The 141,576-nt window shown below is 51.4% G+C and overlaps 5 protein-coding genes across 9 annotated transcripts; 1 reads left to right on the top strand and 4 right to left on the bottom strand.

Annotated features, from left to right (window-relative positions):
- Positions 1-32,916: 32,916 nt before the first annotated feature.
- APLNR (apelin receptor) lies at positions 32,917-34,093 on the bottom strand (the record flags this gene model as incomplete). Its single annotated transcript, XM_080688215.1, has 1 exon — positions 32,917-34,093. The coding sequence occupies exon 1, from the start codon at positions 34,069-34,071 to the stop codon at positions 32,917-32,919; it is 1,155 nt and encodes a 384-aa protein (XP_080544341.1). The 5' UTR covers positions 34,072-34,093.
- A 35,617-nt stretch (positions 34,094-69,710) lies between these two features.
- Positions 69,711-92,977, bottom strand: TNKS1BP1 (tankyrase 1 binding protein 1; the record flags this gene model as incomplete). 5 transcript variants are annotated; one of them, XM_080688174.1, is made up of 12 exons in its annotated part: positions 69,711-70,159; positions 70,638-70,710; positions 70,953-71,110; positions 71,729-71,865; positions 71,959-72,121; positions 72,367-72,742; positions 78,590-80,742; positions 82,911-84,320; positions 86,692-86,761; positions 88,190-88,823; positions 89,850-89,958; positions 92,861-92,977. In XM_080688174.1, 10 exons carry the CDS (start codon positions 89,941-89,943, stop codon positions 70,650-70,652), a joined length of 5,256 nt encoding a protein of 1,751 aa, XP_080544300.1. In that variant the 3' UTR covers positions 69,711-70,159; positions 70,638-70,649. The 5 variants fall into 5 exon arrangements, with proteins under 5 accessions (XP_080544300.1, XP_080544302.1, XP_080544301.1 ...); XM_080688176.1 differs by having other exon boundaries at positions 71,968-72,121; XM_080688175.1 differs by having other exon boundaries at positions 71,959-72,118.
- A 969-nt stretch (positions 92,978-93,946) lies between these two features.
- Positions 93,947-103,535, bottom strand: SSRP1 (structure specific recognition protein 1). Its single transcript, XM_080688190.1, has 17 exons — positions 103,376-103,535; positions 102,740-102,878; positions 102,169-102,354; positions 101,443-101,548; positions 100,989-101,179; positions 100,656-100,886; positions 100,414-100,517; positions 100,192-100,320; positions 99,708-99,929; positions 98,928-99,000; positions 98,380-98,518; positions 98,210-98,255; positions 96,243-96,372; positions 95,661-95,831; positions 95,406-95,494; positions 94,703-94,889; positions 93,947-94,438 (listed from the first exon to the last, which is right to left on the bottom strand). Exons 2-17 carry the CDS (start codon positions 102,791-102,793, stop codon positions 94,367-94,369), a joined length of 2,130 nt encoding a protein of 709 aa, XP_080544316.1. The 5' UTR covers positions 102,794-102,878; positions 103,376-103,535; the 3' UTR covers positions 93,947-94,366.
- A 2,187-nt stretch (positions 103,536-105,722) lies between these two features.
- Positions 105,723-128,624, top strand: P2RX3 (purinergic receptor P2X 3; the record flags this gene model as incomplete). Its single annotated transcript, XM_080688219.1, has 12 exons — positions 105,723-105,841; positions 113,155-113,290; positions 113,594-113,665; positions 113,904-113,967; positions 114,501-114,594; positions 114,874-114,951; positions 115,394-115,535; positions 116,034-116,170; positions 127,223-127,316; positions 127,559-127,624; positions 127,997-128,074; positions 128,511-128,624. 12 exons carry the CDS (start codon positions 105,723-105,725, stop codon positions 128,622-128,624), a joined length of 1,194 nt encoding a protein of 397 aa, XP_080544345.1.
- A 6,366-nt stretch (positions 128,625-134,990) lies between these two features.
- LOC308258083 (proteoglycan 3-like) lies at positions 134,991-138,828 on the bottom strand. Its single transcript, XM_080688339.1, has 6 exons — positions 138,792-138,828; positions 138,333-138,466; positions 137,600-137,913; positions 136,779-136,910; positions 135,873-135,969; positions 134,991-135,177 (listed from the first exon to the last, which is right to left on the bottom strand). The coding sequence occupies exons 2-6, from the start codon at positions 138,391-138,393 to the stop codon at positions 135,119-135,121; spliced, it is 663 nt and encodes a 220-aa protein (XP_080544465.1). The 5' UTR covers positions 138,394-138,466; positions 138,792-138,828; the 3' UTR covers positions 134,991-135,118.
- Between the last annotated feature and the right edge of the window lie 2,748 nt (positions 138,829-141,576).

Here is a 141,576-nt window from a genome sequence, read left to right as displayed (position 1 = left end):
TGAGGCCATCACTGGAATAGTTTCAATCTCTGTTCTCATAGGCTGAAAAAGAAGGGAAGGGAATCTTAACCTCCTGAGTCTTGCAAGTGCAGCCTATATACCATTGGAACTGAGATGGTTGGGCAGTGTACCTCGGGAACAGAGACAGAAAAATGAGGAGCAAGTGTGCAGTGGCAGCCATTTTTTATTCCAGTACACTGAAGAGGAAGTGGCTCACCCTGGGTGGCTCAGTTGGTTGGAGCATCCTCACCTGCACCAAAAGGTGGCAGGTTTGATTCTGGTCAGGGTACATATCTATGTTGCGGGTTTGATGCCCAGCCAGAGCACCTATGGGACACAATCAATTGATGTTTCTCTCTCACATCAGTGTTTCTCTCTCTCTCTCTCTCTCTCTCTCTCTCTCTCTCTCTCTCTCTCGTCTCATCTCTCTCTCTCTCCCTTACTCTCTCCCTAAAATCAATGGAAAAATGTGTGCCCAAAGTTGAACAGCTAGTAAATCCAGATTAAACACTCAATAATACTACTGATTTCAGGGGCAAGAACAATATGATACAGTAAAGAAAACTCAGTCTCAATCAGAAGTAAACTTTAGCCACAGAAGTCCTCTTTGATTACTTGGTGAAAAAAAAAATGGAGGGTAATAGGTAAAACAAACACATATCCTGCATGTTTCATTGCGTAAAGCTTTGAATACTGCATTGGTCAAGGTGGGCTAATTGTGATAACAGGTGATTCCAAAAATCTCTACAGAATAAAGGTTTGTTTACTGTATTATTTAAAATAATAAAGGCTTATTTCCTGCTCATGTCACATTTTAATGCATGTCAAGGTTATCAATTCAAGCCAGAATTCAGTCCCATGGCTCCATTTAACTTTAAGGGAGTAGATTATATGTACCTAGAAGGCAAAGGAAACAGGGTTTGGTAAACCCCACTAGTCTCTAACATCATCTGCTGTACTAGTCACCAAATACCTTTTCAATCTTCCTTCCATACTTATCTTATACTGTAACCAAACACATTCAGTTGAAGCTCAAAATCACTGATGATTCTTCATCAGGTTTCCTCCTTGTGGTCCAGTGACCTATGAACTAAAAAGTAAAGTTACCACCCATCCACTTACATATATCCAGTATACAATGGTGACACAAGGACAGAGTAACAGCTAATTAAAACCCCTATTCAGAAAGGGGGAAACAAAAACACACAACAGTCATGGTCCATAGCAATTCTGAAATCATGGCGCGAGAACATTATAAAGGCCTCAGATCAACCTCCTTTATTAGACCCTGATTCTACTTTCTAGTAAGAACTCTTTTTTGGTCATTCTCTGTCACCTCTGACACTTCCCTCTTGAAGGAGATCCCTTTTCCATTATCCATCATGACCATATCTAAAGTGGGTTTTGGGGAGCATGCACTCTTTGAGGGTTGCCCATCTTCTTCAACCAGACTCCTGATGGTGCAAGTATGCTGGCCTGAAATTTGTTTTAGGTCTCAATGGTCAAAAGCTTTTTTAATCCAGATTCATGTTTTCGTAGCAATTCACCTCTCTTAAAAACTTGGTAGACTTTTATTCGATTTGCTTCAACTACTAGTAAGGTCCATGTTTCAGTGCACACACAAAGTTCTTTCTAAAAAGTGTTTTCAAGGCTAGCTTGATTCCTTGCTTTCTCTTCCTTAGTGCCTTCTCTCTTAATGGCAACCATGAAATTACCTTAAACAATAGATAAGAAGGCCACATTCTTATTCTTATTTGTTTCCACTTGGCTAAGTTACTTTAACTGAAAAATCTTAGTGGGTCTTGTTGCTCAAAGCCTTTTTTCAATTTTATCTCTAATCAGGTAGGTCTAGAAACAGTCAGCTTTTCCAATTTTATCTCTTATCCTTTAGGTCTAGAAATAGTCATCACTTGCAATTTTTTTACTGCTACAGAATTTTTACTTTCTCTCTCTTCCTTTTCATTTCTACTTTCAAACTGCTTTAAAACATTAGAAACCTGAGTTAGGTCAATTTGGGATGAGACCAAAATGTTTGAAGCACACGAACAATAATGCAACATGAACTTCATGAAGGGGCTGAACCTCCTCATTGGAAATGGTAAGGAAACTGAGGGGGGGAAATGCTAGCTATGGCATTCAGAATTCAGAATGTTTATCATAAATTCCTACTACCATTGGAGAAGTAAGAGGAATTAATGGGAAAGAGTTATTGCTCATACAAAGTGGTTAAGAGGCTACCTGAGGAGAAAATGTTGGCTATTTTATGTCACTGATCATTCCCCAACCCACTCACTGGAGGACAGAGATCATAAGGCCACTATGACAGAGCTATGAAAAACATAATATAATCAAGTGGGTTTCCCATCACCTCCAACTTCACACATAGCTCATGGAGTCATTCAGGAGCACACAGCATGAAGATCTAGAAAATGCATAATAATGTGGCTGATTTTTACATCTCTGAGGATTCTCCTCCTCAGCTGAGCCAGTATTCAAAAAAGATCTCTATGTATGCAACTTAAAAGGTGGGAAAGTCCCATAAGCTGGGACACCGTGGAGGCATCTCTGTATCGGTCCCATTGAAAGATGTTCTAAGCCTTAGAATCCATTGTTCACAGTGGAAAGGAAACAAACTGAGGATATATTTTAGAGGCAGAGCCAGTGAGACTTAGATATGGGGAGATAGAACAAAAAAGGACTCAAGGAAAATGCCTGATTTTTTTTTTAACTTTATCTATAGCTATGCTCAGCAAGACCCAAGCAGCAGAAAGGCTGTCTTAATGCCATGAAAAAAATACCATTAGACAGCCAACAATCAGTAAATCACAAAACCCTGATGAGTAAGTTGGAAGCATGAGGGAGGAAGCAGATAAACAAACTGATTCATAATGACAGGAAACAGCCCAAACCTAAGTGCCCAGAGACAAGGGTAGAAAAGTCTGAACAGACAGCGTTGGTTTACATTCTCTGTATCCTGTTGAAGTTCCCACTGGATCTTAAACCAAGCAATGAAGCTTCAGGAACGGGAGTTAAAGCCTAAAGAATCAGCAGCATTTTCAGAGCACAGATAGATTGGTCTCCACAGTGATGTATGTGCTAGACACAGAGCATCAACCTAAAGTGATTTCCTAGAAGGAAAGTGAAAGACTCCCTCAGCTGTAGACAAAAGTGAAAATCCAGGAAACCAATTATATTTGAGATGGGCCCAAATATGTTTGAAATGGGAATAGTACAGAGAATCATATTTTTCAAAATGGGAATGAACAGCTTGTACTCATCTTAGCCAAGGGATGGAAGACTGGTGACATTAGTAGCCTTTGTCAGCAAACCAAAAGATTTTTACAAGAACAACCATCTTATTGATGTTGTCCTGGGAGATGGCTAGGATTGAGAACTGCAAGCATAATGAAGAGTTGGGCTAGGGAGCATGGAACTTGTCTGGGTTCAAATTCCAGGACTGACACTTGCCAGCCATGTGACCATGGGCTGATGATGTCATCGCTTTGATTCTGAATTTCTCTGACTGTGAATTTGAAAGGACAATAGTAGCCACTGCATAGGGTCTCTGAACAAATTAAATGAGTTCACATATGTAAAGTGCTTAGGACGGTGCCTGGCACAGAATGATATTCAATTAGTGGTAGCAACTAGCTCCCCTCTCTAAAGGGAAAGAACTAGAAGCTGAGAGATGATTAAGGAACTTACCTAACATTACACAGCTGAAATGTGGCACAGCAGGGTTTTAATTCACAACTGTCCTCCAGACCCCGGGTGCTGAATCCCTATCATATACCAGTCCACTCCCACACTGAATCTAGACTGGCCCTGTGACTCAACCAACGGAAGGCAGCAGAAATGTGCCAGTTCCAGAACCAGGAGGGCCTGGCAGCCTCTGTGTTTGTGCTCTTGAGAGCCCTGAGCACCCATGAATTACGTCGGATCCGTGGAGACAAATGGAGAGTCCAGAAACCACGCAGAGAGAAAAGAGGCTCAGACGTTTGTGCCAGCTGAGCCCAGCTTTCCAGCCATGCCCTCCAGGCACCAGACACATTAGTGTATCTGTCTTGAACATTCCAGCCCAGCCACCCTCTGACCACAGCCCCATGGGAGATCCCAAGCAAGAGCAATAAAAGAACTGTCTAGCTTAGCTACAGTGCTGATGACTGTTAATTAATTAAACAAAGAGGCCGTTAGACTGAGGTGGCTTTGATGCCTTAGTAGCCCACGTCAGCAAACCAAAGCCTAAGCCTGTAGATGCCTCACAGTTAAGAAATCAAAACCTAAGGAAAACCAGCCACAAGTAGCCAACTAGTCTTTTCCAAATAAACCAACAGCTTAATCTACAGCCAATCAAATAATTTTCTTGTTTTGCTTCTGTGCCTTATCTCCAAACTCTTGCCCCTAGTTCCTGTCAGAAGAGGGCTCCTAATCACTTCTGGTTTCACACTGCCTGATGTGAATCAATGTTTGCTCATATAAACTCTTAAATTTGAATATGCCTCAATTTCTCATTTAACACAACTAATTTATTGTGTTAAACCTCTATGTTGGGCCTATTTGTTATGAAGTAATACACAACCAAAACACTAGTCTATGAGGAAAAGACTTTTAGGAGACAAATATGTGTCAGCAACATAAGGCTGGAGCCCAGAGTGACCATCCCATTCCAGATGCAAGCTGAATAGTGGGATTACACCACTCAAGTTCAAGTCCTGCTGTTGCTGCTTATTAACTAGATAAGTTATTCAGTATTTCCCTAATTTATTCCCTTCTCTGAATAATGGGGATATTACCTATCTCATAGTGTTTTACTAGTGATTTAATGATGTAATTCTTATAAACAAGCTTAGAATAGTGCCTGGCACATAGTAAGAAATCAACAAAAAATTAGGTAGTGCAATTTTTTTATTATCAAAAATAATTTTTCTAGAGTGATTAAATTGATCAACACAAGCAACAGGTGAAATCCCCAGTTTCACTTTCTTACCTATCCAAGAATAATGCCACAGGAACTTTATATCACTCTCCTTCATGTTAGGAAATGCCAATGCACAATATTGTCAAGATATAACTATTAAAAGAGTTTGACAAGGACAACAAAAATTAATAAGAGGAGAAGATTACAGCCCATCTCCTACTGGTCTTGAAGAGGATTGGCATCTCAAGCTACTGCTGCAAAATATCATTGTTACAGAGAAATGGATCATGGTGGTGTGGTTTTTCCCAAAGGAAAAGTCATTCACAACGCAGACGCAAAGTAGCAGTGACTGCTCCCATGCAAATCATTTAAAATCTCATCCCACTCCACGTTCATGGAAGGATATCGAGCTTCCAGAAATAATGCAGCAGCCAAAGGGAGCAAAGAGGCAGACATGGAGCCTGGGACTTCCAGGGAGGTGAGCGGCTGCCCAGTCACTATTCTGATGAATAGATAAGGAAGGACCAAATGCTTCCTTAGAAATAAAGGTGGCTTCTAAATATTACTTTCAGCAAATGTTAAGTCAATAATAAAGCCCCTATAAGGAGAACTAGACATTCCAATAGAGAACAGACCTCAGGGGACAAGAGCAAGATAGAACCTGCCGAAGACCTCCCAGCTGGACAGAACAGAATCATCTCAGCAGAGATGAGAAGTCTCAGTGGACCTTTGGGGAAGTGGATCCCTGATACATGAGCCTGTTACTCATCCTGTATTACCTCATCGAAGATGTTTCCATTGGGAATTGTGCTTGCCTTGTTTTGGTACAGACTTTCTCCTTGTGTCATTGGTGATACTGTATATGGATTTCTGGATGGCATGAACCTTTTCTCACTTATTAGTCTTGGGATTCTGCTGCCCAGAGTTGGGAAAACCAAGGATACAACCCACTCTCTGAATGCTCCTTAAAGAACTTATTTCTGTCTGAAAGTGCTATGAGTTACTCAAAGAGGCTGGTAATTGTGGAAGGCAGCCGTAGTGAAGTGGAAGAAACCTTGGGTTGGAATTCAAGAGACATATTCACTCAACAAACACTTGCCAAGGCTCTGGTGCAGGCAAGGAAATGTAGGCGCACGATAGAATTGCTAAGACCAAAGAGACCAGGATCCCCACTTCAAATTCTACCCACAGAGCCCAGCACAGGCCTGGGTGTGCAGCCACTTTTCAACAAATGTTTGTTAAACCAAGTCAATTCTACTAACTCACAAGTCAATTCCCTCTTCACCATTCAGATGCCACCTTAGTCAAACAAAAAACAGTGGGTTACAGCAGCAATTCTCAAACTTTAATGTGCATAATAGTTCCCTGGAGCTCTTGCCAAAGCACGGATGCTGTAAGCTTGGAAGGACCTAGCAGTTGCATTTCTAACAAGCCTCCAGCATCACTGGTGCTCGGGCCACACTTTGAGTAGCTAGGAGTCAGCTGATCTCTCTGGGAGAGATTCTGGATACAACCGAGAGGTCCTCCAACTCTACATTGTTTAAGTGTGGAAAACACTAAAGAGTCTAACTGTGGAAAAAGAGAAAGAGAAGTGAAGGTGCCTGGGGCGGATCCAAGAGATTAGCAGAGGTTTCTGGAGGCCAGCAGGAAAAGCCCACTCCTGTCACAACGCACAAACAAAGCTTTTGGTGACTGTAAAAGGAATCAGGGATAATTTTGCTGGCTCAGAAGGCTCTGTGTCTTAATGATTCTTCCTGTTTTTCTCAGCCTGACCCAAGAGAATGAGAAAACAGCCCTGGTGAAGGTCAGCCGAGGTCAGAGAGGTCCCTGGGGAGGACTGCTTTCAGCTGCACTTAGTGGGGAAAATGGGGGAGGCAGACAGAGCCCCCCACACACACACCAGGCCTACCTAGTTCTAGCCCTACTCCTTGACTCATCCAGCCCAATACCAGGGTATCAGGGTGACAAGGGTCCCAGTATGGGGAGCTCTGCACCAAGTCAACACATTCAATTCCACATTCATTACGACCACTGAGCGTGCCAATGTGCTCCACACCCACATGATGGCAGGACAAAACAGGGTCAGGGCCCAGCAGAAGCTCACAGTCTAATATGGGAGGAATGGTGCAGTCACAGGAAGACGGATTACAGTGCAGAATGCAATCAGAGCACACAAAGAGACCTTCAAGTAATACAGAAATGTACAGAAGCTAGAAATCAAATTCCCTTTAAGGCATCAAGCAATGTACCTGGAGAAGGGCACATCTGAAACTTGAAGATGCGTATGAGGCCCTCAAGTGAAGAAGGAGATGAGGTGTTCCAGGTAGGGGGAGGTAGGAGAGAAGGCACAGGGGAAGGGAGGTGTGTGTCCAGCGTGGAGTTTGGTGTGGCTAAAACAAGGACATATGTGGGAGAAGAGCTTATTGTGGAGGAGCTGGGACATTGAGGGAGCATCTTTAGGGCCTTAGGTCTCTTTCCCATCATAGGGTCTGACAGAAGCTCCACATACACACACACTTACCTGGCCCAGGTTTAAGACCACACCTGCACAAATGGTACCCAGATTAAGCAGTTCCTTTGCTCAACAGTTTTTATTGAACCTCTAATATGTGTGAAGCTCTGTTCGAGGCCTTGGAAATACAGTGGAGGCCAGACATGTTCCCAAGAGCCAGACAAACAATGAGTAACACAGGAACTGAAATCAGAGAAGTCTTGAGTGTGAATCCAAGCTGAGTGCTGTGAATGGAAGATTTTACATCTCTGCGCTCAGTCTCTGCCTCCCTGCTGGGCATAATTATACCCATTGCACAGGATGGTTGTAGAACTTAACCTCTAGGGGGAGACCTCAGACTGTGCCAGGCACACCTCAGGCACTCACTGCCCGTCCGTTCTGTATTCAGTCACAAAGAAAGGAGAGTGGAATAATCTTCAGGGTCCCTTTCAGTGTCCTAAGACTCTGTGGCACCTGTAACTGTGCCCACTGACTGGGGGGCTGGCACATCCCAGAAAGGGAGCCTCTAGCCCTTCTTGAGGGAGAAGCCAGGATGGCCAGAGAGAGGCCAGGGGATCAGGCAGCCATTCATCAGGCTGCCGCCCTCACTGGCCCTGGCGCCGGCAGGCCAGGCAAAGCTCTGGCTGCTTAGCTGGCCGGATCGATTGGCTTCCTCACCACTCCACAGACTCGTTGCCATGGCAGTGAACCTCAAGGGACCTCTAGGAAAGGCCAGCACTGAAGAGGAAGGCTCTGTTCTTCTGAACCCATCTGACTCAATCTTGGTTGATTTCAGAGTCCTGGAAGAAGACATAACAACAACTGCAATTTACTGAGGGCTTTTCGATGCCAGACAACATGTTAAGTGCTTTTCATCAGTTATCTCATTTCATATTCACAATGACACTGTGAAATAGGTGTCTTCGCCCCCACTTAGAAAAACAGGAAACTGAGGTTCAGAGAGGCAAGTACCAATATTACTGAAGTCAGGACATGTGCCCCACCCTCCCACCCCAAAAATTGTATGATTTTGAAGACTGTGCTTGTCCAGATGCCAGTTTTCCCAGCCACCTGAGCCCCCAGAGTGAACATTCCTGAGGGCTCAAGAAGACAGCTGTGGAGAATTGACACTCAGAGTCCCTCTGAGACTTTCAGGACAAAGCCAGGTCACTCTGACAATGAACTACTCAGCCAGCTGCCCCAAAAAATGTTCTGAAATTCCCTAATGCAATCCCAATCTCAAATATTCAGCCTGCTTTTCAAGAGAGAGAGAGAGAGAGAGAGAGAGAGAGAGAGAGAGAGAGAGAGAGAGAGAAGAAAGAAAGAAAGAAAGAAAGAAAGAAAGAAAGAAAGAAAGAAGAAAGAAAGAGAAAGAAAGAAAGAAAGAAAGAAAGAAAGAAAGAAAGAAAGAAAGAAAGAAAGAAAGAAAAATTTGGCATCCATGCTAACACATCTCCCAATCATCTCTTACACTGGGAAGCAGCAGGCTTTGACAACATCTGTCAGACCCTGGCACAACATTCAGTTCTAAAGAGCAAGGTCCCTGTATGTAGGCACAAGATGGTGGCTTTAGCTGCAAGGCTCTGCCCGACTGGAGGGGGCACATCCAGGGCACCCAAGGAAGTCAGCCCTCTCCCTAAACTCAGATGCTGGGAAATGCAGTGAAAGAACAGCTTGGCTTTCCTTCCCTGCCACCCACCCCCTACAGCATGACTGCTGAGCTGGGAACCCATGATGTGGGAAAATCCGGCTGGCTTCAGTGGCCCCAGACATCTGGATTCCCTAACACCAGGCAGCCAGCTGAGAGAGAGGCCAGAGGGCGCAAGGAGGCTTGGGAAAGCATTTGTAGGGACTTCTGCCAAGTTATGTCCCTCCTGAACAAACACACGTCCCACTATCTAAGGGTCACTCGAGCCATGTTTATGTATGCCTAGACCATCCAGCTGATTAATTAATTAACTCCCTGGGTGGCCTTTGGCCCCTAAAGCCTTCATCCCTTGGGGCCTCAGTTTCTATATCTATAAAATATTAGACTGATTGGTTTCTAAGGCTCCTTCCTGCTCTGACTCTTTCTGATGCTGGGATTCTATTGTAAAGAACAGGATAAGCACAGGGTTGGGATCCAGCACTCTGCCAGTGTGGCCACGTCCCTCTCCATCTCCGAACCTCGGTTTCCTTCTGTAGTCAGGTGAGGAGTGGACTAGATAACCTTGCAGTCCTCCACAGCTCTGTCATTTCCGAAACCAGAGGACGTCGTTGACAGACCCACTCCCAGCCACCTGCATGCATTCTATCACACTTCCAAAACTGACACCACCCAGCACCTTCACCATAGTTCAGGCAGCTGGTTCAGGCCAATCGATCTCCCACCTGGACCATTGCAGTAACCTCCTAACTGACCCAGCAATGCCCATTCATTCTCCTCAAGGCATCAGATCTGACATACTAGCCCCTGCTGATATGGATTCCCATTGCTTTTAGGATAAAGAACAAAAACCTTCTTGCAGCCTGCAGGACCCGGAGGGCTAAGTTGGCTAACCCTTCAGCATCATGTCGCATCACCTTCCCTTTCCCTCAGCACACCAGCCACCTGGCCTTCTCTTACCACCTTAATGGACCAGGGTTCCTACCCCAGGCTCTTTGCTCTTGCTATTCCTTTGCCTGGAAAGCTTACCTGTTCCTTCTCTATTCCACCCCATTCTTCAACTAGCAAATTTCTTCTCTTCCTTTAGATTCTCACCTCAAACATCCCTGTTCAGGTGTCCTTCCAAGAACTTGCCAGGCAGCTCAGATGCCCTGCTTAGACTTTCCCTGGGAGCGTACCCTTTCCTGCACAGGATTTTGCGTGTGTGTGTGTGTGTGTGTGTGTGTGTGTGTGTGTGTGTGTTTTCATTACTGTGTGGGCACATTGATGAGATTATCTGTTTTCTCTCTTCGTCTTGCCCCTAGTCTACACTCAATGCATGTTCCCAAGATGGGCAGATGGAGCAAGGGTGTTCAGCCCTTGAGGGATGGTTGGCAGCTCTTTCAGCAAACCCTGGCAGAGACCAAGGCTATGTCGGCTCTGACCTAAGACTTTGAGGCTCCTGAGGAGCCATCCTGCTGACTGCTGGGAAACTCTGCCCCAGGCAAGCTTGTGACTTAAAGTCAACTGTGGGCTGAGCTTCAAGTTCATTCCAGCAGAAGGTGCTCACAAGTCCACCCCGGAGACCTCTGGTGCTGGCTGCCTTCCCAGCCGGGCAGACAGAGGGACGGCTCCAAAGCATCAGTCAGGCTGAGGGGAACAAGGGGGTGGGGAGCCAGAGATTATGCTGCAAAAGCAAGATGTTGTTCTTTGGAAATGTCTAAAGTACCTCCCCCTCCCCCACACACTTCTTTCTACCAACTTACTTGCACTGATCATTCAAGTGTAAATGTAGCCTCCTCCTCCAGGGAGCCTTCCTGCACCTCCCCAGCTGGACAGAGGGCCCCATGCTGTGCCTCAACACCCCCAGGCATCCCTTTAGCCATGTACTCAGTACATTATACTGAAAGCATGTTTTCACATATGCCTCCCACCAGATTGAAGTCTGCCTGAGGGAAGTGGCCTAGCCTTTTTCATCTTTTATCTTCAGTACCCAGTGCCAAGAACACAGCTGTCACTAAGAAAAGTGTCCATTATTGCATAGATGAGAAAACTAAGTCCCTGAGAGGAAGAGTGTCACATCCCCATGGTTGCACGACATGTCACTCACTGTCAGAACCAAGCATATAACCCAGGTCTCCTAAGTTGAGTTGACATCCTTCCCCATTGTCATCCTGCCTTCATAGGGATGAGTCCTGTTCGTGATTCTAAGGACCAGGGCCTCCAAAGACTTGGGATAGTGAATCATCCCTCTATTAGGAGGGTCCTGAAAGCAGGATTGGTGGACTGTCCCATGGAGAGAGCAGCTGTGGCTGTGTGTCCTCATCTCCCCAGCTGGAGAGGCTGACCCCACTCAGGACTGAGAGTAATAGAGAACCCAACCTATTCCAGCAGGTGAGGAGCACATTTTGGCGATCCCTCCTTCTCTGCACACATGAAATCCATTTTCCAGGACACAGAGACTTATGGTCCTCCCTCCATGCCCTACCACCAATCAGATGCTTTCTGATAATCAGCCAGCATTCACCAAGCGTGCTGTCTCATCCAGTCATGCACCCCAGACCATAAGCTTCTTGAAGGCCAGGAGATTTATCTTAGGTTTGGATCATAGAATATAGTAACTGAAAGGGCCTTTTGGATTTACCTGGTCCCATCTTTGTTTTATATATCTGGGAAATAGGGTCCAAAGGGTAAAAGTTACTTTCCCAGGTCCCTCCATCTCACCCAATGGTAAAGACCCCAGGAACTGGGACAGTATCTATCCCCATCATTACTGCATCTTCACAGACAAGCTCTGTCCCCAGCACATGGAAAGGCTTCAACAAATATTGGTGTTTTGATTGGCAGGTTAAGAACCACTCCCCTTCTCTTGTCCTGCTCCTTGATTCAGTGGAACCACTGGAAGGGGAGGCTGAGTATGCACCTGAGCTCCAGCTGAGGCAGGGAGAGGGGGCACGGGAGCACCCCACAGGGAAAGCACTACCAATCTGCCCTACAGGAGTGTCCATCCAGGAGAGCTGGTATTCTGGTTTCATATCATTCCAGGATGCATTCAGAGGAGGAAGTCTTCATGTCCCTCTGATCGGGGCTGCTACTTCCTGAGCCTCCTGAGGGCTAAGGGACCAGAGGGTAGACAGGCGGGCAGTGAGGCTGCCACATGCTCCCACCCCAGCTCAGATCCTGTCTCTACCTCTTCTGGCAGGATGTTATTGCACAGTCCCGGCTGTTATTGTCAGGAGATGGGCTTTCCTGAACTCATTAAAAGGCCTCTGTCCTTTCTCCTGGACCAGCCCCCCTTTTCCTCTGTCTCCAATCAACACTGAGAGAAAGGAACCCTGGGGCAACTCCAGGTGGAGTGTGACAGCTTCCCCTCCCTCTCTCTGTTTCTCTACTTGGCTGGCCGATAACTGTGAGTGTAGATGGCAATGGCCCCACTGGGATGCCTTTGTGTGTCAGGCAGTGCTAGACATTCATGGCCATTGTCTAATTTAGCCAATCAATGGTCTAATGGCCATTGTCTAATTTAGTCTCACTTTTACAGTAGGACAATCTGAGGCTCAGAGAGGTTAAATGATGTGCCCAAGGTCACACAACAAGAAGGAAGTAAAACAGAGATTCAAACCCAGATCTGCTGACTCTAGCACCCACTCCCTTGCATGATCCCCTTGCTGCCTACCTAGCCCACGAGCTAGCTGTCATTCTGTGTAAATGGAGAACTCCAGTGAACGAAGGGGGAAAGGCCTTCCCAGGAGCCAGCATTTCCCCGAAGGGATCTAGAGGTCATGGGATCTCCCCTCCTCCCTGGGAAAGAACTGGAGTAAGATGGAATAATAAGATAGCTCCCGTCTTGTGTTTGCTCAGGCCTTTACCAAATGTAGGCACTTCCACTCCTGGAAGAGAGGGGCTCCTCATCATTCTTGGGCCAGACTGACAAGGATGAGGATGCCCCAAAACTGGAGGCAAAAACAAGCATAATTTCTCTTGAGTGATCTTATGTTGGGAAGAGCAGAAAAGCGGCAGCCAACACAGCATGGCTTCTTCTACATCTGACTCCTGCCAGCTGGGTAATCCTGGTACATCACACTTTCCAGGGGCCTTACTTTCCTGGTTTGGGAATTGGGATAACTACGCCACCACACAGGGTGTAGCATAAGTACCCAATGGTTCCATGGGCATCAACACACCTTACAGAGTGAAATACACAAAACTCTGATTTCATTATGTGGACATTTTGTTCTTTCTTTTTCTGTTAGGATAATAGCTTTGGGGCTGAACCTGGAGTCAAATCTCAGTTCTGTTCATTACTAGCTATGTAATGGCAGATGATTGTTTTAATGACTCTAAGCTTCTGTTACTTGATATGAAAAAAAAGAGAGAGGAGAAAAAAAGAGAGCGAGAGCAGCACAGGGGATTTTGGACAAGGAAGGAGGCAGCCTGGGCCCACCTGTCAACAATAGGGAGCTGTCCTGACTCCTCACACCCAGCAGCTAGAGCCGCACCTCCCTACCATAGAATAAAACAGACAGACAGACAGACAGACAGACAGGGAGACAGACAGACAGACAGGGAGACAGTGAGAGAAGCACAGAAGATTCTCTTGGAATAGAGATATGATGAAAAGCACAGACCTGCTTGGAGTGGCATTGTCCTTATCACCAGAGTGATGCCTGCAAAGTCCTTGCCCGACATCAGCTCATTTAACCACTACCACATCACAGAAAGGTAGGTACAGTGATGATTCCCAGTTTACAAAGAAGGAAACTGACTTGGAGAGATTGAGTGACTTGTCCATAGTCACACACTTAGTGGCATGATTGAAACCCCAGAAGGACTCCACAGCCTACTTTCTTTAACACTCAGACCAGATCTAAAGGCCAGTGTCACCATTCACTGGCTGAGTGACCTTGGGAAAGAACTCACCTTTCATGGATTTCCATTGTCCTTACCTGTGACATAGGTACAGATAAAGGCCATCATGGTGGCCTTGGGACCCTTTGGCCACAGCCCCAGCACAGTGCCTAACCTAAAAGGTACCTGGTGAGTGACATTCTTTCTGTCTCTAATGTACATCAATTTTTCCCAAAACTGCTTCACCCTAAGAATTACTTAACATGATTAACAAAAATACAGATTCCTGAGACCTGCCAACTCAGATTCCTGACAGAAGTTTCCTAAGAATTTGTTTGTTTGTTTGTTTGTTTGTTTGTTTGTTTGTTTGTTTAAAGCTCCCCATGATCCTTATAGCAAAGTAAGTTTCGGGCTCAGTGGGCCAGTGCTGACTGCACATTCAAATCACTTGGGGAACTTTTTAAAAATCCCAATGCTAGACCCCATCCTAGATCTACTGACTGAGAGTCTTGGAGGTGAGCCCCACCCAGCCTGGTATCAGGGCTTCTCATCAGCTCCCAGGTGATTCCAGCAGGCAGCCAGGGTGGAGAATCACTGCTTGGACCAGTGCTGTCTGAAAGGACATTTTGCAGTGATCACCATGTCCTCTACCTGCACTGCCCAACCTGACAGGTGCCAGTCATGTGGCTGTTAAGAACTTGAAATATGGCTAGCGGGACTAAAAAGCTGAAATATTGCTATGGTTTTATTTTAAATCATGGAAATTTGACCAGCGACATAGAGCTAGGGGCTACCATACTGCACCCTGCAGCCCCAGACCTGGGAGTGCACACTGCCCCTCTGGGTGACAGGCAGGGGCTGAGGAATGAAAAGAAGGTCCTCCCTCCTTCATAAAAGGGGTGAGGAGGGCTCTCTGAGACATTTCCTTGGAAATCAAAGCATTTTCATAAGATCCAAGACAATAATTGTTCTCGGTGGTCTGTTCCATTGGTAACTTTCCCACCGGGCCCCTGGCTTGGCTCAACTGGAGAAGGAAAACAGCCACCTCCAGGCTTCCAACGAGAGCCTTGAAGTTGCAGGAAAAGCCAGGGGGTGGGCCGAGGAGACGAGAGCTTCTATTTTAAAGACGTTTTCCTCTTTGGAATAAGCTCCATCCTCCAGTGGTGCCGACAGGGCAAAGGTTGTGACTGACATTGTGCTGCTGGACATTAAACAGCCTCCGAGGTCACCTGGCAGCTGGTGGGCACGTCCTGACAGACGGTCCTTAATCACTCGCCCTGCCCCTGGGAACCTTGAGGCCTGGCGGGAGGGGACCAGGGAGGCCAGCTGTTGGTGATCCCCCTCTATGCCACTGCCCTTCCACGTCACCCCACCCCATGGCCTGTGGTGATGGATGTTTGTAAGTTAAGTGGACATGCACAGGCAGGGGGTACAGGGACCAGACCACCAGGGCAACAGCACAGGAAGCTCTAAGGAGTGTCTCCTCCCTGGTGTGAGCTCACTCCTGGATGACAAGCTGTGATTTCCAGCCAAATGTTTTCTTACCATCACCACACCTATTGGTTCTCTCTCCCCTGGGAGCAATTAGCAGGTCTTTCAAGGGGTCATCTTACTCTAGTTCCATTAGGGCCTGGGACCTTAAGACCTCAGGCCAGGGTCAGGGAGGAAATATGGACCTTGGACTGGTGGAGGTGCTGACTTATCTGAGCAAGTCTCTTCACCATTAAAATGGGGACAGTAATATCTGCTTCACAAGGTGGCTGGGAAAACAAAGCCAGATGAGGATTTGTAAATAAAAATGGCTGGCAGGCAGTAGGTACCCAAGTATTTTTAAAATCTAAGTTTTCTTGACCTCCATTCCTTAGGATTTCTTAATCTTCACCTTGCTTTTCCCCTAAATTTCCTCTTAAGAACTTCAGTACCCTACGCTTTGACTTCTGACCCCTACAGATTTGTTACCCTAAGAATATCTCCCAAATACCCCAACAGCACTCAAGTCCCAGTGGGCCCCACACTATTCCCCACCTGGACTCAATGAGCATCCCAGCGCTATTTTCTCCACCAACCTTTAGCTTAACTGGACAAACATTTGCTGTGTGCTTCTCAGTAGGGCAGCTGAGCACTTATGCATGGAGTCGGGGTAGGACGCCAGCAAATCAGTAAGCTCCTGTGCTCAGAGAACTCCAACAGAGACAAGGACACACATCCTCAGGGCAGTTTCAAAGCACCATCCTGACAACAGCCCTTAGGATCTGCAAAACAGCCTTGTGGAAATTGTCACCATAATTCCTATCTATCAGATGAGGAAACTAAGGTTCGGAGAATTGGAATGTCTTGCTCAACTTCACAAGCATGCAGAGCCAAGCTCACACTCAGATGGATTTTTACTTCTAATGATATTCTGCATGCAAAGCACTCATGATAGGAACTGAATTGTTGATTTGTGTGATTGTGATCCAAATTCGATACTCTTTCCAACGGGAGAGAAAGAGCCTGTGTTTTAAAAACAAACAGGCTGTGATTAAAGCACAGACACAAGTGTTCAGAGAAACCAGATATTAATATGTACATGCAAGACACAGAGATAGAGGCATGTTTTGAAGACCCTGGTAAAGAATGTGAGCTGGGCAACTTCAAAGAGAAGCTGGGACTTGAGTTGAGTGTGGAAGAAGGAGTAGGCCTTAGTTCAGAGGGAGGGAGGAGGAAGATTTAGACCTTTATAGGCACGGGGCCAAGTACTAGAGATGCAGAAAGGAATGACAAGGCTGCTGCCCTGGAGGAACTTAAAGTAGCAAGGCCAGCCCTCCTTCTGTGGGACTACCCGGGGAGGAAATGAAGGAAAGTGGACAGCTCTAGTGTATGGTGGTCCAGGGAATTTAGGGTTTATATCAAAGGCAATGGGGTGGGGATAGGGTCTCCCTCCAGTCCCTTTGTCCCAGCCTTTGAATCACACTCAGATCCCAGGACATAGTTCTCAGTCCCTTTCAGCTTCCTCCTCCAAGCCATGAGGCTCCATTACCCTGCAATTAATTGGAAAGCCACAGACTAAGGACAATAAATCCTCCTTAGTGAAACCTCTGCTCCCCCTCCCTCACCTTTTGTCCCTCCCCTTGGGCTGAAGAGGAAGCCTCCCACCCCATGGAGAGGCCAGGCTCTCCTCCTCCCTCTCCCTTCCTTTCACCCCGCTTCAAATCAGCTTTATGGTTTCCATGGAAACCAGAGAGACCTGGCAGCCAGGGGTCTCACAAATACATTGTTTGTGACACCATTTGGGATGGGGAGACTGTGTGAAAGTGAGAAAGTAGCTTATAAATGCCTTCCCTGCCACGCAGCCATGAAATTGCTCTGGATTGGGAGAGCCTCAGCTTTCTGATTTCCACTTCAAAGGGGCTTTGCTGAATTAAGGCCCAACACAGCCATAAAGGAACACACACATACACATTCACACTCATATACACACTCACACATACATATATTCACACAGATGCGCACATATACACTCAAATACTCACACACACAAACACATTCATCACCTTTACCAGTACAGCTGGGCTCAGTCCACTGAGAAAACAAACCTCCCATAAGATGGCACCACTTCCAACCTCCCCATCCCACACCCCACTCACAGGCACTTAGAACCCTCTATTCTCAGCAGGTAGAAACCCTCGGAGACCTCCCAGAGCTGCCACACCTTCAGCAGCCCCCAGCCCCTAGCAGCTGGTCCCTCAAGCCCTCTGGTCTTAAGATTCACCAATTGGGAACTAGCTTCTCAGCCCCTTTAAAGCCTGTGACAGGAGAGTTACAGCTGCTGCGGACTGGAAGCCCTGCCCCTCTGGAGGCTTGCCCAGTGGACCCCGTAGAAGCCATCAATCCTGCTCAAAATGACAAAGGACCATGGGCATGTGATAAATGAGAACAGGAGACAAATACTTTATCTCCCACTTTGATGGGTCCCAGCTTGGAATCCAGATTGCTGAGAGTGCACTTAGCTTGGAGAGGGGTCCCTAGTACCAGCACTATTTCATTAAGCAGCCCAGGTGAGCCAGAGCATATAGCCTCTGTCTATGGAATGGATAACAATAGCCCAGATGATTCTCATCAGCCATCACGGGGCAGTCCAGAATTCTGGAGGGCAGTTCTGTTGTTTCAGCTTAATATTTTGGTCAATGAGGGAATCTAGGGATTAGTTCACATTCAGCAGTGTCTGCTTGGGAGTCCATTCATTTCTGAGCACAAAGAGATCATTGGAGGATTAACATGCGGGGCCATTGGCCCAAGCCCCTTGACTCTTGGCTTGTGAGTTTACTCTGTCCCTGTAGCTTGCATGTGAGTTTACTCCATCCCTGGAGCTTGCATTAGTTCTCCATTCTTCAAAAGAAAACAAATAAGAGAGCCCTCCTTTCCTCTGCCTAGGTCTTACCCCAGCATGTGGAGTGGAATGTCAACCTGGTCCTCCCTCCATTTAAATTATTTATCCCACACCTGGAGGGTATAGTGGACTTGGGGTTCCAACACTTTGAGGTCCCTAACCTGACTTCCATTTATAGTGTTGCCCTGAGAAAATTCGCTTAACTCTAAATTTGATCTGTAAAATGGGCATAATAACATAGCACCCTTCCCCAAGACAGTTGCAATGATTTTGGGATAAAATGCCTGGCACAAGTGTGTTCAACACATGTTACCTCTCTTCAGGGCACTGGATAGAAGTAAATGGGAAATAATATTAACTATGACCTCTCTTGCCATATTTTTCATCTCAAGGAGGCAATAGATCTTACATATGCACATTAATGCCTACTCTCTCTCAACCAGTCTCTCCTTAACCATGAAAATTAGTTTTTAACTCTTCAATTTTGAGTGTCTAAAGGACAATCTAGCACCAAGACCCAAGCATAAATGTAAATTGAAATAAAAATTACTGTGGCTTACATACAAATAATTAAGCAATACCAAGCCTTGTGTAAGACAGAGGATAAGTAAAACAGACATATCCTCTGCCCTGGGTCTCATCCACCCAGGTTTCAATCCCAACTCTCCCCTGCTGGCTACATTTCGTGTTTGGCCTTTTTTTTTTTTTTTAATCTTTCTGAGCCTCAGTTTTCTTATCTGGAAAATGGGGCTGATCACCTACCAGGACTGAATGAAGTAAAGCCCATGAAACACTCAAGCTCAGGAAATGTCTAGTATAGGAAGTGCTTGATTAACTTTAGCTGAGGCTGCTATGGCTGTTATTGTTATTTTTATCAATCCATCCCATTCTGAATTAATTCAGTCGCAAATATGACACAGTAGAGCTGTGAGGGGTAGTGCAAAGTGTCTGAGTGACCCTGGGAACTCACTTCCCCTCTCTGGGCCTTTGCTACATAAAGCAAAACAGAGAGATAAGACCCAGTGATCCTCTGTCACTCAATGGCACCCAGTGAACGTCTGTCACTCAATGGCTTCATGATATGCTCAAGATCCAAGAGCCACAAACAAAAAAAACAAAAACAAAAAAACAAACAACAAAAAAGCACCAAGGGGCTCCTTAAGGCTCACAGTTCAGCGGGTCCTCCTACTAACCTTGGTTCCAGGACAGCCAATATTTTTTTTCCAGAAAACTTTTTTTTTCCCATCTCTCCTCCCTGTGCCTTCCCCTCCTCCCTGCCACTTTCCTCCTGCCGGGGAAGCAGAAGTTCCTGAAGTCCAGAGAGAAGGTCAGAGGTCTCCCCCGGCCTGGCCAGGAGCCACCTGGACTGCTTCCTGCCAGGAGTCTTCAGTGAGCTGCTGCCCACCCCAGGGAAACCCAAATAAAGTTACCTCCCCACCCGAGAGCATTTTTCCCTTTAAGGAAAGGTTGTGTTTGGAGCCAAGAACGTATTTATGTCTTGAAGGAGATTTCATCCAACCTTTTACGGACACAGTCAGTATCAAAGGGGCCCACCCAAGCCCGTTGCTACTGCTCTCAGGGGCAGACCTGGCCTGGATCCGAATAAATTACAAAGTCACTGAACTTGGCTTGTGATAAACCCTTTCTTTGTTCTTTCTTCCCTTCTTCTACCTCCATGTCCCACCCAAGACTTTCTTGCTATGGCCAACCAGGCTTACAATCTAATCAAATTCTCTTTTCAAAGATGAGACTGAGGGCAATTATTCACAAGGACCATCTAATGTGGCTGAATATATTTCCACCCCCAGGAGTGTATGACTTAATCTATGCTACCAGGTTTGGGTCTGTCCATGATTGAGGTGTCAGGCAGGCCACCTTCACTCTAGGACACCTTCCAAAAAGGGAAATTCACCTGACTTCCCAGAGATTTGGGGAAGGTAGGAGATTTTTAGATACTGGGTAAATTTTTGCCATTCTGTGAGATAGTTAGGAAGATAGAGAAATGATAAATAGATGAGTAGAGATATAGATATAAAGAGCGGTAGAAAGGTGTGTAGAGGTATGTGCGGTAGATATGGAGTTTTCATGTCAGTTAGAAATAACCCAGTGGGACTCAGGAGCGTGGCCTGGTGACATCAACACTGATTTTACCAGGAGGCAATCCCGGCTTGGAATCCTGGCATGGCCATTTACTGACTACATGACCTTGAACAATTTGCCTCACACTTCCAAGCTTTACTTTTCCCTTCCGCAAAATAGAGATGATAGTATCTGCTTTTACAGAGCTACTAAAGAGATTTGGAATTTTTTTATGTAAAATATCTAACATTGCTTGAGAGTGATAGATATTTAACAAGTGGTATTATTATGCTTCTTATTTGAAATAGCAAGAAGACAGCAAAAAAGAACGTTTTAGTGTGATGAAAATGTTCTATATGTTGCTTATAGTGGGTGTTAAACAGGTGTACTAGTATACATTTGTTAAAAATGATTAAATTATATGCTTCAACTGGTACATTTTATTGTATATAAATTATACCTCAATAAAGCTAATTTTAAAATTTAAAAAGAAGAAGAAGCTCTCCAAGGCATCAACAATACATATCCCCAGGTTGAATAGGGCCAAAAAATAGTCCAGCCCTTTCATCTTTATCTCACCAAGCAGAGAGATGGAGAGCTCCAAATCCAGGGCATTCCTAAATAAAAGATATATTTTCACCAGCCAAAGAGCAGCTGCTCTGGCCTTTTGGGAACAGTCCTCTGCCTTAAATCCCTTTCTTGACCACCCATGCTTAGAGACCCCTGGCGTGACTCACAGAGCCCCTAAGTCCCATCTAGCATCGCTTCCAGTCAGTCCCCTTCCCACTCACACACCTCCAACCAGCTGTTCAGCCCACCAGCTCCCCAAACACAGCATCCATCGCTTTGATCCTGCTTTTCCACTGCCTGAAGAACCCTTTCATCACCAGGAACCCAGCCAGAACCCAGCCAGCAGAATCAACCACCATCTTCTCGGCAGTCCCATCACACTTTATATTGAAGGGAGGAAAGGACAGATGTGGGGGCCTCGGGGGAACTCAGCTTGCTGTGTCAGCCCCTGGCTGCTCTGTATGCTATATACTACTTACTCCTTCAAACAACCACATGAGCTAAGTCTTATTAGCCCCACTTTGCAGAAGGGAAATCTAGTTCACAAGGCCTCAGACATAATCCCAGGATTGAAAGACCCCCAAGAACATTTTCCTCTACTCCCCGTACCCCACTGACACCCAGTTAATCACAGATTGTCTGTCACCAACACTAAACTTACTCTTCTCAGAAACCTCTGGCCCACATGGCCCAGGCTCAGGCCCCTGTGCCTAACACCTAGTAAAGCTTCAATCAACACTTGTCATGAATCCTTCCCCACATGTCCCAGAGCTGCTGGGTCACCTTTCTGTTCTTTAGAGACTGAACAGAAGGGATTCTGATCACTGAGGAATAGCATTGCCAAGTAGAATATCTCAACATTCTCCATGGACACAGGTTTGCTGGCAGGAGGATTTGAGCTTGACCACCACCCATTTGCAGGGCCTTGGAGAAACCACTTCCTATTTCTCTTTTAACTACATTTATTTTAAAGGGAAGTCTAAATTATTAGCACAAAAAGTCTAGCTTCCTGCAGTCTCTGAGCTGGTGATCACACTGTGTGAAGATGGGCCATTGGACCTAAAAAGACAATGTATACCTAAGGGCATCTTTCCCAAATTCTAGGCATAAGGCCCAAAGAAGTCTACAGCTTAGGGGAAACCATTGCCATGTCTGTAGAATTCACCGGTTGTTTTTTGCATAGACTCCATATGTCTGGGGATCTTCCCACAATCTGAGCCCCGCCTCTGATGTTAGAAGCTAGAATCCACTTTCCCTGGTCTCCTTCACTGCTAGTACCAGCATATGGCCTGGGCTTCCCCAAGCATGCAAGTAGGAGAATCTACTTCGAAAGAGAACAAGCTGAGGACCCAGGAGCTGCGTGGAATCTGTTTTGTGGCTGACGTGGAGGAGAGGCAAAAATCACCAAGGTCAGCAGGGGTGGAAGAGCTGTGTCCAATCCCAGCAGAACTTCATGGTGCAAGCAATGTGGTCCCCACAAGAACTGGATAATTCAAGGATGGCTCCTTTCTGAACCATAATTCTCCAAAGGTGCTGTGAGCTACATAATATGCTTCACTAAATTTGTTTTCTGAATAAAAAGGTGGGGTAGGTTCTGTTGCTTGCATTTAAGATACCAGACACATGCAAACCTCATGCACACCAGCTTTGCAAAACAAAACCTATTCAAACATACCTCACAGCGACAGCTGACCCCCGAAGCTTGATGGGGATCTCATGGGCCTAGAACATGCTGAGTGCCAAGTGCCTATGTGTTCAAATAAGATGTAGAGAGGCCGCATTTCTAGGCTGCATCTCGGGCTCTCAGACCCAGGCTCTCCAGTGCGGTGGGCTGTCTTTGTGACTCAGAGCTGGCTCTGAAGATCATATCGCTAAAGGAGTTTCCAGAAATGGTTGGAACAATGGCAGCATCACTAGAAAGAAGTCTATCACCTCCCACAGAAGCAAATTTGAGGGAAAACATGTGGGTTTTTTTTTTTTTTTAATTTGCAATTCTGAAGCATTTGCTAAAACGTCATTTCCATGACGGGTTGTGGCAGAAAACACCAAGGGTCAGAACAGTCTTGTTTCAGTTCTGCTGCCGACCTCCTATGTGCTTATTTCCCTTCTCTGGGCCTCAGTTTCCCTGCCTGTAAAATCAGAGTGTTGATCTTTGCTCCCCGTGACCTCTTTCAGGATATTTCTCTTGCAAAAAGCTGACTTTTTTGATGCCTGTGCCATTCAACTGGGACTACCAGGTATGGCTCTACAGGTTGCCCAAATAGGGTGTGTCCTGGCCAAGAATGCCCACCTGAAGGGTGAATAAAATCCAGCCCACACTCCCCACCCTATGCCTCCCATTGGAGAAGAGCCATTTTTTCCTAATTTGCACAGAAGCATATGGGCTAACCATGGCCCTACTTATAGTTATTTCATACCCATGCCCTCCTCCTCATTGGGCTCCTTCTACTCTTCTCTTAGTCATTATTCCTCCTTTACTGCACACTTTAGCTCCTGGGTACAATCATATTTACTGCCTTCTTCCTACAATAATTCTCAGAACGTCAATATAGAGATAGAGAGAACTCATCCAACAGCTTGAACTCTCCATTTCTTGATGTCTTTGACCCCAACAATCTTGTTCTTCACTCCACTTCAGCTATCCACTCAACAGTTACACCATAGACCCTGTCATTACCAGAAATTTCTATTTTGAAATCTTATTCTTTGACCTCCACTTCCCACTCCTCCAGCTCACTTGCTGTAGTGGAGCCCCCATTCCCACATTTCTTGTCCCTTTTAATGACCACTAACCCATGTCCACCACATGTCCATATGTCTACCTCCTGTCTTTGCTTCCTTCCTTACAGAAATTAATTCCATTGCACTTCTTTATAACTACTCTCTTGCAGACAACCCCGACACCTCATGCCTCCCTCCTCTGTCACAATCACCTTGCAAACTTCAACACTTAATGAGCATCTTCTCTGTGCTTGTAGCCACAGCAGCTAAATGCTGCCAGAAAAAAAATCACACAACCTGACTAATTGATTCCCCTTTAAACTCATGGACACAAATCTCAAAGGAGAGAATCAGCACTATATACTTCCCTAGGAATTTTGCTTTTTCATTGCCCAAGATGATACTTTAAGTCTTCAAAACTTTATATACACCTTTTACTACCTCCTGCACACCTGATGAACTCCTCTTACAAGTCACTTGGAAATTAAACATCACAAAACCAGAATTCCCTCATTTTCCCACCACTAAAGTCTAGCAACTTACTTGCTAGTTAACTCCTCCATGTGAGGACATAGTGAGAAGACAGCTTCCAATGAGTAAGTGGGATCTCACCAGACACTGAACCTACCAGGGTCATGACTTTGAACCTCCCAGCCTCCAGCACTGTGAGAAGTATATGTTTGTTGTTTAGAAGCCATCAAGTTTATGATATTTAGTTCTATCAGCCCAAATGGACTGGAACATTATTGATTACTTCTTATGTGTCAGAAACTGTGCAAGATCCTTGCAAACATTACTCATGGAACCTTCAAACCAGTACTATGGGTAACGACTTTTATTATCTTATTTTATAGATGAGAAAGCAATCCATTGATGAATATTATGTCCCAGATCTTTGCTCCCCTGAGTGTATTCCTTGGACCAACAGCATCCACCATTGCCAGAAGTCTTTTAAAGAAACAACATCCTCTGGACACACCCCAGACCTACTGAATCAGAATCTGTATTTTAACAGCATCACCAATGATTCTTCTGCACACTAAAGTTTAAGAAATACTGGTCTTGATGACACAAACAAAGAAGAGTTGGGATTCAGACTAGACGTGTCTAATTGTGCTCTTAACAGAATGGACAGCAGAAACTAACATCATAGTTTTGAATAAAACAAGCTGAATCATCACTAACACAAGTTGGACATGTCAATACTACCTTTTATTTTCTGTCTACTCTAACAAGTATCCCTTCAAAAACCATCTATAGTATAGAAAAGACATAACTTGGTGACATGAAAAGCAAGCAGGCCTGGGAATTAAGAGAGCCCCACCAACCAACTTAGCTACTACCTATCAATGACATTTAAAAAGTCACTTACCCTCCCAAGGGTTTACTTCCTTCATTAGTGAAGTAGGAGGGTAAGAACATTCCTTGCCAACTCAATTATGCTGTGTTTTTCATACCAGCATGTTGGGCTGCTGAGATTTCCACAGTCAGAATGGAATCACTTCCTCCTCCAGCCTCAACATCTGTCTTTAGTCAACTCCTTTGGTAATTGCTGTTCTGCTTTTCCCAAACATAAAAATAGCTAATTATTAGCACAGCAAATAACGATCACCTTCCAGGGACCCTGATAGCCTGATAACAACCCCAATACAGAACTGGCAGCCAGCTGAATCCCAGGGATGCTCAATGGCTTCCGGGTCTCATCCCGGAAACCAACTAACCACTATATTGGTGCATCCTTTTTCCTAATGGTAAGGGTCACATCCATGCTCTTCAATCCTGGCACCTTGGGATGACAGTCCCCAAACTCTGGGTCACTATTATCCCTGTTGCCAAAATCTGTTCTCTGCCAAAGAGACCAAACCAGGCCCCCTAGAATGAAGCTTTGGGTCTCTCTCTTATTACCAGAGGCCACTTCATCCCCATCATACAGGAAAACCTCTTGAACTTATGGACATATTCCAGACCCAGAAGAAAGACTGCCAAATATTCTTGGATGCCCTTAAACCTGGACCAGATTTTCTTAAGGTCCGGAAGAGAAGTTTTCCCTGGGTATTTTTATAGAAGGGGGAAGTCTAAGATTTTATTTTTTACTCAATTGGTACATCCCACCATCATGAGAATCCTTCCTCCATGAACATAGTTTCCCAGAAACTGACTCAGTGCCAGCTCTAGTTGGCTCACCGATAACTTCCATAGGAAGCCAACCAGCCTCGCACACCACCATCCAGCCAGAGAGACCTGAAGACAGAGTGTTCAGCATAAACACTGAACTGATCATTGCAAAGCTATACTTTGAGAAATTCAACTTATGAGAATATCAGAAGTGCCCTACAGAACATGGTTTAACTAATTCCTGTGTTCTGGCTCTGTGGTTCCCAAGCAGCAGCTCGAAGAGGACAAGGCTATCGGATGCAGTTGACTCAGTGGTTAGTAATCTTAGTTTTCACCAACCCCAGTGCATCACCAATCTTTACTTTATCTTTCTGGACTCTTTTCAAAGCAATCAACTTGTTTACTTTAAGCAAAAAATCAGTGTTTCGCACCTTTCCTCCTGAACTTTCTTTATCCAGCTGTTCAATCATTTAAACAAACACCCTTTAAGCAACCTGCCCCATTCCAGGCACCAGGAGTACAAAGATGGGTAAACACAGCTCCTACACTAGAGGAGCTGCCCGTAGAGCAGAGGAGACAGACGAGCACACAGAACCATTACACTGCAGCCAAAAAATGGCTCTTCCAGAAATATGTTCCCACTGAAGTAGAAGACAAGAAGGGTGCTGACTGTGTAGGGTAGTTCAAGCATATTTGGGGAATCCACTTCCCATTATCCTCTGTCCATATAGGAGGCACCTTGAGTAGGCAAGAAATGTGTCACACGACTAAATAATGAAGTACAGAACAATATGGGGTAAGATGCCCACTGAATACAATATGCTTTTGTCTCATGTCCCCAGGTTTTTAATCATTCAGGCCAGAAATTAGCTCTAGGATGCTTTGGAGGTGGAAGAGAATGCCACATTTGAACCCAGGTGGAGCTGCAGATGACCTATGTTTTCAGCCAGTGCATTGACCCATCTGTGATCACTCATTGTTGCACAGCAGAAGACGGGTGGGTGCCTCCATGGCACGCTGTGCTTCCTGCAATGATGCTACTACACTTTACTACTCATTGTTAAACTGCCAGAGAGCAGGAATCACTTGTATTTTATTTATTGCTCTCTCCTTATCATTTAGCATGTGCCTGGTACGTGGAAATAAAAACATATTTGTTTTAAAAAGTACACAGAACAAAATACCGGACATGTACTTCTTGAAACTGTCAGGGCCAACAAAAACAAGGTCTGAGAAATGGTCCTAGTGTGGAGGAGCCTAAGGAGACATAATGACTAAATGCAATGAGGTCTCCTGGATAAGATCCTAAGACAGAAAAAGGACATAGGTAAAAAGTAAGGAAGGCTAAATAATGTATGGGCAGTTAGTAGTAATATAGGGTGTCCCAAAAAATTTATACACACTTGGAATAATTATTCATTCCAATGGGTTAAATCTGAAAAGAAAGAAATTTCCATTGAACTATCAGCTTTTAGTGGTGTATACATTTTGGGGGGACATCCTGTATATCAATATTGGTTCATTAATTGTGACAAGTATGTCCTATTAATGTTACATGTTAATAACAGAAACTGGATGTGGAATATATGGAACTCTCTGTACTCAATGCTTCTTAAAACTACAACTCTTCTAAAATAAAAGGTGTATTAACGAAACTATGGCTAACCATCTCTCAGCACCTTTGTGCCCTCCCACTCCCCAGTTAGTGATCCATCATTGCTTTGACCCTCTCCACTTGTTCTTCATAGCCTCGATAAAAGACCCTTTCTATTTTCTAAGCCTGGAAACATGGAACATGCTCTTGTCCAGCAGTGAGAAGCCTGAGTTCTAGTCCCATCTCTGCCATCTTTCCACTATAAAACCTTGTATAGATCGGTCCTCCTCTGTGGGCCTTAATTTATCCATCTATTCAATGGGAAGGTAAGACTAGAAGGTTCTTCAAGTTGCTCCATGAAGATAGAGATCATGTCTGGTCCACCTCTGTATCCTCAGCTTCTAACAGTCCCAGACGCATCGCAGGTCTGTTAAATGAATAAATCAATGAATATTGCTTGATGCGCTAACATTCAAACTACAAATTGAAACTTCTAGAATCAGCCCAACATTTCCAAATCTCCTTTCTTGTGCACTTAATTTTAAGTTCTGAATCATGTCTTTGTGACTCTAGCATCACTCATAGCAACTTTACAAGCATTTTGGGCAATGAGTGAAAAGAGCTGCACCCGATGAATCAGGCCTTGCTAGCTTCAAACACCCTGGAGTTCAGACAGAGTGGTACCGGCTGAGACGGCAGGATAATCATAGCAAGATCCTATTATGCTGGATGTCATTCTAGTTTCAGGGAGGTCTTCCCAAGGGACCCATCTACCCCTTCTTAGCATCTTTTTCCAACAGGCCCAGCATGAGAGGGCCTCTTTAGGATACCCTGACAGATATCTTAGAGGAAAAGAGCTCAAGCCCAGGGGGGACAGAAACTAGAAGCCACAAAAAAAATCTCTGGCTCCCCTACATTGTTTAGAGACCCAAATATTAGCCCCAGCCCCAATCTGCTTGTCATCCACACCCTGAGACCTGGGCATGCTTTTCCCCATGCCTCTGCCTGGCTCACCTCCCAGAGCTGAGGTGGGGTTGGGGTGAGAACTAGATGAGCTCTCTTTCCAGCTCTTCAGAGGGCTGCATGCTCTCTTATCTGTGGGTATTTCCTCTGCACAGAGCGGTTTCTCCATGTATCGCTCACCCTCACCCTGCAAGAGCAGCCTCCTGGCATCCATCGTGTATCTAAAGTCTCCCCTGACACCCACCCAGACTCATTCCATCGTTTAGATAAGGCCCTCCACACACTTCTACATTCCTTTCTTCAAGCCACACTCCAGTATAGTCACCCATTCAACTGTCTGTTTCCATCACCAGACTGGCAGCCACATGGTCCTGTTCATTGTTTGATCCGGTGCCCAGCATGTTCCTTAGCACCTAAGAAATAAGAACTTGTTGAAGAAACAGGTGAGTGAGTGAGTGAGTGAGTGAGTGAGTGAGTGAGTGAGTGAAGAAATGTGTGAACAAGTGAATTATTAAGTGCTCTATAATCTTACAATTTGGGGAGTAGGTTGCCTCAAATTTCCCTAGAGAGTTGGTGAGGCTTTTTCAGCATCTGTAACAAAATTGTGTGAATAGTTTGTTGTTACAGTTGTAAATTCCCACAGGGTTTTCCCTGGTGTGTTTCAGAAGACTGAAAACAAGCACTGATACCCTGTCTTCCAACTCCTCCCTGCCTCCCAATTTCTGCGTTCCACCTACCTCCCCATGCTCTGTCTCTATTTCTCTTTGTCTCTCCTTTCCGCTGTCTCTGTCTCAATCTGTTTCTTTTCCCTTCCCTTCCCCCTCCTCTCTCTTTCTCCCTCTCTTATGCATCATCCATCCTCCCTGTCCCATCTCCATCCTGCCCCACCCACCCATGCCTGGAGCACTCTCCACATACGGTCCACCTGTGGCAGGCACCTTCCAGATGACACCTCACTTTCCATCCTACCCACCTGGAACAGCCTCATTTGTACTTTGGGGGGAACAGTGCTCAAGAGCATGAGCTTTGGTGTTAGACTTAGCTGGTTCTAGGCCTGGCTTGCCCATGAACTGGCTGTGTAATCTTGGTCAAGGGACCTAACTAAGCTCTCTGATCCTCAGCATCCTTATCAACAAAATGAGGTTAAAATATCCCTAGCCGAGGATTGCAAGGATTAAGTGAGATAATGCTTGGAAAATGCTAGTGCTGTGGTAAATGCAGTAAATGTGACCTCTCATGTTCCTACCCATTCTACCACAGTGACTGCATCTGTGTTATCTACAAACGTTCTTAGTAGCAGAGGTCTTTGTGGAAGATGGTGATCACATCTTCATTCCAGCCCTGTCCTCTCCCAATTCTATAACTGTCCAGAGCCCGGTTGCCTCTGCCTCTGACGCTCTAGTCTTTTTGTGCCCATGTTAATTTGGACAGAATCTATGTAGATGGAAACATCTCCAAACATGGCCTTCCCCAAAATCATTTGAGGAGCTTTTAGTAATTATAAACACATGGGGTAAGTCCAAGAGATTTGGATTCATTGGTCTGGGTGACAAAAAGCATGATTATTTACAAAACCATTTAGAGTGACTCTGATTTGAGAACAAGCATTGGAACTTCTGGTCTAACTGAATGGATGCTCACGTGATAATGAATGAATGAGTCAAATAGGGGATGATAAATGAATAAAGAGATAAATTAATCCTATATAATAAAAGGCTAATATGCAAATTGCCCCTTCATGAGGAGTTCATCCGGAAGTTTGACCAGGGGGTGAGGTCAACCCACCAACTACCCATGGTCCTTCCCCACTGCCAGCCCCCCCTCTTGGCCCCCCTCACCTCAATCGGGGGTGGGGTTGGCTCACCAACTGCCCACAGCCCCTCCCCCACCTGGCCCTGATCGGGATGGGCTGGCTGGACCCCACCTGTGCACCATTTCATGCACCAGGCCTCTAGTGAATAAATAATAGGTCTACCTTCACAGGAAGAAATGTTAATATTTTCCCTCAGATCTGTGCTCCAGACTCCAAAATGTGTGCCCATTTGTTCTAGGCTTTTCCAAACACAAAAACTTAGCTGCTCCCCATCCCTTTATTTCCTTTGCCTTCCCCCTGATCTCATCCTGAAAGCTTTGCTTCCCTAGGGTCTATTTTCTCCATCTTCTTGCAGCTTCCCCATGTCCTTTCCAGTTTCCCACTTTAGTCCTTTCAGCTTCCACTTCCCTTCTTATTCTCTCTCAGCTGGGCTCATGCCACCTCCCACTGTAACATCTGTACTTTGGGGGTCTTTTCAGTATCCCAAGACACTTGTGTGAGAAGGGTCTTTGAACACAATAGTTACACAAAACAGATTTATTTGATGAACCGCAGTGACCAACAGGGTCAGAAAATAGCACAGACATTCCAAGAAGAGGCAGGTTGGGGATAGGGGAGGGACACTGCAGGCAGCCTCCTCCACCCTCTATCCAGGACCACTGATGAGTCCCAGGTGGGAAGTCTCTGCAAGTCCCCAGGAGGGTCTCTGAGAGGCACACCCTCTTCCCTTCTAGAAGCTTCTTTCACCCTTGACTGGATGCTTTGAGGACAGCCCTGGGCTGAGAAAGTGAGTCTGTGGAAGATTCTGGCTTGCGATGGGGAGACTACTAAGCTGAGTCTCTCCAGTCTCCTTCTCCTCCTCCCACCACTCCCAGAGTTGGCTCCATCCCAGCAATGACCAAGATGTCCATTTACACCAAGCTGGGCTCTTCCTGCCTCCATGGCTGATGTCTTGTCCTTCACGTCTAGAATCCTCCAAAGACAAAACCCGGAATATACACACCCTGCCCCCAGCTCACAAAGGCCAGACCATCAATGTTGCCCTCTGGATGTGTGGACTCATGCTGTCAGCCCTGCACGGCTGCTCCAGGCACTGCTCTCAGCCCCCAACCAAGTGGAAGAAGCCAAGAGGTCCGATCTTGATGGTGGAGTGAGAAAAACCCACAGGGCTCTTCACCCCATGGCAAGCAGGTGCCCCCCCCCCCTTAGGAAGAGGGTCACAGACCCTGGAAAAAGGGAGGGTGCTGAAGGAAACTCCCATAAACTCAAAGCAAGGTGAGAAGGCGTGAGAATGGGGCCAAGGGAAGCTCTCCACCAGCCTCCTGGTTCTCTCATGTAACTAGGGAAGGTTTGGGGACCCAGCACATAGGACCATAGTTCGTCCCCAAGCCTCAGTGTCAGCAGCTCTAGGGAGAGATGTCCCTATAGGGAGCCAGGAGCAAACTCAAACACAGGCTTCTCTCTTAAAGCACGGACCAGCCGTCAAAGCCCCCAAATCCAGTGGGGGAGGGCTCCCCTTTTTTCTATATTGCCTCAATATGTCCCTTCTTCTCTCAAACATACTGTGTGAAGAATAGAGATGGGGGGTTCATCCAAGTGACACCGGCACACTGCTGTCATGCTATGTTCACCCAGGCTTACATATATACACATATACACACTCAAGGCAAGCATCGCCACCACATCCCAAGCTGACTCTTGGCACGGAGTAGCACCAGTGCCCAAGAAACGCATCCTGGGGTGCCGGGTGGGGTGGGGGAAGCTCAGCTCTGGAGGAGGTGGGAGGGGCAAGATTGTGGGAGAGAAGCCAAGTCACATATAGACCAAATGCTGACTCCCCTTTTTCTCCCTGTCCCTTCCCAACCCCCATTCACAGGAAGAATCCAAGGAGCCCATTGCTTGTGAACCCACTGCCCTCCAGTTCCCGCAGAGATCAGAGGATGAATGACAGCGTCCCGGAAAACTCCAGAAAGCACTTGGCTTCACAGATGGGCTGCAGGAAGGGAGCCCCCAGAGGTGCCTGAAATCACAGCACTCTGACCCGATTTGGGGGAAAGTTTTGGAGCTCCTGCAGACCGGGAGTGCTAGTGCTAACTTGTCCCTGACACCCAGCCCACCCCCGCCCCAGCCCGTTCCCTTGGCTTTCTCAGAGAACAGGATAAAGGGCTTGAACAGGAGCAGTGTTTACAAGCTTCAGGATTCTTAACCCTTAGGAGCCCCTCACAACAAGGAGGTAAAAAGAGGAAGAAGAATGGATTGAGGGGAGGAATGAGCTATGGGAGAGGGGCGGGAACCAGAGCTAAGGATTCAGAGGGGAGGAAAACTATACAGAGATAGAGGGAAAAACAAAGGGAGGGAGAGGGTAGAGAAATCTAAACAGAAAGGAAGGAGAAAAAAAAGCTGAGATCCCAGAATAAAGGATGGCGGGGGGGGGGGGGGGGGGAGGGTTGGGAAGACACCAACTTTTACTGAGCCAGACGCACCCATCATTTCAGTGCCCGTATGACTTCCCCCATTATACATACACAAATGGAGAAACTGAGGCTCAGAGAAGTTAAGAGACTGTGAAAAGTCAGTCTCACAGCTGTTGAGTGGCCTAGCTCAGACCTGCAGGGCTCAGTCTCCTTCCATCACACCGCAACCTTTGACCAAAAATTAAAGGAGAAGGAGTACAAGAGGAAGGCGGGAGGCAGGGAGCCAGGATGGCGTCCCGTGCAAGAGCAAGAGTGCCCTCGTGCTACCTGACTTTCAGAGAGCAAGGGCAAGGGCCGGGGCGTGCAGAGGGCACCAGGCTTCTCTGGGGTCCCAGCCCTAGTCAACCACAAGGGTCTCTTGGCTGTAGGGGATGGATTTCTCCTGGGTCTGCTCTCCGCCCTTCCCGGTGTTGGGGCCGAGCCCCTGGCTGTGCCCGGAGGAGTAGCTGGCCGACTTCTCCCCACTGCTGCTGTGGGAGGCGCCCCCACACCTGCTGTGGCCACAGCAGAGCATGGAGGTGCAGGCCTGGCGGAAGCGGGGGTCGAAGAAGGCGTAGAGGAAGGGGTTGAGGCAGCTGTTGACGTAGCTGATGCAGGTGCAGTAGGGGAAGACGTTCATGAGGAAGAGGTCGAAGCCGCAGGGCCAGTGCAGCAGGTTGCCCAGCGTGTAGAGCGTCTTCACCAGGTGGTAGGGCATCCAGCAGAGCGCGAAGGTCACCACCAGCACCACGATGATGCTCAGCAGCCGGCGCCGCTTGCGCAGGCCCTCGATGCGCTCCTTGCGGAAGTGGCCGGCGATGGTCTGCGCGATGAAGAAGTAGCAGGTCAGCATGATGGTGAAGGGCACCACGAAGCCCAGCGCCGTGGACGTGACCCCCAGGCCCAGCTCCCAGGCCCACTCAGAGCTGAGGGTGGCCACCATGGAGTAGTCCATGTAGCACTGCACCTTCGTGACATTATCCAGGCCAGAAGGCACCTCGACCGTGGCGCGTAACACCATGGCCGGCATGGCCAGGAGCGCAGCCAGCACCCACAGCGCCGCCGTGGCCGCGGCCCCGCTGACCCGCAGCCGCAGCCGGGCGTTGGCCACGGGCCTCACGATGGCCAGGTAGCGGTCGAAGCTGAGGCCGGTGAGGCAGAAGACGCTGGCGTACATGTTGACGAAGATGACATAGCTGCTGAGCTTACAGGCAAAGGTGCCGAAGGGCCAGTCGTATTCCCGGTACGTGTAGGTGGCCCACAGCGGCAGGGTCACCACGAACGTCAGGTCGGCCACCGCCAGGCTGGAGATGAAGATGTCAGCGGAGCGCCTCTTCTCCCGGCTGCTCCGGAACACGGTCCAGAGCACCAGGCCGTTGCCCGTGGTGCCCAGGAGGAAGACCAGCATGTAGATGCCAGGGATGAGGGCCCCCGAGGACTTCCAGTCCGTGTACTCACACCCAGACAGGTTGTCTGCCCCATAGTCATTGTCAAATTCGCTACTTTCCTCCATGCTGCGGGGCAGAGAGCAGACAGGCAGGGGGTCCCCGGGGGAACCAGCTCTGTGGCTGTGTCCTGTGTCACCAGCTCAGCAAGCAAGCGCCCAGAGCCTCTGGCTTGTGCCTTGGAATACAGGCAAGAGGAGCGGAAGGTGTCCAGAGCCCGTCCCAACAGCGGGAGAAGCTGCCTCTGGGCCGGACCCTGGAGGATGACTGCGCCCACAGACTTCCCCACCCTCTCCTGCCTGGCCCCAGCCCCAGCTAAGAGCTTCCTGCACCCTCCAGAGTCCCGTCTCCTCCTCGGCTCCTCACTCCCTCCTCCCACCTCCAAACCAACCCCTCACTTGTGAGTCTTAAGATCTTTAGGTTACAGCCCACTTTTTTTTTTTCTTGCTTGTCACTGGGCAAGTGAACCAAATTGACCCCTGCTGTGCTGGGCAGAATGTTATCTGTGGCTTGCAGCCCACTCTCCTCCTGGTCCCGCCTCTATCCCTCTGGTTTCCTCTGGTCTTTGGAGCGCACCCACCCCACCCCCCTCAGTCCTCACCACCCTCCTGTTCTCACCCCCTCCCATCTTCTCTAAATGGGGCAAATTATGCAGATTGAAATCTAGCCCTAGCTGGAGCCAGGGTGGGTTGGGGACAAGGAGGGTGTGAGATTTTGACGGTTTGAGCATCTGGCAAGCCCTCCTGGCAGGCGGGTCTAGCCCTTTGGGTCTGTCCCACCCTCCCTTCCCTCCTGCCTGCCCTGCCCTCTCCCAGACCAGACTTCCCAGTACTTTACTCACTCACTTCACGCTCCTTTACCCTTCCGCTTTGACCCTCTCTCTGGGAACTTCTATATTTTACAGACGCAGGTACAGGGAGATTTCTCTATAATTCATAAGCTGTCAGCAGATAGCAGTTTGCAGATGGCATTGGAAGTTTTAGAGTCAGGACAGAGTCACAGGATGGAAGAAATCCCAGACAAAAGAATATCGACTCAAGTTATTAAACCTGTGGGGAAACAGGCCTAACAAGGTAAATGTCTTTTGCCCAAGGTCACAGGATGGCTTCTGTTCTGGTTTTGCTGTTTGCTTTTCTTCTTCTCCAAGCACCTAACACAGTGCCTGGCATGTAGTAAGTGATCACTAAATGGTTGTTGAGTGAATAAGTAAATGGATGAATTAGAGAGAGAATGAAAAAGGGAGTCCGTAGGAAGAGGAATAAGTGTATAAGGTACTATGCAATGAGAACAAGGCTGCCTTTCAGTTCTCAGGTTCTTACGCCCTACATGGACAAGGGGGTTTCTGTAAGGCCAGGGACAGGGTGTTACAGCTAGAGGAGGAGGCAGAGAAAGGAGCAGCCCGGAATAGATGCCAGGGCCACGGTCCTATAGAAACTCATTTTGCCCTGCCCACCTCTCCAGGACCTCTGGGCAGGCAGGAGGGAAGGGTGCACAAGAGAAGATAAAATAATACCCACCCCACAAGAGTGGAGGAGGCCACCTAAAGTTGGGCAGGGGTGAAATGATGCAAAATCAAGGCTTGCCCACCTCCAATGCAAAGGGTTTACAAAACTAGAATCCATCGTCTTAAGGGAGGTTTGTTCAGAAAGCCCCCCAACTCAAGTACCCACAAGGATCAGGCTAAGAACGTATGTGGGTAAACAGCCAGTTGGAGACAATATGGAGTGGTGGAGACTTCAGCAAACCAGAACCAGCACACTCCATCAAAAGGAGGCCTCCTCAGCTCTGTCTCTGGTTGCCAGGATTTCCGTGCCTTCTGGTTTTTCAACATAACTTCAAATTCTGGATTTTATGAGAGATTTCCTAAATTGGGGAAATTAAAACCATTTTTACAAAGATAGGGCAGGACAGGAAAACATGTCCTTGGACTCCTGTTCTTTGAACAGGAGCTTGCCAAGAATAGAAGGTGGGAGAAAAATAGGGAGCATAGACCAAGAGAAAGAAACATAAAATGCAAACATTTTTAAAAAATGAAAATAAACACAGCCAACGCCTTAGGGTACAGTGGGGAGATGCAGGAGAAGAGGCTGCAGAGAATAAGATCCTGAGGGTCTTGGATGGCCTTTACCTAAAGGCAATGTGCAAAAGAGAACACCTTGGTGTTTCTCCTGAGGATTACACATTGAGTCCCTACTATGTGCTAGGAATTCTGCTAAACATTTTCTATTTTGTATATATTTATTATCTCTTTTCATCGGCAAGACAACTTTAGGAAATAGGTACTTCATTTTGCAGATGAGGAAACTGAGCCATGGGGAGGTCAAATAACTTGCCCAAGGTCACCCAGCTAGTAATTGTCAGGATCAGAATGTGAACCAAAGCTGCCTTGAGTCCATAGACTAACCCACTATGATCCCTAAGGAAAATCTCCCACCCTCTTTAAATTGAGGCATTTGTCATCTGTTGAGCATTATAGAAATGTACAACGGTGCTAGGATACATGGGATTTACTTTGAAATACACATTCTTGGGGGAAATTTAAAATAGATTGGCTAAAATATTTCAGAGAGACTCCCCCCTCTTGATTGAACGGGGTATATGAATCCTGCCAGGGAACAGTCTACACTAAACCCTCGGGATTGGCAGCATAGCTTGATCCAGAAATAGTGCTGTGCCCAGCCATTCCCAAAGAGGATTCCTGGCTGCCTGATGCCAGCCAGAGAGATGACATCTTAGCAGTCTGCAAAATAGTGCTCAGGACACTCAATAGGACCCAAGCTCGGGCTTCCCGGCTCTCACAGAACCCAGGGAACAAACTGCTTTCTCCTGCATGTTTGTCTAATGGAAGCCTGTGTGGATGGCAGAATGATTGACGGTTGTTATAACCCGAGAGCAAGCTTGGGTGGCACCAGTTAACCTTCATCAACCTTGACCTATCAGAAAGGACAATAGCGTTGTGCAGCAACCTGTTTGGCTCATCTCAGCTCACAGCTGATGTTTCTGTTACAATAAAAATGACTGCTCAGGACATTCCAGGATAAAGGCCAAGTTCAAGACCCCCAGTGAATCCAGATCTCTGCTTCTCCCAGAAAGGTGCAGGTACCCCTGTCCTTTGCAGCTGGGAACATAGAGGGAGGGGTGCAAGTGGCCCCAAAATCAGGTTCCTCCTCCCAGCTCTTCCCATTTGGATCCTGAGTCAGATAGAAAGCCCGTGGGAGAGGGTATGCATTCATCACTTTAATCCCCTGGCCTCGGACTCTCTGCCTCATAGGGGGTAAGAAGCAATTAATCTCACCAGGGGAATCAGACTGGTTGAAATGAGAGGAAATGGGGGGCCAAGGCTGGGAGGGGGCCGCTGATTGGGGCCAGAAGGGGTGGAGTGTTGATAAAACCTGGCTTCCAACTGAGAGCCAGCTGGAGCCAGATGGGCCCAGCAGTGGCAGAGATGACCAGAATGAGCCCACCTCCCTCCTCACTCCACCTGACACCCAAGGTCCCTGCCCATCCACAGAAGATGAGAGTTCAGTAAAGAGGACCAGACCATACATGCCACCACGGCACAGAAGGAAGCCCTCACCAGGGAGAGAGAGTACGTGGGCAGGACCTGCTTTTCCCTCCTGTGTCCCCTCAATTTGGTGCCTGGTAAATTGTAGCCATAGGAACACACTCAGGAAAAGGATGGGAGAGGCTGGTCTTCACCTGGAGCTGTTCTCCTTCATTAACAGGGGCACCTTCTTTTGTTACATTGACACCAAATAATCTAGCCTGAGCCACCTGGCAAACCAGCAGCTAAAGCCGTGTTCCCCGGGCTGGCCTGTCCTGGAGAGGCCGAACAGGTTTTCTGGGGGACCTCTGTCTCTCCTGGGTGATTTCTTAGGATATTGTGACGAGTCTGAGATGAACATCTCCCAGATCGGCCTGTAGAGAAGAGCCCAGACTGCTGGGGGACCTCTGGAGTCGTTGAATCAATAGCCCTCCCCCACCCCCCACCCCCCAGATTCCTGGCCTAGAGAGCAGAGACTAGCTTGGCCCAGTGCCCTGGCTGTGTGCCTGTGCGGGGCTGGTGTCGTGGGGTCCCCTGTGAGCATATGGGACTTGTGTGTGCGTGGGGCACGTGTGTGCTTTGGGTGCACTATTTACGTAGCAAGTGTGTGATGGGCCCGGGATCTGGATAAACATCCTCCTTGGAAGACAGGAAAGGGTGGTTAATTGGATCTCTCTAAGGGCCTGGGATGAGAGGGAAACGCAGGGACCTCGCCAGGCCTTGCCCCACACTCTGGGTGGAGGACTTCAAAGAGGAAGCCTGCCTTTCCCTGCCCCTCGCTGACTTCTCACCTCCTGCCTCCCTGCTCTCCGCTCCAGCCCCCTCACTCCTCAGGTTTGCTTTGAACTCTGAAGCTTCAGAACTCACCCAGGGCAACAGGGCCCTTTTCTCCCTCCCCAAGAGGCAGCTGTGTCCCTAACAGCTGGCCGAGCCATTAGAGGGAAAGGGGAGGGAGGGGCCTCGGGAACAGGGGCTGCCCAGCCCACTCTGGGATCCCGCTCCCCGCCCCAGCCCAGCCTCACACACTCACACACTCACAAGTCCTATTTTGGCAGCTTATCTGACCAAAAACAAATGGCCAGCTGCCTTCTGACAATTAAAGCAGACCCCCCCCTGTAGCTCCTTCTCCCCTCCAACACCCTCCCCTCCCCCCACCACCACCATTTGGTGCTCCAAACTCCCAGGCCATCCATCCTCCCAACACTTAGACCTCCCTGAGCTTTGCAGACAGCAAATGCAGAGAAACCTGCTGGCCTGGGAGCTAATTCCATCTTGGCTACTAATTCAATCAATGAGCAAATGTTTACTGAGCAGCTACTATGTGTCAGACCCCTTTGGAGACACTGGGCACACGCAGAATGAGTTGTGTGAGCAATTCAGACCACGGCCCTGATCTGCACGTCCATTCCAGAGGTGGAGAAGAGACAAAATAGTAAAAGCCTTGAACTCAGTGACAGAAAGTTAGACTGGATAAAGACGCAGACAATCAGAGGAAAGGGGGAGCTGCAGACGGAGTAGACCACCAGAGTAGGGGCCTCTTGGGAGTCGCTGGCATCCTAGCTTTGCTGTGTCACCTAGTCAGGTCCTTCTCTGAGCCTCAGTTTCCCTATCTGTACATGAGGACATTGACAGCAGGGCTAGCTTTATGTTATTCTGGGAACTGTGGCAGTGGCTCCCAGAAGTGGCTGGAGAAGTGGATTTCTTACTAAAAAGGTCAAAAGAGGGAGGCAGCCCTAACCCATTTGGCTCAGTGGGGAGAGCGTCGGCCTGTGGACTGAAGGGTCCCAGGTTTGATTCTGGTCAAGGGCATGTACCTTGGTTGTGGGCACATCCCCAGTGGGGGGTGTGCAGGAGGCAGCTGACCAATGTTTCTAACCCTCTATCCCTCTCTTTTCCTCTCTGTAAAAAATCAATAAAACATTTTTTTTAATTAAAAAAAAAAAAGAGGGAGGCAAATGAACTCTCGGAGGAGCAGGTCGGTGATGGTAGGATCGGATCGGATCTGTTCTCTCCACACAGCCTCAGCCCCATCTAACCCGTTGTTTGTTGAACTGTGAACCACAGGAGTCTGGAATGTACCCCTCTCATGCCCTCACTCACCATTCCTCACCCCCACCCTATTACTTAGCACAGCACCATGTACATAATCCTATATAATAAAAGGCTAATATGCAAATGGCGGAACAATCAAACAACTAAACAACTGGTCGCTATGATGTGCGCTGACCACCAGGGGGCATGTGCAGAACATAGAGGGTGTTGGCCCTGGTGAGATGGTGGAGCAAGTGAGCGGGGGCGCCAGACCAAGGTGGGGCACTGGTTGCTGTCATCGGGGCAAGCCTCTGGTGGTTACTGAAAATTCTTTGCTGCTGTGTGCCACGGTCCCGCCTGGCACTCACACCTGCTGCTGGCACCAGCCCTGCTCGCACCTGCTGCTGGCAGACGGCCCCACTCGCACCTGCACCAAATGCCGGTGTCCAGCGCCAGTCCCAATCACTCCGTGCCAGCAGTGGGTGCAAGTGGAACCAGTGCTGTCAGCGGGTGCGAGCAGTGGTTGCTGCCCTGATCGCCCCTGAGGGCTTCTCCACCTCCCCCTGCTCCTGAGGGGCAATCAGGGCAGCAACCACTGCTCACACCCACTGAGAGCGCTGACCCCACTTGCACCCACTGCTGGCATCAGCCCCAATCACTCCCCGCCATCAGCAGGTGCGAGCAACAGCAGCGGGAGTGGGGCTGCCGGCAGGGGATGGCATGGGGGGAGGCCTACAGCAAGGGGGGGTGACAGGAGGGGCCAGGCAGGGGCACGGAGGATGGGCTGAGACCCTCTCCTGTGCCTACCTCAGCCTCGCGGCCCACAGTTCCTTTCAAGGTGCACAAATTCATGCACTGGGCCCCTAGTTGACCTATAATAAATGCGTGAAACCACATGGCTGTAGGCAGCAGGACCAGATCTCTGTAACCTCAGAAGCAGGCAGAGCTTTCTTTAGGAACACCTGGATGGGGCTAGTTTCCTATGACTTAGAATAGGAAAGATTCCTAAAGTTCACTGAGACCATTGACTCCCAAGCTGAGGTCGGAGAGTAAGGGGGGTGGGGGAGCATGGGCCAGCATCAGCATTTCATAAAACCTAATGAGCTCACGCTCTCTAAATGCCAAGTGCCGGCTTGGACCTCCAGCTTGAATTTCCAGCTTGGATTTTCACAACTGGATGTAGAGACTCTGGTTACTCCATGCTGCTCAGGATGCCTGCGATGAATCAAAACTGAGATGAGTTCATGATTATTTAATAAATGGAGTGGGCTAGACAAACAGAGCCCTTGCAAAGTGACAACCCGTTGGTGGGGGGAGGACAGGAAAGCCAGCAGGGTAGCATTTGCACGCGTAAAGGTTGCAGCCACCCATCTGTTCCACAATTGACTTTACTGGAAAGTGAGGCCAAAGGAGGGAAAGGGAATCCATGCAGGTGTCCCCATCTGATCAAGCACTCTGTCGCCTGCACCACTCTGTCTTCCCATCCCATCCCCAGAGGCCAGACCAGAGGAAGCCATTCTCTGTGGAGCTCTGGTCTTTGTTAGGCTGGGAGGAGCGGCTTCGGCAGGAGGCCGCCAGGACAGGAAACCGAGCAGAGGCCGGAAGGAGGTCAGGAAGAGGCAGACAGGATCCTGGCCCCACTCACACCCTGCCCTACCAGCCTTCAAGAGAGCAACATGGTGTTTCCAAAAATATTTACAGTGAGTCTTCAGAGTGAGTCTAAATTAATGAGGTACTGTATCAGTGCTGACAATGGGAGGATGTGAGTCTGGGCCCTCCAGGGGAGAAGACCAACGCAATCGGCACAGAAGCTGCCCGGGCCACAGGAGCTTGGGGAAAGCCAGCCCTGCACTGATGAGGGAGGAAGCCAAGGCCTCCACCTGGGGCTGGAGCAGGTACTGGAGACACACTGCTGTCCAGGCTGCACAGAGCACACCCTCCCCTGGAATAGGACCACATCCTAGACCCTCACAACTGCAAAGAGCATCGTCAGCCTGCCTCCTCACCCCAGCTCAGCACAGAAATCTCCTCTATTGCCCCCCAGCCTCAGGGTCCCCTCGGGGTCTCTTGAATAACTCTATTGACCAGACGCTCACTCCTGAGCCTGGCAGCCCATGCCCATTCCAACTGGGGGTATCACTGCTCATTCAAAAGCATGACCTTCAACAGAGCAGAGTGGTTCAGAGCACAGGGCTACCACTCAGAAGTCAGGTTGCCATGGCAATGAGCACAATCATTTCAAGCCTTAGTTTTCTCATCTGTATAATGGGAGTCATTATAGTATCTACTTTATAGGGTTCATAGGAGGATTCAACAAGACAATAGAGGTAAAGTTGCCTTCCTGTATACTAACAACAAAACTTAAGAAAAAGAAATGGGAAAAAAATTCCTTTGCAATTGCAAAAAAAATAAAATACTTAGAAATAAACTTAACGAAGAGCATGAAAGGCCTATATATTGAAAATTACAAAGCACTACTAAAAGAGATTGAAAAAGACACAACAAAAATGGAAAAATATCCTGTGTTCATGGATTGGAAGAAATCAACATAGTTAAAAATGGCCTTATTACCCAAAGCAATATACAGATTTAATGCAATCCACATCAAAATCCCAATGTCATTTTTTTTTTAAAAAAATAGAACAAGACATCATCAGATTTGTATGGAACCACAAATGATCCTGAATAGCCAAAGCAATCCTGAGGAAAAAGGAGCAAAGCTGGAGGTATCATGCTACCTGACTTCAAATTATATTGCAGGGTTAAGATAATCAAAACAACATGGTATTGGCAGAGAAACAGATACACAGATGAACTGAACTGAACAGAGAGCCCAGCTAGGAAACCACATGTACATGAACAGATAATTTTCGATAAAGGAGCCAGAAACACGGGTTGGAGTAAAGATAGTCTCTTCAATAAATGGTGCTGGGAAAACTGGAAAGCCACATGCAAATGAATGAAACTGGATTATAGTTTGTCCCCATGTACAAAGGTTAATTCAAAATGGATCAAAGACCTAAATATAAGAACTGAAACAATAAGTTACATAGAAGAAAATATAGGTACCAAACTTAGGGACCTTGGTCATAGGGAACATTTTATTAACCTGACCCCAAAGGCAAGGGAAACAAAGGCAAAAATAAATGGATGGGACTATATCAAACTAAAAAGCTTCTGCACAGCAAAAGAAACTGACAACAGAACAAAGAGGCAGCCAACCAGATGGGAGAGGGTATTTGCAAACAGTAGCTCCAACAAAGATTTAATTTCCAAAAATATATAAAGAACTCGTAAAACTCAACACCAAACAAACAACCCAATCAAAAAGTGGGCAGAGGACCTGAACATACACCTCTCCCAAGAAGACATACAAACAGCTAATAGATATATGAAAAGATTAGGGAAATGCAAATCAAAACTTCAATGAGATGCCACTTCACACCTGTTAAAGTGGCCATTATCAATAAGACAACCAATAACAAGTATTGGAGAGGTTGTAGAGAAAATATTAATTGCTGGTGGGAATGTGCATTGGTATAGCCATTATAGAACTCAGTCTGCCGATTCCTCAAAAAATTAAGAATAGAGTTCCCATAGGAAATCCCTCTCCTGGGAATATACCCGAAAAACTCAAAATCATGTATTCCACAAAGATATATGCACCCCTATGTTCATTGCAGCATTATTCACGGTGGCCAAGACATGGAAACAACCAAAATGTCCTGCGGTAGAGGACTGGATAAAGATATGGTACATACATACATACAATGGAATACTACTCAGCCATAAGAAAGGATGAAATACTGCCATTTGCAACGACATGGATGGATCTTGAGAATATTATGCAAAGTGAAATAAGTCAGAAAAAGCTAAGTGCTATATGATTTCACTCAAATGTGGGATATAAAACTGAAACTCATGAACACAAACAGCAGTGTGGTGGTCGCCAGGGGGGCAGGGTCCTAATATCTGGTGACAGGAAGTTTGACTTTGGGTGGTGGGCATACGGTGCAAAACACAGATCTTATACAGAAACCCACACCTGAAAACTATATGGCCATTTCGACTAATGTCATCCCAATAAGTTTAATTATATGCATATTAGACAGATTTATCCTGTTTATATGTGTTAATTTGGATTTATTGATTACATGTCAAAATATACTTTGGATATATGAGGTAAATAAAATTATTATTAAAATGAATTTTACCAGTTTCTTTCACTTTTTTAGTGTGACAACTAGAAAAAATATATACATATATAGTTCCCCATATATCCCTACTGTGCAGCCCTGAGCTAAAGGGTCAGATCTAAGCTTTAAGATGTTCACCCTGGAGGCATCTTTGAGGGAGAGCTGGAATGGAGAGGCCCACTAGGAAACAGATGCAGTTGTCCGGAACTGTATGAAGGGGAAGACTTGGATTTTTTTGTGACAAGATAGAATCCAGGAGGGATGTGCTTTCTCATGTCCCTCAGCTAGACTGCCAAATAAACACACAATTACTAGTAACAGGCAATGCTTATCACACCCTGACCACCCTGGTAGGTCAAGTTTATCAGCACTGCACAAGCCACACTGAAGAGCTTTTCCCCAGTGTAATTCTCATCAAAATAAAAAAAAATTCTCCTAAAATTCGCATGAGACCACTTGTTATAATTCCCATTTTACAGATGAATAAACTGAGGTTTAGAAAGTTATATCACTGGCTCAGGACCATGTGACTTACAAGTAACATGGAGAGGATTTGAACCCATGACTTTGATTCCAGAAGCCTGGGGGCCAGGATATACTCTCTGGGTTGCTTCTGCAAGCAAATGGGACCTGCTAGCACGTCACAGAAGGGGGATGTCAGAGAAACCCCGCACACACACCCACATACAGGGAGCCTGTTCTCTCCTGCACTACGGCATTAGCCCAACTATGAATGGCCTGTCTGCACCACGAGTTTGAATAAGGAACAAACTAGAGCTGTGGTCTGGGGTTCACAGGAATCACAGGGCTACAATAGCTCAAAGATGATTTCCAAGACCAGCATGCTCTGCAATTACTATAAGAGTCAACCAACAAAAACATCAGGTTTCACATCCTGGTTCTGCTACTGTCCCGCTCCAAGCTTTGGTTTCATTGACTAGAAAGTGGGGGTAAAAACAAGCAGCGGTGGTCAAATTAGGAGAAAAAGACAGGTCTGTGCCTGGCGCAGGGCAATTGCTCAGAAAAAATTGCCTCTTTACAATAGCTCACTTCATCCCCACAATAACCCTATGGGGTGGAGGTTTGAGTATGATAAATGGGAATGATAATTTTCAGTTTTCAGGTGTAGACACTGAGGCACAAGGACATGAAGAAATTTGTCTAAGTCCCTAATTTCTAAGTATTAGAAGTGGGATTCTAACCGAGGCTGGCTGGTTCTGGGCTCTGAATCTTACACCACAGATGATGCTGAAGAATTCGTGAAGCCTTTTTTTTTTTCTTTTTCTTCTTTTTTAATGACACTTTTTATCTTAGTTTCTTGAGGGATGAAAGGTGCCTGCTCTACATGCCTAAGGCTTTGATAGCAGCCAGTGGGATAGTCACGTAGCTGCCTCTGTATGGGTACCTGCCATTGCCAGCAAAGCATGAGGCAGGTGACTGCTATGACTACTCAGGGCCTCGGGGTGCTTGGGGAGATGAAAATAAGCACTGGACCACCACCCCACCACCACCCCCATCCCCATCACCATCACCCCCACCACCACCATCACCACCCCCACTACCACCACACCCACCACCATCATCCCCACCACCCCCACCACCACCACCAACACCACCACCACCATCACCCCCACCCCCACCACCATCACCCCCACCACCCCCATCACCCCCACAACCACCCCCACCACCACCTCCACCACCATCACCCCCACCACCACCACCACCACCACCACCACCATCACCCCCACCACCACCACCACCACCACCACCACCACCACCACCATCACCACCACCACCACCACCATCACCATCACCACCATCACCGCCCCCACCATCACCACCCCCACTACCACCACCCCCACCACCATCACCACCCCCACCATCACCACCCCCACTACCACCACCCCACTACCACCACCCCACCACCATCACCACCCCCACCATCACCACCCCACCATCACCACCCCCACCACCACCACCCCCACCACCATCACCCCCACCACCACCACCCCCACCACCATCAACACTCCCACCACCACCATCACCACCACCACCATCACCACCACCACCCCCACCACCACTACCATCACCCCACCACCACCACCACCACCACCATCACCCCCACCACCTCCCAACCCCTGTCCCTGCCAGACAGAAGCCCAGAGCTGCCTCCTGAGGTATAGCCTGGGCTCCCTGGTGGCTGCTATGCTTCTGACCGCTGGGCAATGCTGCCCTCTGGTGGAAACAATCTGGTATTCAGCCTTGACCTTCCTGAGCCCCATTCCCAGGGCTGGCTTCCAGACCTTGCCTTCAGGGCAGACACCCCACAAGCTGAGTCCCCAAGGGGACCCCAGTAAACCAGACCTCTCCATCCTCTAGGCTCCCTTGACATCTGGAATTGCCCATCCCGGAATCTTTCAGCTGTGGGGCTGTGCTAAGAATCCTTAGCAAAGAGGGCTCACCCCAACAGCTTGGGTCCCCAATCTGCTTCAATCAAGCACTAGGCCGCCACACCCAGCTCAGTGTTTTGAGCTGTGTGTTCAATCCTGAAATGTGGTTACATTGCACTGTAATCATCCAATACTATATTATGACACGGATACAGGAAATGTTCCTGTCATTTTTCTGTTTGGATGGTACAGGAGGAAAAACAAGACACTGGATCATCCTCAGTATTATTCACGACTCCTTCTCACGCATGTCATTCTGTAAAGACACACCTGAAAGGGAAAATGGAACTCTGTTTTATTAAAGGAAATTATGGACTAGAAGGAGACTAATGAATCTTTGTGTGTGTGTGTGGTGTTTTTTTTTTAATGAACTGACAATTGATAAAAAGTTGACAGTCAAGACCCTGGAAACAAGAATCTCATTGCTGGGCACTCGGCGCCCCCTTGTGGCTGCTCACATAACAGCAACCCCAACCTCCACTCAGCTTACCATTCAAGACTCTGAGAATTTATTTGCACCTTGTATCTCAATGAACTTTGTAATGAAATCTCTCACACTACATCCATCAATTTTAGCATAAAAAATGGTGGGCACACAGATGAATGGGCCCAAGCAATAAATGTGAATGTACACATATTCTTTATTCATAACTGTCCAAGATATTCTAACCTTAGCCCTGGGATCCTAAAGGCCACATCGAGATTTAAGTAATTATCTCCTTTAAAATGTGTGTGTGTGCTTTTTCTCTTTTCTACCTTCTCTCTCTGGTAAGACACCTTTCTATTTCTCAGGCACCAGCCGCTCTGACTAGGCAGATACACTTCCGCAGGAAGAGGCAGTGGACAGAGAACAAAGCCAATTAGTATCCCAGCCAGGGCTGGGGCTCCAGGCTCCTGGGACTCGCCCACTTATAGAACATTGGTTGCATTTCTCCTTTGTGGGGGACCCTGTGCTAAATTCAAAGACGAATTAAAATACTACCTAGGCCTCCGCCTTCAAAAGAATGAGAGCCTTGTGAATGCATTTCTAATGTCATAAAAATGACATGTGCTAACTGGTGACATCAGAAGCAAAGCTGCAACTGTGGAAAATATTACAAGGAGAGTTATATCCACAGCCAGAGTTTCAGAGTCTGGCGCTTTGGGGCTCTAAGTAGTGAAAAGATTGCGACCCCCTCCATAATCAATTTAAAATAAACAGAATAGAAAAATAAGTAATTAAAATCCCCCAAAAGTTGTCTTTTTCCCATCATGACTTTTTTGAAATTATTTTGAAAAATTAGGACTGACTCTGTTTCGATAATGCCTGACATAAAAAAAAACACATACTTAGTCTGGCTATTGCTGAATCCAGCTCTGGATACACATAGGATAAGGGTTTGTCCTTATTGTGTGTGTATCCAGGAAATCAAGGAAACTTCCCTGAGAAAACGGTAACCCCTCCGAGAGCTTCAAGATGAGAAGGCGGGTGGGGGAAAGGATGACAACCAAGTAAAGCGAGCACTGGGCAGAAGGCGTCACGTGCAAAGATCCTGAGGCGGCCTGGAGCTGGGGAAAGCAAAGGCCGAAGGGAAGCGGGTGCGGCTGGAACAGAGGACAATGGGGACTGTGTTCCAATAGGAGGCTGGGGCTGGGCCACACGGCACTCTGTGGCCACCTTGAGGAGTTTTGTCTTTCTCCTCCAAGCAATGGAAAGCCGAGGAAGGGTTTTAATGAACAGGGCACGGTGACAAAATCCAGGCGGTGTTACAGAAAAGCCACACTGGCTGTGTGTGGAGAACGGATAGGAAGGAGGACAAGCGTTCAATTAGGAGACATTAGTCGCCACGAGAAATGATAGGAGCTTTGATTGAGAGTGTGGTGGTCAAAACAGAAAAAAGTGAATCGATCTCAGAGGTACTTTAGATTGGGTACAGGTGCCAGGAAAAAGGAGATGTCGGGGTGTCTCTTAGGTTTCTCGCTTGCTGGAACGGAATGAATAGGGGTGTCATTCATGGGAACAGGGTGTGGCAGAAAGTGTAAGTGAACCCCAGGATCTATTTTCTGCTTCTCGCTTTAGTGATGGCATCAGAGTCCTCTCAGGGGCCACTTGAGATCTTCGCAGACTCGTCTACCTCTTGTTCCAGCCTTGCGAGGGCTCCGGTGGACCCGAGCGCGAACAGTCTGACCTCTGACCCAGGCCAAGCCTGTTCTGCTCCCCCTCTGGGGCTTCCCTGTTGATATCACTGGGGCCCTTATCCTTGCGTGAAAATACAGAAAAACCAAAGAGTTAGCACCCGTGGGGACAAACTCGACCTGCATGCTCTCCCAAAGGGCTGGTCCTTAGGGAAAGGTCCCACAACTTGAAGTGGTCATGCTACAGGTTGGGCGACTCATATTTGTATCCTCCCACCTCGCTCCCTGCTATCTACCTGGTTCCCGAGCCCACTTACTCTTCCTTTATGGAAAAAACTGCAGAGGAAGTGTCGTCGTTTTATTGTTCAAAAATACTACTGCCACTCCTGACATCCGCCTTGGCCATGTGATTTGCTCAGGCCAAGGACATGGGTCCCTTCCAGGCAGAAGTTGGGGTCCCAGTGCTCTGCCAAGGCCTTCATTCTGACCCCTCTCTGCCGATTTAAGCTGGTAACATCCTTCCAGATACAACTTCCCCATCTCCTTCCGCTAACCAGCCCATCACCCCACACACTCTGGAACACCGCTCCCTCCGCCCAGCACCTACACCAATCATTTTCTTACAAATTACTTGGCGAGGAGTTACACGCTGCCTGACAGACTCTCTGCTGTTGTGCTTTGAAGGCCTGTTTAAATCTCATTATTAAAACATTTATACTTTGTTTTCTAACGTCCTTACATAGATGCACAGAGCAGCACATTGCTTAACGCAGATTAATTCAAGTCAAGCGGAGTGGCCTTTTTTTTATCTTATGGCTTGCCCACATTCGACCACCTTTTGACCTAAAAGAAAATGTGTCCATTCCCTAAGGCTGGACCTAATTGTTCTATTATGAAAAGTAACCTCTAGGCTTCGGAGGCCTCTCCCTGGCTTGGGATTTTAGGGGAGAACACGATAGACCGGCCTTGCAAGGGTTCCCGCTCGCTACCTCTTCTGCTCTGGTCCTAACCCTCAAAGATATCCTAGCCCTTGCATCCCACACCTCTCAGGGGAAGTGTGGGAGGTATTGAGGGAGAAAATTGTGTCTGGAACATCAGCTCCTTCCAACCTCCTGACCAAGTCCTTCCCTCTCATCCTTCACTGCAAACTATTTCGGAAGATTCAGTGGAAAAAAGAAAAGCAACGAGAGAAAGTAGTATTTGCTGAGTATCCGCAGTGCCAGCCTTGGGCCAAGAGTAGCGCACACACTCACGTGAGCCTCCAGGACAACCTGGCAGGTGAGTCTCCCCATTTTCCAGACAGGAAGTGCCAGGAGATCACTCGGCAGCGACGGCCAGTGTCCCCTGGTGTGTGGCAGCCGTGGGGCCCTGGTTCTTTGGGAGAATTTGAGGGTTGCAAAGCCTCTGTCTCCTCAGAACCAGCCTGCTCTATGGGTCTGGTCCCCGTCACACGCGGAGGATGGCGAGGCGGGCAGAGGGTTCCACGGGGCACGCTCCAGTCCTCCCGCTCCGGCTGGCCGACTTGGCACCGCCCAGCTGGCAGGGGCATGCTCATGCCAGGCGGCTGCATAATCAGAGCCTACGCTTTAACCACTATCATTTTAAAGATTCTTATTCACAGTTATTTCAGCTAATTAAGCCTTGAGCGCTGGCCAGCTCGACTTGGGACTTGCATCTCAGACAGGGAAGGCAGGCGCTCTCCTGCTGGGGAAGCTGAGCGCAGAGCTGGCAGTCTGCGAGGACTGGGGACCTGGGGAGGGGGCAGAGGGAGCTGGGAGGGGCGCTCAGCCTCCACAGCCACCTAGCTCCCGGGGACACGGGAGATCTGGTCCCTTCCGTGGGAAAACCCTCCGACCTCTATCCCCTCTTGGGAATGGGCAGCCTTCCTCCACAGGGCCAGCAGGGAAAAGCCAGGACTGGCCTGAAGCCTGGGGTGAAAGCCAGGAGCAGTGAGTTGGAGCCCAGGCAACCTGGCTTAGTAGCCGAGCGGGTTAGAGAACTCCCCACCCCGCCCCCGCCCCTGCCCGGTTTTCTCTGTCTAGTGCTGTGCCAGCCAATACACTAGCCTTGAGCCAAAGGTAGATATTTAAATTCAAATTTTAATTAATTAAATTTAAATTAGATTAAAATGTCGGTGCCTCTGTCACACACATTTTGAGTGCCCAGCAGGGCTGCTGTATTGGGCAGGGCAGCTAGAACACCCCCCTCACCATGGAAAATTGCACTGGCCAGCACTGCCCTGGGACAGAGTAGGAGCACCCAGCACCCACTCAGGCATGCAAATCCCACACTGGGGTTTACTGGTCATCCTGGCCAAGTCACTTAACCTCTCTGTGCTCAGTTTTCTCATCTGTAACATGGGAATTACAGGGCTCAGCTCACAGACTTGTTGTAAAGCCTAAGTGAGAAATATGTGTCTCGGACACCAGCTGTGGATTGCAGATTGCAGAGTGAGTCTTCGGGGCTCTGTATCCACAGCGACACCAGGCTTGCGTGTCACAAGGCAATGGCACAGTTGCTATCTCCTTTGTGTTTTAGGATCGCTCCCTGGGGTAGGCGGGGCTTGGAGATCAGCTGAACCATTTCATTTCATAGAAAAAACAAACCAACACCCAGAGGTCACGTCATTTCCGGAGTGCCTGGCGGAAGTAGGATTTGAACTAAGTAAATAATTCCACTAACAGGTCCGGATTCTTTCATGTCCAATGTCTTGAAACGCCATGGAATGTCCTACTTCAGCCTTAGCCTAACCTCATGAGGTCAGGAACCTTCCTCCACGTTAAGAGTGAGGCTCGGAGGACAGCAATCCCAATGTCGCTAGCACTCCGCAGCATTCACTCTGTGCCAGGCGCGGTTCTGAACACTCGTCCAGTCTCCACAAAAACACACGGGGTGGTACACTTATGGTTTCCATTTTAGCGCTGAGGAAGGCGAAGCACAGAGAGGGTCAGTAACTTTCCCAACGCCACACAGCCAGGAAGTGGTGGAGTCAGGACGTGAGAACCCAGGAAGGCTGACTCCAACTTGGTTTGCGAGATCTCACACTTCGCTCACCCACATCCCAGTTCAGGTGAAGGGAGCAGGAGGAGGACGGCAAAGTCCTTGTGCTCCAAGAGCCTCTGTTTCTCTCTCCCTCTGTCTTCTATCACCTGTGCCCCAGGAGAGGAGAGTTAGGCTCTTCTCAGGGGGCTGCAGGAGGGGCTCTTCTGTTTCTCTCACTATCACCCTGTTTTCGTTTGCTCGGGCTGCCACAACAAATACCACGGACGGTGGGGGGGAGGGGGGTGGGCGGGCCTGGGCTTAAACGACAGACATTTCTTTCCCAGCAGTTCCAGAGGCGAGAAGTCCAAGATCAAGGTGTCTGCTGGATGGGTTCCTTCGGAGGCTTCTCTCCTTGGCTTGTGGATGGCTGCCTTCTCCCTGTGTCTTCACGTGGGCCTCCCTCTGACTTGTCTGTATCCAGTGTCCTCTTCCTTTAGGACACCAGTCACATGGGGTAAGGTCCACCCTTAAAGCCTCGTTGGAATGTATTACCTCTTTACAGACCGGAGCTCCGAAGGCCACATCCTGAGGTCCCGGGAGTTAGGACTCTAGCGTGAATTCGGCAGTGAGGGGACACAGTTCAGCCCGGAACCCTCCTGCCTCTCTCCTCGTTGCCTGACCCATTGCTTGGCCACCTGGAGGAGCCAGTGGGAACGGGTTGGTTCCAGGCACAGGGCTGTGGGAGCTGGTGGATGGGGAGGAGGGAGAAGGGAAGTAAAACTCTGGGAACCAAATGACAGCCTAAGTCACTCTCCATCAGGGACAATGGAACCTGAGGGCGAGGAAGCCATTATTAATCATTGTTGTTGATAACCACCTTCTCTCTGCCAGGCCCTTTAACACAGCATCTCCTTTAATCCCCTCAACAAGCCTGCAAAGTGGGTATTGTACCCCCCCCCCACCCCGTTTTATAATAAGTAAGAAAAACGATGCCCTGGGTGATTTAAGAACTATCTGGGGTGGAGAAGCCACGGAGCTAAGGATCCCGGGTCCTAAGTTCCAGTTAAATAGCCAAACATTCCATTCTGCTTGTTTGGTTGCCTTGCTCCTTCCCAGCACAGAAGTTTCGCAGATGCTGTTCCCTTCCGCCAAGGATGCTTCCCATTCCCACGGCCCATTTGTCCCAGGAAATTCCTGCCCTGCCCACAGCTACTCCTGCTCTACTCAAGCACTTCGCCTTCGGAGAAGCCTCCCCTAGATCCAAAGCCAAGTCTAGTCCCTTGGTTATTAGTTGTCAGAGCACCAGGCCCTGTCCTGCTTCCATAGGTTTTTCTGAGAAACATGGTGTCCCCACTCCCACCAGACCACCAGCTCCTTGAGGTCAGGCCCCTATCTGTGTGTGATCACCACTACATCCCCAGTGCCTAGCACAGTATATGGCATAGAGCAGATGCTCAGGAAATACTGCCTGAAATTAACATTTCCTCCTCTCAGGAGCCGCACTCACTCACCACCCCTCTCCCTCTGAGATTCAGCCTACCTTTCTCCAGTTAGTTCCCATGACAGTGTTATTGTACCTCAGAACATCTTACACTGAGCTGTCCTGGTTATGTTTGTCACCGTCTCTGAGGATAAGGCTCAAGTTCTATTCTTTTTTTTTTTTTCTACCCCTGGACCCCAGTTCATAAGCTGGTGCAGAGTATGTTATCCATCGTGGACCGAGAGGAAGAGTGGAGAGTGAAAATGTATCCTGGCCATAAGAGTCCCCCATCGGATGGTGTTCAGAGGGCCAAAGAGGCTTTCGGGAGAACCAGGACTCTCACATAACTGGAAATTTCAGTCAGCCTTCAGGAATGGGTGGATCCAGGGGCTCACACACAATGGCATCAGGACATGGTCTCGGTCCTTCTCTCGGCACTATGTTTTGCTGTGTTAGCTTCACTCTTAGACGAACTTTGTCCCTGTACTTTCTAGGAGAAAGCTCTAGGCCCATATCTTCCCAGCTGGGAGTCCAGTGGAAAGAGCAATTCTATTCCCCAACAGTTCAAACTAAAGTTTACAAATCGAATCCCATTGGAGCAATTTGATCACATCCCCACTCCTGAACCAATCACAGAGATTTCACTTCGTGAACCAGAGCCTGGCTTTCCGCCATCCTGCTCTCCCCGCGCCAGGCCAGACCCAGTGGACTGCTGGCCAGCGAGCCTGGACTCCAGTGCTCTGGGATGGAGGTCCCCCTCCCATCCCCACCAAGCTCCTTGTACCAGGGAGGACCCACCCCATGGAGAGGCACTTGGCCTTGATGCTGGTTTCCTGTCCCTGCCTTTCCTACCAAGACGTCATTGGCCTTGACTCCCTTCCTGACTTTTCTATTTTTTCTATCTCCTATTAAGGAGGCTGCAGGACCATGAAAGTCTTCTCCAATAACCCCAGCGTTTCAGACTCTATCTCCCTATGGGTTAGAGACTCCCTCACAGCTTTAGAGAATGGTGCTTATTTTTTTAATGTCTTAGTCTGTAGGATAGATGGATGAATGGACGATGGACAGACTGATGGACGGATGAAATGCGGGGTGGATGAATTAATTTCAGGTTCCCTCAGAAAACCCTATTCCTTGTCTTCTCCTCTTTACCATCTTAGGCTCCAGAATACTGTAAAAATAGAAAGCATTTTTTTTTTTGTCTGAAATCAGTTTCCAAGTCCTCCGTTATCATAACAGTGACTGATATTTAACATGGCTAATCTTTATCAGGCGCTTGCCCTACTTTAGTCACTGAGCTAAGCCCTTGTTCAGTCTTCACAACAGCTCCAAGGTCTGGGCACTGTTATTGTCTGCAATTTACAATTACGAAACCAAGGCTCAGAGAGAGCAATACTTCCAAGGCACGCGGCCAGTCAGCGGCAGACCAGGACTCAGCGCTGTGACCTGCCCCGCTAGGTTACCGGGCCTGTGAGCAAGGAACCTCAGGTCCAGCCACACCAGTGTTCTCCTTCTCCCTGTCCCATGCCATCTCTGTCCTCACTCATGCTGCTCTGCCTAGAAGGGGGTCTTTCTTCTTTCCCTCTTGTGTAGACTGAGAGCAGGAAATATCTTTGGGCAATGCTAGGCTTCATTGCTTAACAGATGAACCCTCAAATCTCAGTGGCTGATCACAATGAAGACTTTTTTCTGGTTCATGACAGAATCAAGTGCCTTCCTCCCTCTCAGGGGTGACCTCCCACAGGAGAAAGGGGAGGTGCAATACGGAAAGTGGGCTCTTAACTGCCTCAACCTAGAAGAAACCCGTCATTGCCGCTTACATTTCGTGGACCCAACCAATGAGTGTGTGGACATTCGGTAAATACATTGTCTCTGCGAAGGAGTAGCAGCAGGTAAACACACAGCCAGTGCAGGGGGAGGGGGCGGGGTGAAGGCAAAGGGACCCACATCCAGGCTGGTGGTTGGGAAGTGGGGAGGGGCAGCCAGGATTCTGTGATTAACCAAATATAGAAACTCCCAAACCCAGCACTGGGGGTGGTGCCCCGTTGCTATTGTCTTAAATATTGCTCAGAAGAACTGAGCCAACACTGAACTTCTTGGCCAAGACTCGGAACTCTTGTTATCTAGGTTTGGGGCTGCTAATTACAGGATTTGACCTGAATGAAGCAAACAATGTAATAAGAATAACAGTCCCTGACTTCTCAAACATTCGAGTTTATACTAGTAAATCATTCCCACAGCCATAATCTCAGACCCTTCACAATAACCCTGTGACGTGGGTGTTTTATCTCCATTGTATGGTGAGGAAATTTAGAGAAACATGATGTAATGGGCCAAAGTCCCACAGAACTTGTGCATGCTGGAGTACTTCTCAATGTCAGTTTCCTGCATCCACACTCAGAGCTCTTTCTTCCACGCTCAGCTGCCTCCCCTGCAAATTTCTATGGGAAATGATGATGTGAAAAGGAAGATCAATATGATTTGGATTCAAGAGCTTGATGCCCTGGGCATCGAGGTGGAGGAATTTAAAAGTGCAGGTGTTAAAGACAGGCAGCCTGGGTTTGAATCCCAGCTCAGCCACCTGTTAGCTGGGTGATAGTTGGCAAGCTAATCTATCTGGGCTCAATTTCTTCCCTTGGGACACAGGGATGAACTGTGTCTAACCCATAAGATTAGGGCGAGGATTTAATGAGATAAGGAACATAAAATGCTTAGCACAGTGCTTGGCTCAACATTAGAGCTTAATGAACATTCAAAGATGCTGCTGAGCTCCTTCTTGGAGACGAAACAATGTCACTGTTGCCCTACCAGGTTTGGCTCAGTGGGTAGAGCGTTGGCCTGCGGACTGAAGGGTCCCAGGTTCGATTCCGGTCAAAGGCACATACCTCAGTTGCTGGCTTGATCCCCAGCCCTGGTCTGGGAGGTTGTGGGAGGCAACTAATCGATGTGTTGTTCTCACATCAATGTTTCTCTCTCTGTCTCACCCCCTCCCTTCCACTCTTTCTAAAAATCAATGGAAAAATATTCACGGGTGAGGATTAACAACAAAAAACGATGACCTGTCCCTCCCCCGGCCATGATGGTGTGGCACCACATCACACCATTGGCTTCAGCTGGTGAACAATCTGACCCCCTCACCCAGCTTCACACACAGCTGCCTACAAGAAGGAAATGTTCTTTCTTTCTTTTTTTAAACTACTTTATTGAGGTGTGATTGGCATACAAAATGCTGTACGTGTTTAATGTATACAACTTGATGAGTGTGGAGATAAGTATATATATCCATGAGACCATCGCCACAGCCTACACTATGCCATAATATATCCATCCCCTCCAAAAGTTTCCTCTTGCCCTCGTTATTTGTGTGTGTGTGCTGAGAACACAACACAAGATCTACCCTCTTAGCAAAGTTTCAAATATACAAACAGTACTGTTCACTGTAGGCATTATCACTACAGATCCAGGCTTTAGCCTAACTTTGTGCCCCTTGACCAAGACCTCTCCACTTCTCCCTCCCCCAGCACCTGACAACTACCCTTCTCCTCTCTGCTTTGTATGGTTGACTACTTAGATTCCACATACAAGCGAGACCATGAAGTATGTATTTGTCCTTCTGTGTCTGGCGTATTTCACTTAACATAATGTCCTCCAGATCCACCCATGTTGTTGTAAATAGCAGAATTTCCTTCTTTTTTCTGGATAAATAATATTTCGTTGTATGTATAACAAAATTTTCTTGATCAATTCATCTGTGGATGGACACTTAGGTTGCTGCCACATCTTGGCTATTGTGAATAAGGCTGCAATGAAATGGGAGTGTAGATAGCTATTCGTGATCCTGATTCTAATTCTCTCACTATAGTCCCACAAATGGGGCTGCTAAATCATATAGTACTTCTATTTTATTTTTTACTATATATATATTATTATTATTATTATTATTATTATTATTATTGATTTCAGAGAGGAAGGGAGAGGGACAGAAAGATAGAAACATCAGTGATGAGAGAGAATCATTGATTGGCTGCCTCCTGCATGCCCCACACTGGGGAATGAGCCTACAGCCAGGGCATGTGCCCTGACCTCCTGGTTCATAGGTCGATGCTCAACCACTGACCCACGCCGCTGGGCTATTTTTATTTTTTGTTTCCTTGTCTGGGGATCAGCACTACTGCCCTCCAGGGATCACTTTGTGCCATGCCATGGTTACCCTCAAAGTGTCTCTGTGAGGAATGGTCCCCAAAATGAAAGTGGGGGAGGAGAGCACTCCACTCCTGGGGCAGGTGAGGCTGTGAGGGTTTTGAGTCCCAAAGGTGACTCTGATATGTGACTTCATGCTATGGCACTTGACACCCACTGTCTTAGGCAAAACTCAAGAAAAGAAAAATGAGGGGAACCGGGAAACAGGAGGGTCCTGTCTGTTCCACCAGCACCAGGAATGCTTGTGAGCTCTTTCCAAGGCGGTCAGCTCTGCCTCACAGATGAGCCAACGTTTGTATCTGACACTATTCTCCAGCCAATAAACATGGGAACAGGGAAGTTATGAAATGGCCTTTCCTAAAGATTCTTATAAACAAAAATAAACTGATGAACAAAATAGATCCAGAGACATAGAAGCATGGAACAGACTATGGATTCGAAGAGGGGTGGTGGGGGAGGGTGGGTGGGTGGGTGGGAAGAGATCAACCAAAGAACTTGTATGCATATATGAATAACCTGTGGACACAGACAATAGGGTGGTGAAGGCCTGGGGTAGAGGGTGGGGGGCGGGCTGGGAGAGGTCAATGGGGGGAAAGGGGACATACGTAATACTTTCAACAATAAAGTTTTTTGTTGTGGGTTTTTTTTTTTTTTTAACTGAATGGGCCCTAGCCGGTTTGGCCCAGTGGATAGAGCATCGGCCTACGGACTAAAGGGTCCCAGGTTATGGGCTCAACCCCCACCCCCCGCAGTGGGGGGCATGCAGAAAGCAGCCAACTGGTAATTCTCTCTCATCATTGATGTTTCTATCTCTCTCCCTTCCTCTCTGAAATCAATAAAAAATATATTTTTTTAAAAAAACTGCATAGCACGCCAAAACCAGTTTGGCTCAGTGGATAGAGCGTCAGCCTGCGGACTGAAAGGTCCCAGGTTCGATTCCGGTCAGGGGCATGTACCTTGGTTGCGGGCACGTCCCCAGTGGGGGGTGTGCAGGAGGCAGCTGATCGATGTTTCTCTCTCATCGATGTTTCTGACTCTCTGTCCCTCTCCCTTCCTCTCTGTAAAAAATCAATAAAATATATTTAAAAAAAAAAAAACTGCAGAGCAAAAAAAAAAAGAATTCTTATCAACAAACCAGGATAAGGGGTTGTATCAAGAATATATAAAGACCTCTCACAACTCAATAATAAAAAGACACATCAGAAAAGGGTCAGAGTAGGCACTTCTCCAGAGAAGATATACAAAGACCAACACACTAATGAAAAGAAAACTGAAGACATGCCACATCATACCCTTTTTGATGGCTAGAATTAAAAAGTCAGGTGTTGCCCTAGCCAATTTGGTTCAGTAGATAGAGCATCAGCCTGCATACTGAAGGGTCATGGGTTCGATTCCGGTCAAGAGCACGTAGCTCGGTTGTAGGCTCAATCCCCAGCCCTGATCAGGTGGGGTGAGGGGGCATGAGTGTGGCAACCAATCAATGTGTCTCTCTCACATTGATGTTTCTCTGTGTGTGTGCCTCTCCCCTTCCCTTCCACTCCTTCTAAAAATTAATGGAAAAATATCCTCTGGTGAGGACTAACAATAACAACAAAAAGTTAGGTGTGGGGAGGCTGTGGAGAAGTCAGAACCCTCACACACTGCTGGTGGGAGTGAAAAGTGGTGCGACTTCTTGGAAAAGAGCCTAGCAGTTTCTCAGAAGGTTAAACACATGAAGTTAACCTATGACCCAGCAATTCCGCTCCTCATTATATGCCCAACAGAAATGAAAAGCTATGTCCACACAACACATGTACACAAATGTTAAAAAAGAGTATTCATAACAACCAAAAAAATGAAAGCAACCCAAGAGCTTACCAAACACAATGTTGTATAGTCATACAAGGAATAGTATTTGGCAATAAACATATATGCTACAACATGGATGAACCTTGAAAACACACTAAGTAAAAGAAGCCAGACACAAAGGACCACGTAACATGTGATTACGATGATATGAAACATCTAGAATAGGCCGAGCTATAGAGACAGAAAGGAGGTTAGTGGTTGCCTGGGGCTGAGGGTGGGGGGAGGGTGGAATATTATGGCCAAGGCCTGCAGGGTGTCTGGCGGTGATGAAATGTTCTAAAATTGATTGTGGTGAGAGTCGCACCACTTTGTGACTATTACTAAAAGCCATTGAATTGCACACTTACATGGGTGATTTGCACAGTATATGAAACTCATCTCAATAAAGCTATTAAAATAATAAAATAAATCAGGGTCTTCCTTGGACACCTGCTTGAGACAAGGGCAGTTTCCAAGTCTCTGCATCCAATCTAGTTCACAGCAAAAAACAAAAATAAAAAATAAAAAACATAGAGCTTTCTGGAAGGCAGAGCAGTTGCATTGCAACCCCAGGGCCAGAGGGTTCTTCGGTGGCTACTGCAGCTCTTTGAGGCTCTCTGAGGCCAGAGGATGCTCTACAGAGAGCTACCACCATGCCCCAAGGAAACTAACATGTGAGCCTGGGCAGGGCACGGAGCTCTGCAAGGTCATGCATGGGCTCCAGACCCACAGGCACCTGCTCTAAAGACAAAGAGACGGAGCGGAAGGAGCATGAGCTTTGGCAGCACACAGACCCAAATTGGCACCGCGTCTCATCCGCCTATTAGCTCCATGACCTCAGCCCTTTCCTTCATCTGCAAAAAATTCAATAATAATGCCTCCCACATAAGCTCCCCTCCTCCCCAGTTTGGTTTGTTTTGTTTGGCTAGCATTTCTTGACGGCTTACTATGTACTAAGTAAATGCTGGCTATGTATTATTATCATATGTTTTGTCTTCACTGCAGCCCTGGACAAAGCCAGGACTATTTATTATTATGCCCTTTTTACAGAAAAGGGGACCGAGGCTCAGAGAGGTCAGGCCACTTCTCCGTTGTCACACAGCCGGTAGGTGGGAGAGCCACTAGGCTGGATCTGTCATTTTAGGTGCTGCACTATAAACTCCATCCATATAGGTGAAGGATGGCATTTCATAGTCAGAGTTGGCCAGGAGCTGGGTCCTCGGAAAAGAGTTCCAAGAGCCAGGTGCCAAAGTCCTGGTCCCTGCGTGGTGTCCCCACCCAGGGGTCACAGAGAGGACACCTGCGGCGACAGGGGACTGATGACGCTCTCGATACACACATTGCTTGAGCACTGAGTGCATGGGGCTGTGCTGTGCGGTTTCCTTGCACCTGCTAGGGGCTGACTGGACTCCTCGAATATTCTACATGTCCCCTCCTCTGGGGTCTCCATAGGGAGGCAACAATGTGGGGGAGGATCCACGTGCTTTTGCTTTTGCAGGGGGGAGGCAGACAATTAATTAACTGGCCTAAAACCAAAAAGAGCAGGTCAGAAGCAAAAAGCAGAGGATGAGGTGGAGGCAGGGCTGTGAAGCAGCCAGTGGGCCCCCAAATGCAGATGTTCTTACCACGTCTCACCCAGTGAGAAGGCTAACCTTGGCCCTCCTGAGACCAGCCACTTGCACCCTGTGTTCCAGTGATTACTGGGCTGACAGGTTACCCCCAAACTCAGCAGCTTAAAACAGCCATTTTCTCATGGGTCTGCATTCTGTGGAGCAGGCATTTGGTAAAGGGATGACTTATCGCCGTTCTGTGATGCCTGGGGCCTCACCTGGGAAGACGTGAAGGCCAGGATGACCTGACAGCTGGGGGCTGGGGTCTCCTGGGGCCGGTTCATTCACATGTCAGGCACCTGGGCTGCACAGGCTCAGAGTCAGACTAAGGACGGAGCACCTCGTGCGGCCTCCCCACACAGTGTGGCTTCCTCACATCACAACACGGCAGCCTTGGGGCGGTGAGACCTCTTGCCTCGTACCCAGGGCTCCAAGCACCAGTGTCCCAGCAAACAGGGCCGAAGCTGCCCCCCTTTTCATGCCTCAGCCTGGGATGCCCCACAGCATCACTCCTCAGCTACTCCGTGGTCAAAGCAGTCACAAGCCCACCCAGATTCAAGGACAGGGGCACCTTGACGGGCAGAGGACTGTGTCGGGGAGGAGCAGGCTCAGGGCACATGTGGAAGAGCCTCTCTCAGGGGGGCTCCGCCTTTCCTGCAGAATCCACTGGGAGGACCTCTCAGGCTTAACAACGAGCAAAGAAGCCAGACACCACAGAGTGCATGTTGCATGATTCCATTTACCTGACGGTCAAGGACACACCAGCTAATGGATGGTCTGTACGGTGGCTATCTGGGGGTGGGGCGCAGAGGCGAATGAGGGAGGGAACCCCCTCCCCCACCGGAGCTCTACTCTGTTCTATATCTGGATCCTAGCAGTGGTTACACAAATGCATCACACTCAGAACTCCATCAAGCTCTGCACTTAAAACCCATGGCCTGGACACACTAAGTCAATACAGACTTTTTAAAAGAATTATCCAGCTGAGCCGCCCACCCCAACCTGCCCCGACAGCTGGCCATGCCCTGGAAAAGCAAACCCTGGCTCTCCCCATCCTGGCCGATGGGTGGACGTGGGGGACTCGGTTCCACCGCCTTTTCTGGCCCTTCCGCCCCCACTTCCTTCTCAGTTTCAGGATCTTGAAGTCAGTGCCGCAACGGCCAGGCCCTTAGCAACTTTATTCTGACTCCTCACTTTCTGGGGGAGGAAAGCAGGAAGCAGAGCACTGGAGGGCCCTCCTTATCCCCAGTGCAGGACTTGGGCACCACTGCGGGCCGGTTCCTCAGACACGCAGGGGGCAAAAGCCTCCCCGGCAGAAAGCGCTCCTTTTCCTGCGGGCGGCCGAGAGGTGCACACTTTAGTGAGGTCTTGTCCAATCAGGCCCGGCCAGGTGGGAGTTTCTGCAAAGCAGGAAGGTTTCCTACTAGGTAAGTGTCTGCACCCCCAGGTGGGCAGGGCTCCCACAGAGCAGGGCAGAAGGCGGTGGGCAGGCCTGAGATCACAGCACTCCCAGGAGTCCCAGAGCATGGGGACAGGAGACGCTTTCACTTCCCATTGCCCCCCCCCCACACACACACCAGGCCAGAGTAGGTGCCAGCACCTGTGAGTCCTAACAGGTGAAGCCCCAGTCAGTCAAGGCCTTTCCTGATTCCTGTGCCCCGCCCCACTGTCCCACCCAGGCCCATGTTTCCCCTCTTCCACAGTCAACTCCTGTTATGGCTGAACTGTGACCCCCAAGCCCCCCCCAATTCATATGTTGAAGTCCTAACCCCACTACATCAGACTGTGACTGTATTTGGAGCAGGGTCTTCAAGAGGTGAGTACGTTAAAATGAGGTCATATGGGTGGGCCCTCATCCAATACGACCAGCATCTGTATAAAGAAGAGGAGGTTGGAGACTGGGCACAGACTTACGCAGAGGAAGGCCCTCTGAAGACACAGGGGGAAGGCGGCCATAACCAGCCACAGAGAGAGGCCTCAGAGGAAACCCACCCTGCTGACACCTTGACCTTGGACTGCCGGCTCCCCGAAAGGTGAGAAAATAAAATCTGTTGTTTAAGCCCCAGCCTGTGGTATTTGTTGTGGCAGCTGGAGTAACCCCCATCATCAGAATGTCACCCATTTTCACACCTGGCCTTTGCCCCAGCTGACCCCTCACCGCACCGGGGTGCCTTTCCCCCTCCCCTCTGACCAGCTCCGCCTCCGGGCCTTGCTACCCGGTGGATGATATTTCCCTTGACGATCCCGACTTAGCTGGTTGCTGCAACACTCTGACGCTGTGCCTGTGTGCTAATCTCTGTGATGCCATGTGTTGGTTTATGTCCTGCAGGGGCCTCCCTCCCCAGACCTGGACCCAGAGGCTGCACCAGACTCATCTCCACGTCCCAGCATGAGTGACAGATGGCCTGATAAACTGTCTGCTCCCTTGAATAGCATCGAGCAGTCTGCTGAGTGCCTCGGCTTAGCCCTGCCAGGGTCCCCGGCCCGCACACCCCTAGCTTCTCCTTCCGTGCCTCTGTCCTGCTCACTCCAGAAAAACTAAGAAAGGCTTCAAGGTCCGAAGAATTAGCACTGCCTAAGAGACTGTGTATGCCAAACAGAAGCCCAGGGAAGGCAACACGTAAGCCGAAGATGTGGGTAGTGAGTGATGGCTGCCAGGGGCTGAAATGGCTCCTTCTCGGGTTGGTGAAAGCAGCCCTGACCTGTCTGTGAATCTGAGGGTGTGTGTGCGCGCGTGCGTGTGTGTGTGTGTGTGTGTGTGTGTGTGTGTGTGTGTTGGGACAGGGACATATGAGTGCATCAAGGGGTGGAAAAGACGCCACACTCACCTGGGTAGGGCAGCGGGTGTAGAGGCTCTGGTACCCTGAGAGCACAGCGTGTGAAGCTCAGACAGACTTGGGGCTTGAAGTGCAGCTCCTTTGCTGCCAGCGGATTAACGAGCCGAACACAGAAGCGAGAGGGCCCCGCATAGCTCCTGGCCTGTGGTGGGTGCCCGGGGCCCACGGGTGCTGTCCTTGTCCGCACATCTGCCTTGCCCAGCGCTGAGCCTGGAGCACAGAAGGCATCCTCTTTAGGCCAGGCTGGCAGGGGTTAATGAGAGAAAGGCTGGTTGTTTCTGAAAAACAGAAGACTGGATCGATAGCTCTCCGGAGCCGGCATTGATCAGCCAGGGCAAAGGCTCTGTGTGGAGCTGCCAGCCATTTCTCTGAAACACCCAGAACAGAGCAATCCGGGAAGGCCGGGCCGACGGAAAGGCCCTGGGCACGTCCCTCCTGGGGTCAACCTCCTCGGGGCACAGGGCTCCCTGCCCCACCCCAGGACGCCCGAGGATCCGACTCCAATCTCGAGTGTGAGAGCTGGAAGGGACCTGGGCTTCCTCCACTCGGTTCTTCGTCTGAGGCCCGTGTTAAGAACTCAGCCTTCTGTGAGCTCTGAGGGGGAAATGTTCAGGAATCTGTGACTAGAACTCAGCATTTCTTTCTATTAGGAACACAAGCATCAACCACGGTGGAATGAGGAGTCCCTAAGACCTTGTCACTAAGAATAATGACCAGTATCTCCTGTCTCAATGCAGAATTCTCAAAACGTTAACATGCCTACCTCAAAACGCCATGGTGGTTAGACCTACCACTGCGCCTTGTTCAACGCGTTAATAAGTGAACACGTCACAGATGTGTGGGGGTTTCTATTTGATAAGTTATTCTACCCATTTTATTTCACCAGCCTGCCCAAAGGGTCATGATACAAAAAGGGTTAAAAGTTCCTGTTCTGCTTCAGCACCCATGGCAGGTGGGGACACTGCAGCCCAGAGCAGGCAGTGCTTTCCCTGGGGGGGGATAGGAATGTGAAAAATAGCATAGTAAGCCCGGCTGGTGTTGCTCAATGGTTGAGCATCGAGCCATGAACCAGGAGGTCACAGTTCAATTCTCCATCAGGGCACATGCCCAGGTTGTGGGCTCGATACCCAGTGGGGAGCATACAGCCAATCACGTTTCTCTCTCATTGATGTTTCTATCCCTCTCCCTACCTCTCTCTAAAACCAATAAAACTACATATTTTTTAAATAGCATAGTAATAACAGTAATGATAACCCTCATTGACTGCCTACCCTGAGCCCAGCATCATTTTAAGTCATTTCATCTTCACAACAGCCCTAAGAAGAAGATAATGTTACTGTCCCCACTGAACAGGTAACAAAGCTAAGGCGCAGAGATGTGAAGTAACTTACCCAAGGCCACACAGCTCAGAAATGGAAGAGCGGACTCAAACCTCCGAGCCTGCATGCTGAGCCTCCCTCCCCTATGACTGCTCTTCTCCAGCCCGGGGAAGCACGGTTTAGTGCTGAGCTCTGGATCACAGACCGAGGTTTGAATTACGGCTCTGCCACTCGCAAGCCGGGTGACTCGGGGCGACGCTCTCCACTTCCACAAATCAGATTTCTCAGCCACATCACGAGGAGAGCAGCCGCATCTCCATCCCTGGTCTGCGTGAGTGAATAACACATGGGACGCGCTCTGCACGGTCATGGAGTAACTGCTTGATGAAACCAAGGGGAGACCCGTTGACAATGGTAATAGGCGCCTGTGTGCTAAAACCTCCAGAAACTACGAAAGTAAAAGTGGTGAGGTTAATACCCAGATCCCAGTTCTTGGCAAGATCGATAGGTGCCAAGAATCAGCAAGTGCCCATGGGATTCTGCTTTCGGTTTCAGGGAGAAGGGGAAAGGCTGAAACCAGAAGCAAATCTATGAAAGTCCCAGTCAGCGACTTCCTTCCAGAGGACGGTGCGGAAAGGGGGAAGAGGAACACAACAGAGGAGTCACCTGCAAGGAGTCGGCGTCCTTGGCCAGCTGACCCAGGTTAAATGAACGGCGAGAAGTCATATTGATAGCGTGTACCTTTGATAAAAGAATGGCACTTTACTTCTACCTCCTGAAAACCCCTAACCCTTGTCTAATCACAAGAAAAACATCCGACACATTGAAGGACATTCTACAAAATACCAGATCAGTACTCCTCAAAACTGTCAAAGTCACCAAAAACAAGGAAGGTCAGAGAAAATGTCCGTCTGGAGGAGCCTAAGGAGACGTGGTGACTAAATGTAACATGGGATCCTGAATGCGATCCTAGAAAAGGGACGTTAGGTGAAAAACATAAACGAAGAAAGGTGTGACTGTAGTGAGTATTAACGTGTTGCCCAGCCGGTGTGGCCCAGCTGTTGAGTGTAGACCTACTAGTATGAACCAAGAGGTGACGGTTCGATTCCTGGTCAGGGCACATGCCTGGGTTGCAGGCTTGATCCCCGGTAGGGGGTGTGCTGGAGCAGCCAATCAATGATTCTCTCTCATCATTGGTGTTTCTCTCTCTCTCCGTCCCCTTTCCCTTTCCTCTCTGAAATAAAAACTTATTAAAAATACATATATTAACATGTCAATATTGCTTCATGAGTTGTGACAATGTAGCATACTATGTACGATAGTAACATTCATGGCTGTGGGCTTGCAGGCATCCTCAAACTATGGCCCACGGGCTACATGCAGCCCGCCAAGAACATTTACCCGGCCCGCCGGGTGCCGCTGCCTGTCCTGCTTAGCAGCCGACTTGTCCCGGGCCCGCAGTGCGCATAGGAATTTGTTCATAGTTGTTTTTTTAAACTATAGTCCAGCCCTCCAATGGTCTGAGGGACAGTGAACTGGCCCCCTGTTTAAAAAGTTTGAGGACCCCTGGCTTAGGGTAACGCTTCCAACTATTTTTACAACTTTTCTGCACATTTAAATCTCCTCTAAAATAAAATAAAAAGTATTCTTTTAAAAACAGAGTATATCTGAATGGTGAGGTTACAGACAATTTTTCTTTTTTTTTTCTATAAGAGAACATTTATTGGGTAAGTTACAGAGGTAGACGTGATTCCTAGAATGAGCTTAGGAAACAAGTTACGAAGGTAAAGGAAGGGCCCTTGGAGCCTGGGAGTGGGGAAGCCAATGGTAACATGGTGGGGGCGTGGGGAGTGGAGGGAAAGGCACAGATATGCTCCCTGGAGGGAGAATTGGCAATTTCTTTTCTTTATTTTACTTCCCTGTGTTTTCTAAATGGTCTATGATGAATATGTTTTGCTTTTGTCTCAGAAAAAATTTCAACAAACTTTGTTTTAAAAAAAGAAATGCATGAATGGGGTGTCTGGCCCTTTGGAGACTGAGTGCTTATAAATAAAAGTGTAATTGGCGTCGTTCCTTGGGCAGCGGTTAAAACCAACGTTATCATTCTGCTCCCAGGAGGCTCCCGCCACCAGGGCCTGGCACTGTCCCAGGAGTGGGTGGTGCGCTCTGAACCTGCCAGCGCTCTTCCCGGTGGTGGTGTGGGGCTCTCCTGGCTGGCAGGGCAGGGGCGGGAGCCAGGGCAGCTGCTGCAGGGCCAAAGGGCTTGTCCCAGGTGAAGACACACTGCTGACTCAGCGAGGCCCAGAGGCAAATCAGCCCTAGAAAATCCTGTTCCCCAGCTTCCAGGCCACTGTCAGCCTGCTTCGGCCAGTGGCCTAGGAGTCGAGAGAAGCGAACATGGTCCTCTGTTCCCACCACACCAGCAAAGGAAAGACCAGACCAGACCAGACAGAGCCACTTGTGTGTCCCAGGTTAAGGTCATTCACCATCATTTAGACTCAAAGGGTTCGTAAAGCAGATGGTGGTCCCCCCTTATCTGCAGTTTCCCTTTCCATGGCAACCGCAGTCTGAAAAGAATAATGGAAAATTCCGTAAGTAGACAATTGATAAGCTTTCCGTTGCACGCCATTCTGAGCAGCGTGGTGAAATCTCGCACCGTCCTGCTGCATCTCAGATGCCATGTGCATCACCCTTCGGACGGTGTCTCTTCGCGGTCTGTGCTCCCTGTGCTCCCCGCTCGTTAGTCACTGAGCCACCATCCCGGTTGTCACGTGGACTGTCCCGGTATCGCAGTGCTTGTGCTCAAGTCACCCTGATTTTACTTAATAATGGGCCCAGAGTGCAAGAGTGGTGATCTGGCAATTTGGGTTTGCCAGAGAGGCCATACGTGCGTCCTTAAAGCGAAAGCACCCACTACCTGCACACAACTTGTATTACAGTATATTGTTACACTTGTTTTATTTTGTTGTTGTTGTTATTCTCTTACTGTGCCTAATTTGTGAATTAAACTTCTTCACAGGTATGTATGTATAGGGAAAAAATAGCACGTATACACAGGGTTTGTTACTACCTGTGGTCTCAGGCATTCACTGGGGTCTTGGAACGTATCCCCTGTGGATAAGTGGAGACTACTGTATTCTATTACTACACTCTTTGAAAGCTGGCACTCAGAGAGGGTCCCTGAGGGTCACTTCTACACCAGAGCCTGTCTCTAACCCTTTCAGGGACGGGCTGTGAACCTGGCAGATGGCTGGACCACCGCTGGGGAACAGGATGCTGGAGAAAGTGCTAACGGTGGGCAGCAAACCATCAGACTTCCCACAACACCCCACCACTACCACGCAAATTCCAAGGGCCATGGGCAAGGGCCAGCTTGCTATCAGGCTCAACCCACCCCAAACACCAATGCCAGCTTGGGATCGCAGGGAACCTGGGACTATTCCCTGGGCTCCCTCCGATCAGTTCCCAAGGCTTCCTCCTTTATCTGGTACCCAATTCATACCCAGACGGCCTCTTGGTGAGGGCATCAGAGGCAAGGAATAGGAGAGAGACCATGGAGTCATTTCTAATTATAATGGGATTGAGCATTACCAAAAGAAACCCTGGGAAGGGACCCCTCAGCTTTCTAACACGTAGGAAAGATCTGATTCCTTTATAAACAAGTTGAGGTGTCTTCCAAGTGGCCTGTGCACATGTTCTAATCCCTCTTCCTGAGCTTGTTTAACTCTTCAGAAACGGCTTTCAAAGCCACCTTTGACCAAAATTGTTTAGTTTGCTTGACTGCCCCCAGTATTCCCCAATACAGGCATCCAAGGGACTTTCCCATTTCCAAATCCAAATTCAGGTCCAAAAAACCAAAACCTGCCCCTCTGAGGTCACTCCCAAGAACCCAGGCAGTCTGAGAAATGGCTGCATGATAAGAATCATGTGACTTTCCCAGTTTGCTGGTATCCACCTGCCTTTATGTTGCTCTCCTCTCTCCCTGCCTCCCATTCCTCAGACAGAAGGAGAGTGGGACACCCCCACCCACTCACCAGATCTGGCTCTGCCTTCCCTGGAAGTGGGCCCGTCTCTTCTCCCTCCCGGCAGAGCCCAGGCACTGGGACCAGCCCAGGCTCCATTTGCCCCACTAATGAGTCTTAAGTGTTTGGCTTGAGTTTCTGCCAGTGCTACGCCTACAGGGGAGGGTGGTGGGAGAGAACAGAACAAAGCTCATGCCAGCTCGGCTCTGCTGGGCCCTGGGAAGGCTGGCACAAGGGCTGCATGGCAGACCCACCTAGAGGTGCATCCATTTGAAGCCCCCTGCCTTTCTTTCTCCTCCACCTCAGGGGTTTTCCCAAAATGCAGGTTCCTGGCTCACCTACTGCATTGGAATTGTGGGGTAGGCCCAGGAATGTGCATTTTAATAAGCACCCCAGTACTGTGATGCACAGTGAAGGGGAAGAACCCAGAATTACAGAGAGCTAGGCTTAGAGACAGTAGGATGCCAAGAGCCAGGCACTTGGGTGGGGAAGGCCAGAATCGAAGAGACATCCTAGAATGCATGGGCTGAAAGGTTAAAATGATCCTTTAGAGAAACCAACCCGCTGGTGAGGAGGGTGAATTGTCACCAATATCCAGTTTTCTTTCTCTCTCTTTCTGGCCACAGAGCTAAACCACGTTTTCCAGTCTCCCCTGTAATTAGCAGGAGTCATGAATTGAATGCTGGCCAGTGGAATGTGGGTCTCCTACAGCATGCTCTCTCCATTGGATGCTGTGCAGGGATCCAGGGCCTCTGCAGATATCTGGCTGAGCCACAACAGGGAAGGAGCCTGGGTTCTGACTGACTTTAAGGCAGTGTCCCCACCACCAACCTTCCTGGACTGAGCAGTTTATTTATGGAAAAATAAACCTTTGTATGTTAAGCTACTGAGATGTGGGGGTTGTTTGAATCAGCTACCAGCCTTTTAGAACCAATACACCCATCTCAGGTACACCAAGCCCAGGAGTGCAACAGTAGTGACATGTTCAATAGCAGAGTGAGCTCTTGATGGGTCAGGGCTAGAACCAGCATTTCCCACCTACAGCCTTGGATAGGGATACGGGGCATCATGACCACATACCACAACTGGGCAGCACCAATTCCAAAAAAACTTTATTGTTTCAAGTGGCAAAATGTTATTGGGTCTCTATGGGGCACCTGGCAGGGCAGAGGGAGACCTGGGGTGGGGCTGAGTTCCATCCATTACAAAATCAAAGGCTTTTATAAAAAATGTTATAAATTGGTATCAAAACAAAACCCAAGGGAGGCTGGAGGAGGAAGCAGAAAGGGAGGGGGGTACACGGAGGGAGGACCAGAACCTTGGACCACAAATGACGGAATCCAGGCCGAGAGGAAAGGTGTGGAGGGAAGTTGGAAAGGTGATACAAAGTGCATAAATGTGCCTCCCCAGATGCTCCTCAGACAGAGGCAGAGGGGGACAGAGGCTACAGCCTGGGACATGGGGGGAGAAGGGGCTCCAGCCATCTCCTTGCCAGGGACCCCACAGGAACGGGCATTGCTTGGGACTGCCAGATGGGAAGGACCTGCACCGGGAGGGAAAAGAAGAGCTCATGGAGCCGACCATGGCGGGTAGAGGAGAGGCTTCGGCTTCCTTCCCTGCCCATCGCGGCTCTCCCCACACAGCCTAGTTGTAAGGAAGGTCCCTGGTGAGTGCCCTGGGGTCCCAGGCCAGAAGGGCTGGTGGAGCACACTCAGCCACAGGGCCCGGGGACCATCCTTGGCCCAGGGAGGAAGGCTGGGATAGAAGCCCTCCTGGTCCATCAAAGGCCAGACGACAACACTTAGTTCTATGGGCAAAACTGAGGGGAAGCCGAGGGACAACCCCCTCCCCCGCCCCCCAAGTCTCTGGAACTTGGTTCCATCTGCCTGTTTTCAGCCTGGCAGAGAAAGGGGAATGGAGAGCAAAGGGGAACTTCCCGCATCCTCCAGGGCATTCGCTGCTCACCCCTGAACCCCATTCCCTAACCCCAGCCAGGCCCGAGCCCAGGGACCTGCCCTCACCTCAGTGACTTCTCAGACCTTCTTCTTCTTCAGCTTCAGGGCTTGCAGCCAACTGGGCGATGATCCTTCTGACCTAGAAGGCAGAAGGCAAAGGTCACAAAGCAACCTGAGGAAAGCTGAACAGAATGAGGAGAGGCAGGAATAGAAAACCCCCACCCCACTCAGGAGAGGCAGCCCAGGGCCTGGCTGCAGAGATGGAAACTCTGCCACCAACTTAACACAGTTAATTTGGGGCACGTCGACCTCCTCCCCGAGCTTCGGTTTCCTCTACATAAAGTGGGGTTTCAGCCAATGCCCCGAGTTCAGGCCACCCACCCTGAGGATTTCTCTGGCTTCGGAGGTAAGGCGAGGGGCTTCCCCAGCCCTGGGACCTTGCAGGACTTGGAACGCTGGAACGTGGACTCCTTCTGGCTCGACTTGCTGTCCACCAGCTCCCCCTCCTCAGCCGAGCGGTTCCGGGGGCGCAGCTTGGCCTGAGAGACAAGTCCAGTGCAGACAGGTGTCAGCGGGACAGGCAAGAGCACTGAGAGAAGGGCAGGCAGTCCCCACAGTCAGGCTCAAACCCCTCTGCAGTCCTTTTACCCAGATGGGTGGGGAGTCACTTCACGACAAACTTCTCTGAGCTGAGATACTGGGAGTTCAGGCTAACTCAGCTGGACAAAGCCAGGGGTGACGTCCAGCTTTTGCTCTTTGTTCCCTCTGCCTGCAAGGCCTCCCACCAACTCCTATGCATGCCTCAAAGCTAAAAGCAAATGCTACAGGAGGCCTTCCCAATCTACCCTCCTACCCCACTCTTAGGAAATAACTTCCCCTTTGAACAGGCCCAGCCCTTATCTGCACCTCCCTGTGACCCCTAAATTTCTCCATTCACCAGAACTATGGACATGGCTGTGTCCCTCACTACCCCACGAGGTTCCTCCTTCCATCACACTTAATACACAGCGAGCGCAGGGTCAAGCAGGGCCCTCCATGGAGAGCAGAAGGAGAGGAGGAATGGGAAAGAGATGGGGGAATGAACAAATGATGGAGAAAAGAAAGGCTGGATTCAAGGGGCCAGCTAGCGGGATGTTTGCTGAGTCACTGAATGGTACCTTCAGGGCTGACGGGCTCAGGCCAGGAAAGAGGTTGACTTTCAGCCCCTTGGTGCCCAAGGACATCCGTGTCCTGCGGTTCTGAGGCTCCTCCACCACCTCCTCGTCTGAAGACGGCACCCGAGAAGCTCGTGGCTCTGCAAGGGCCCAAGGAGGGCTCAGCAGAGAGCAACCCCAGGCCCCCACCACCCGGCTCACCCCCACATCGACACAGACATCAAAGAACTCACTGGCCCTACCCGTAGAGTCCTGGAACAGGCGTGCATCCGAGTCTGCCGCCTCTGACAGGCCCAGGGTACCGCCGGGCCGGATGGCCGGGGCCCGGTGCCCACGCTTGCGCCCCAGGTTGGCACGGCTTCGATACACGGCACTGTCGAGGATCTCGGTGTCCTGCTTGGGACAACGGCAACACCACTGCCATCACCGTCCCGTGGTCCTGCCCCATCCCACATAAGCCCTTCAAAAGCAGCCGCTGCGAGCAGATCCCTGTTCATGACTCACCCCCCATTCTTCACCCACCACCCACTCTGCCTCCTGGATTGAGCCGCTGGAGGAGCCCCAGGGACCAGGCTCTGGCTCCACCACCCCCAACCCTTCCCAATAGCCCAACCACTGCCCTGGGCTCACCCCCCACTGACCTCGATGAAGGAGAAGTCCTGACTGGGAGAGCTGGGGGGAGGGCCTTGGGAGGGTCGCCGAGGGGGGTGCATTGGACCCTGCTCGCCCAGCCCGGCCCCTGCAGGGTCCCAGGTGCCGTCCACCTCTTCTGTCCGGCTGGCTTCACCATCGGGCTGGGGCCTCCAGGAGGGCAGACGGTCCCTGCCAGGCTCCAGGGGCTCCCCTCGATCGGCACCTGCCGTGGTTCCTTCCTCTTCCAACAGGGTCCTCAGGCCCGAAGCGGAAGCTGCCGACTCCCTCCGGGCCGCTGCCTTGGAGCTGCTGACGGCCAGCATCTCCTCCAGCAGGCCCTGGGAGGCGGAGGGTGGTGAGCGGGCCAGGCAGCCGCTGCTGGGGCTGCAAAGGAGCCAGACCAGAGAACAGGGTCACGGTGCAGCCACATCTCCCTCCCCCAAAGCCCCTTCACAGGTTCTGTCTCCCCTCTCCCTCCCGAAGGGCACGGTCAAGACCACACACAACACAGCACAGAAGGGATGAGCTGGGCCAGCCTGGCAGGTTCAGATCCTGGGTCCTCCACTGAAGGGACTTGGGGTGAGTCCCTTCACCTACAAACGCTTCTAACTTCATAGTGCTGTTGGGGGAATGAAATGAGAACCTGGAGCACGCGTCCACCGCCTGGCACTCAGCGTGTGCCCGATGAACAGCCGCTATTGCTACTCCTGCCATCCATGTGGACGAAGCTGTCCGAGTGGCCCTCCCAGGGGCACCTGCTTGGGCACACACTCGCCTTGGGATGAGCCACGCAGCCTCTTCAGTGCCCCTGCCCATGTCACCCCTCCCTGTGCCCATCTCACAGAACATGCCAGGCCCTGTTCCCTCGCCCGCCACAGGGAAAGCTTCCCCCACCACCCCTCCACTCACTCTCCCTGCAGCTTAATTCCTCCTCCGAAGCTGGCCTGCTCCCCTCCCCCAGCCTCCACCCTTCCTCGGCCCTGCAAGCCCAGAGCTCCCCCCGCCAGCCCCTGCCTCCGAGGCTGAGGCTTTGTCCCCACTGCCAGGATGTGAACAACGCAAGGGCAAAGATGAGGCCCCTTTTGCCTTTGTTCCCCCCGCCCCTGGCCCAGGGCCTGGCCAGGAGCAGAACTAAGCAAATGTTTGCTGAGTGCAGGAGAAGCTTGCATCTCAATGTAGCTTACGTGTCTTCTGCCTGCTGCTCCCTCAAAACACAACACAAACACATATGCACAGCACACGTGCACTCTCACCACCTCACACAGGAGCTCGTGTGCTGTCCAGCTGCCACCCCACACACACAGACACCCCGACCCACTCGCAGCACACCTCAGGCAGGACAGTGTGCATGTCGTCTGTCACTCCTGCCAGCAGAGCCACACCAACATGCACACGCACACACTCACACCATGCACACGCACACACTCACACCATGCACACGCACACACTCACACCATGCACACGCACACACTCACACCATGCACAGGCGTGGCAAAGACTGGCGGGAGCCAGGCCTTGAGTTCCCCATGGACTGGAGGGGTGGAGAGTGAGGCAGGTGATTCAGTACCAAGACCGAAGCGGGAGGGCTGGACAGGACGTGTGTCAGTCTGTCCTTCCACAAGCTGCTGACAGATGGAAATTAAAGCGGTCTGGCGGGGAGGGAGGCGGAGGAGGCCGCAGCAGAAATACAGCAGCCTGGATGGGGGCCAAAGCCAGCTCACCCTGCTGCTTCAAATCAGGAGGCTGGGGTAGGAGGGGGAGGCAACAGCAGCCCTCCAGCCTGAGGAGGCCCTGCCCCAAGCTTTCCGGGGTAGGGCAGAGAGCAAGCTGAGGAAGAGCTGCGGGGATGTGAAACAGTGATGGGTGGATGGAAAGATCCACATGCAGCCCTGGCTGGTGTGGCTCAGTTGGTTGGGCGTCATCCTGTGCACTGAAAGGTTGCTAGTTCAGTTCCTGGTCAGGGCATACGCCTGGGTTGTGGGCTCGATCCCTGGAAGGCAGCCAATAGATAGATGTTTCGCTCTCACATTGAAGTTTCTCTCCCTCTCCCTTCCTCTCTCTAGAAAAAGCAATCATTTTAAAAAAAAGACCCACATCCAGAGCGAGACCTGGCCCCACACCAGGTGGGCAGAGGGCAGCCCTGGGGGAGGCCATGGGAGGGGAGGGCGGGGGATGCTGGGAAATGCAGTGGGATCATCCCTGCCAGCCTGTCTAAACCCCAGAGAAGGCAGTGTGGCTGGCACAAGGACCTGTCTCTTCATCTCCAGAGAAGCTTCCTTCCTCTTGAGCACCCAGAAACACCTATAACCTGAGCCCCTTCCTGGCAGGAAATGGAGACAGGCTGTGCCGAGCACTGCCACTCCAGGGCACATTTGGGTCCCCTCCGCTACTATGCCTGGGGCCTTGGCAATGTTACCGACCTACTCTGAGCCTCAGTGTCTTTGTCTGTAAAATGGGGATAACAGAAGTACCTAGACTTTGCTGGGTTTGTTGGCAGAAACGTGTGCCCAGCACATAGCTAACATTTGATAAATGTTTAGGATAAGCATCATCATTCTCAACACAGGTTCCTGGCCTCAGAACTTGGCTCATCTTATGCCCTCTATACCCTTTGCCCCATCGGAATTCTGAGTCTCCTGAGGGCTGGACCCACCCGCACTTCAGGTGCAATCCCGGGAATGGTATGTAGTAGATCTGGAAAAAGCAGCTTCCAGTGTTTTAGGCTCCAAGACTCTGAGGAGGTCAGGGCTTGAGCTGGAATGATGTGTCTAAAGGGGAAGTAGCTGGTCTTGACCCAGAGACCGGAAGAGCACGCAGAGAGATGACCCCAAGGCTGGGGCCCAAGGGAACATGAAGGAGCCCACGGTCACAGGCTGTGTCCTTGTGCCAGCCACACTGCCTCCCTGGGCCTCAGTTTACCCACCCATGGAATGAGTGATCTCTGAGGGTTCTCTCAGATTCTAAGGAAAGCCCAAAATAACTGCAGGTTTCTACAGGTGCAGGGGGAGGGGCAGGAGATGACCAGGAGGCCGAGAGGGGAGGGGGCAATGCACCAGCTCTTGAGGGACCCAGGAGCGCCACTCCCCCAGGACAAGGTGGCCCTGGATACAGAGGGGGCGCCAAGCAGTCCCAACCGTCTACCCACCCCCACCCCGACACCGGTCTTTTCATGTCACAGTTTGCCAGGCAGCATTCCAGCCAACGACCGCTGTGGGGGAACCTTTGTCCCACACAGGAATGGTGACAAAAAATGTCCCCAGTGGCCTCACTTTATGGACACATCCATCCAAATCTGCAAAACAGGTACGACTACAGGTAGCAAGCACTTTTCCGGTGCTTACCACGTGCCAGACAGATCTAGCCCTTCCCACATGTGAACGCCAACACCCGGTGAGCCCTGGGAGTAAATTACTCCCACTTTACAGCCGAGGAATCGGAGGCGCTGAGAAGGAACTCACCCAAAGTCACGGAGATGGTAACAGAATCCAGACCCAAACCTGGCAGAGGGGCCCAAGGACTACGCTGACCTACCTTCAAGGACTTCTCATTACCATGGGAACCTCCAATTTTTCCTTTAAAGAGTAACTTCCCAGAGCGCAGAATTTCTCTAAACCAGCTGCTCAGAGCTCGAGGCCCTTGGATACTAGTGAAGTTTGGGAAACATTGTGTCAGAACAGTGATTTTCAACCTTTTTCACCTCATGGGACACATAAACTAATTACTAAAATTTTGCAGCACACCGGAAATATATTTTTTGCCCCCCCCAAAAAAGGTGTAGCCCTGGCCAGTGTTGCCCGGTGGTTAGAGAATCAGTCTGAGCACTAAAGGGTTTCAGTTTCAATTCCCAGTCAAGGGTGTGTACCTGGGTTGCAGGGCCAATCCCCAGGGACGTTGGGGTGCATGCGGAAGGCAATCTATGTGTCTCTCATGTAGATGTTTCTCTCTCTCGCTCTCTCTCTCTCTCCTTCCCTCCCTCTCTCTCTTCTACTCTCTTAAAAAGAAACAACAACAATGGAAAAAATATCCTTGGGTGAGGATTAAAAACACACACACACACAAAATAGGTATAATGTTGATTCATTCACACTGGACGGCTATTGTTGTGTTGGCTATTGTCACTTTTTATCTGACAATCTAAAGGGAAAGAGGTCAGTGCCCCTAAAAAGTCAGGCATTGTACTCTTAAAAATTCCTGCGGTGAAAACTGCCGTTAGAGAAAGGTAAACATGTTTCCTTCTTCTTCAGCTTTAAGGCTTTAACGGGTTGATACTTGCTAATACACATGCATTCTAAGGCTCTAGGATGGCCACAGAGTACCCAGCATTTCCCAAACTTGTAACAGCCACACATCTTGACGGAGACCAAAGCTCAGACAGCTGAGGACTCCCTGCTTCTCTGCCACTAACCTCCTGGTCCCCAACCCAGTCCCCTCACCAGCTCCCACCAGGCCAGCCTCTCCCTCCATCCTAAACAAAGGGGAAGATATTCCCTCTTCCCCTTCTTAAGAGCCACCCCAACTGAAGGGGAAAAGTAGAGGGTGGTGGGCCCCACTGCTTCGTAGTCTGAGTCCTGAACGCAGTGGCTGCACCTCACGGCATTTAGGGACGCAGGAAAGACACACTCTCCTCAACACCCCTATTCTCCTGCAAACCGGAGGGGTAATAATCCCTCCCGCTTCACCTGCAGCTGTGAAGATCAATGAGGTCAGGTGTGCAGCAGCGCCCTGGGGGACTGCAGAGTCCTGAGTCCCCCGAAAAGAAATCAGAGCAACCACAGGCGCCCACACGCTGCCGGCACCCGGAATGCTAAAGCTTCCTGAGTCCCACATCAGAGAGAGAGGCTCAGAGATGTCCAGGACCCAGGAGCCCCATCCCTGCAGCCTTCACCTCCTCCCCACACTCCTCCCACACTCCTCCATCTCCCTCTATAGCCTCAACCCCCTGGGCATCAGCCTGGCCCCATGCTCTGTCCTTTCCTCTCCCCCTCCTCCTCCTCAGTCCCTAATGCCTTCCCAACCCTTCCAACACCTCCCCCATTCCCTCCCTCTAGACCAGGGGTGGGCAAACTTTTTGACTCGAGGGCCACAATGGGTTCTTAAACTGGACCGGAGGGCCGGAACAAAAGCATGGATGGAGTGTTTGTGTGAACTAATATAAATTCAAAGTAAAGGAGCGGAGGGGAGAGCAAGAGAACCGGATAGAACAGCCGGATCCGGCCCACGGGCCATAGTTTGCCCATGGCTGCTCTAGACCCTTCCTGGTCCCTCCTGCCCCCCTGCCACTACCATCAGCCCCACACCTCCCTTCCCTTCCTACCATGGCTGGTGAGAAGCTCCAGGGTTGGGAAAGGTCAAACATTCTACTCAGTCAAGACAATGAAACCAAATCTCAGTAGATGGAAATGTTAACAAAGAGATGCGATGTGTTGGGGTGGGGGACTGGGGGTGTGGGGAGACCTGGATAGAAGAAAGTGAAGAGAGTAGCCAAAGAACATATATGCACAGCCCATGGACACAGACAATAGAGTGGTGAAGGCCAAGGGAGGGGTTGCGGAGCTGGGTGGAGCTAGGCAAAGGAGGGGAGAAGGGGGACATCTGTAATAGTGCCAATAAGATAATTAAAAAAGAGATGCAATGCCTTTTTGCACTCTTTCCAAATGGGAAATCACCTCAGTTGGCTTTAGCACATAAAAAGTTCGAGACAGACTGTGGCTGGCTCACAAAACTACCAACGTGTTCCTTGACAAAGTTCTTGTTCAGCCACTCTGCAGGGAGGCCAAGGTCATGTGGCCACGAGTCAGGTCCCAATGTCCTTTGGGTTCTTAAATTATTGCTTCTTCTGGGCCTTAAAACGGGCAGACAAGAAGCACCACGTTCCTAACCTCCTGAGAGACAATGTGCCACTGTCCACTCCACTCCCGACTTGGAGTGGCCAAGGCCAAGAAGACAGAGTCTTTCCTATGCCCACGAAAGCACTGTGGTCCCTGGCCCAGGAGCACCTGTGGCTTAGAGCTGAGAGGCATGGGGAACAGCCACTGTGCTCAGTGGGAGTCTCCAGAGGTGGGATATATACCATCTCCTCCAGCAGCCACAATATGACGTCACCAAGGAAGCCTAAAACATGGGCTGCAAAAGTAGTAACACCTCCAACATCACAGTCACCATTCAGACAGGTTGCAACTTTTCAGGCTTCCGGCACACCTCTCCTCGCACACTGGGATGGTGTTCCCTTACCTGGCTCCGAAGCCGGGGGCTTCTCCCATCTCCATTCCGGGGTCTTCAGAGCAGGTCTCCAAGGAAAGCGAGGAGTCATCTTCGCCCTGGGTCTCTGGTCCACTCATCTCGCCAACCCCCAGCTCCCTGGCCTCCATGGGGTCTGGGTCTCTGGCCTCCTGGCCAGGGCACAAGATACCAGTGTCCCTGAGGCCTAGCTCTGGGCACTGGCTAACTTCTCCCACCCCATGCTCTCTGGCTTCACTCGGAGTCCCGTAGACCTCCACATTCCGGAGCCCCAAGTCCTGGGTCCAGTCCATCTGCCCCACTCCACATCCTCGTGGCTCCCGAGAACCTCCATTCTCTAGGTCGCATGGCACCTCCAAATTCCTCAGGCCCAGACTGTCACCCCAGTCCACCTGGCCCACCCCAAGCTCCCTGGAGCTGCTATCTGGCCCCACGGCCATGTTCCTGAGCCCCAGGTCTGGTGTCCAGCTTGCCTGTCCTACTCCACGCTCCCTTGATTTAAGGAAGTCTCCGGCCTCCACACCTGACCAGTTGGTCTGCCCCACGCCACTCTCTCTGGCCTGGCTGTGCCCTTCTGCCTCCCCCACCCCAGCCAAATCTCTGCCCCTCACCCCAACATCAGAAGTCCAGTCCTTCTCCCCAACTCCCATCTCCCTGGGCTCCTCAGAACCCCCTGCCTCCAAATGGCTAGCCAGGTCCACATCTCTCAACCGCAGGTTATCTGACCAGCCGGTCTGTCCCACGGCATCCTCCCTGGCCTCACTCGAGACGCCAGAACCCACACAACTGGACACTTCCAAGTTCCTGAGGCCCAGCTGGTCAGTCCAGTCCACGGACCCAGTCGAGGTCTTCTCAGGAGACACAAAGTGGCCACCTCCCATCTTGCTGGAAGGACTCGGGCCAGCATTGCCCACTCGGTCGTGGCCAATGATCCCAAAATGATGGCTCCTCTCGGTAGCCTCCATGCAGAAGTCACCACTCCAGTCTCGCTGCCCTGGGCTGAAGGCCGCCTCTGGCTGGGAGACCACACCTAGGCTGAAGTCGCCAGCCCAGCCTCGCTGCCCCACTTTCCTGTCTTCAGGGTCGGCATCGCCTGGGCTCTGGTCCCCTGCCTGCTGTCTCCTATGCAGCCCTCCAACCTCCTGGCTGGCACCGCTATCCTGCCAGCTACTCTGGGCTCTTGGTCCCAGTGCTCCATCCTTGTTCTGGGGGCTGCTGGGGCTGAACAAGCACCCCAACTCTCTCTCCTCTGGCTGGCCTGTGTCCCCACTGGCCTCGCCCAGGCCATCTCCTCCACTCAGAGTCTTCTCAAACTCCTCATCCTGCTGTTGGGGTTCCTTGGGACTGAACGCGGTGCTCAGGGCTCTCACCCCGAAGCCTCGGTCCTGGGGGCTGAGGGCCGTGGCACTGCCACGGCTGCTGTAATCCCTCATCCAGGCACTCTTCCCAAAATCCAGGTCCGGCTGCTCAGCACCCTGGCTGCCAAAGATGCCAAGCGATGCATCTCTCTTCCCAAACTCCTGGTCCTGCTCGTCGGCATCCTGGCTGCTGTACTTGCCCAGGTGGTCCTTCTTCTTCACTTCCTCCACTTCCTGGCTGGCATAAGCCCCCAAAGAATCTCTCTTCCCAAACTCCCAGTCCTGAAGGCTCGCATCCTGACTGCTGTAAGAACCCAGCAAATCTCTCTTCCCGAATTCCTGGTCCTGGAGTTCCACATCCCGGCTGGAATAAGTGCCCTGGGAATCTCTCTTTCTGAACTCCCAGTCCTGAACATCCGGCTCCTGGCTCTGCTGAGTGCCAAGCAGGGCTGGCTTTCCAATCACCCGGTCCTGGGCTGGGAGCCCCCCGCTCCCACGAGGGCTGCCGACCTCCTCCTCCTCCTCCTCATGGACCTCCACCTCCTCGTGGCCAACAATGCCACACCTGCTGGCCCACTCCCTGGCGCTCCCTTCCCCTGCTCCTTGCCCACTCTTGCTGGACCAGCTCCTCTCTCCAAGGCCTGGGTCCCCTCTGGGGCTCGCACCGCTAAGGCCATAGTCCTGAGAAGTGTCCTGGGACCAGCTGGAAGGGCTAAAACTGCTGGACTGTGTATCTGTTGCAATCCCAAATTCACTCTGCAGATCTTTCTGGGCCCAGCCGAGGAGTCCCTGGGAATCAGAAAAGAGAAACAAAGAAACAATGCTGAGAGTCCATCCAGAATGGGAGTCCGCACTGTCTGGTGCCCACACTTTGGCAACAAAAAGCCTGGGTTTGTATCCCAGCTGTGTGACCTTGAGCAAATCACTTAACCACTCTGGGCTTCGCGGTCCTCATCCTTAAACAGGTGTAACTCCTACTGCATGGGTGGTTAGGGAGGATTAAACAAGATCATCTAAGCCAAGTCCTCAGCATAGCACTGGCTCGCAAAGAGCACTCAGCAATGGGTACTCAATCGATGACCCTAAGGTCATGTTTACAGCTCTTGGGCAACACTTGGCTACCAGCCACGAGAGAGGCAGCCTGGCTTGGTGTGGTCCTCACAGGGTGTGGGGCACACTTTCTTTATGAAAGGACACGACTCAAAGCCCCTTCACAACCTCCTTTCCACTGCGAGATTCCACCACCACCCCAGCCCGTCTAGTCCCAGAAGTTCCCAGCCCTCCCTCCCTAAGGAAAGCACCCACTGCCCAGCCCTCCCCAGGAAGACCTCCCAGCCATCCCTCGCCCCTGGCCCCTGGTGGGGAGACAGGAGGGACAGCCTCTGACACAGGCAAAACACCCAGCCAGGGCTCCACACCCGAACTCCCTGACTCACTCCTGAGGGCGGGTGAGCCCTGGCCTCAGGGCTGTGCAGCCGGCCGGCCTCATCCCGCAGGGCTGCGTTGGCCAACAGCCTCTCCAAGACAGACATGCTGTGCTCCCCATCCCCAAGCTGGGCCATCGCCCCGGCCCCCAGCACCCACCCCGGGCAGCTGGGTAGGCAGGGCTGGGCCGCTCCCCTGCACCAGGACCTGTCGGGGCGGGCAGACGGCTCTGGCTCTGGCTCTGGCTCTGGCTCTGGGCTCACCCTGGCCCTACTCCCTCTAGAGCAGCTGCAGCTCTGGTGGCCCCGCCCAGAAGCCAGTTGAGTCACCCACATCCTGGGACAGACACACCTACAGCAGGAACGAGCTGGATCTTAACTCCTTCCTGCTCCTCCTCTTCCACCACCTCCCTCAAAAGGCCCCTGGCTCCTCCTTCCTTTCAGTCCCGCCCCTACCAGCCCAGGCTGGGCTAGAAAAATACATTTCAAAAGCCACCTGGACCCCAGCCTTTAAAATGAGAGGAAGTGTGGAAGGAGAAAGGGCACTGGGCCCAAGCCCAGCCATCAACTCGCTGGGTACTCTTGCACAAGGCTCGCCAGCTCTGGACCTCGGCTGCCTGTCTACAAGGCAGGTCTTGAGCTCAATGGCAATAATTTTGAGCCCAGCCAAGGAGTCCCTGGGAATCAAAAGGAGAGAAAAACAAACTCGTGATGTACTAGGTGCTCAATGATGAGCCAGGTGCCACTGTCAGTACTTTATAGGTATCATAGCTCATGTAGTCTTTACAATGACCCTATTAGGTAGAGTTCATGACTGTTATTCCCATATTACAGCTGCACAAACCGAGGCACAGGCAGTGCAGTAACTTGCTCAAGGTCACACCTGGGCAAATAACAGAGCCAGAGATGAACCCAGGCCATCAGGTTCCAGCACCCACGCCCTAAGTGGCCACACTGTAGCCTTTCACAATACTAGTCCTAATAAAGGCTTGAACACTTGGTATATGCCAAGCACGGAGCGTGTTGCACATTTCACTTTACCTGCAGTACAACCCTGATGTTATTATGAAAGGACTCAGACATTTAGAGGTTAGAGCACATTCCCAAAACCACTCAGCTAGTGGATGCTGGTACAAGCTCTAAACTCGAAGCACCATCCATAGCCCCTGCCAACAGCTTTGCCAAGCTGCACAGCTGTGAGGGGCACCTCCATAGGTGCCTTGCTCATAGCTGTACCCCAAGCTCTAGACCAGCCTTGGGCAAACTACGGCCCGCGGGCCGGATCCGGCTGTTCTATCCGGTTCTCTTGCTCTCCCCTCCGCTCCTTTACTTTGAATTTATATTAGTTCACACAAACACTCCATCCATGCTTTTGTTCCGGCCCTCCGGTCCAGTTTAAGAACCCATTGTGGCCCTCGAGTCAAAAAGTTTGCCCACCCCTGTCTAGACAAATAAAGTCCACTCGGAAAGAGCAAAGCCCTGAAGCCCTGGCTTCCATCCCGAGGCCCCCGGCTTCCCTGTGCCCATCCTCACCTCAGAGCAGGCACTTGGGGTCTGTGTGTCCTTCAGCTCAGGTCCAGGTCCCCGCCGTGCACTGCCAGCACTGGGGGGTGGCGAAGCCAGGAGGTCATCCAGCCAGCGGGAGCTGCTTTCAGGACCTGCAGGCTCGGGGGACGCCCTACAGGGGTCCTGAGCCTCAGTCCTGGGTTGGGTAGTCTCAGCCCGGGCCAGGGTCACAGCCTCCTCCTCAGCAGGCAGTGCCTTCCCAGGGTCAGGGGTGTCAGCAAAGAGGACACAGGGCTGGTCAGGGGATGCTGGCTGCCGCTGCCCCAGGACCGGCTCCAGGACGGACAGGGCGGCCTCCCTGGTGGCCAGAGGGAGTGGGGACTCTTGTCCGGCCAGGGGCTCCCGCTCCTCATACCTCTCCTCTGCCTGTAGCAAGGCTGGTTCAGGTGGGCTCCCTGTTGTTGGCAGAGGCTTGATGGGATCAGCTGGGGATGGAGGCTGACTCTCCCCATCACCCTTTTGGTTTGGGGAGATGCCCGAATCATCTGTCTGCACCCAAGAACCAGGCCTTCCTGGTCCCTCTGGAGCTGACCAGACCCCTCGCCCCTGCTGGAACACTCCCTCCCCACTGGATGCAGCCAAGTCACCAGCCACAGTGGCCCCAGCCTCCGCAGCCACAGCCTCAGCCTCCGCAGCCGCAGCCTCAGCCTCTGCGGCCTCACTGGCTTCAGTGATGGGGGAGGGAGGCGGGGAGTCCAGCCGCCACACCCCTAGACCTGAAGGCCGAGTGGGGAAGGTCCATTCAAAGGACTGTGACAAGCTCCAGTTGGACTCTGTCCCACACCCAAAGGGACGATCCAGGGCTGACTGGCCCCCTTGGGTTTGGAGCAGGTCAGCCAGCGAGCCGCCCAGCTTCTGGTCTTGGTCAGGCAGCCGGAGCACACCTTCAGAAAACCGGCGCTGACCCAGGCCGGTGGGGCGGAGCTGTGTGTCACCCCTGGCCACCTCCTCACCAGATGGGAACGTCCGATCGGGATCAAGCAACTCACCCCCCTCCATCGGGGGCCGGGGTGAGGTGGCTGGAAGCTGCTCTGGGCTGTGGCTCCCCGAGACCTTTTCCACGGGAGGGCTACTGGGTCTGGGGGCATCTGGGGCTCCCAAAGCAGGGAACCCTGGGCTAGGGGCATGGCAGGCGCCCTCATCTGGCAGGACCACAACTGGGGATGCTGGAGTCGCAGGGAGGCAGGGAGAAGGCCCGGAAGCGGCAGGACTCTGGACCTCTGGAAGATGAGAGTGGCGGGGAGAGCTCTGGTGGGGTGAGTGAAGTTGGGGAGACCCAGGGGCTGGGCCTGAGACTTCAGCAGGGAGGCCTGGGCTGGTGAACCCTCCATTCTCTGCGGTGGGGCCTGGACTTGAGGGGACCCAGGGCTTGGAAACCTGCAAGAGAAAGGTTGAGAGCCATCACTCACCAGTGGAGGAGACCCCTGCCAACCCCATATAGACCACAGGTCAGCTGCTTTTTCACCTCTCACTCCACAGACAGGAGGAGAAAACTGGGGGCCTCTCAGCTCAGCTGGGAAAGGCCCCAAGTATTAGGACTTCTTAAGGTTCTCAGCCCCCTCCTTTAGACCCTCTCCCCAGAAAACACACAGAGCCCTATTCACATAGTATGACCCACACTTCAGGTGGTTCAAACACTCCCACCCACCTATCCCAAAGCTCATCGAAGGATCTCCTAAGCGTCCATGGTTCATGGTCAAGAACTCTGGCTTCATAAAGGGAAAAGGAAATTAGGAAATCTGACCATCGGGCATGTGGGGGTTCTGCTTCAGAGCAGGACTCTGAGCCCAGCGCAGCTCCCAGGAGCAGCTCAGGGGACGTGGAGCTGCCCACACTGCTCGGTGCACTCCCAGGTCCCAGCGCTGCCGACGGAAGCAGGCAGGCCTCGGGCTTCAGGCACGGAGTCACCCGCACCGCCTCTCGTAAGCTGTAGGCCCTTCCATATGGTGGTCACTTGACTTCTCTGAGCCTCAGCCTCCCCTTCTGTCCATTAGGGCTGGTGGCCACAATGTCCCCCTCACAGACTTAGGAGAGGAGTAAATAAGATTCGTGCATGTGGCCTCTCAGGACAGGACTTATCAAGAGTGGATGCTGTGGGATGATGGGGGGCAATGCTTTCAAACTTCAGACATCTGCTCCCATCCTCTCTCAGCTGCCGACCTTGGTTCCCTGAGAACACAGAAACCACGGCATTGCACGCCCACACCCTGCTACCTGACGGGATCCCAGAGAGTGAACTGTCCTTGCTCGAGGCTAAGGCCAACCCCTCCCCTCTTCCCTGCGTCACTGATTTTTCCTCCTCTCCTGGATCATTTCCATCAACACAAACTGCTCTCATTTCTTCCACCCTAAAAAAAAGAAAAACGCTCTTGCCCTCACCTCTCTCTCTTGCTACCGCTCACTTTCCTGAACACCTTGTCTACATTTACTGTAGCCCCAAACAGGCTGCTTCCTGCACCTGCCACCTAAATGCTCTGGTCGAGGTCACGATGTTTCCTTGTAGCTAAATCCCATTCTCAGTGCACCTTTCTGACCTCCCTCTCCCTTCTCCCTCCTCCCTCCTCCCATCATGAAAGCTGGCTTCCTATAGCCTCCAGGAATCCACTCTCGCCAGCTTTCCTCTCACCTGGCTGCTGCTCCATCCTCTCCTCGGCTGGGCTGGGCTGGGCTGGGCTGGGCTGGGCCTCGGTCCTCTTCCCTCCAGAGGCTCACCCACTCCCCTGGTGCTCAGCCGGTCTTAACTACGAGTCCCTGGAGCTCCAGACTCAAATAGCCCACTGCCCACTCGACATTTCCACGTGGATGTCTAAAAGACATCTCAAACTCCACTAATCCAGAAGCAAACTCCTCTCATCTCCTCCCATCCCGCTTCACCCTTCAAGACCCCTCTCATGAAATGGTAACCTGGTCCTTCCGGTTGCTAAGGCCAAAAGCCCTGGCGCCATCCTTGACTCTGTGTGCACGCTCCCTCTATCTGCTGTCAATCCATCTGCAAGCCCTGTGCCCAAACTGACCTTCAAATTCCACCCAGCGTGACCACTTCTCACCATCTCACCACAGGCTACCTCCAGGGTCCATCACCTCACCCCCGGATTACTCAAAGAGCCCCCAGCTGGCCCTGCTGCTGCTCTCAGCTCCCTGCAACCAAGAGCACACGGTGACTCTTTACAACTCTCCTCCAAACCCCTCACTCAAGCCAAGGTCCTCCCAGTGACCTGCGAGGTTCCACGCGATCCGTCATCACCTCTCAGTCCTCACCACCACCCCGGTGCTCCCCTCTCCCTGCGATCCGGACAGCCTGGCTTCCTGGCCAGGAAGGTACTGAGTCCTTCCAGGGGAGCACTCGAGTCAGACAATTCCGAGCCTGCCTCAGCCCCTGTAAGTTACTTAACCTCGGTGAGCCTCTCATGTGTGACTAACAGGGCGCACTAGCTGCAGTGATCACAAGGATTAAGCTAGTCAGCCTTCCTGGCACATGCCCAGCACACAGTAGGTGCGTGAATGACGGCAGTTACGATGATAATTATTCCTTATAACGAGTAGCCTCATGGCCTGAACCACACTTGATCAAGAGCACTGGCCTGGGAGTCAAGAAATCTGAGTCCCGGGGCCAGCCCCTGGGCAAACCCCCTCCTCCATGACCCTCAGTATCCCCATCAGAACCAGAAAGAGATAGAGCAGATGATCTCAGGTGACCCTTCCAGCTTTAGAATACTATGAGTCCAAGTCATAACGGAGGATAACTCACGTCGGTAGGTGACTCAGAGCTGGCCGGCTGAGCCAGGTCCCCATTGAAGGCCCGGTCCAAAGGGGGGCTCCTGGGAGGGAGAAAGACAGAAAATGCAGGCACAGAATTAAGCAGCCCATGACCGATGAATAAGGGGACAGAGCTATAGCAGCACCCAAAGTTAACCGCCCCAGGCATTTCCTCCTGAGCCCTGCCTGAGACCACTGGGGACAGAGAAGCTACCCAGTTTCCATGGAGAAAATGGCCCAGGAGATAGTGCCTATTCCCTCCCTCTCTACCCAGGGTTAAATTCCCCTAGTCCCTTTAGGAAAACCATCCTGGATGCCCACACTCACCAATGATTCCCTAAAAGATAACCTTCTCCCCCCAGCCCCTACGGGGTTAATGTTCTCCTCCAGCCAGGGAGAGTACAGCTGGCCTGGCTGCCCTGCCAATACTTCTTGAAGAAGCGCAGGGGGAGGGAGGGGGGGCAGAGTCATTTTCCAAGGCTGAAGCTGTTCCTCTGAAGCTCTGCTTGGAGCCAGGGAGGGGAGGATAGAGCGCTGAACCCAGCCTGGGAGCCTTGGCCTGGGACAAAGAAGGGTTAATCCAGAGCCCTGCCCTCCAGGTACTTTCAGGTGAGAAAAGGGCAGGGCTGGAGGGCAGGGTAGGGCAGAGGCCTTCAGCATTGGGCTCAGCCCAGACCACAGCAGCCCTGCCCTTCACAGCAGCAGGAAGGGGTGGGGAGCCTCTGGGCCCAGCAGAGCCACCAAGGGCCCAGGGGGCCAACAGTGCCTCAAGCGGGCTCTCCCTGTCCTGGGGATGGCACTTGAGATCCCTCGGCCTCTTCCTCCAAGCCCTTGTGCCCACCACCCCGAGAGGCACCTCCTGGCCAGCCTCCTCTACACGGGCACAACTCTGGAGAAGTGTATTACAGGCAACAGTCTCCAGCCCGGCCGTAATCTCTGCTCGGTGACACTAGCTGGCCTGGCATCAAGGTGTGTTCACATCTTATCTCTCCCATCAGACTCCTGCGGGCAGACCGTGCCCTTCTCATCACACACCAGCACCTGGTACACTGCTCCGCACACAGTAGGAGCCAGCAGTTAAGAGCACGTGCTTTGAAAATAGACATGAATTCAAACCCCAGCTCTGCCTTAGTTGCTGAGGAACCATGGGAAGACCCTTCTGAATCTGTTTCCTCATCTCTAACATGAATACTTCCCTTCACTAAACAGAATGGCTGTGGATTAAATGAGGCTAAGTTCAGCTCTTGGCATTAAAAAGAAACTTCCATACTGTGCATCTGAACGCTCCACAAATGCCCATCAACTCTGTAAAGAAAATTATAACTGTAAAGAGAATCTAGTCATAACACCGTCTGCTGGGGAAAGCTCTGTAACTTAGACCGGAGCCTGCCTGCACTCACAGCACACAACTGACCTATCAGTGAAGGTCAGAGTCCCAGATGGGGCCACCTACTTCATCCCCCAGAATGCAACAGCCTCCCGCCCCTCACCTCTCCTCGGGGGTCTGGCTGTGCTCTCCAGGGCACTCTGTGGGAGACTTCGCAGGCCCCTCCTGGGACCATTCCCTGGAGAGGGTCCCACTATCCTCATCCACAGGAGCAGTAGCCACGCCATAGGTCCTGGGGCCGTATTTTGAGCTACCATCATGGTTAAAGGTGAGGCGGGAGCCCCAGAGGCGGTCAGAGCTGGCGGGGACCTCCTTCCGCGGCTGCTCCATCTTGGCCAGAATCTCTTCCACTGTAGTGGCTGCAAAGCGCTCAGAGGCTGGACGGAAGGGGGCGGGGGCCTTCCGTACACCCCCTGGGGCAGCACATCGAGCCGGGGGTGTCAACGGAGGCATCTCTTCTTTCACAGCCTCCTCCTTCCCAGCCTCTTGGGTGGCTTCTCCTCCAGTAGACGTCTCGGCCGGTGGTCTTGGTGCAAAGGGAAGGGGACGCCTGCTGCCACCATAGGGCTGGGGTCCTGCCAGCATGTTCATCTTCCGGGCAGAAGGCAGCTCAGCCAGGGGACCCCGGGGCGGCCGCGGCCCAACGGACACCAGCAGGCTGGGTTTGGCAGGCAGGGCTGGCTTGGCAGGCAGGGCCCGGGGTTTGGGCTTGACAGGAGGTTTGGCCCGAGGGTCACCTACCAAAAGGAAAAGGTTGGTTGGGGAGGCTGTCAGAAGAACCAGGAAGTAGACTTCTTCATCTCCCACCCTACTAAACTCAAAATGTTGACAACCTTCAAGGCACAAGCCAAATGTCACCTCTTCCATGAAGCCTTCCTTGATTTACCATACATATCCCAGAAGCACCTTTTGTCTCCAAATTCTCAAAATGTTTATTCAATCCTTCCTATAAGCTAAAGCTATTTAAGGGTCCAGCTGACACCTTAATTCTTCCTGTACCCTACTCTGCATCTAACACGTTCTTATTAAAAGAATGAATGAATGAGCAAATAAGCCAATAAATGAATGCTACCTACCTATATCGAGCACTCAGCCCAACATTTCTCCAGTCTAGTCCTGTCCTTTTACATGACACTCTACCACCCTACCATTCACAGCAAACCTTTTATCCCAGCTAAGCCTCCCTACTCTGCCTCCTGGCTGTCCCTCCCCCAGTACACACCCAGGCCACCTCCCCAGGTGTGTGATGAGGAATGCAAACTTACTATTGACCTAACCCACACAGAAGTAAATCTGCTACAGGGGAAAAAAAAACAAGATCAGGAACCTACCTTCTATATATGGCATTCCAAAGCCAAATAAAAGACCTTGGAATTACTCATTGCCATGGCCCTCTATCATCCACTCATTCAGCTCAGCCTAAGAAAGGAGTCTAGACAGGAGCCAGGAGGTCTGGGTTCAAATCCCTATAGGTACACGTCATTTCTCATCTAGACCTCAGCCTCCTCCTCTCAAAACACTCGCTTTACCAACATCATTTTGAAGGTTAGCTTGTTCTTATCTGCTGTAGATCTAAGAACTCTAACTGTTCTAAAGGGTCTCGCCAGGAACTGAGAACCTTTCAAACTCATCCTGCACTCCTCCCTCCCACCTCAACAGAATCATCACTCCCCCACCCCTTCCAAGACAGAATGGGGGTTCAGCCTCCACCCCTCTCTGTCCTCCCAGCCACCCTGCTCCACCCTGTACCCATAGGCACCTACCTGGCTCAGAGCCAGCAGATACCAGCTCCTCCTCCATCTCCCGGGGTGGTGGGGAAGCCATGGCTGTGCCTTCCCTGAGAACAGACACTTTCATCACATTCGGCAGAACCTGCATGAGAATTGAGAAGCGGAGGGTATGAGCAGGGGCAGCCAAAGACCCAGGAAATAAGAGCGAGGAGGAGAGGGTTGGGCGTTGGCAGTAGGCTTGGCCAAGGGAAGCCTGCTACTTCTAGCAGAGGCAGAGTGTGGGACAGGAAGAGGGAACTTCAGAGCGGGTGGGAGGTCAAGGGAGGTCCCCAGCAGTGTATCCTCAACTCTTCCCAGATCATTCTCTAACTCTGGTCTCCTAACCCCAAAGTCCTGGAGCTTCAGGGGGCTACCTATTCTTCCCTCCCCTGCTGAGCTCTCCAAGACACCCCACTTACTGTTCCCAGGGCACCCCTTGGGTGCAGCAGCCTGCTCGAGGTATCTACTCAGGGGCAGAGCAAAAGGGCAGACCAGAGTCTGAAGCCTCTTCGTGAATCACTTCATGGGAGACGGGAAAAACCCGCTCCTCCCCAACCTGGGCCTGCCTTCCCTTTCCCGCTCACCCTCCTTCCCTCCCTCCCTCCTGCAGCTGGGAGTGGTTCCCTCTCCCCCTTTCCTCCTCCTCCTTCCACATCCCTGCCCCACTCCCGCCTCCCTCAGAGCAGTCTCATCCAAACACGGAAAAATAAGGAATAAGAAGTAAACATCTGGAATACATTTTTTTCTTTAATTTCTCAATTGCTTTGGCTTCAGTACGGAATTTGATGAGGTAAAAGCCAGGGCCTAGTCCTGTTGCCATAGCAATGGCCTCCCACTGGATTTCCAGAGCCGCGCCAAGAGGAAGGAGGAGCCGGCCCAGGCTGGGCTGGGAGAATGGGACAGGGCTTGAGAACATCCGGTGGTGGGGTGGCCTGGGGGAAAAGACTCCCTGGGGTTTCCCCTTCTAGGACAGGCAGGGTAGGACAGCCACAGCCTAAGCACTGGTGATACTTGGGTGGCCCTCACTGGCCTAGGATTGGCCTGAGGGGTTTTGAGAGGCAGAAGAAAATTTTAAACCAAGTGACACAGCCCTATAGAAGTCATTGGGTGTCCCTCCTCTAAGCCTGTACCAGGAGGGAGATTGGGGTCTGATTCAATGCTGGGAGGGTCTACCACTTTCCAGCTGTGTGCCCTTAGGCACAGGGCTTACTTCTCTAAGCCTCGGTTTCCCTAGTTGAAAAGTGGAGTTAGTGTGACTGTTGGGAGACTTACGGTAAAAGATGCATGCAAACTGCTGAGCATAATGCCTAGCACATAGTAAGTGCCCAATAAATGTTGGCCATTATGAATACAATTCCATTCAGTGTCACCGATGAGCTACCATCCTTTGGTAATCACCTCCTCCTCTCCCCAGACCATTCCTTCACTCCCACAGGGCCCAGTCATGTCACCTGTTCTTCAGACACTCCACCACCTCCTCAGTTCTCATCCTGGCTCCAGAAGCACCATCCCACCCACAACACCCTCCCCCCACCCCAGGCTCTCCAGCCTGGGGGACAGAGTGCTCCTCCCTCTAGTTCCTAACACATGGTATGCACAGAGCCCCCGAGGAAAATCTAACCCCCTCCAAACTGCAATGGGCACAGCCTTCCTCAGAGTCACCCATTCCTAGTCAGGGAAGACAGCGCCAAATCCAAAGAAGGGCCCTTTAATGCCCAACATTTGCAAAATCCACCCACCCCTCATCTTTGACCCTGCCCCAGCTTGTTTCAAAGATGGGAGGGGAGTAGAGAGAGGAGGGTAGAGAGAAACCCAAGACTGTCAATTCCCTTGGTCAGCCAACTTGCAGGGCGCACTGCTCACTATGGGTGGGTGAATAACTGTGCAGAGCCAGGCCAAGTGTGCATGGGGGAGGGGCACACGATAGGAAAAATAAAATTAAAACTCATGATTGTTTCCTTGTCCTTGAACATTATTACAAGGAACATGGTGTGGGTGATTAGAAATGGAGACAAACTAGCCCAGAACCGAAAAACTCTTTCACCTGGGGGCCTAATGGACACCTCTGCAGTATGAGCGCGCAGCAATGAAGTGGGGGCTCGGCTTCCCCAACTGAGGAGATCCCACAGCAGCTCAAAGGCCCCAGTCAGGAAACCCAGGTGCCAAAGCCCTAGCTGCAGAATCACAGCGGCTCTGAGCACTCCCCACCCCAGGAATCAGGGGCTGCCACAAGGGCTGGGGAGAGGCCCGGCAGTTCCAGCCGGGGCAGGGGCCCAAGAGACTTCGGCGCAAGCCGGGTCGCCCCTATGGACCCTAGGATCTCTGCCCGGATCCGGACCCAGAGAGGTCGGCAGGGATAGCATATAAACTGCTGGAGGAGGGAGGGCCAGCGGAAGACGGAACAGCCAGGGTGAGGGGCGGTCTGGAGAGGCCCAGTGGGAAAGCTGGGGACAGAGGGGACGGCAGCAGCCGAAGAGGAGGAGAAGAGAAGGGGGGCGGCGGGGGCGAGGGCGGGGGCGAGGGCGGGGGCAGCAGAAGCGGAAGACCAGTGCGCGGGACGTGAAGCAGCCGGCGAAAAGACGAGGGACTGAGGACACAGACTGGGTGGGGGCGGACTGGGGTGGCTGGGGGCGTGCCGAGGGATCCGGGGGGAGGGGGCTAGCGCGGATCTGGGAGAAGGGGGAGGGAGGGGTCCCTCTAACAGCTCCGCCTACCCCCCCGGCCCCGCCTCAAGTCCTCGCCCCTTCCCCCCTTTCTTCTGGCCCAGCCAGCACGAGCTACAGGCCGTGCACCCTCCGCCCCCGCGCATACGGGCCCGCTCTCACGTGCCCGTCGCTTCCTCCGCGCCCCTGGCCCCTGCAAACTTTCCTGCACACCGCCCCCCCAACTCCACCTCAACCTAAGATCCTAGCTGGAAAGCGCCCACTCCTCCCATGCCTCTCCCCCGCCCCCAACCCTGGACCCCGCCCCCTCCTTCGCCCTCCCGCCTGCCCCCGCGCACTCACGCGCTCTCCCGGGATCCGGCTCCGCTCGGCTCGGGCTTGGCGCCCCGACGCCACTCTCCGCCACCGCCGCCGCTGCAGCCGCCGTCACCGCCAACCAAGCCAGAACTAGCCGCCGAGGGGCCCCGCCCCCAGCCCCGCCCAGGCCCACGCCCCCGGAGCGCCTCATGAATATCCATGAGCCAATGGAAACCCGGAGTGGAAAGCCCGTGCCGAACTCGCCTGACCGTATGCAAACAGGCGCAGCCCAGGCACTCAATTATTCATGAGTCTCGCAAATGAGGGACCCGCCCCAGGATCCGACCCGGGTGAAACTGACGCAATTCAGCCGCTAATAGCGTTTGGGCAAAATGGCCACCGAGATGACAGCCTAGAGAGGAAACTTAAGGGGACGGCGCAATACTCAGGCCCCGCGGCCTGAACTGATTGAAGCACCATAGAGTCACGCGAGAAAGAAGGTAACCACTGGCCGAAGGGAGGCTTCTGTGGTAACACCTGGGAGCCTATGCCACGTGGCCATCCCACGTGGTGTATAAATGAGGTATAAATGAGGAAGCTCTATTTTCCTCACTAATCTCCTGTTATACCGGCTCCCTAGATACAAATTCTTCCGACCTCATAATTTGGTGCACCCCTTTTCCTCCCAAGCTCCACTGGTATTCCACACCTTTCCTGCACCCCATCAGACCGTAACCCCACCCCCACCCCGCTTATCCAACTGTCCAGGCTCAGGTTTCCACTCTCCTGGTGGCAGAGGCCAGTCAATCCTGATTCCATTAACTGAAGCTTGCAAGACCCTTGCCTCCTAGGTGATTAAGGATGGAGCCAGTAGCCGCCTCCCCTCAGCTTGGCTAATGGAGTGGAACTGTGAGAGAGGCTTCCTAATCAGATCAGCTCTCATTTCTGGACTCTCCGGTGGCCCATCCCGGCAGAAGAGGGTGAAAACCAATGCTTGTCCAGCCGGGAACAGGATGTACCTGAAGACCTGATTCCCAGCTGGCCAGCAGGGCCCTGCCCAGTGAGAGCGGTGTGGTAAACATCACCAACAACAGTGAGAGCAATACAACAGGGCTACAGAGAAGGCATAAGGACATGGTTTCCAAAGTCAGTTCCCTTTATTAAATGATTTTTCTCACAGACCAGAAATACAAAATAAAAGTAGAAATAGGTCCCAGTTAGGAGCTACAGGCCTGACCTCACATGACCCCTGTGGCAGCAACTTGAACAGGACAAGCAGCGATATCCCTAAGGTCGGGAAAGGAGGACAAGAGTTTGAACCCGGCACTGCCCTGCCTCCCACCCAATCTCTCCCCAAACTATAAAGAGCCATCCTTGTGAAGCAGCAGGGGAGTAAGACACCTCCTGCTGTCCCAGTGAAGTGCATCCCCCCAGGAGAGCTTGTTCTGATGGCACAGGCTACATTTCGTATGAGAAACTGGTACAAAAACGTGGGTGGGGAGGCTGGGGCGGTGACAGGACAAGCCCAAGGAGAGAGAATTTTCCTCCTCTCTACTCATCAGATCCGGATGCAGAGTCTTCTGAGCTGGGGGGAGTGCTGGCTAGTTCCTCTTCTTCAGAGTCCTGAAAAACCAAATGTCTCTTAAGGGGAAAGGTAGAATCCCAGTAGCCCTCCTAGCACTTTTTAGTGGTGAAGGGCGCCCATTCCCTATCTCCATCCCTAAACTCCACCAGCCTTCAGAACGCCAGAATTCCACCTATCCACTCCAACCCATTACTCTTATGGACCAGCCACAAACCTCAGCCCAGAAACATCTGGCACCTCCCACCCCGAACTCAGATGCCCATCCCTCTGCCAGGCCCCCCGCCCCCAAACTCCCGCCGCACCTCACTCCGCCTTCTCTTCTTTTTGCTCTTGTTCTCTCCTGAAGAGCTCTCATCACTGGACACGAACTCTTTGCTCTTGAAGCTCTCACTGAGCTGCCTTGATGAGGACTTGGATGATGAGCCCCTAGAGGGTGTTGACTTCTTTTCCATCTTTACCTTTACTTTCTTCTTCTTCTTTGACTTGTCCCTACATTAGCAAGAGGGCAAAGGGGCTAGGCCTTCAGGTTCATCAAGGCCAAACCTCCCCCCAGCTTTAACAGGGCCTCTCTAGGTCCCAGCCATACTGCACTATAATCGTCAACAGCCAGCCATGTCAGCCCCAAGTGCCCCAAGGAAAAGCAGAAGACTCAGGGGTCATAACCTGGATGCAGGCAAAACTTATTTATACCTATTTGACACCTCTTGCTTTATCTTTAAAAACTAATTCACATGAATGATATCTATAATAACATGTATTTAAATATTCCATAGCTTCATAGAAAATTGACCCTCTAGGAAAATGGGCCATATTCATCCAGTGATGAGGAATTCCCTAGCACGTTACCCATACGTGGGCAACTGCCTACCCAGATTTGAGAAGTATCATTTGATACTGCAGTCAGAGGCATCTCTATTACCTTTAACACCCTAATTCTCAACTTCGACCTGCAAAAATATTTGCCAAAAAAAGCAGTTACTGGGCCATTCTGTTCCCAACACTCACCTCTTAGAAGACTCACCCCTGCCCCCTTCATATTCTTTCATGGCTTTTTCATATTCCCTCCTGGCATCCTCAGCTTTGCGATCCCACTCCTGACACACACACACACACACCGTGGGAGGGGGGGGTAGAGAGAGAACAGAGAATGAGATACCTTCCCTGATACAGGCAAAACCCTTACAGAAAAGTTCTGCCAATGGCCCCTGCCCCCTCTCTCAATTACAAGATTCACCACCCCTCATCTCTGCGTCTACTCACCTCTTTTTTCTCTTTGGACATTGCCTTCCAGATCTCGCCTGCCTTCTTGGAAAGATCAGTGATACTGATGCCTGGATGGTCTGACTTGATCTTCTCTCGGCTGGCATTGAGCCACAGCATGTAGGCAGACATGGGCCTCTTGGGGGCATTGGGGTCTTTGCCCTTCTTCACCTGCATAACCACCCAATGCCTTCAGCCACCTATATCCCACAGACCCCTACATTCTCCCAAAAAAATTATTTGGGTCACCTACCTGGGGACAAAATGGAGAAAGGACTAAACAGCATCAAACTACACTGAGAGCTCCCTACACTCTTCCTCCCCTCTGCACCCCAGTGCCCAGCTCATTAGGGCCCCCTTCCTTTGGTCTCCTGGAACAAATAAAGCCTGTTTCCTATTCAGATATTCCAGAAGCTAATTATGTTAAGGACCAGAGAGGAATATTTCCAAGATACTCCTCAAAGCCAAAATCACAGGCTACAAAAAGCAGCCCCAGGAGAACTAATCGACAGGCCCCACTGGTGGTGACAGAAGTCAGAGAATGGCCACCCAGCACCCTCCCATTCAGAAGAGAGACAGCACCTCCATAGGCTTCTTGCGGCTCTTGCGATCCTTGGCCATCTTGGCCTTTTTAAGCTGTTTCCTTTTCTTCTCATCCCGGTCACTGTCACCTTCGTTACTGGAGGAGCTGGCAGAGGCGTTGCTGTCAAACCTGCCAAGGAGAGTGGGGCTGAGACTCAGGGAGGGAGGGCGGACCCCCATGGCCCCAGATCAGGAAGAAATAAGTCCAAAGACACCTGCTGAGAAAGGGGAATGGGAGGAGGACCACACAGCCTCCACCACCATCTCCAACTCTGCTTCCTCCCCTTCGCTGAGGTGGCTTCCACCACCACCTCTCCAGGCCCAGCCACAGCAATGGGCTATCTGGTGATTCAATCAAAGGAAAGCAAAGGGGCTTCAGCTGCTCTCCTTGGCCACAGCCTAACCCAAGTCCCACTCCATCCCCAAGCTCCTGAGGACAGGAATTCTGTCTCATCAACATGCCCCAAGTCCACTTCACCACTTCCTTTGAGTTACTCATCTTAACCAACCCTGTAGTCTTTCTAGTAAAGAGATAATTACTAGAAAAAGTGGGGGAAACCAGTTCCGGCCTAACCCTGTACATACCCATGTAATTAACAGTCCTATCTGATACACACAGAATGCTGAAGAGAGAACCACCTATACTTGCATGGTGCTGAAGTTTTCAAGGCGTTTTCATGAGCCTTTTCTCAATGACTATGAACAAGCATGTGGCAAGCACGGGTAGTGGGCTCCTGTAGACTTTCTTTTCTATTTCTTCCCAATATTCATTCCAATTCTTTTGGATTAAAAGTCCCCGTTTTCTGTTGGGAGCCACTGTGCCGCCATTCAGGATAGGCTCACCCAACCGCAGGCACTAAGGGTGGGTGCATGGCCTAATTCTGGCCCATCAGAGCACATGCTCATAACTCAGCTTCAGAAGGGCCACGTAACCACCCTGCTCTCTGCTGCCCAGAGCAGAGGTACTCCTGGTGTTAAACCAGTTGGACTAAGCCTGCCCAGAGCTTCTGAGGGTCACTTGGCACTGCACAGGGCAAACAAACCTATCTAAAATAAGGAAATCAGCCCTAGCTGGTTTGGCTCACTGGATAGAGTACTGGCCTGCAGAGTGAAGGGTCACAGGTTCGATTCCGGTCAAGGGCACATGCATGGGTTGTGGGCTCGATCCCCAGTAAAGGGCATGCAGGAGGCAGCTAATCAATGATTCTTTCTAATCATTGATGTTTCTATCTCTCCCTCTCCCTTCCTCTCTGAAATCAATAAAAATATGGAAATCAGAAGGAACAGAAACACACTTCCCACAGCTTCTGAGCAACTTGATCCAGGTGCCTGAAGCCAATCTTATCCCTTGGCCTCTCCATTTACAAGAACTCACAAAATTCCCTTTCATGCTATAGTCGGTTTGTAACATATTTCTGACACTGGCAATCAAAAGTCTTGATCAATATGGGGGCACTACTGCCATTTCACAGGTGGAAAAGCTGAGATTCAATGACCTAAGGACTCCTGGCTGGTAAGTGGGAGCACTGGCTGAGTCTCAGCACAGCCTCTCCCACTACACTTTTCTGGCTTCACAACGTGCCTTGCATTTCCACTTGACAATTTTCTTTTCTTCATATATATATTGATTTTAGAGAGGGAGAGAAACATCAATGAGAAGAGAAAATCATTGATCACCTGCCTTCTGCACACCCCTACTGGGGATCGAGCCCACAACCCGGGCATATGCCCTTGACCGAAATTGAACCTGGGACCTTTCAGTCTGCAGGCCGACACTCTATCCACTGAATCAAACCAGCTAGGGCTACACTTGACCATTTTCAAAGCATCATCTCCATCTATCACCTCCTTGAAGGTCATTTTCTACCCTGGATTAGTAGCTTATGCTGGGGACGCAAGAAATGGCCAGAAATCTCTGGTCCCTTTAAGCTCACAAGCCACCCCCATGAGGTGGACCCAAAACTCACTCCTCTGCCACGTCCTCCTCCTCTTCACCTGGGTTGAAAGACTCATCTGAAAAGGAACACAGGGTTCGTCAGTTTTGACCCATGGAAATCCCCTCCCCTGACCCAGACGCCCGGCTCTGGCTGGAAGAGTCTGACAGCCCCACGCCCCAGCACTGCCAAGGCTAGCCCACCGGTTTCTTCTCCTGAGTCATCGCTGCTATCATTGGCATTCTCTTCCCGGATCTTGCCCTCCTCCTTCATCCGCTCCAAGTAGGCATCGTGCTGATCTTCATCAGAGTCAGCATAGTCATCGTAGCTTGGGTTCATGCCCTAGGCAGGGAAGAGATGGGAGCAAGGGCCACTCGCCCAGGTGCCAGAAGCCCTGCACACTCAAAAGCACGCCCCCATGCCTGTAAGATCAGAGCAACAGGCCCCAGCTGGGGCTGAATTGTCCACACACAGCCAGCGTGCGGGGCCTATGCCCCGAAAACTTCCTGCCAACTGGGTTAGTCCAAGCTCCTCCCTCTCCCAGCCCCACTGGGGGCTCCTGGGGGCGGCAGAGACTGATCTAAGGTCATGCGAGGAAACCTGCATCAGGAGGGGGAAGGGTCACACGCACCTCTTTCTTCTATAAGGGTAAGAAGAGAAGGGAGAGTGAAAAAAAGCTGAAAGAACCCCTGCCCCTTTCCCCACCACAGAAAGAACGGGAGAGGTTCAGCCTTTCCACACACAGCGGTACCTCTTTCAATCCTCGATTTTTGATGTTGAGTTTTTTTGCATTGACAAAATCAAACAGCTTCCCATACTCCTCCCTGTGGGGGGAGATGCACAGTTACCAGACAGGCAGGGCCAACGAGAAGAGGCCTACACGCTGTTCGGACACCATGGGCCGGGACAGACTGTGGGGCCTGGAGCTCTTGACCACGTTATCCAACCCAACAGCTCAGAGACCCTCGGAGGACAGCAGGAAAGAGTCTGACAGTAGTCTTGAAAGAGGAACCTGTACTCTCAAGAGTTCTGAGAAAGAAAAGGTGGGGAGGGGTGCACCGAGTAGGGGGAGGATGCCAGGGGAGGGGATGTCATCTTTTGACCGGTCTGTATTTCATACTTCACTGTTGTTATGAGGATTAAGTGTGAAACAGCAAGCACTCGATAAACATTAGCTGCTGTGTTCTCGGGCACCGAGCTCATTCCAGGAAAGGGAAAGATAGCATTTCCATCATGGGGGGAGTGGAGGAGGAGAAGGCTAGTACTGAACAAGAGCTTTAATAATATGGGAAACAATATTGTTAAGAACAGAAAAAAAAAAAAACAACAATGCAGAGGCTTTCAAAGGCTGAGCACTTCAAGGAAAAGAACCAAATCCCAGGGAAGCAAAAGAAAAATTCTGCTCAAGGCATGAAGTCAGGGACGAGTCACAGGCCAACGGCGGGGGGGTGGAGGGGGAGGTTCCCAAGCCTCCCAATCAAGGCTGGGTAAGGACCAGGATACCCAGGAAGTGACTGGCAGTGGCTCTCACCTCTCAATGCTACTGAAGGTATACTGAGTGCCCTGCTTGGTCTCAATTTCAAAGTCAAAGGAGCGTGTGGTGGTGGTGCCACGGGCAAAGTTGACGAAGGAGATCTCATCAAAGCGGATGTGCACCGGTGGCTTGTGGACGTAGATGAAGCCCCGCTCCAGCGGGTAGAGCAGTCCTGAGCTCGCCTTGTAGGAGCAGGTGATGCACTGGGCCCCGGAGTGCCTGGTGGAGGGCACAGGGAGCCCCGTCAGTGCCTGAGGCAGCAGGTTGCACAGAGCCACAGAGTACATCTCTCGGGAGTACATCTGCTCAGGCCCTCAAGTGAATGAACCTCACAAAGCTGCTCTAATGAAGGTGACTGACACCATCAAGATACGACCCAACCAGGCCTCTGAGAAGCTGCGCTCCCATCCCAGGAGGGGCTTACCAAGGAGAGCTGGCACAGCCCATCCCCGCACCCAGGACCCAGGGCCTGCATGCTCACCCTTGGAAGTTGCCCGGAACTGTGATCTTGCGGTTCACCAGTGCCTTCATGACCCGGCTGACCATCTCGTAGAGGGATCCCGACATGTTCTTGGTGAGCCGCCCCTCAAAGCGCTTCTCTACCTCTTCCCTACAAACAGAGGAAGATGAGATCACGAGCACAGCTGCCTCCTAATGCACACCCATCTCCTGCAGACAGGGGCAGGCATGAAGGAGCACTCACTCATTCATGTTGAGAGTCAAGGAGATGTCCTCATCCTTGGAGAAGAGGAGGATCAGGAAGTGGTAACGGGTCTGGCCTTGCTTGATGGGGGGATCCAGGCTGATCTGGTAAGGAAGAGCCAACAAGGCTTAGCACCAGTCGAAGCCCCACGAGAACTTGCTGATTAACTAAACCCCAGTGAAATCCATCTGCCAGACTCGGGCAGAAACCAGACCAATCCACTCCCAGCGATTTCTGCTCACCACAAAGAACATCTGGCGCTGGTCCTTGTGGGGTAGCAAAAAGAGGCGCAGCACCGTGGTGTAGGGGATCTTGTAGTCGAAGGTCTTGCCGTGCAGATGCAGAAAGGTGGGGTAGATCCTAATGTCGTACCGTCCTCGGGGAGTCAGACACTGCAGCTCCCGGAAGATACAGATAGCGTCTCCCGTGGCCTGGATCACATCCGCCTTAGACAGCACGTTCTGGGCAAAGGCCTGCGAAAGCACACACTGGTAATGGAGCAGCAGGTCCTGTTCCCAGGCCAGCCAGGCCTGCTCAGCACCATCTGCCCCCAAGGTGACCAGGGGAGGCCTCACCTCAACAGGGTCCACGCCATCCTCTTGGGTGGGAGGCACGTAGAAGCGCACCTCCATGAGCGAGACCTCTGCATCATCGTTCTGGTGGAACTCCAGTGTCACCTCATTCTTGCCTGTGGTGCACTGGGACACGTTGCTGAGCGGTATCTCAAAGACCGGCTGGTCGCCAATGTCAAAGGAAAGCAGCTGCCCTGTGGGGAACGGGCTATTAAGCCACAGCTCCTCCCCTCAAGTCTGTATAAACCACATTCCCACCAGACACAAGTTCCCTGAGGACAGGGCTACTCTGTTCACACTGTACCCACAAGACCGGGCACAGTGGTCCTTGATAAATACATGATGAATTACAAACTGAGAGGAAATCAGAGACAGTGACAGAAAGAGTGAAACATGTTAAAGGCTGCCACCCTTCATCCTACCTTCTCCCCAAACCTCAACCTGGCCCAGGACTCACCACCAAACTTCACCGTTCCCCAGTTCCAGCCCTTCACACATAGGTCCTTCTCCATGAGCTCAAGGCGATAGTGAGTTTTGAAGAAATCAGAGAGTTTCTCAAACTCCTGTGGGTGGAGCGGAGAGAACAATCCCAGTAACACTGATGGTTTTAACACAGCTTGAACATTCTGGAATTATCTATTTCTGAGAAATTGCCCCAATATACCTTTTATCAGAAAAATCCATGCTGATCTAGAATCTCAGCTATAAAACACTGTAAGAGGTTGTTTCTGGGGACTGGATCTCTGAGAGGGGAAGAGTAGAGTAAGGAACTGACAGCTCGTGGTTATGGGCCTCACAGTGCTATCTTTGTGCAGATATTGCTTTAATGAAAGTGAACATTAAAATTAAGTAAAGTCTTCAACTCAGGCAGTTCAAAATGGAAAAACAAAACTTGAACTAATGCATCAAACTAAGACTCTGCACCTGGATAAAGGCAACAAGCAGAAACAAAACAAAAAAAAAAGGCAGAAAATCTTCCAGAAGTCAAGGCACAAAGACACTCCAGACTCTGACACCCAAAGCTGAACACTAATTGCATGGTGGCCTCAATGGCCCTGCTCTACGGAGCTCAAACCAGCAAGTGGGTGGCTACCACAGGAAGGAGACCCATCTCTCTCTAGAAGATTAAAATGAAACAAGTTGGCACCATAAAAGGGGGGTTTATGGCAAGAGGACACCTCACCGATTCTCGGAAGCCGTCATACTTGTAGACATGGCCGTTCTTTGTGAGCAGTTTAAGTCCATGGCCCAGAGCCACACGGCGCCAGATGCCTTCCGTCAACTCCCCAGCCTGGATGTTGTCCACTTTGCCCGTCTTACTGTTCTTGAAGATGATGCCCTGGCGGCTCAACCTCAGCCGACCATCATTCTGTTGGAAAAATGGGTCCAAATGCATCAATATAGGCTGGCCAGATATCAATCCAGAAGCAACAGCTGAAGTGATGAGGCCAGCAAAAAAGAAACAAGTAGCCAGTAAACCCGGATTCTAATCCTGGCTCTGGCATCCAGAACCCTTGCAGGTCCTGAGTTTCAGGATTCTGGATTGAACAGCAGGCATGGTCCCTTCAAACTCTGAGACCCTGTAACTCGTGTACTTTCTCACTGTCATCTTTTGTTGGGGCAACACCAAGTACATGACACTCTGACTCCTTTTCCAAAGTAGCAACACAATCCAAGTGAGCCCTTGTGAATGGACAGAAAGTCTGCTCCGCTCCCGCTTCCCCACCTCTACCAAAAGCGCAAGCCCTTCTTACCATGGAGCCTTTCACCTCCTGATAGATGTCGTTGAACTCCAGTGTTTCCGCCATGCTAACTGCCCCTTTTGGCCTCAACTGGGAGCTGAGCCCCAAATCCTGGATAGGTGTGCAGATACTCACTCAGCAGGTTGGAAATCTGAATTCAAGAGGGAGACACCTGAGCATGAAAGGCAACACCTCACTCTGCCCACGGATGGGGCCAGGTGGCAACCCATGGCTGTGCCTGCGATGTTGAGGATCTTCTCTGCCTGGGAGCCTTCAGGTGGGCTTCGCAGACCTCGAGGGGCCAGACCCAGCCCCGACCAGAGAACTGGGCCTGGAGTAGCGCTTACACCCCAACCATACACAGGCTCTGGGCGCTCCACCGGGCGTCATGGCAACGAGCAGCGGTACCCCAAGGCCAGCCGGAGCCCGCACTTCGCCCGCGCCCAAACCCAGCTCAGGATGCAGGGTTCCCCTCCCAGCAACTGCATGCGTTCCCACTGCGTCGCTGCCCCAGACCCGGGTCCCCCCCTCCCCACAAAGTGGATGAGCCCGCTGCCCGCGGATTCGAACGCGGAACGGCCCATCTGGAGTGTTCCGCGGGGGAGCAGGACTCGACCCTCCTGGAGCACCGGGACGACGACCACCCACCTCCTCTAGAAGCAGGCCTCGCGACGGCCCGGGTGCGGGCGGTGGGCGCGCTGAGGGACGCGGGGGAGGGGGCGGGGACACGGGGTGGAGGGGGTACACTGGGGAAGCTTTTCCCGCGTGCGCCGCCCAGCGTCCCGCCACCGGAAGCTGACTCCAAATCATAGAGAGGATGAACTGGCTAGAGAGACGCGAGCCCGGCCGGCCTGCGAAGCGATCACATAGAGCGTCGGTGGGTCTGGAGGACCTGAGCGCATCCCGGCGGCGAGGAAGTCCCATCCGCGTGGCATCAGACGAGGAAATGGGACCGCGTAGGGCTCTTTGAAAATTACAGACACTGCTTCAGTGAAGGACTAGGTTCTAAAGAGAAAATGTGTAGTTTTCCTTTAGCAGACTTTCCACAAATGCGTGTGTTAGATGGATGTGGGTCCCTCTCTTCTGCATAATAGTGGTTTCTGTGGAGTGGAAAGAAGTCTATGGGACAAGAAGAAAACTACTTTGACTTGTGGAGAGAAATGACCCCTCCCGCTGGCTGCGAAGAGAATGCGGGTGTTGGTGTCGCCGTGACTGCCCTGCTCTCCCCTGGATCACATGGGATTGGATCCTTTTGGAGATGAGTTCACTGTCTGCGCCCAAAAACCTCACATCTCTAACCACAGTGTATGGGTCGCCAGGAAGAGGCTGGTGTCAAGTTCAAGTGCTGGCGTCAGATTCACCTTGGAGCCAAAACTAATTTGAAACCGCATCAGCCTGAGAGTGCCGAAGCCATGCCCCCTATTATAGTCCTAGGATGCATCTTGAAAATCAAAGGGGGACAGACCTGGAAGACGCGTTTGAGTTTGTCTACTCCAACCTCCTTTTGCAAGTGGGAAGACTGAGGCCCAAAGAGGAGTGGACCAGGGTCTCAGTGAGTTGGGAGTAAAGCCAGAGACTAGAACCCAAACCCAATCCAGTTCTCTTCTGTCATAAGCACATGACTACATCCAGAATGATTGGTAATGTGTCCGCATGAAGTCAGGGGACAGAATATTCAAACTCAGGATTTCTCCGACAATCTGTCTTAAAGCAGTTAGACCAGCTTGCTGGCTCAATCCCAGGGTGCGAGACCGAGGGTATGCACCATTGCTCCCTGAACTCGTGGCTTTGCCCTCTGGGTAATGGCCTTTGCAGCACTAGCAACATTGTTCAACTGGATTCAATAAATACATAGTGAGCTCTAGCTGGTTTGGCTCAGAGGATGGAGTGTTAGCCTTTGGACTGAAAGGTCCCAGGTTGGATTCCAGTCGAGGGCACATGCCCGGATTGCAGACTCCATCCCCAGTAGGGGGCGTGCAGGCGACAGCTGATCAATGATTCTTTCTCATCATTGATGTTTCTCTCCCTCTCCCTTCCTCTCTAAAAACAATAAAAACATATATTTTTTAAATTTCATCATTTGTTTCTATCTCTCCCCTCTCCCTTCCTCTCTGAAATCAATAAAAATATATTTATAAATAAATAAATACATATTGAGCGCCAACAGAGTTCTAGGATTTAAGGAAACCAGTGAACAAGATGGAAACAGCACCAGCCTTCCAGGAGCATACAATCTAATAAACGATTCAGATAAGTAAACTGACAGTAAAACAAAAACATAAAAACAATAATAACAAAAAACCACTTGATAATGCTATTCTACAGGTAGAGCTTCAGCCACTGCCAACTTGAGTTAGAAATGTGAACTGTGATTTCTTACTCACTCCCTCCCGGGAGAACAAGAGAGCGGTTTGAGACCCCTCCCCTGACCCATTCTATTAGAGGCAACTATGGAAGGGGGAGGGGGGCTTGCTGCAGAACTGAGTGGCTTAGGAAGACTGGAGTGAAGGGGGTACTCATACAGGGAGGCTATTAGGTGGCTGGGGGATGGGGCATTGTGAGGGGCTTTCAGGAGAGCATAAAGCAGCTGGTGAGCTGGGCTGAGGATGCAGCATAGAGAACGGAACAGAAACGGTAGCCAGAGTGCAGATAAAGCATGAGTCCCAGCGGGCCCTCACCAGCTAGATCGCAGGCAATCAGGAGCCGCGCTTGGAGACCCCACCCCTGCTGTGACATCACAGGGGAGTGGAGTGGAGACAACAAAAAGGGGTCCCCCGCCCTGGCCTTGGACTCTTGGCAGCCCAGAGTGTCAAGAGCAGAGAGCCTGGGCTCTGGGCTAGGGTTGCCTGACTTAAAGGAGCAGGCTCCCCATTCCGCAAGCCCCTCTAAACTGCCCCCTCCAGGCCTCCTTCATCCCCGTCTCCCGGTCTGAGGACCTCTGCCTCCCGAAGCCACCACTGGGTCCCTCTGAGCAGTCCATGAGCACTCTCTCAGGATGAACTGCATGTCAGATTTCTTCACCTACGAGACCACCAAGTCTGTGGTTGTGAAGAGCTGGACCATTGGGATCATCAACCGGGCAGTCCAGCTTCTCATCATCTCCTACTTTGTGGGGTGAGTCTGAGGCCCTTCGGGTCCCAGGAGGGGAGGGCTGCCCGGTGTTCTGGCCCCCTTCTCCCCTCCATGGTGCCGTCCAGCTTCCTCAGCGTCTCCTCTCTTGGGGAAACAGCCTGGTGGAGGTGTGTCTCAAGGACTGGCCTCTGCCGCCCTCACCGGGGATCTGGTCCCAAGATGAGTTTTCCCCCCAGTAAACCCCCACAGTTGGAGAGTGGTCTGTAGGCACACACCCCAAGGGGAGTCCTTGCCCTGGCACCACCCTCCACCAGGAGAGGTCCCAGGGGACCATCTCCTCTCTCCCTTCTCTCATTCCCACCCTCAACCAGAGAACAGGCAGACCAGACCCCCTGACACATCTTCCCACTGACCTCGGTTAACTCTTTGGGGCCTCAAGAAGAATAGGGGGACAGAAGGGGACAGAAGACACTGAAACAAGGGAGATGGTGACAGCATGATTTCGAGGTGGGAAGGAGAGAACTGCATTCGCTTTAGAGTGAGGGCTCCCCTCCTGGCATGGGACGGGGGGTAGAGGAGGTAGAAAAGGGGGAAGCCCTTGCTCTTGGAGGGTCAAAGCAGGGGAATCTTTCCCTTAGGAGAGAGGGAGGAACACAGGCACCAATAACATTCCAGGGAAGAGTTTTTTAGGAGAAAAGTGACTTTTCTGAATATGGTGTAGTGTCCCTCTTCACGAAGCCAGAAATACTCCACTTTGTCAGAAACTGTAAATTCCCTACTTCTGCCTGACTTTGTACTGTATAACCCATCCTGGGAGATATTTAAGAGCCAGTGAGGTCTAAACATCCCGCTCAGCCCCCACTTCTTTGAGGCACCCCCCATTCACACACACCCAGACATACACACTCACACACACAGAGGCAGACACACAGACATACACACTCATACATACACAGAGACATGCATACTCACACACCCAGCCATACACACTCACACAGACACATAGAGTCACACTCACACAGAGACATACACACCCGCACACATATGTACACACACACATGCGCAAAAGGCCAAGGAACATAGGATGGCCAGAAAAGAAACATTTCTCATGGTCCTTCACACACACTGGTGGGCCCCAGGAAATACAGGTCAAAACTCTGAGGGTTTACTTTCCTGGTGTGCAGGTCTCTAGCTCATGCTGTTCTTTGAGACAATGGGTCTGTGTGTGAGAGACAGCAAGCCACTGACGGCTGCCATGAGTCCATTCAAGTGAGTGCAAGGAGACATCCTGGGGGCTTGCAGCTGGGGCTGCAGGTGAGGGTCCTCCTTGCTGTAGGTCGCAGCCATAGGAGGGTGTGCATGGACAGGTGGGAAGACAGGGATTAAGGGATTTGGGCTCCGTGGGCTTGGTGAGAGCCAGGAAACTCCGGTCATGCAGATGTTGTAGACAAGGCTGCTCGCAGGGACACTAGAGAAGGGACTCAAGCTCTGGGGTCGGATTGAGTGGCCTTGATGCTCCCTTCCAAGTTTGAGGTTTTGTGAGATGTTTGCAAATGTTTCACGTTGGCATCTCCGGAGCCTGGCTCAAAGTTGGTTCCTAAAGGTTCGTGTTCACATGCACGTGTGATGCTGTGACTGTTTACACGTAGCCACACGACGGTATGTTGGTCCAGGCGGGTGCCCAAAGCTGCCTCACAGCACATTCCCAGCCTGGCCCAGCTCTGTTGGCTCCAGGCAGAAGATGGTGGGTAGAGGCAGCCAGCTCCTGGACCAGCCTACTCAGCACCCCCACTGCCCCATCTGTCCCTCATCATGGTTCAGTCTGATGCTCCGACCACCCCTTGGTGCTGGAGCCTGGCCTGTTGGTGCCAGCATGAGATGGCGTCTTGGTATCCAACCCCATTCATCTCCCAGCCTGACAGCTCCCCACAGAGCAGCTCCTTCCATTTGCATCTGCAGCCCAGCTCTCCCCCCACCTCCCAATCCCTGCCTGAGCCCCGTCTCTGTGCACATGAGCCCATGCACCATTAGGACTTCCTGATTCCATTAATTTAGCACAAAGTGATTGAGTGTCTCTTCAGGCCAGGCATTGTGCACCGAGGCTGGAACAGTGGGCAAACGCAGACACGGTCCTCACCCTCATGGACCCTACAGTGCAAGAAATGGACATTAATCAAATAATCTCTGCAAACAAATATAACATTTCAATTGGGGTCCAGGGTTCAAAGAAGAGACACAGAGTGCTAGGATAGCGGCTAGTATGCAGGCATTGGTCTTGGTCAGGGAGCTAAGGAAGGTTTTCTGCATATGCGGCATTCAAGCCAGACCTGAAGGATGAGTCGGAGCAACCCAGGGAAGGGAGAGAGTTCAAGGCAGAGAAGCCCAGCTCCGCCAAGGGAACGGGCCTGACTAATGGGGAGAAGAAAAGGTCTCTATGGCTGGAGCAGAAGGAGCAAGGGGAGGGGGATGTAAGGTGGGGCAGGATCCCAGATGGACCCCAGACCTCAGACACCTCCAGTCTTTCCTTTTTACAGGAGAGGAATGGAAGGGAAGCTACTGAAACATTCTAGCGTGTGTGTGTGTGTGTGTGTGTGTGTGTGTGTGTGTGTGTGTGTGATTGAGAGAGAGAGAGATTGAGAGCGACAGACGGACATGATGAAATATGCATTGAGGAGACCACTCTGGCGGCTGATATGCCAAGGGATTGGAGTAGGTAGGAGTGGATGCAGGGAAATGTGTTAACAGGTGGGCAATGGAGAGAGATGACTGTGACTTGGGCTCAATAGAATTTGAAAGGATTTGTAATGCTGTGATGTTAATGCTTAATACTCGCTTCTTCCACTGTATGCCCATTGGGGGTAGACCAGATGCACAACCTTACCTATGACATGTGTGCCATGAACCAACCATTTCTCTTAAGCACTCACAGCAACACACCACCTAATGGTCTCCACACGTGCTCCCACCTCCGCCCCTGGCCTCAGTCTGTGATTGACACCACTTCATCACTGGTTTCTTTACCCACCCCAGGTGCACAGAGAGGCCAGGACCTGCCTGGTGTTTCTCCCACTGTCCTTCCTGGGCCTAGGGGGTAACCCAGTCTCCTCTATGGGGTGGGACTTCCTAAGAGCCAATCTCTTTTCTGGATCCCATGAAGACCTGAGGAGGGAATAGGAGATCCCTGGGGCCTGAGTTCCCATAAACACTGGCCAGTGCCTGGCCCAGGGGTGGGCAAACTTTTTGAATCGAGGGCCACAATGGGTTCTTAAACTGGACCGGAGGGCCGGAACAAAAGCATGGATGGAGTGTTTGTGTGAACTAATATAAATTCAAAGTAAAGGAGCGGAGGGGAGAGCAAGAGAACCGGATAGAACAGCCGGATCCGGCCCGCGGGCCGTAGTTTGCCCACGGCTGGCCTGGCCTGAGGTTGGTTTTTGCATACTAGCGGAGAGGGGAATCCCAGCCCTTCGATGCTCCCTCCATGGCCATCGGAAGGACCTGTGGTGGCTGATGGTGCCTCTGGCCCCATCGCAGGCCTGTTCTCCCCCTCCTCTTCCTCTCGCCCCTCACCCCCCACCCCACACCCCCACAAGGCCTGATCCACAAGGTCACTATTTGCACACCCACTCTCTTTGCTTCATTTCAAATGAAGAGTCTGCCTCATTTCAGATCTTATGTAGAAGCACAACACATAAGGCCGTTCAAATGGGGAGGCGCTCTAGTTCAGAAAAGGGCTGGAATTCCACTTCCTTGGCCCTCACCCCATCCTCTCGCCCAAGGAAGCACCCTGAGGCACCTCGTTGACTGCACTAGGTGACAATGGGCAGGAAGACCTGCTGGAACCCCCTCTTTCAGGTTTAGAGAGAGCAGTGGTTTCATGTGTCCCCTCTCCCCTCACCGCAGCCCTATGATGGGGAGACTGGGGGACCTGGAACACCTGGTTAGAAGCCTCCCTCTGACACCAGAGGTGGGGTCTGGACAGGTCACTTCACGTCTCCAAGTCTCAGTCGCTGTATCTGGAAAATGGGTTTAGGAATGCCTCTCCCGGGGAGTGATGGTGAGGGGAGGTAACATGAGTCCGTTCGTTGCTGGAGTTGGGTGACTCCGTAATAGATGGTAACTGTCATTACTGCATAGACCCCCCCCCATCACGCCTCCCCCTTTCCCTCGGCCCAGCTCACGCCTCCCGGATAGACCCCCATCCTCCCGCGCACACAGCACACCCTCCTCACACCCACTCCCTGGCCTCCTCCCTGCACACCCCACCTGCCAAGGAGCTGCCACCCGCCTTCCGCTCTATAAATAATAAACCAGGAACACAAGAAAAAATAAGTCAGAGCCACGGAGTCAATGCCAGGAACGAAAGGCTCGGTCCTGCCCCATCGCCTGAGCCCTGGCCTCCAGAGACCCACGCTGCCCTCTGTTCTGGAAATGAAGCATCCCCGCATTTCGAGCGGCCCTGCTGACGTGCAGGCCCCACAGGGCCACTGAAATTCTTCTGCCGGTTATTTAACTCGCAGAGAGAAATCTGCTGCGGCCGCTCCTCCCCACTGGGAAATAGAAGGAGCTGGAGAAGGAGGGGCTGGGGAAAGGAGAGAGGTTGGTTAATGGGTCCTCCCGGCCTCTGGAGATGCGCCTACGCTGGGAGATGCTTTCCCCGGACAAGGACCAGGACCCAGTTCTGGGCCAGCTGCGGCCAGGTCCTGACCCGGGACACAGCTGGAGACCCTGTGGTGAGGCCATTGCGAGCAGTCCGCCAGGGTTGGAACCCACATACAGGTTTCCTTATTTGTGGGGTGATGATAACAATGAGGCCGTGTCGTGGGCTGGTGGTAAGGACTCAGTGAGTCCTTCACACAACAGCACTTAGCATGCTGGGCTGATTACACTGAGTGGCCAGATTATTATGATCTCTGAACGCATAATAATCTGGCCACTCAGTGTACTTATGTATAAGGAAAAGCTTGCAAATCTTGATATGTCAAGGGACCAGGAGATAGTGGCCCCCACCCTCTGGCTAGTAAGTCCTCTGCTTCTTTCTAACTACCCACGATGCAGTTATCATACATGGAAAAACCTTATTTTAAAATCCCCACTCTGTGGTCAGTCTACACTGAGTGGCCAGATTATTATGCGTTCAGAGATCATCATAATCTGGCCACTCAGTGTATGTGGTATTGACCATCTGAACTCTGCTTCTCGTCGGCAAATGTTCCCTAACTTTAAGAATGGGGATGGAAGGCGGGGTGTGTGTCAGGAAACCATTTCACCAGATCAACGCTCAGCGATGTCTCCATCCCGTGGCCAAGCCCTGAGGTTCCGGAGGGTGAGCGCACAGTAGTACAACCGCTGTGGGCTGGGAGCAGAGAGCTGGACCACAACCTCCCCCTCCGCTGCTCCACAGGGCCCCCAGCCGCCAGCAAGGATGCTCGTTTTGGATAGGTTTCTGGAAGGTGCTCCCTCCCCTCTGCTGGGGCCTGAGTGGGGGGATGAGACTTCTCCGTGAGCCACGCTCCCTTGTGAGATCTGATGAACACCCACTTCCCTTCCAAGAGGAAAAAGATAAAAGCGCCAAGGAAGCTCAGCTCCCGGCTCCCTGGACTTCCGCAGGGGCGCGGTGTTCATAGAGCGTTTTACAAGCAAGTGGACAGCTCTTCACGGGCGTTCATCCGGATGCGGCCGGCTGTAAGGCTGTGACCATGAGACAGGCGACAGGTTGGGAGCCACCTGCCAGCGCTGGCTGGGCCCCCCCGCCTTCCTCTCCCACTCAAGAGAGCTCACAGGACTCAGGCCCATGACAGAGGCCTGGCAGGGGGGTTCCTCTGAACCCTCTCACCAAAAACTCACCAAGCAGCCACTTGCAAATGGCAGCCTGTGTTCAAATAGGCATGATGGGCAGGTGCCCATCCCGCAAATGACTGACCCCCAGCATGGCCCAGGAGCTGCACCCCCTGGCATCTTCCAGCATCGGGGCATTCCAGAGGCCACCCAAGCCAACCCCTCCCCGGGAGGTGGGCATCAGCCTTCTCCGTGAGACTTCCCAGGCCTGTGGCGCTCACCGCCTCCCACCGCAGCCCCCAGCCCACTCTCGGGGTGAGAAAGCTCCTGGGCTTGAAGTCCTAACCCCCTCGTTATAAAGTCCTCGGGTCATCCCACGTGCTGCCCTGAGCAGCTTCCCAGCCCCCAGATGTGCCTTCTCTGCCCTACACCGCCTCCCGCTCCTTCCGCTCATCCTCATCTTGTGCCCCCCTGGTGAGCATGCAGAAAATGACCCTAATCCAGCGCTCCCAAAAGCACGCCCCTGGATTCCACAAGACATCACCACGTTTCTCCAAAACTGAGAGTGTGCGGCGTTTTCCAAGTACATTGGATGAGGTTTTCTCACCTGTGCAAACAGCATCTGCCTCGCAGTGTGCTGTCAGGGACAGATGGTACTGCGCCTCCTGCTGGAAGCGTGGTTAGTGAGGCCGAGTGGCTTGAGCCTTGAGGGCTGTGGTGGGTGATTACTAACAGAAAGGCGGGCACCTCACAGAAACGCAGGAGGAAGATTAGTCTGCAGGCCCTTCTTGCTGCTGGGGGAGGCTGCAAGAGTCTGAGGAGACAGGTGGGGCTAAAGCAGCAGGAAGAAGCCAATACAGGTAAATGTCCACTGGGTGGCAGCACAATCCAAGCAATAAGATTAGAGGCTCCTCCCTCCCAGCCCAACTCCATCCACCTGCCTGGTAAAGGCTCAGCCGCTGCCCCTCCCTCCTTCTCACCTGAGGCTTGCACAGATGGAGACTCTGCCAGGTGCCCAGTTCCCAAGCATCTTCATCGACCTGTTCATTAACACCTGCGGTGTGCGGGCGCTTAGGATACAGCCATGTACAAAGCCTCGATACAGAGTCGGAGGCCGAGGAGCCTCTGCGCCTTCTGTTTCTGGATTCCTGCCAGGGAGGAGGCCTCTGTCACCTGCAGGAATGATAATGTGTTCTCAGCAGGGTGATGTCACCCTCAAGGGGTGAGAATTGGTGTCTGAAGAATAAAAAATGTCTCCTTTTATGTGTAAAGTGCAAATATACATATAGTATGTAAATTGATACGAATAGTATTAAAATTTCATGGAGGGAGGACAATTAGGGGGAAAAGTCTAAAAATGCTCCTTCAGCAGGAAATGGGGAAGGATGGAGAACAGTGGTCTAAGCCAAGCTAGGGCTCACTGTGAAGCTCCCCCCCTCCCACCCCACCCCCACCCCTGACACACACACAGGCCTCCCCTGCCAGGCCCCTGTGGTCCATGTCAGCAGGAAGGTGACCCCTCCGGCCTCTGTCTGATGGGCCCTTCTCTCTTGCTCTCCATCCGGCTCCCTGCCCAGGTGGGTTTTCTTGCACGAGAAGGCGTACCAGGTGCGGGACACATCCATTGAGTCCTCCGTGGTAACCAAGGTGAAGGGCTTTGGACGCTACGCCAACAGAGTCATGGATGTGTCTGATTATGTGACACCACCCCAGGTATGGTCCCCCTACGGCAGGTGGCTGTGTCAACGCCCAGACCTGGGCAGGTTGGCAGGGAGAACCTGTGCATCAGTGGCCCAGAGCAGTGGCTGGGGGAGAGGGGTTACCCACCTGAGTCAGCACTGGGCATCCTCTTGTTCTGCCACAACCTGTCCTGTGATCAGGACGACACACAGGGATCGTGAGGGGCCTGGGGTAGTTGGAAGAGCCTGGTTTGGAGCCCACGTCTAACCTGTGACCTTGGCCAAATCTCTTAGCGAGATGGCACTGTTGCGTTTTCCTCTCCATTCTTCTCCCAAGGGTACCTCTGTCTTTGTCATCATCACCAAAATGATCGTCACTGAAAACCAGATGCAAGGGTTCTGCCCAGAGGTGAGGCAGGGGAGGGAGGTTGGGTTAAGCTGGTCAAGGAAGAAGACGCTGGATGGGAGTGGTGGCAGGAAGGGGCGTGGATGTAAGCAGAAGTCCTAGGTCCTGCCTTGGAACCTAGTCCTGGGACCGACCTCCACCCCCTAGAGGCCCCCCGGCTGTGGGGAGGCAGTGGGTGCCCAGGGGCTCACCCAAGCTGGCCCAGGGCCCTTCATCCACCCGTGGACCTGTCTCCCCACAGAGTGAGGACAAGTACCGCTGTGTATCAGACAGCCAGTGCGGGCCTGAGCGCTTCCCGAATGGGGGTGAGTGGAGCCCCTTTCCCACCCCCTCACAAGCCCAAGTGGTAGTGGGACCCCGGGGGGGTTCCCAGCTGTGCCATGAGGTGGTGAGTGATGTCAAGGAGGAGCCAGGGGAAGGAGAGAGATGGGTCCCAAATGGCTTCCTAGAGGCGGTGCCATTTGCGATGGGCCCTGTGGGATGGAAGGACTTGGCAGGACAGAGGGGCTTGAAAGGGGGCATTCTAGGCAGAAGGAACAGTCAGCAAAGCCTCGGAGGCAAGGAGGAGCCTCTGTGACTGGGGGTCTGGGGACCTGTGAGAGGAGAGGTCACCTCCCGAGGCTTGCTTAGGGCTGGGGAGGGCCAGGGAGAGCTCTGCGGGGCCAGCGTGCCACAGGGACCTCCCTTGCCCTGCCTGTCCTTTCTGTCCTTTCTGTCCGCCTGCAGGACCCCTGCATGTGTGTATATTTGGGGGGCGTCTTCAATGAGGAGGGGTGGGGTGGGGGAAGGGCGTGGCAAAGGGCCAGACAAGCACAGAGCACTGCCCCCACCCTCGCAGGGATCCTCACCGGCCGCTGCGTGAATTACAGCTCCGAGCTCCGCACCTGTGAGATCCAGGGCTGGTGCCCTGCCGAGGTGGACACGGTGGAAAGGTGAGGGCCTGCGCCAGGCGGGAAGAGGGCCCCCCACCTAAGCTCCCCTGTGCCACTGTGGGGGGCCCGGCACCCCTGAGCTGGCAGGGGGCCTTGTGGGCACCCATCCCCTGTAGTGTCCAGCTTCCTCCCAGCTCAGCTCACCGGCCACCCTCCCGTCCTCTGACCTCAGACCCGGAGAGGCCCTGGCCACATGCCCGATGGGCAATGTCCACCAGGAAGGGTGGCCCCGGGTGAGGGCTGTCTGCTCCCCTGCCCTCTCCTTCTGTGCTCACACAGGCCTGTCATGATGGAAGCCGAGAACTTCACTATTTTCATCAAGAACAGCATCCGCTTCCCCCTCTTCAACTTTGAGAAGTGAGTCCTTGCTCCTCCCTGAAGCCAAGAGGCAGTGCGCACACCCCTTGTTCTTAGAGGGGAGGAGATGCCCGTCAGCACGGGGTTCTCCCCACTTTTTCCCTGTCTCCCGGGGGGCTCCTGATCCCCATCTCCCAGCCAGGTCTCCCTGCCAGCCCTGACCACTGAATATCAGGTGGACTTGGGCCAGTGTCTCTGCCAGCCCCCCACCCCCACCCCCCACCCCCGCCTGGGAGGGGGACATTAGACATGAGTCCTCACGACCCTGAGACGGGACAGAGGGTGACAGGAGAACGATGCAGGGACAGAGGTGAGGTCCCCTGCCTGGGCGCGCGGAAGGGCCCTGAGGCTCGGGAAGGCTGGAGAGAACCTTGTGGAGGGAGGCCTGTCTCCACCTGACCCTGGGCCTGGCCTCTTCGCTTTCCTCCTCCTCCCTTCGCAGGGGGAACCTCCTTCCCAATCTGACCGCCGCCGACATGAAGACCTGCCGCTTCCACCCTGACAAGGCCCCCTTCTGCCCCATCCTGCGGGTGGGAGATGTGGTCAAGTTTGCGGGGCAGGACTTTGCCAAACTGGCCAGCACGGTGAGGACCTGCCCACCCTTGCGCGGACTTGGGGACCCTTGGTGGGGCGGGGATGCTGGAGAAGCGGAGCAGCAGCGAGGCAGCGCCACCTGGTGGACGCATCCCAGGCCTGCCACCTGTCCTGAGTGGTCCTGCCTCCTCACCCTTCCCCCCAAGCCCCGTTTCCCATTCCGGTCTTCACACCTCACCTGCACACACAGAGGCCTTGGGGCTCTGAGCATTGGGTCTGTGCCACTTTCTCCCGTGTTGTAGGTGTTGTAGGTGAGGGACTGACGACACCAAAAGCAGGATGGAGCGCCTCGGGGGCTCACCCTGAGCTACAGTACTTCCCTACTGAGCAGCACGGGATGACACCTCCCTTTTCTTTCTCCCCACCTGCTCCCTCCACCGAAGAATGCAAAGCACTCGCGTGTCCGTTGGTGGTGCTCCCCACCCCCACCGGGATGAGGAGGGCACCTGAGGGCTGCGGGAGAGCTCACACCTGGCCCCTTTCTGCAGGGCGGGGTTCTGGGCATTAAGATCGGCTGGGTGTGCGACCTGGACAAGGCCTGGGAGCAGTGCATCCCCAAATACTCCTTCACCCGGCTCGACAGTGTTTCTGAGAAGAGCAGCGTCTCCCCAGGCTACAACTTCAGGTAATCCTGGGGCCTCCGGGCAAAGAGGCCAGGGCTGTTCTAAAAACTGCATCTGAAGAAACAACACGTACTGGGAAGAAAAGATCCCACGTTTCAGGTTTCTGTTCAAAATTAGGCAGGACTTTCCAACAGGCAGCTCTCGGAGACAGACAGGCCATCCTGTGAGATCGTGGCTCCAGGGAGGGACCACGAAGGATTCGTGCGGGCGGGCGGCGGGCGGCGGTGAGGCCAGGTGGCCAAGGTCTCCTGGAGTGTTGGGTTCTGTGATTCTGAGTTCGTTTTTCCGTTTTTCCCGCTCTGGCTCTGAGGCCGTAAGGTGCCTAGGCCACGCCCAGGCAGCCCCATCCCTTCTTCTGCGCCTGCGTTTTCTAAGGGTTCTCGCTCATCTTCCAAGAAGGAAATTTTGTATTTCTGTCCAGAACCAGGAAATGTCACTGGAGGCACAAGTAGCAATTACAGTGGTCATTAGTTCTTCAGCGCCTTTCCAACAAGAACTCAAACCAGTCTCTAACAGCCGTGGGCAAACTACGGCCTGCGGGCCGGATCCGGCTGTTCTATCCGGTTCTCTTGCTCTCCCCTCCGCTCCTTTACTTTGAATTTATATTAGTTCACACAAACACTCCATCCATGCTTTTGTTCCGGCCCTCCGGTCCAGTTTAAGAACCCATTGTGGCCCTCGAGTCAAAAAGTTTGCCCACCCCTGCTAGCATCTAACTGATATTCCCAAAGGCCTTGAGACGCCAGAGACCCCCCTCCCCCCTCCCACTTTGCACACAGGGAAAGGAGAACGGGGAGAAGCTACTTGGAACCAACTGAAAGCCCTTGAGCAAGCCCTTGACCTTCTCCCCTCCCCCTACTTTCCCATCCGTGAAAGGGCAATGGTATCATTATCTCCAGGATCCTATCAGCTAGTGTCTGAAAAGCTTTAGCTCTCTGTTCTGTTTTTCCCTTAATTTTTGAAGATCCTGACGTTTCTGGCAGGGCCCTCAGGACTCTGTGTTATACACCAAACAGGCTAATTAGCTAAATAGGCAGTGATCAGGAAAAAAAATCCCTGTAAGAACATATTACATCTATATGTTCAAAGAATTGTTACTCAAGTTTCCTTTGTTGTAGTGGTATTTCTCAATATAATGAGATACATAAGCCAAAAAAAAATCATTTCACCTTTTTTTTTTACCTTTATAAGTAGCTCAAAAAGGTGATTATCCATTCCATTAAGCTTTATCTTTAATTGTTTAATATATGCACGTGTAATCTCTGGAAAGAAGAATTTTTTTTAAAAAAATTGAAAGTGCTTTCATAATCAACTCCCAACTTTAAAAAATCATAGGAAACAACACATATTTTAAAGTAGTTTAAAAATACTGTTTGGCTCCCTCGCAGAAATTGGCATATTTATTCAGTCGGGTACATCACACTGAAATCAATACAAAGGATTTCATATGATAGCTTAAAATAGAAACATATTAATAAAATTCTCATGATCTAAACTGCAAGTTTTCATCTTCATAACTTCCCTCTGGCCATTGGGAATTCTTCAATCCTCCAAATAACTTACTTGGCAGGAAAGCTTATGAAGTGTATAACTATTAGGAAGACCCCGGCTAGTGGTGTCATACAGTTTTAGAGCAATGTCTTTCATTTAAAGAATTGGTTTGGAGTTCTTTGTCTCCAATGTAGTGTGCCGTGGTACACACACACACACACACACACACACACAGAATGCATGCACACCTCGCCTAGGCATAGCAGGACGTGAGGCAGACTGGTCCTAGGTAAGCTTATCTTTGGAGAGACAGGTCAGAGATCTCTAAGGATCCCGTGAACATAAATCCCAGGGGGCCTAGGGGAACCACCTGAGAGGTGTGGCCTCCACACCAAAGACCTCCAGCCAGAATATGAGGGGGCGAAGCTGCCCAATTTGATCCTGGTGATTTAAAAGACTTCCCAGGGGAATAGCACCGGTGTGTGGAGTATCTGATGGCCTTGGCAAGCAGAGGGCTCTGCCCAGGCTCCCTGAAGTCACTCTCTTGGGTGTCTACCCACTCACCTTCATGCTGTCTTCGAGCTGCTGGCACTACATGGACACCCAAGGCTAAGCTAGGAGCCCACATAGGGCCTCCTTTCTGAATCCTGAGATGGGAGGAAAAGGGCCACAGCCAGGGTCAGCGTGGGCGCAGGGCAGTTCCTGGGATGGGTACAAAGTATGCTGCTCCTGAGGATCCCACCAGCTCCCTGTAGGTAGGCACGATACTGGGCACCGCGTGCAAAGTGTCTGTGCACTTTGGTTCATTGTTCCCCACCCCATGCCCCACAGGGAGGCGCTACAATCCCCCCACTTCATAGGAGAGAAAAGGGAGGCGTGCAGACTTAAATACGTTTCCCAGTGTCACAGAGCCAGGAAGCGTGGGAGCCTGCATGCAGACATATTTTCTTGAATGATGTCCACCCCAACCAGGAAGGCTAGTGACATGGGCACGTGTTAATCCTCAGAAACGCACGCCTATGTGCTTGTGGGCAAACGACTAGCTTGGCAGGGGGGGGGGGGGGACAGCACATAGCCTGGCCTTTTGTCTCCCAAACAAACTCATCTGCCTTTCCGACAGTGGCCAGGTTTTTTTCCACATCCTACCATCCTGTCCTACAGTTTGTTGCCTTTTGCTCTGGAGGGAATGGAATCCTTCAGCCAAGACTCAGCCTTGTTTAATATGCAAACTCAGACATCCAGAGGCAGCCAGAGACTCGCATTTCCATCACTAATTACTTCTGCAGCTCCTTTCCAAACCCCACCCCCATTTTTGGAGGCTCTTCGCCTGCAGAATTCGAGATTTAGAGAAGCTCTAGCTGTTGAAAACCCCTTGGAGACACCTAGACAGAGGCGGTCATTCTACAGATGAGGAAGTAGGAACTTCAAAGGGGGAGTGATGTGCCCAAGGTCACGGGTGCATCTTAGAGGTCATTTGCTCCCAATGCCTACATCTGTCTCTCTGCAAAGCAGCCCTAGACAAGGGACCACTTCGTAAGATGGCCTGTCTGTCATCGGATGGCCTCCCATTATTGTAAAGATGACCTTGTATTGAGCCAAAAATGTGTCTCCCTTCAACCCCCGCCCAAAGTACCTGGTGCTGTCCATCTAAACTTATCTTTGTTTATGTGATCTGATGGTTTCCGTCTGTGCCTACCTCCCTATAATTTGCTGGAAAGATTTTATTTTACTCCTAAGTCTATTCTGCATGGCTAAGACTCCGGGGGCTGCTTGAGCTTGTTTGTGGGTTGTTGTTTTTTAACTTGGTATTTTTAAGACGCCTCTTTCCAAGTACCTTGAGAGTGTGCCATTGGTGCGTTCATCTGGCTTAGTAGTGGGCAAAGGGCAGCATTTCTGAAAATAAGAACTGGCGAGAGTCATCAGTTTAACGGTGCGCGGGTGACAGGCACCCCAGTGTTGGTGTTCTTGCAGGGGTAGTTCCTGCAACACAGGGGGCCCTCAGTTTACCAGAGCAGGGTGTTGACCAGACCACTCCACTCCCCAGAGCTGGGAGCTGGCACTGCCGTGTGTGAGTATGGCATGTGAGTTTGCGAGTGAGGGTGAGTGTCTGTGGGTGAGTGTGAGTATGAGTGTGGGTATGTGCCTGCGAGTGACTGAATGTGTGCATGCGTGTGTGCGCGTGCGTGAGTGTGTCAGTGAATAGATGTGTGTGGGTGTGAGTGTATAGGCAGAGATGGTACAAAGACAAATTAAAAATACTGTATCAGTCAGGGTCCCAGCAGGAAACAGATGGCACATGCAAATTGGGTAATTTGAGGAGAGTTTAATGCAGGGAGTGTTGCTGAAGTGTGGGCAGGGTGCAGGGATACCACAAAGGATCCTGCAGTGCTGGGGCCCGGGTCTGAAGGGGTGAGGGCAGGAAGCCATTACTGGAACCCGGAGACAGAGATAGGACACAACAGCCTGACGAGAACTCGGACCCAGCCATGCCCTCTCAGCAGCCAGAAGCCAGGCAGCAGGCCGAGGCAGCCCAGGGCAGGGTGGGGAAGGAAGGGAGGAACACTGGTGTCCCCAGTACCAGGCCTACCAACTTTCCTCCGTGAAATCACAGCCCTTTGTTAACTTTTGGAGGTCGCTAACTCTGTTACACCCCTGACCAAAGCACAAAAGCTTGCACCATTGATTGCCCAAGAAAAGTGCACGTATACATAGCCATGAGCAACGTTGCAGGCAATTTCTTTTGTTAAAAGATACTTTATTTCTACAAATAGGATGTAAATGCATCCTCAGGGTGAGAACCCTACGACAAAGGGGTAGATGAAGTAATGGCCTGGAAACTGGCTTCACTCTGCTCCCTTGCAGGAAATCAACATCCCACACCACACAGTGTGGTCCATTTCCTTCTCTGCATATTTATGTGGCATAGAATTCCGAGACTTTGAAGACCTTTGAAAGCCTATCCCGGGACCTCAGGTTAAGGGCCCCTGGCGCCCTTTCACGCCTATTTTTGACAGGATTGACAGCTCACCACCCACCCCGCCTGCACGCTCAGTAGGCAGAGAGAGATTTTGAAACTTGCTCAAGACTACAGAGCCCAATTAAGAGGTTCATTAGGACTCAGACCCAGGAACCTGACCTATAGCCATTGCTTCTAGCAAACCTCCCACCATCATATTACTAGCACACACACACACACACACACACACACACACACACACAAAAGAGGCAGCTTGAGGGGCGCTTGAGGACATAAACCCGGTAGTGACTACTGGGATGAGGAGAGAGAAGCAAAACGGTGCGCTTAGCAGTGTCTGACTCCTGGTACTCCTGAGGGTCCCTAGGACAGCGTTGCTCCTAAAAGGCGCTGCTGCCGTCTTGGCTCTCCTCTCCTGGTGTCTGCTAGCGCTCAGCTGCTCGCTGCTCCTCCTGCTGGAAGAGTTTGTGGTGAGTGTTCCATGTTGGAAATGTACCCACAGCAGCTTTCACGAAGCTGAGATTTGGCCGCTGAGCTGCTTCCACGCGGAAACGTGCAGATTCGCGAGATCTTAGGCCAATCGACAGAGACTGAATCGAAGCATGCCCTCGGCTTTGATCATCCCTTCTGCAATCTGGGTTTTTCTCCTCCCGGGAGCCATGGAGATGCGTTAGAACAGACACCTCCCTCATCACCACAGAAGCACCTGAAGGCCCTCTTGCCTGGGACACGTTTGCGTCAATTCTCCATGATCTGTTTTCCTCTTCACTTCCTTTAGGGTGGGGGCGAGGGGGGGTAATTAGCATGAGCTTGAATTTATACAGCCCTTTATCACCTTGATGGCTATTGAGTCCTCACAAGGACCAACATTATTGGTAGAAAATATTGGCTAACACTCCCTGAGCTCTTACCAGTGAGCCCAGGACTTAGCAAGTGCTCTTGGTGGATTATTAATCGAGAGAAGAGGGAGAATTTAATAGCTGGAAATCAGAAGCTCAGAGGCTTCATGTATGTGCCCAAGGCCACACAGCAAATAATGCTGGAGCCGGAATCCAAATCCGGAAGGCCTGGTTCCAGGGCCTGGGTCACAACCACAAATATCCTGCTAGGACTGGTGTGGTTGCCCCCATTTGACAGATGAGAAAACTGAGGCCAAAAAGATTACTCACTGGAGTAGACAGCTAGTAACCTGGCTCTCAGGTACATCTTCCAGCCCTGCTTCCATTGCCCTTTCCCTGCCTTGTGAATGATAAAAGAATAATAATACATCTTTTAAAAAAGGATCAACAACAAACCATCTTCAGAATGTCTATCTTTGAGGTTGATTAGGTCTTAGAATATGAGTAAATAAATATGGCTTGGGCCCTTCTCTACCAGGAGGAATCCCAGCTTGCTCAGGGATGCTGCCCAACCCCCATGCAATGCGTCTGCCAGGAGGCGTTTTCCCATCAGTAGAAAATCAACTGTAAAAGTATATTTCGGCTGGCAGAATGATTCCCCACCAGGCAAAGAGCTTTGCTGAGAACACCACCTCCTTCACGTAGAAACCCAAATTCCAGGCCCAAGTTTTCCCTCGCAAGTCCAAGCCGGATCCTCCAAGCGTGTTGCTGTTTTCCCTGCTGCTGTAACAGTTACGTGTCCCTGCTCGGGAAGGAATTGCCACCGCTCTATGGGATCGTTTCTAAACAGATGTCTGAGAGTTCCCAAGGGATTTGTACATCGTGATAAAAACCCTTTTCCATTCAGCAAACGTTTAGGGCTGCCGCCTGCTGCAAATGTCAGCTCAGCGTGGGGAAGCACTTCTAACGGTTGGAACTACCCAAAGCTGAAAGTGGGCTGCTCGTACAGGTGGTGAGTTCCCTGTCGCTGGAGGTAATCAGGCAATGCAGGAAGCAGCAGGGGGTGGGCAGGGGCTTAGGGTTCCAGGAGCCCGAGTTCTGATCCCAGCTGTGCTTCTCGCAGGCCTGGAAAGTCTGACTGTTGCCTGCTGACCACTAGATAATGTACTGAAAGCTCAGTGCCCCGTACTGTGCTCAGCACTCACCCAGCCACACTGAATCCACCCTTCAGCTAGTGCTATGGCCTCCCTTTCACATTTGGGGAAACGGAGACACAGAGGTGAAGTGATTTGCCCCAGGTTATGTAAAGGAGTGCAAACCCTGGATCCAAGGCCAGACTGGCACATTTCAAAGCCCTAAGCCACCAGCTCCCCGACTGAGTTGTGGGGGCCCAAATGAAATGATGGGTGTGGAAGCCTCTAGCATAGTGCTTAGCAGGAGTAAGGGCTCCACATACAGCTGTCCCTGCGTTTTCCCCAGCCCCCCTCCATGGGGCTGGTTCCCCTCGTGGGAACCAGTAGCACCTCCTTTTCCGTGCAGCCAGCTGCCAGATCCAGATGTTTTCTATTTGGGAGAGAACAGCCTGTGGTTCACTCCTGTAGACTGGCTCCACCTGAAGAGCAGGGAGAATTTGGGGCAGCCAGAGGCAGGGGGAGGAAACCCGGAGGCCAATCTAAAAGGTGTCAGGAATCTCTGAAAACATTTATTCCTCCGGCAAGCATTCCCTGCGCTGGGCCCTTGGGCAAAGAGAAACCGTGGGAGCTGGCTGCAGTCAAAAGTCCAAATTATCAACTGTAGTCTGGTGTGGCAGGGACTGTAGGAGAGGCCCAGATCCTCAGATCCTCCCGGAGATAGGAATGGTAGCCCATTTCACAGCCTCCGTGCTGGGAAACCCCCGGCTCTCTGGAGAAAGGAAGAACACATTTTGGTCTGTAGTGTTTGCCGATTCCTGTGGTGTAAATATTCCACTGTGGACAGTTTCAAGCTGCAGGTGTGAAATCGCTGCACATGGAATTGGGAAGAGACACACGACCAGACACTGCCTCTTCCATGCATCTCCATCCTCCCAGAGCAGTGCACTTCCTGCTTCCTCAGAAACACTGTGCCTTCCCCTGAGAGGGCCTGAGGGCTTTCTTACTTTTAATTCTCCACCCTCCAGCCTCAGCTTTAGAGTTACTTCACATGAAGGCTTCCCTGACCCACCAGCCGAGGTCAAATGTCTTCCTGGGCTGTGCTCTGAGAAAGGTGCTCCTCTCCTTCCCAGCCCTGAAGTCCAATTTGAGCTACTTATGGATGGTGTGATTCATATTTCTCTCCCTCTCATGAGAGCAGAGCTTGCCGGTGTATCAGCAGTGCCTAGCACAGTGCCTGGCATACAGTGGCTGTGCTCTAAATATCTGTTTAAATCTTGAAAGAATCAGAAGTCACTGAACAGGGCCCTGATGGATGAATAGGAGTTTGCAAGGTGGAAGAGGGGATGAGGGGAACAGCATGGGCAAAGGCCCAGAAGTCTACGTCTAGGAAGCAGGTGCAGGAGATAGAGGAAGGCAGGTCGCGTGGCTGGCACTTGAGGGGCACAGCAGGGCATTCTGCAGAGGAGGCTAGGGGAGTGGACTGGGCCAGGTTGGGAGGGGCCCTGTACTCCAAGCCAAGGTGAGGAACGGTGGTGTCGTACTCACTGACCCCATCTCTCAACCAAGAAAACCAAAGCCGGAGAGGTAGGAACCAGAGGATTTAGGAGAAATCTGGGCCCAGGCAGGTATAGCTTAACCTTTCCCCTTTTCAGATGAGGCGTTGGGGGTCCTCCTCATCTGGGGGTCATGGCTCTCCTTCCTTCCTGTTCTATCCCAGCCAGGGATTCTGGGTGGAGAGCCCCACCCTGCAGGTGCAAAAGGGGGCCCTCAGCTAGAGAACGAAAAGAAATGAGCCAGGACTGAACAGAAATCGGGCATCAAAAAGAACCGTCTGAAATGCAGGCTAAGAGTCTCGGCGGTTGAACAGGACCTCCTGAGTTTGAATCCCAGCTTCGCTCACTTGACTATTGCTGTTGTGACCTTAGACAAGTTGCTTAACCTCTCTGATCTTGATGACTCCTCTGTAAATGGGACTCGAAACGGCACTGAGTTCCTTGATGTTGCTATGAGTATTAAATGAGTTAGTTACTTCGCATTAAGCACATAGCACAATGCCAGGCACATAGGAAGCACCCAATGGATATACGCTGTCTGTTATTGTCGCTAATACTATTCTCGCCTGGAGGCAGGAGGTGTGATAGATAAGGAAAATGTAGATGTTACGAGTCCACTTTATCTTGATCTTAGGACATGCTTTAAGCACTAACTAATCTTGCTTTAATTACTCTATCTGGACACTGTCTCATCTGGTCTTCCTCACTCTCATTTCTCAGTTGAGAGAAAAAGCTCAGGAGGTTGAGTGACTTGCGTGGGGTCAAAAGCTAGTTAAAGACAACCGTGGGTCCGCACCCAGGCCTCCTAGGACTTCCTTAGCCTCATAGGACTGTAGCATCATTGGAATCCTATCTTGAATGACTCCCCAGTTTTAACTCATTCTCTAACTCAGGCTTCCTGGCTATAAAATCACAGGAGTTTGCAAGAGGTTAAATATTGCTAACCGCGGTAACAAACAACCCATCTCAGTGCTAACATGTGCTCCGGCACAGTGCACTAGGGGCCAGTGGGGGCGGGGCGCTCAGGAACCTTCCGGGGTCTGAGCTCCTGCCACCTATTTACTCAGTCACCCCTACGCCCTGACTTCTCCCTGGCTCTTGAGTAGCTAGCCATGAGGAAAGGGAGGATGAGGAAGGTTCGCTCTGACACCTCTGGGCCCAGAGGTCACAGACCGCACCTCCCTTCATGATCTTTGGCAAGAACTCTCATGCCCACCCACCCCCGCCAGCTAGATGCATGGGGGCTAGAACACAGGGTCCAGCCGCACGCCAAGAGGGAAGGTGACCCAGACCCTTGGTCGCCGAGCCAGTCTCTGCCCCACAGTTGGGCCACATTCTGTGACCCCCACTGGCCGCTCTAGAGTGCAAAAGTCAGGACTCCTGGGCCCTTTTCTCTGCAGCGGGTCCCCTGCCTCCGGCTGGTCCCCTCCCTCCTTCCCCGGCTCGAGGTTCCCTCTCCCTCCCGCCCCAGAAGAGAGCCGGGCCCTGCCAACCTCCTCCGAGGGTGGGTGGTGGGTGAGATAATGATCTTATCATGCTTACTGCCTCTTGGAAGGCAGGTGCTGGAGAAAAGCCAAGTCCGCTTTGGTTCTTCTCCCTGTTCCCTCCACATTCCTTCCCAAGATAAATTTAGCCAGCCCTCGCTTCAAGAGGCAGTGCCCAGGATGCCGGCTTTCTGCTCTCCGAGGCGATGTCGGAGCATTTTTCATGACTGCAGTCTATGGCCAGGAATGCAGACCTCAGGACAGGACACAGTCCCGGCCTCTGCCCTGCCCCAGACCTCAGCGACTCGCCCTCCCACCCCTGCCCAGTGCCCATGGGCTTCCGTTGCCACATCTCAGACAGCGGTGACTCTTCCCCACACGTGATCTTCGTCCAAGCCTGGATTCTCCAGTGGTGGGAGACAGGGCACAGAGTGCAGAAGGACTCTGAAGTCTGGCACCAGGGCCGCCCCTGGGCGTCAGAGGCAGGACAGTTCAGGTTAAGAGCAGGGCCTTTGCCCAGCCAGTGTGGCTCAATGGTTGCGTGTTGGCCTATGAATTAGGAGGTCACGGTTTGATTCCTCATCAGGGTACATGCCCAGGTTGCAGGCTGTCGTCATTGATGTTTCTTTCTTTCTCTCCCTTCCTCTCTGAAATCAATAAAAATTAAAAATAAAAGAGCAGGGCCTTTGGAGCTGTCAGTGTTGCCTCTCACCAGTCTCCTCATCTATAAATTGGGGCACCGGTGTCTGCTCCCTGACGTTGAGGAGATGCTCATAGGTTTGCATCTTGTGGTGCTCTGTCCATGGTGGGTGTGGAGGTGGTGATGGTCCATCCTTAGCCTCAGGCCAACCTGAAAGCCAGTGAGGGCTTCCCGCAGTCTTCCGCAGGGCCTAATGCTGCTTTTGCAAACTTCCTTAAAATCTCCTGCGAGGCCTCCTTGGAGTGTCGTGTTCTTGGACCTCCTCATCTTTCTAGAAATGACTTCCTTTCTGGGGTCCACCCCCTTCTCCTGCTGGTGCAACTTGAAGTTAGACCATGTAGCCTTGGTCTGTGCCCTCTCTGCCGCCACCCCCAGACCCTAATTGATCCTGTTCATGAAGATGGTCTAGCTCTAGCCCCACTCTTCCAAGCCTTTGTGTCTTAGGATTGGGGAGTTGGTAAGTGGCAGAGCCAGGCTTCGAACCCAGGCAAGCTGAGAAACCTGCGGAGAGGGAGGCAGGCTGGGCCCTGGGCCACCCAAGCAGGTAGAACTGAGGAAGCATGGAGTCAGAATGGCTCAAACGTTCGCACACGTCAGAATTATTGAGGGAAATTATTTAAAAGGAAGAGTCCTGAGCCCCACCCACCGGGATGCTGATTCCATGGGTTCAGGGTGGGGCCGGGGAAGCTGTCTTTTTAACCAGCCCCCCAAGATGCTGCCTGTGAAGGGGGTTGGCCAACCACACAGGTTGGACCATGGCAGGTGTCCCACCAAACCATCTGTAAGGGCTGCGCAGTAAGTGATGGTCGTAGGCTCCAGAGGACCCCGTAGGTTCAGGCAGGAGCCCACAGTGGGACCCACCTTTGCCTCTGACCTCCAGGTTTGCCAAGTACTACAAGTTGGAGAATGGCAGTGAGTACCGCACGCTCCTAAAGGCTTTTGGCATCCGCTTCGACGTGCTGGTGTACGGGAACGTGAGTCCTTAGGCTGGGCAGGTGGGTGGATGGGGGAGGAAATTCAGACCAACCCTGGGTCCGGAGAAGGCTCCTGGGCAGGGGTAAGGGGCAGGGTCCTGCTGCTGACCAGCTCTGAGACCCTCAACTCCAGTCTCCATACCTGCACCATGAAGGGGTGCGGCCTGCTGCTCCAAGGTCTCTCTGGCCTCACCCCTGCCCTGCTGGACTCCGCCCACTCGCCTTGGTCTTTGTGCATACAGGCAGGCAAGTTCAACATCATCCCCACCATCATCAGCTCCGTGGCAGCCTTCACCTCCGTGGGAGTGGTGAGTTCAGCCCCGCCAGGCTCTGACTGGTGGCCAGTCAGGGCGAGGCCCCTGCTAGCAGGTGTGGATAGGGAACTGAACCCAGGTAAGCCCTGCTTCAGCCTAGAATGAAAAGCCCAGCCTCTTGCCAGGTGCTTCAGTCTCCTGCACCACCTCCCTGCTCAGCTGGGCCCTGCTTTGTCACCTGCAGTCATGGGAGCTCACTGCCTCCTCAGCAGCCTCCCATCTGCAGGAGGCTGGCCTGGTATAAGGTTCCTGGGCCTCCCCATGAAGGTGGGGACGGAGACTCAGACACAGCCCCACCCCCAGGCCAGTGCTGCCCAGTGCCCGGCAGCTCAGGGCCTGCCTGCCTCTCCTCATTTCCTCCCCCAGGGGACTGTCCTCTGTGACATCATCCTGCTCAACTTCCTTAAGGGGGCCGACCAATACAAAGCCAAGAAGTTTGAGGAGGTGAGTGGGGCCCAGGAGAGGCAGAGAGACAGGGCAGGGAGGGCTACTGGGCCCCAGGGACTCTCAGCGGCCCCTGGGACGCACCTTCCAGGGCCTTCTGAAGGGAAGTTCACTGGGCCTCAGTGCATACTGGGGGTCCCCACCAGAGGGTGTTTGGCCAAGAGCAGGCTCTGTGAGAACCATGGGGGCTCTGTGGGTGGTCGCTGTTGCCACCCCATCCGTTCATCGTCCCCTCTCCATTTCTGGGGCAGGACTAATCCTGCTATGGGCTGGCTCTGGGTTCTGTCTGCCCTTGAGATGCCTGGGTGGAGTCCTGAGATCACACAGACGCGCTGTAGCTCCCCAAAGACCAGGCTGCACGCCCCGACTGCTGAGTCTGTCCAGTGGGGTCCTTGCCCATAGTCAGAGCACCCTCATACCAGCCTTCTGCCTGCAGGTGAACGAGACGACGCTGAAGGTCGCTGCCTCAGCCAACCCAGTGTTCCCCAGTGACCAGACCCCAGAGGAGAAGCAGTCCACTGATTCGGGGGCCTTCTCCATCGGCCACTAGGGCCTCCACCCAGGGCCCCACACTCACTGCTGGGCTCCAGACCTCCCAACAGAGGACCCCAGTGGGCAAGGGGGATGGGAGAGGGAGGACTCTCCTTTCTGCTGCTCACCCCATGGGGCCACAGCTGGAAGGCGTCTGGGCCTCCCAGTGCCCCCCACTGAGATTTCACTCTCACCTTCACCCCTTGCCTGGCCCCTGTCTGCTTCCCAGGACCCCTGGGGCAGCAGCACCTGAGTCTTCCCCTTTCCAAAGAATAGAGATAATAATAGTAATAATGAGTGCCTGCCAAGTGCCCCGCACTTCACACACACTATCTCACACTATCTCATTTAATCCTTAGAATAATCCTATAACATAGATATTAGGTTCCCCATTTTGAAGATAAACTGAGGCTCAGAGAGACTGAATCATTTGCCCAAGATTACACAGCCAGGCAGCGAGAGAGCTGGGATTTGAACCCAGGTCTCCATTGCCCACACCTCACAAGAGAAAGGGCACTCCCACGGGTGTCGACTGCTGCTTCAGCCTCTTCCACCCTGACCAAGATTAGGTTCAGCTTAATAAAGAGTAAGCCCCGCCCTACCCGGTTTGGCTCAGTGGATAGAGCATCAGCCTGCGGACTGAAAGGTCCCAAGTTCGATTCTGGTCAAGGGCACATGCCCAGGTTGCCAGCTCGAACCCCAGTGGGGGGCCTACAGGAGGCAGCCAATTGATGATTCTCTCTCATCATTGATGTTTCTATCTCTCTCTCCCTCTCCATTCCTCTCTGAAATCAATAAAAATAAAAAAATAAAGAGTAAGCCCCAGGCTGGCCCCGGGAACTTGGGCCCTATTTGAGGGGAGACCAGTGAGACTGATGTGAGTTCTCTTTCTCTGACTCAGGTGGGTCCCCAAATGAGAAGGAAACAGGAGGTGTGACTGTCAGTGAATTTTTCTTACCTCACCCCACAGCTCTGTCCCCACACCAGGGCCATTCTTGTTCTTTCTCCGGGACCCTAGATGTACCCACACACATCTGGGCCCCTCACTGTAGGTTTGGCCACCCCGATGGGAGGGGATTCCCGGACCTGAGGCCCTGCTCCAAGAGGCCAGCATCCCCCAGTGAGCCCCAGTGCCCTGTGAGCAGCTGGTCAGCCAGGCCTGTCCCCACAGGGTCCTGATAAGGTAATCAGTCTCCTAATGCCAGAAACTAAAGGGTCTTAGAAACCATCTTGCCTGACTCTCCTATTTACCGACAGCGAACTGAGGCGGGAGACGGAAAATCACTGTCTGGTGGTTTGACTGTCTCATGGTTAGTGCCCTGGCACTCGGGGAAGGAGGAAGGACAGGGCGCTGACAGGTCTGTGAGAGGGCGCCAGGTCCTCCCTGCCTCCACTTCCCCTTCCATGCAGAGCTCAAGGGCAGATCTCGGTTTTATGAAGCCTGAAGCATATACATCTTGGGGCATCTTTAAAAAAATAATACACAATTGGGTAATAGAAGGGGCTCGTGCAAGTGGGCAGCCCTGAAGTATATTCCACCAGCTTCTGGGCAAACCACCTCTGGAGGAGCTGGAGTGTGGGCATGACCTTGAGGGCTGAGCAGAAAGGAGCTGAACTGTAGGTGGAGTGCTGGCCCCTCCTCAGTGGTGCAGGGGACAGGGTGGGCGGTGGGGGGCAGGGGAAGAGGCAGCTTTGGGAGTAGTTTGGAAGGATCAAGCCATGGGCACTTGCAAAGGCCCCACCCCAGTGACCCTCCACCCCAGGGGGCGAAGGGGTAAGATTCTCCCACATGAGGTCCTTTCCCCCTATCCCCACTCTGCCTCATCCCAGCCCCATCCTCAGGAAGGTGGGATGACACCTCCACAGGGACGGCCTTGGAAATTGGCAGTGTCTGGAGATCTGGCCAGCAGACCTCAGTGGAAGGCAGCATCGTGTTCTCCACCCAGAGGCCCACAGGCACCCCACCTTTCCATCCCCCATGCACCCAGCTCTCAGAAGGCTGGGGTCACAGGGATGTTCTCTGAGTAGGAGATCCAGACAGCTATATTCTGGGGAACCCTTTCCCCCAACCCCTCCCTTTCCTCCAGGCTGGGTGGTCCTGAGCCTGCCAGCAAGTGTGTGAACTCATGAGTGTGAGCCTGACCTTGTCCTCCCCACAGCTGAGCTAAGTGGCCGCTTCTGTGTGCTGGACTTAGGGGTGTATCAGCAGTAACAACAATAGCGAGCTCCTCTCTGCTGCCTCATGGTGTCCTCCGCACAATCACCAACATAATCACACACCAACCCTGGTGAGGCTGCTGTGTTCTGTTATTAATCCTGTGTAATAGAAAAAGAAACTTACAATATATGGAAATTGGAACTGGGATCCATGCTCATTCTTAACTCTACATCGCTTCTTTAATTACTCAGCATAAAAGCTAACATTTAGTGCGAACTTGCCATGGGCAAGCAATGGGCTACATATGTTAGAGGATTTGTCTAATTCAACCCGAATTTTACAGAAGAAGAAACAAAGGCTTACTAAGGTTAGAAAACTGAAATGGGGGTGTTATAATGTAAATCAAAGGACGCCTTCATCAATAAGCCAAATTTATTTGGAGTCTTTTTCATTTCACTAGTGCTAGTGGGCCCAGAGGAAATATTGCTTCTCAAATTCTAGGGTCAAAATAGAGGAAGTCTTTCCTATTTATATGTTTTTCAGTTCTTTGTCTTCCAAATTTGGAATTAGACTTCTGGACCTTCTGAGAAAGAGGTCCTGTGTGCTGGGAAGGGGCCATGAGACAACATCTCAAGGCCTGGCCTGGCACCAGCAGTGACAACTCTGTCTGGGGCATAGTTTATGGCCTCTCTGGAATGGAAGTAGTCTTATTTTTCCCTATTATTTAAGCAAGCAAACATTTACAGAAGCCAGAATAGCAGGGTTAAATTTTTAAACAGCAGTTTTTACCCAAGATGGAGGGGAAGTGAGACTTTAGGACTCCAGAGTCTGGGATCTTGACTTCTATGCTACATCTGCCTGGGGAAAAGTTAGAAAATTTGTTGGCACCTTCTTTCCTCTAAGTTTCAGTTAGGCTAAACCAAGTTTTGCCACAGTAACAAATAAACTGCAAAATCTCAAGGTTTAACATGACAAAGTCAGTCAGGCAGCCCCCTCCATCGGGTAGTATACCATCAGAGGCACATAGCAAGCAAAGTGAGAATGGGTAGACTGTAGGCAGTCATTAAAGGCCAGTCCTGGAAGTTGCTTGCATCACTTCCAACCACATGGCCGTGGCCAGACTCAGTCGCATGGTGCAGAGCCTAACAACACTACAAGGAATCCCAGGAAATAGGGTCTTCTTGGGTCCCCATGAAGGGAAAACAGTGAACGCAGTACTCTCTGCTTCATCATCTCCTTTTCAATGGCTCTTCTTCTCCACAACTAGCCCCACCCCCACCCCCATGCCCACTGACAATTCCATGCGTCCTTCCCTTCTGTGCTCCTTCTCACAAAACCTTGTTCTCGGCAAATTACCAATCAATCTCCCAGAGGTATTAATAAATAACATACTCAGGAGTTTTTTCTCCTAAGAGTATTTGCTTTTTAATCAAGAGCTATTCAACACCAAAAGGCTGTAAACAGCCAAAGGAATGAATATATAATGGTTGAAGTTGAGGCCCAATAACAAACAATATTAGATATTTGAGGAACATCTTATCTACGCTGGCTTGCCTGGAGCAAGCTTCAGACTGAAGAGCTCTGAGCCACCACCATCACCCTTTCCCCTCCCTCCCTCTACCTCTAGTCTTGACTGGCAGGATACTGAGCAACTGAGGTTGGCTAGAGCCCATTTCCCATCAAGGAGAAAAGTGGAGGCTGATAAAAGGGGGTTTGCCATCAGCTGAAATTCCAGTCCCAGAGCTACCTATGCAGAGCTTCCCTTACTGCTTATCCTTCCCACCCCCTCCCTCACCCACCACAGCAAGGTTCAACTGTTCTTTTAGAAGCAGAGCATCAAGGATTAGCTTGTAGCAGTACACAATGCAGGGACCTGGTGGGTGGGGCTGACCTTCCAGGCAGCTCCCCTTCCATGCTGTTGGGGAGACCAACATGCTGTGATTAGGAGCTTCCTGAACCCAATCTTCATCCAAGGAAGATGGACAAACCCCTCTACAGAGGACATGTCTCCATCTGGAGGCATTCCCTGGAGCCCAGCATTGGCAAGGCTCATGGCAATGCCAAGGCCCATTATCCTGTCGCCAGAGGCCAGCTCATGTTCAAGGGGCTTGTTCCTGCTGCTTCTTCACCACCCACGCACCCGGGGGTGCTCCGATCCCATCCTGTTCCATCAACTCCAGCACCTTTAGAAACAAAGCACACCTGGTCCTTTGTTCCTTTTTGTTCTTTTTGTTCCTGAAACTCCACATCCCCTCAGATGCCTGTAGATAGATACACATACATGTACACACACAAACATGGACCTATACACAGCTCTACTCAGGCACACACTGGCCTGTAAACACACTCCCAAACATACCGACTAAAGACACACAGGTACATGACAGATGCATGAACACAGAGATTCAGGTATGTATGGATGCAAAGCTACACAGACATACACATTCAGAGATGTACACAGACATATAGGCCTATCCATAAATACCCAGAGATGTATAAAATATACACATCTCAAACAACACATTGACACACCGATTGTGCACATTGACCTATAAAGATTTCCATATACACAGGTATACATACACAGGTATTAAAAAATGACTCATGTGCACAACAAGATACATATACACACATGCACATGTACATCTACAGAAATACTTGTACATTCTTTCTGCACCTCATGTAGAACAACAACCCAGGGCTCCCTGCCCTCTAAAAACCGAGTCTCGGGTCCAGCTTCCTTCTTCATCAACTCCAGAGACTTCCTGGACCCTAGGACTCCACCTGGTACAAAGAATGTCCCCAGGGTCTGAGAAAGTGGGGCCAGAAACAGAAGCCTGGGAATAGAGAACTGGAATGGGACCCACACTGCCATCAGATGCCCTGATGTTGGCCCCAAGGCTCTCCCGGTGGGAGGTACTCCCTCCTGAGAATGTGGCACCTCCAGAGAAGTAGGGTGGGGATTGGGGAGAGGGAGAAGGATTGGGACAGGAGCCACCCTCCTGGGAATGGGGAACACATATCAGAAGAAGTTGGGGCCTTTGGACTCACCCACACATGGCTGGGAGAATGGAAAGTAAGGGCCAGGATCAGGCCGAAAAGGCACAGGGCAGACAAGGCTACTCTCCCCTCCCTCCCATGTGGTTACAGCAGGTGGGATCTCACAACTGTTAAACAACAGGCCCCAAATGGAGTCACTTGTGCTAAGCCCACCCAAACCAAGACGTAATACTTAACCTAGTGCAGTCTCAGCCTCCCCAAGGAATGTCACCCTTAACCAGTCAATTTGAAATTGTCTAGTCAGCACTAGTGAGGTCATTCTTTTTTACAAAATCCTCACCTGGGGATATTTTTCCATAAATTCTTATTTTATTTATTTATTTATTTATTTATTTTAGAGAGACAGAGAGCATGGAGGGAGGGGGAGAGACAGAGAGAAAGAAACATCAATGTGAGAGATGTGTTGGTTGTCTCCCACACATGCACTCGCCAACAGGAGTGGGGTGTGGGGGCAGGGATGGAGCCTGCAACTGAGGTACATGCCCTTGACCTAGGGCTGATGCTCTATCCACTGAGCCAAACCAGCTAGGGCTGGTAATCCTCTTGATAGACCCCTTCCAAAGAAAGGTGACCTCCCCTGAAGCAATGCATTCTTTGCTAGAACCTTCCTTCTGCTCCCTTTCGCCTATAAACGCCTTCCATTTTTACAGCTTCTCAGAGCTTCTTTCTCTTTGCTGGATGGGATGCTGCCTGATTCATGAATCAATGAATAAAGCCAATTTCATCTTTAAATGCACTCAGTTAGATTTTGAACAGTCCTCCAGTTCTTGAATCAGTGATATCACCCACATTTGGAAAGCTGCCCCACTCCCACCCCACCCCCACCCTATACTGAATCCAAACAAAGCAGGAGGGCCAGCCCCCACCCAATGAGAACTTCCCCCAGATCAGGAGGGGGTGCGGCGGAGGGGGGCGCGGAGCGGGGAAGGGGTGGAATCCCCCAGCCTGGGCTAAGAAGGGTCTTGGAAGAACCACTCTGCCCTGGATCCGCCCCTAGGTGGCGCTGCAGCCAAACCCCTCAGCGCCCCACCTCAATTCCCACACCCCTGTGGGCCGCTGGCCGTACTTTACTTTCCTCAAAGCCCACCCTGAAGGAGTGAGGGCTTCCAGGATTTCCGACCCCGGGGAGTCCTCCAATGAGCAATGAAGAATCAAGAGTCAGGAAATGCGGTGGGAAACATGGCTTTATGACCAGGAGAGGCGGGGAGTCCAGCCCAGTGCCCAGGGTGGGCCAGGGGCAGCCAGGAGGGGTGTAGGGAGGGGCCTCCAGACAGGATCTCTTCCTTGCCACTGGCTCAGTAGGAGCAGATGAAGGGCAGACGTCTTAGGCAACATGTTCGTCGCCAATGACCCCCTTGCAGTAGAGAGCACAGTGATGTCAGCAGCCGGCAGAGTGTGGTCCCTGCTCCCCTTGCCCTCCAATTATCATAATATGTTTGCCACACACCCCTCCCCCCTAGCTTGTGTTTCTTGAGTTTTCACCCCAGGAAGACAGGGTGCTGAGTGCTTTCTGTGGGCTCCTGGCTAATCCTCACAATGACTCCCAGAGGGACGTGCTGGCATCATCCCCATTGCACAGGTGAGGAACCTGAGGCTCAGCGGGAAAATCACTTGCCTGTATGCCAGTGGGCAGGTGGCAGAGCTGGGATGGGAATTGTGGCAGCCTTGTGTACGGCCTTAGCCATAGTCCTGAGTCCCTCACCTGTGGCATTCAGCCATTCCTAATTCGCACACCTCTCCCTCGTCCCTCATCCACACCTTTCATTCACCTCAGCTACTCTCATTTGTCACCTCAGTAGCAGAGGAAGGAAAGGAGTCCCCAGGTCCCCAGCCGAGCTTCATCTATGAGGATGGAGAGCCCCCATCCAGCCCTCACACAGGGCACCCCCTCTCCCTACTTCACAGCCCTCCTCACAGACTGGACGTTGGTTCTCCAGTTGTGGGGAGGCTGTGAGTTTGAGGAGGTGTGCTCAGGCAGCTCAAAGGGACAATATGTAAGAGTCCACCCTGCCATCCCTTCCCTTTGCCCTGGTGCCCAGTCCCCCTCACCTCTGGTGGATAGGCTCACACAGTGGCCGCGTCCAGGATGATGAGCCCAGTTACTAAAATTTACACTGCTTCCATCAATCCAGTGTAACCTGGAGCACTAGAACGAGAGAGTGGATAGGCTGGGTCAGAGGCTGAGGTCCAGAAACACAGACAGATCCAGAGGTTCCAGAAAATGCCCACTGAGTGTCCCTTTCTTGGCACTGCCCACCCAGCTAGGAGCCAGATATCCAGGACACCCACCCCTCAAGGTTCGCAGGCGATCACAATGGAAGTGTAGTGGTCCCTACCCCCCGCCCCCCTGCACACAGCCGGGCATCTCAAACTTTCTGTGAATACAAGTCTCCTGAGGATCTTTTTAAAATGCAGATGCTGATTCAGGAGGCTCAGATGAGGCCCAAGACTGTGCATTCCTAACAAGCTCCTGGGCGATGCTAATACTGCTTGGTCCATGGACCACACTTGAGTAGCAAATATAATAGCACTTATTCACCCACTATCCCAGAACCACTCTGAGAGAAGGGCCCCATTTTACTAGACACGAGAAATTCATTCATCTGGTAAGTGACCAAGCTGGGCAAGAAACAGATCTCCTGACTCCAGTGGTGTGCTGGTAACTGTTTATCAACCAGCTCTGGGGGAAGCTGAGAAGGCAGATGAGGGAGGAACCCTGATTTGTAACAATAGCCTATTTCCTTGGGGTAAATACACCTGCCATGGCAGATTTCATGCCATACGCATGAAGTCACTGAACATGGACTTGGAAAGAGATGCGCACAATCACCAGTTCTCTTTAGCCAGCACCAGCCAGCTCCCCTACTGCCTCCCACAGGGAGGTCACTTGGGTGCTGAAGTGAGGCCTGATGCCAGAGAGACCTTCCTGTACCTGGGAGGTGGCCCCTCACTTACCCAGCCCCGGATGGTGCCTCCAATCCAGACCCGGAGCCGGTTGATCTTACTGGCCAAGCTCTGGAGTTGATTGTTGACGCAGAGGTTGTGGATAGAGACGAGGTTGCCTCTGTAGCACCTCCTGCAAACTCTCTGCAGAAAGAAGAGGTGGGGTAGATAATTCACTGCGGTTTTTTCCCCTGCAAGTTCCTGAGACTCCAGGAGAGAACTCTCCATCCCTGGTGAGGTCAGAAATCAGGGAAGTACTTACTCCTTGAAGCCTATCTCTTGCTACTTTATCTGTCACCAGGAACTTCTTGCAGGAAATAAAAATACTGAGAATAATCTTAGCCACTGTTTACGGGGAGTTCACAATGACTCAAGGACTGTTCCAAATGCTTTCCATGTATTACCTCATTTAATCCTCCCACAACCTAAGATATTGGTACTCTATATCTCCATTGTACAAGTACAGATCCTGAAGCTCTGAAAAGGTGAACTGACTTGCCCAACACAGGTATATCTAATACCAAAGCTCTTTGTCTAAATCAGTGATTCTCAAAGTACTGTCTCCAGACCAACTACATCATCATCATCCCCATTGCAAAGATATGCTCAGAGTCAGGGCCCATTCCACTACCCTTGGTCCTAAATGCAAACTCTTGGGCCCCACACCAGACTTGCTAACCCTGAAATCTATGCTTCAACAAGACCTCTAAGAGATTCTGCTGCACACTAGGGTTTGAGAACCACTAGTCTAAATGAATAGGGTACAGGAGGTGGAACCAACTCTCTTCTCCTGCCCCTGGGCTTCCTTTCACAGTAGCCTCCCTGCCACTTACCCGAGCGCCTGCAAATGTTCTGCGGGTCTGCACCAACACGTAGTGGCAGGTCTTGCACCCAGGACTGCCGCTTATTTCCACTGTGTCCTCTGCCCTGGGGCACTGCAAGTTCTCTTCCAGGGCACCTGGGCCCGACTCCATGGCCTTCTCGTCCTCAAAGGCATCTTGGTAGCTGGAAATCTGCACATGCTCTCCTTCGGACTGAATCGCCTCCTCAGTCAGGACTGACTCTCCCTCCTGCTCCCCTGAGCCTTCCAGATCCTGGCTCAGGTCTGCCTGTGACTCTTGGCTGTCCAGATAGGGGGCATCATTCCCTGGGAAGAAGAGGTAACCTGCCATCAGGTCGGGGTCTCCTTCTTCCAGGACCATGGAGAGCTCTGACCACATCACTCAAGCCTTCCTAGTGCTTCTTTCTGGAGCCTAGTCCAGAAGGATTTCCTCCCTGTTGGGTAAGGTGAGAACTCACACAAAGGGGTGAGCACCTGGTGCTGGCTGACAGGTGTGTATTTTAGGGGCAGAAAGAAGCACCTCTGAGAAGGTGGGTGGTTTTTACTTGAGGAGGAGGCCTGGCAGAATATTCAGGTCACATTTCTGAGCCCAGGAGAGATCTTACCTGAGAGGAGCTGCATCCACTGAAGAAGGAAAAGCTGTGGCCCTGGCCCAGAGAGAGCCAAAGAGGTGTCAGAAAGAGGAGAAGGGGTCAAGCTGGATGAGAAGGAAAGGGAGGACTTACCCACATGAAGAGCAGCAACTGTCCCCAGCAGGAGGAGCAGCAGAAACAGGGGGATTTTCATAGTCACTGGTTCTTGTGGCAGGGACACAGCTTAACTTCCCACCCTGGGGCTGTCCTGTGTGTCTGCACAGCCTCTGTCACACAACAGAGATGCAATGTTTGCTTGAGTAGCTGATTAAATGCAAACTAGAGAGCTTCCTTCCCCTCCAGTGAACACATGCTGAACTGGAGAAGCAAGAAAAGTCCCTTTTACCTGAGGGCTCCATCACTGGCCCCTGGCACGGCACTTAGCCCAGACCCTGCCCCTGTAGGAACTTGTCTTCTCAGGGTCAGGAGAAAGTGCAAGAACAATGGCCATCAGAGTCCTAAGGACAGGCCTCCAAGGTGTTTTCCATATAGGATTCTGCATCCTCCCAAGCCTTGGACCGCTCTTCCCTGGGGATCTGGGGGAGCACTCACCTCTCAAGAGTCTGAGGCCTTCACACTTGGTGTCTCTGACTACTGGGTCCGAGAGGCAGTTCTTATATTGGGCTTTTGGGGAAGTGGGAAGAGGCCAGGAACATTGCTCCAGGCTGGGGTGCTGGGCAGGGGAGCTGATAATAAGGCATTTGCTCAATTCTCTCACCTGCTCCCTGCTGGGACTGCAGGGACCTGCCTCCTGGGGTCCACTGACACATATGGGTGTCCAAACACCCAGGTGTGCTGCAGAAGACCCCCGATGTCTACTGCCCAGATGTACTTACTATTAGCACCCCTAAAGTGCCCCAGTCTTAACCCCAGGAACAGCCTTCTTCTGGTCAATATCCCAGCCAATGAAGTGGAGCATCCTAGGATGCTCAGGACCACCAGGAGAGGAGGGAGAAGGTGAAGGGAGTCCCACACTTCTGAGTGTTTGTCTAGACTAGGGACTTCATATGCATCCCATCCCAGAATCTTTACCTTCTCTCATTCCTATGAGACTGTATGATGACCCTAACTTCACAGGTGTGAAAAATGAGATTCAGAGAGGGAAATTCCCTTTCAAGTGTGCAAGGGAAATGGGGAAATGGGATTCCTAGTCTTTTGTCTACAAAACCTCCTATCTATAGATCATTTATCTATCTATCTATCTATCTACCTCTTTCTCTCTCTCCCTCCTTCCCTCCCTACTCCCTTCCTTCCCTCTCTTTCTCGTTCTCACTCTAATTCTCCCTCTTCCTCTTTTTGCATCTTTAATGTGTGAAAAACTTATGTTCTTTCTTCTATGCTATAGATCTAGAACAAGGTTCTCAGTCTTTGCACTGTTACTATTTGGAGTAAAGTAATTCTTTGTTGTGTGTTGGGGGAGGGGAGACTGTAGAAGTTTAGCAGCATCCCTGGTCTCTACTCACTAGATGTCAGGGATATCTTCCCCCATCAATCTGATTGTCCCCCAAGATTATCAAAAACATCTCCACATATTTCCAAATGTCCTCTGGGGAGCAAAGTTGCCTCCATTGAGAATCACTGATCTAGAAAATGCCATTTAGTCCAACCTCAAGGCGTATCTTCAGGCCAAGAGGCAACAGATGCCATGGAAAGCTTCATGTAGAATCTTTCACACACCCTGGGGGCCACCCTCCCCACCCCCATCCTCATCTCCCACCAGCCCTCTGTCACCACCAGGGTCAGGACTAGGGGCCAGTGAGTGAGGCACTCATCTCAGGTGCAAAGTTTAAGGGGACACTAAAGAATTCAGCAGTCAAGATAAATAATGCTTCCATGCAATCTTTCCTGGAAATAAAAATAAATGCAAAAACATATCTGATGAGTAAAATATAAAAACTTTAATCAACCCAGCTCCAGCCACATGCACTGCAGTCCAAAGAGAGATCAACAAGTGCTGAGCCCTAGCACTGCTGGATATCCCTGCCTGGAGCTAGTGGCCTTGGCAGGGTGGGTGACCCACTCTGTGACATTCTTCTGGGCAGTCATATTTCTTCCTCAGACCCCAGCCCAGCCCTCCAGGGCTCAGGGCACCAGGGACAGGTAGCCCAGAGGGTGAAAAGGCCTTCCCTGCCTCCCATGTCCCAGGCGACCTACAAATGGAGAAGTGTCTGAGAGGTCACTTCTGGGCCTGATTGCAGAGTAACGGTCTTGGCTGTTATCTCTCTGGCCCAAAAGAGCAGATCCTCAGCTTATCTAACGACATGGAGTGGTGGTAGTGGGGGATTGACCAATTCTGGGGCCCAAGAACCTGGTCTTGCATTTAAAGTTTGAGCCCGAGAAAACAAGATGGTGGCATAGGTAAACACCTAAACTGCTGCCTTGCACAACAATTTCAAAACTACAACTAAAAAACAAAACAGACATCATCCAGAACCACAGGAAGGCTGGCTGAGTGGAAATTCTACAACTAGAATAAAAGAGAAAAACAAACTGAAACTCAGAGGAGCTGCAGAAGGCAGAGGTACTGAGACGCACGCACGCGTTCGCGCGCGTGCGGAGAGGCCTGGCAACTCAGTACGCGCCTGGCTTTCTCAAGTGGGAGGGAGACAAAAGCTCCCGACTGTACTGAACTCCAGTTCCAGGCGAGACTCTGGGGACCCAGACTAATTTGGAGAGAAACTGGACTGTCAGGAAAGAGAAAAGCACATTGAGACTCAGAGGAACTGCGGAAGGCAGCGGTACTGAGATGTGCGCAGAGAGGGCGGGCAACTGAGTACATGGCTGGCTTTCTCAAGCGAGAGGGAGACAAAATCTCCCGAATGCACTGAACTCCAGTTCTGGGCAAGACTCTGGGGATCCAGACTCATTCGGGGAGAAACTGACTGTCTGCCTGCAGGCAGAACTCGCGGGCGGCTTTCTTTCAGAGGTGCTTGCAGCAATTACCACAGGACACTGAGACACAGGGGCCTATTAGGGCAGGGCTGATGGGAAACCAATGCTGTCTGCTCCGCCCTGAGACTCCGCCCCATCCAAGCTGAGCAGAGAGGCTTTTGCAAGTCATGTCTCATAAGGCTGTCTCCAGCACAGAAGTTCTCCCAGCGTAGACACAGCTGATCCTCACAGCCAATTGGCCTGGAGGTCAATTCCTCCCAGTGATACCAACAACAATCAAGGCTTAACACAACAAGACTGTGCATACAGCTCACAAAGGGGTGCACCAAGAGTGTCCACCTCAGGTAACTGGGGAGGCTGAGCCACTGGGCCCTATAGGACCCCTAGCACACAAATCCACTCTATCAACTCAGGGAAGCAGAAAATGCGGAGACAAAGAAACAGG

The sequence above is a fragment of the Plecotus auritus genome, assembly GCF_963455305.1.
Source record: "Plecotus auritus genome assembly, chromosome: 9".
Lineage (NCBI taxonomy): Eukaryota > Metazoa > Chordata > Mammalia > Chiroptera > Vespertilionidae > Plecotus > Plecotus auritus.
This window is presented reverse-complemented; position numbering and strand designations above follow the sequence as displayed.

What these genes read in the sequence shown, in the direction of transcription:
- SSRP1 (XM_080688190.1), bottom strand. Translation starts at nt 102,793, where the DNA reads ATGGCGGAAACACTGGAGTTCAACGACATCTATCAGGAGGTGAAAGGC. An exon ending in ATGACGGCTTCCGAGAATCG is followed by an intron (nt 101,549 to 102,168) that starts GTGAGGTGTCCT and finishes CTCCACCCACAG; the next exon opens with GAGTTTGAGAAACTCTCTGA. An exon ending in GCCGCAAGAAGCCTATGGAG is followed by an intron (nt 95,832 to 96,242) that starts GTGCTGTCTCTC and finishes GTGGTTATGCAG; the next exon opens with GTGAAGAAGGGCAAAGACCC.
- LOC308258083 (XM_080688339.1), bottom strand. Translation starts at nt 138,393, where the DNA reads ATGAAAATCCCCCTGTTTCTGCTGCTCCTCCTGCTGGGGACAGTTGCT. An exon ending in GAACATTTGCAGGCGCTCGG is followed by an intron (nt 136,911 to 137,599) that starts GTAAGTGGCAGG and finishes TTCTTTCTGCAG; the next exon opens with AGAGTTTGCAGGAGGTGCTA. An exon ending in TGTGAGCCTATCCACCAGAG is followed by an intron (nt 135,178 to 135,872) that starts GTGAGGGGGACT and finishes CTCTACTGCAAG; the next exon opens with GGGGTCATTGGCGACGAACA.